Raw genomic sequence first — 144179 nt, 5'->3', positions numbered from 1 at the left:
TCCACCTGAAAATCTTGAAGTGCTTTAGAGCTGGTAATTAATTCTCAGAACTACTGCGGAGAAGGATGCAAGGGAGAGCGTACGCAGTTCGCTTGATCTTGTCGGTCTGATTATACGTTAACTTTGCATCTCTCCAGACCTCTGTTCTGCCAGGACACTCCTTGCAAGTTAACCTAAGGTCTGTGCAAATGCTTGTAATAATGATTCTGAATGAGGGAGTCTATTAAAAGGGAAGTCACAGACTGGATCAGGCGGGAGAAGGGATGTATGGACGGTCCTCCTGGGCACCCAGCCCCATGGGGAAGGTGTCCTGGGGCAACTTGCAGTGCCAGGGAACCCTCGGCTCTGGGCATCCCACCTGCACCAGCAGAAAAGTGCTACTCCCCCAGCATTTACTCTGGTCCATGGGGACCCAACCATTGTGGTTGCAAAACCTGACATGATGATGGCAGCTTAGAAAGCCATATCACCATATCCCTTACTCCATTTGGGATGTCTGAAACCAGCAGCTAGGTAAGGCTGGCAACGTGGGGGCCACCAAGAGCCAAGTTCATCCCCTACCAAAGCAATCCATGTAGGATGACACTTGGAAATGCCGATGACCACGTAGATACAGGACTTGGTAGCACCCCTGCTCCCGTGCAGAAGCCCACAGCTCCTTACGCCCGAGCCTCTCGCCCTTGCAGGTTCGGAGCTGAGCACCTCACGAGGCCAAACCCTTCATCAGGAAGGACTCCTCTATCAGCGTGGATCTTGCCCCCGTCAGCAGCCCGGGAGCTGGGATCCACCCTGCCAGGACAGCCCTTTGGGCACGACAGCATGCGCACCAGCGGCGCCCGGGCTGTATGTCATCACCAAATTGCTTCAGAGAAGACTAGCTCGGTGGCATCTGGGAAGCTGTCAAAGAGCAGCTTCAGCACAATGTGGTTTAAGTTGTTATTTTCGGAGAGCAATCAAAGCACAGGGTGATGCTCATCTGGCAATCAAAAACATCAGCAGAAGTTCTGGTGGTGGATCCCAGAGATGATAAAAATTAAAATGTCCTTGAAAGCATAGGCAGAAATCTGATTGGCACAGATGCTATTGGAACACCGAGACAACTGTAAAGAGGGGGATCTTCTGGGAAAGTGCAGTTTCACAGCATGAGAAAACCCAGCTCATGCTTTACAGCCTCCTGATACAAAATGATGCTTGTTACTCTTGGAGGAGCCTCTTAGGAGGCCGAGACAGAGACAACGCCGAAGGACCTGTCTTTCCTCTTGTGTTGAACCAGGCGCCGCTCTACAGCTCCCTCCAAGCTGTGAAGGCAGCGGGGCTCATCCCTGAGCTTGCAGAGGACACAGCACGAAGCGGAGAGGGGCAAGACGCCGGCACCCGACCCACTGCACAGCGTGGATGAGATGCCAGCCCTGGCTGCGGGATTCCTGCCCACCGGACTCAACAGCTTAAAGGATCCCACTTCAGTAGCTCCAGTATTCTCTTACAGCAAGGAAAAACTCTGGGAGCCAACAGATACTTGACATTTTTAATAGCCCAGGAAAGTTCTGTGGTTTTCCGTTTTGTTTTGGATACCAAAGGCCTGATTTTTCTCTTATTTATTCCAAGTAAAGCAGGAGTAACACAGCAGCACCAGCTGAGAAGCTCGAGTGTGGCTGAGCATAAGGAGGAGGAGACCCACCCTGCTGTCAGCCCAAACCAACCTCTGGAGCTGGTCAGGAAGGTGTTTTTTCTGTGCCACCGAAAAGGCTCAAATGGACACAAAAGCCAAAGTTACAATTTTATGTGTAAAACAAAACACAAAACTGGAGGGGAGAGCAAAGAGCAATTAGTATTGCTAATGAAAGCCTTTTTATTTGTAGGCTTTTTAAACATGACTATAATGTATTAAAAATTTGTCTGTAAAGAAAAAAATTTGGAGTGGGCTAAGAATGTTCCTCCTCCCTTCAGAGAAGAGTTTTGCTAACCGTTTTGAAACAAGATTTTGCTAAGCTCAGTGCAATTCTATGAAAAACTTTGGGTGAATTGAAACAACCCTGGAAGCTGTTCCAGCAGCCGAGCTCTCCGCAGGACCGGCTGCTGGTCCAGAGCCCGGGGCCGCGGGGCAGCCGGGGCAGGAGCTTCTCTGCTCCAAGCACATCCTGCTCTGCTCACTCTTGGCACGGCTGCGAGGGCTTCTGCAAGTCCTGCTAGGACTGCAGAAACATTGGAGGGGCAGGGGTTGGTTGATGTTTTTTTTCTTTTTCCTTGTCTTCCTGCCCTCAAACATAATTTTCATGCTCAGGATCACACTGCCTCTATGCGCTCAGCCGAAGGGACAGATCAACCTGGTCGCATTACCAGCAGAGGAACTCGGCCCGTGCCTGGGGAGCAAGACCAGGAGACAAAGTCTGGTCTCGGCAGCCCTGCAGGGCATCACGCCTGTCGTCCTCCAGGCAGCTCCATGGCTACAACTCAGCTCCTTCCCACATCACGCTGGGACTGGACTCCCACGGAGAGACATGGGAGAAGACCCAAGTCAGCCCCATGGGTGTCAGCAAGGAGGATCTCCAAAAGCAAGAGCCCATCAGGATTAAGCTTTGCAGCATTTGGCTTGCAGCAGAGAGGAGGAGGAGTAAGGATGTGTCTAACAACGAACATTCAACCCCAAAGCGGAGACTCAGTTCAATCCCCTCTTCAGCCTACGAACGAGGTACAAAACCCTTCCTGCAGCCACGTCTGACCACCGCAACCGGATTTACCGTGCTGATGGATGGAGCAGGAGACCTGCTGGGCACACACGAGGGGCGATAACCGTGGGTTGCTGGTCTCTGCTCTCAGGGGCACCGGTGTGGTTTCCATTAATGTGGCCACTCGGCAAAATACATGGCATTTCCAGGCAAACTGGAAACCAAACCTCAGGCTCTCTCATCCCAAGCAAGAAAGCTCCCCACAAAATGATTACAGAGAGGGTGGATGGCCCTGGCTGTATCCTTTCAAAGGCGGTTTATCCATCCTCCTTCCCAGGAGAGGTTTCTGGCTGGAGGGTCTGGAGCTGGTGCAGGCGTTGTCCTCCAGCCGAGCGAGGTGTGACCTGGAGAAGCCAGATTTCAGCAGTGTGCCCGGCGAGTCCTGCTACATGGGTGACTCCCTGAACCAGGCGGTCCAGATTCATTTCTGGTGCATGCAGGTCAGGCAGCTCTCCTGTGTCTTGGTGATAATATTTGCACGATTTGGGTTTTGACTGATAAGCAAATCTATGATTTTAAGCACTCAAGACTGCCAGCAAATACAGGAAACAGGTAGGGCTTACTTGCCAGACCATTCAGCATTTGCTACAGAGATTTCACTCTTTCTCCACCCAAGATACCCAGGAACAAAACCATAAACGATGAAGATTCGATAATTTCCATGCAAAAGACAATATTCTTTTTAATGCCCAGCAGTACCACCTTGGGAGGCATCTTAATGCCAATTAAGTGCTTTCATTACGCAGCACTGCCTCGTACAGATGCCCCAAAGTCCCCCTTTTCCCATGACAACCCCAACACAAAGAGCCAAGGAGACCATCTGAGCAGGGTCAGCACGGGCAGAACTACTGAAATTTCCACTTCTCCAGTGAGACCAGACCCTATTGTTCTCCCAGGCTTTCTTGTACTGTTAAGGGCGATAGATAAAAATAACTCCGAACTCAATTGTTCTGCTATTTATACACTGAAAAGTCAACAGCACAAAGGCTACCAGCCCTTGGGCTGTGCTGGAGCTGATGACCCATCTTCCGTCTGCTTGTCCTTCTAGGTGCCATGGAGGGGCTGAGGATGGGGCAGAGGAAATCAGGCTGTTTGAAGATAAAGAGGCTTTTCAAAAGCCCAAAGGGCAGTTCAGCATGTAGCTTGCAGGCTAGAGAGGCCCATTTGTGCCATTGTGTTCCCAATGCCAAGCAAGTCCATAACAATGCCTGGAGTCAGCCCTTGGTTGAGGGGGGTGTATCTGAGGAGGACCCAAGCTCTGAGCTCCAAAGCACAGGTCTTCAGTTGGACAATGAATATAAAATCCCCATCTTCTGGTGCTCGCCAAAGAAACAGATGGGTCTGAATACAGATGCAAAGCAACCCTCATCCGAAGGCCATCAAAGAAACCAGTCTTTCCAGACCTAAAGCCTACAAGATAATGGGGCTTGTCAGGAAGATAAAAACTGAATTGCCTCATGTCATGCCTTAGCCACAGGAAACAAAACTCATCTGCCAAATCTAGCTTTGCAAAATGCCCCCGATTCACCAAGCAACAAGTTTACGTTATTTACATGAATAAGGTAGGGAAAGTCACCTTATTCAGCGGATTAGTGCAGCAAAAGGCATGCGAAGTTGGGAAAGCGTCGGCATCTGGGCAAAATGAGCATCCCCTCTTACTCGGGCTAGTAGTTAACAAGTGCTTTGTTCTGCAAAAGAACCCTGCGCAGGAGCACCCAGAAAGACAAAGTGACCAGCCAGGTATCACCCGCGGGATTCACTGGGAAGAATGTGTCACCAAGGCAAGAATTCGGCAGGAAAGTTCCTTTTCAAAAAGGGAAAATATATTCAGTGAATACAAATACCATTCAGAAAGAAGGTATGAGCTCTGCTCATTTACTTTGAAATTATCCATTAACTACTGCACACTAATTATCTACTATTCTGGTTTTGTTTTTTTCATTATTTTTTTCTTCCACGGGAAAAATTTCTTCAGCTTAAAGCCAAATAAATGCCAAGAAAATCATGCCACCCACTACATCTATGATCAAAATAACAATTTCTTTTGATAATTTCCAGCAGTTACAATGGCCCAGAGAAAATGTATTCAGTGAAGATCACTCACTGCTGAATACTTTCCTCACTTCTTCCCTCAAACCAGTTATGTTTTTTTTTTTCCTTTTATAAGCAGGGCAGTTTTTAATAGGGTAATTTGTACTACAAACTCCTGAAAATTTGTTCTGATTTCTTTTTTTTTTTTTTTGGTGATTCCTAAAGCTCTAGTTTTGAAACACATACAGATAAAAGTGCTTTGACGTTTTTACTTCTTTATTTCCAGATTGCTCACTACAGAGACAAAAGTCACCCCTTGCCTCTCAATCAAGGCCTGAGTAAAATTTGGACACTTGCATAGATGATCAGGCTTGTCAAGTTATTCCATAAAATGCAAGGGAGACCTAGGCTAACATTTTCCAAAATGCTGACATTATATGCTCTAGATTATGCAGACCTTTATGAAGGATTTAAGCACTAATTTACCCCAATCTCATGCACGTAGCATTTATTTTAGTACAGTGTGCATCTATAGAAGAAGAAAATTTTACTCTATTTTTAAGCAAAGCAGAGTGGACTAAAGGAGCAATTTGTTGGTCTAAGAAGGTCCCAACCAAAAGGGTGTGAAATAACTATTTGGGCTGGGACAGAGCTGCCCCTGCTCTCCTCCAGCACGGCTGGGCCAGTGGCCGCCTGCTCCTTGCAAAACACTTTGTCATCCTCTTGTCACTTCACACCTCTCATCCTACCCGTCTTCATTTTCCTGCTTCACCCATCTGCAGCTTCCTGACATAAACCAGGATGGATGTCATGGAAGGGGGATTCTCTCTCTAGTTATTTGTTCGTGCCGTTTGTTTAAGACCCCTAATGTAGGAGGCATGAGTTCCCCCAGGGACACACAACTTTCACTGAGGAATACAGGTGGAACTCGGGTCCCAGAATAGATCCTCTGAATCCAAGTTTAGTACCGAATGCACATGGGCGAGGGTCCTTCAGCGGAGCCCCAGTCTCCCTCTTGCCCAGCGCAAACAGCCACACAAAGCCGCCACGAGCTTCCACGTGAGCAGGGCTACGGGAAAGCATCGACGTGCTGGATGGCTGAAACATCAGGATCCCAGGCGCGTGCCTGGAAGGTGCCGTTGGACCACCACTTCCATAGCTAAACCTTGAATTTTTACTACCTCCTCTTGGAATAAGAAAGGAGAGAGTTGGTTTTTTGGAGATGCAGAGCAACACAACCACCACCCCACCGACAGGAGCATCACGGGCTTCTGCGGACCGGGCCACAGATGTCCCAGCTGGAGGAGCCCCATGCTGGGCACTGATCCTGCCCAGCGAGCAGAAGTGGGCAGCGGTCTCACTCTCAGGGGCGGCACAAGGGAGCGAGGATGCCTCGCCAAGGGGCGTGCGACCATTGGCGGCCCCAGGATTAAACACCAGAAACTTTTTCCACTCTCTGTAGGTAACCCGAGACCAGAGACCCAACCTGAACGTGAAGAGGCAGAAATATGGATTATGTATCTGAAATGTCACGACTCCTGTCTCCCACCATCCTGTAAACACCCCAGTTCTGTCACTAAGCACCTCACGTTTTGGCAAGGTTATCGCTTTGGTTCTTCGTAGCCATTCCCTACAGAAAAAGCCAAAGCACATCAAAGCAAGCGCCCTTCTCGTTTAGCCTGCAAAGGTGTCCACTTCCCATTCCCACAGCGATCCCTTTTCTTCAACTCTCTCATGCCCCAAACGTAACCCCTCGCACGTGGCCTTTGGGAAGGTGATTCCCAAAACATTAACACGCCTCGGGAAACACGAAACGCAGCATCTGAGCCTGACCGCAGCTTGACATCCACCTTACCCAATACTTAATATCCGTCAAAGTATCATAATATCAAAGATGATGATGGAATTGGACCTAGGGCTCCTAACTGCAGGGTAAGGGAGAAGTAGTTGGGCATATAGTTAAGCACAAGGTGCTAAAAGCCATACCAACTGGTCCCAGACCTTTTTGAAGACCAAAATGGGTGTTTTCCCCTTATTAGGCACCCATCTGTGTCACCCAGCTCTAATTAAGCATCTGCTCTCCAAGAGGCTAACAGGTTCTTTCGCTGATAATCCCAACCGGCTTGGCAGCATTATTTATAACACAGCCGCGGTGAGTCTCTGCTCTGTTCTGAGTCGCTTCATTGTTAGAATAAGGTGTAACTATATCATTATTTTAGGAGACATATAAAATATAATCCAATTATATGGTGGATACGTGGAACTCCTGATGATTCGAGAGCATGCCACTTTATTTGGGGTGGGGGGGAAAGATTTAAAGAGACAGGTTGTCACTGGGCATCAAAGGATTTGGGGTGATATTTAGGATAACAGTTTATAGACAAGGGGCAAATCCTATTATAATGTCACATGGCCGTCGGGCTGTCACAGCGGCAGGTACATTGCACGTCTGAGCAAAGATGCCAGCCAGAAGCACGGGCATCTGAGAGATGCTGCACGTTACGGTCGGCGTGTCCTGTGTTCGATGGGGAACGGGAAGGCTTTCGCGTGTATCAGCCACTGAAGTACCCAGACAGCCTCTGTGTTACCCTCTGCTCCGGGTGTCCTCCCTGCCGGCTGCGTCCTGGGCTATGGGAGAACCCTGATCCTAAAGGGTGTCAGTTTGGGTTTTCCCTGCAATCCCCCAAGGACAGGGTGGGGAAAGCAACATGAATACAAGCAGAGGACCCTGATGTCTCAGGATGGCCCAGAGCTGTCCTTGCAAAGGGGCTGATTCAAACCCTGTGGACAAGGAGCCTCTCCGTGGACATCACCCAGCTTTCTTCAGGCCCAGCAGCCGCAGGAGAAATAGAGAGGAGAGCTGGGAGGGAAGCGGGCGGCAGTGCCCAAGGAGCCAGCTGCTCTCAGAACACTGCTCGCAGCACGAGCATGTTTTGGGTTTTTTTGTAAATGACTCATAATCAACAAAATCCCCAGGACAGCAAAAGCGTAAAAAGCTGTTCCCCTGCCCAGATACTATGGGGACCCTCCAGTGCCGCAGGGATGAGCTCAGAAAATAGCCCAGACGGACGGACATGCCACACCACCGCATCAGCCTGGGCCAGGAGCTGCTGGGAGAAATGCAAAATCTGGTCCAGCGTTCGCCAGAGCTGCCGTGGCTGAACGGGGGACTCGCAGCCCCCATCCCGCTGCGCCCAGGGTGCTCTGGGGGAACATAAACCACCTCCACCACCTCTCTCAGCCGCGAGTCAAACAATACCTGCAGCAAAGAAAAGCCATTCCTGCCTCCCTTTGCATTTTTCTCCGTCGTTCTTTGCTCTTTTATCTCAGCAGCACTCACGAACTCATTAGCTCGCCTTCCGCTAGCTGGCCCCGCCGCCAGCCCGCAGCAGCACCCATCTCTCTGCTCGCCACCCGCCTCGCTACCCCTCGCGCTTCTATTTTGGGTACTCGGTCGCCGAAGGCGCATGGGACCGTGCCATGGTGGCACCCATGTCTCCAGCAAGGTGACGCACGCTGAGATGCCACCCCACTGCAGTGAAGGAGGATTAAAGGAATAAATATAAATCTGCTGAACAGGACATGCTTTCCTTGCATGCGGTGCCTGGGGAGCGGGGAGGACTAGCAGCAGTGACACATAAAAGCCCTGGATGGTTTACAAAACAGAGGAGATTTATACGGGTCTCAAAAATCCAGCAAAGTAGCCTCCAAATTAAACCTCAGCCTCGCCGCTGCTGAAGGCTCTGCCAGCTTGTGAGGAGGGTGAGGACGTCTGCAAGTCACCAGGAGCCACACGACGTTTTTTTTTTTTAACTTTTCCTTTTAAAACGCATTCATTAATCCAGCTAGTGCAAATGGCACCCGCAGCGTCCTTCCTTGGGTAAGTTCCGGGAGTAACTTCCACCTCGTGACGCTGCCTCCCGCGAGGAGCTCCCCAAAGGCAGACAGAGGCGTGTGCCCAGGTCACGCAGACCCCGAGCTGCAGAGGTTTTTGGTGGCTGAGACCCTGCAGGACCGTGCTGGGCTGGGTGAGGTGCTGCGATGTGCCACCGAGGTAAGTGCCGAGCCGACGGCAAGGGGAACGTGCTGCAGCCCTGCCCGTGCAGCGGCCAGATGGGCGCAATAAAATGGGGATTTTAATAAAAGGCTCATTAATGGGGATCGTCGGACCTCAATTTCAGATCGCGGGATGAAACCTCCTCAGTAAGTATCATTATTATGGCGCTCTCAATCAAGTCAAGCAGCTTTATGACAAAATCAAAAGCTGTGATCCAAGCAGGAGAAGGATGGGGTAAGCAGCCTATTTATTTTGCTTTGGGTTCAGTGATCCAGCAAGCTGCCAGGACACAAGAATGATGGCCACATCCTCCGAGCAGCTGGGGGCAGCTTTAAATATCATCACAGCCCTCTGCCCTCTCAACCCCACATCTCTCCAGGTCCGCAGGGGGATTATGTAGATACCAGTATGCCGGTCTGCGGCTCAGAAACAAGAGGGAGAAACCTCCTGGAGATGGGCTCCTGCTGCCCACACCCAAACTGCTGCTCACAGGCCAGGGAGAGCAGGGTTTGCCTGTACCATATTTCCCTCATTCCTGCACAAATACAGGATGTTAAAATAAGGCCCTTTACAGACAGGGCTTGACATCTGCAAGACAGGAGATGAAAAGACACGGAAAGCTCTGGAGAGAACCAGTGGCCAAAGTCAGCCAGCGCCCTTCCAGGGAGGTGAACAGCAGCGTCCCAGCTACGCACTACGGTCTTCCTACAGAGCGCTTCATGCTGTATTTACTCCGTACGACTTCTTCTAGATGCCTTTTTCCATCAAAATCCTTTTAATTGATTTGCACTCCCCTGTCTCCATAATACTGGCCATTTTCCTATTCCACACGCAGCAGTTTTGCTCCTTTGAGCTCACACAGGAGGAACTCCCAGCCCTCGCTTGCAATCCCAGCCACTCATTCCTTGGCTGAAGGCCTGATCTTTCTGCTTGTCCGTAATATCTAAGACACCTCCAAAAAATGGAGGAGCGGGATGGGTTAATCACCAGGCTGGTGGAGGGGGGTAACTCAGCCGGGCTGCTGTCCTGCTGGGACGGCAAAGTCGCACCATCCTCCACCTTCCGACTCATGGCTGTGGGTCAGCAACACCACAGGGCATCCGAGGACCTTCGGATTTTGGGAAGATGACTTCTCATTCCTCCATCTCAAACCATGGATTTCTTGGCTCCTCTGCCAGCACATCTCAGCTGTCATCTCCACTCAGAGGCGGAGGGCCGAGATGTGGGGCTGCGGAGCTGCTGCTGACTGGCAGGGAGGGAAGGAGATCAGAAGATCATTCTCTGAGGAATTAAGATCCTAATGGGCCTTAAGCTGCTCAGCGCGGCGGCTGGGCCCTCCTGAGGCAGCATCTCATCTCATCGGCAAGGACAAGCAGATGAGGCAGAGTGAGGCGTAGCCTGGCATGGGGTTCACAGCCACAAAACAGAGTCTTGCAAAGTAAAGATCAAGCTTCAGTTAGACTTTGCCCTTCATTATGTACGTATACTGTCGCCCTCGCTCATTAAAAGCCAGTGGGAAGGAGCTGCAGGTAGGAGGAAGCATCAGAGGGATTATACAAACGGCAGCTGTGTGAGGAGATCTGGTACCTCTTGGCATCATCAGGTGCAAGAGCCAAAGTCTCTCGGCCCTCCTTGCAGAAACCGCCCACCCCGCGGAGCACCGTGGGGACGCGATGCCGCCCGCTGCGTTTGCAGCGTCGTCCGAGAGCAGGAGCGGCCGGAGCCTTTCCCCAAACACGCTTCTCTCCTCTTTCGACGGTATTTATTGCACCAAGACAGCCCAAAGGAAGGTTTAGCCCTGGGGCTTTTGAAAATCCCAAGGCACAGGCAGACAAGGAGTCTGACTGGGAGCCTCTGGCTAATCGCCCTGATGCTGGCAAAGACGTTTTGGGGAGTAATGGGGATGGTATTTCCATGCTGACCCCAGGGGACAAGGAGGCCTTGCAGGGAACCACTGGTGCCGCAGGAGGCCACACTGAACATCCTTGCCTGGTGGACACTGACGCCCTGTGGGTTTTGTGCTTCCTTCAGGGCAGTTTCATCCCAGTCAGATTCCAGCAAACGCCACGTTCCCAATCCCTTAGCTATCACTGCAAAAATTTGCTCCTGGCATTGGGCAGGAAGGGAAGATATATAACCTGGGCTGGAGAAAATGATGGCAACGGGCAGTTCTGCTGCACGCCTGCCGTGTGCACGGGTGGAAAGGCTGGGTTACAGCAGCAATGCCATAAGTCACCCTGTGTCCTGGGACCAGATCAGACTGCGAGCGACAGGAACGCTCCTCCTGCAATTTGGAGGCTCAAATCTTTAAAACTCCAGAGTATTTTCTTTCATTACTTCTTCCACCTGGAACAATGTCCTGTCGCTGCAGCCTGGCTGCTGCGGGGGACCCTTCCAGCCGACTGCAGCCGTTCCCCCTCCAGCACTTCTCGTTCAGCTCCGTGCAAGAGAGCAGCTCGGCTGCTCACGACCTCTCGGCTCTGGGACGCTGCTCAGAGTGCCAGTGGGAAAGGCACATTCCCAAAATACACTGAAATCGAAACCGCATGATCCCTGTTGCACAGTGAGGAGGAGGAAGGGAGTCAGTGAACAAATATTTGTCTGGCTACCCTGCTTTCTAGCACAGAAAGTCTGAGGAAGAAAAAAATCCAGCTTTCCAGTAAAACTCAACCCACTGATGCTTCTGACACTCTGGGATCGTGGCCGCCTGGTACCTTCCCAGTGTTTGGTCTAATTTTCTTTTGAAGAAACCAACAGCACAAGGGGGAAGGAGGTGGTTTCAACGCATACAAAGCCAAACCACTGAGCAGTAAATCAGCCGACACTTTCCTTGCTGCTCCAGGATGCTAAAAATCGTGCCAGCTTCTTTTGCTCTCAGCACTGTTGGCTTTACAGCCCCTCCAAAAGTCCCAGGACTGTCTCACCATGTGTCTCAGGTCACACCTGGATCACAGGGCAAAGGGCTACGCTTGAAAAAGACTGGCCAAGATGGGGACCAACGTGGTCATCACCTGCTGAACATACATTATCCCACTGGCGCAGGAAAGTAATTCTGCCAACAGGAGGACTGACGAAGCCTGATTTGCTATGCATCATGTCTCGTTGCCTGGCATTTTATCCAAGGCAGATTGTGGGTTCAACCCCTTAGCAGACACTAAAGAATCCAGAAGGGAGACAGGCATGAATGTCCTGACCATGGGAAAAGCTTCTGAGACCATCCCATTACAGACATCAGACACTGCACTTAGAGAAATCTTAGTCAGGAATAGATTCTCTGGAGCCTAATATTTCATAATGTGACTGTATTTTCTGCCTGTGTTTAAGATCTCTTTTCCCAGGCGGGTCCTCTGATGTTTCACACTGCCAGAAACCCATGCTGCAGCCCTTCTCAGTGGGGTCTTTTACTGTTAAAGTCTCTTTCCTTTACCTGCCCACCAACTTTTATGAAATGTGTAGTTGAAATCACAGAGATTTTACTCCTTCAATCACATGCCAGTGAAGCACAGCACTGAGCTGAGAAGTTAGTAGGTTAGGCTTGACAACCAGTCTCGGCTGAGTACAAGGAGCGCAATCACCTAAGCCACGCTTCTTTAGGAGCAGGTCTAAAAATAACACAGAAAAGGCTATGGAAACAGTACCTCTAGTATTTTTTAGGGCAAAACAAGCGTAACGGTCTGATGTGAATCCTTGCTCATGCTCTCATGACATCCTGGCATTCCCCGCCAGCTCTCACCTCTCCCATAGTGGCAGCCGTGACCTGTCTGCTTTGCCAGGCCCTGGCACCAACCGAAGAAATGTCGATGCCTGTGGCAAGCTGTAGCTCAAGGAGCAGCTTGTTTTCCACTGCCCACAGCCTGCAGACTTAAATACGGCCCTGAATTTGAAAACAGGGCCCTTGTTTTTCATGGAAAGCTGCATCCATCTTAACAAACATCCACTCCATCCAGGCTGTGTCACAGCATGGTACTTCCTCTGCCCTGCCCAGGTCCAAAATAAAATGAGAAAAGTATTGCAAGAGGGAGACAGCCTCCTCCTTTGCTTGTTCCCATGCCCTAGGCAGGGAGATGGAAACACTCCCCAGATTTTGACTTGCCCCAGCCCTGAGAAACATAAGGCTGGTTACAAAAGCATCTGCTCAGTCTGCCAGGCAGCAAGGGATGATGCAGATGAACCCTCCAGAATGAGGGAGAAGAGGAAAATCCCAGCAACCTGCCCAGAGCTGCACTCGCAGGCACCTTCGGGAGACTCTGCCCACGGCCACCGGCCTTGCCTGGGGCGGGCAGAGAGGGGAGGCGGCCCACGCAGCGCGGGGCTAAAGGCCTTCCTTGCCTCACGCCGTAAGAAACGGGGGGGGAACGGTCGCTACAGAAGGGTTTGCAGAGCTTCCCTCCTGTACAAAAGCCCTCGCGGGAGCAATGGGCTCCGCTCTCCCGTGCACAGCACAGACGAGAGGATTTAACATGCGCGCGTATACCACCCCCCCCATCCCCCCCCCGGGCAAGCCCAGCGGCCCGCGCGCGCACACCGGCACCGCAGGGGCGGACCGAAGCGCAGCGCAGCGCGGGCCGCGGCGGGAGCAGCCCCGCACTTACCCGGCAGCAGCAGGAACCGGGGCTGCGCCAGCAAAGCGGCCGATGCGCTGACGGGGTCTAAGCAAAAGTGGGGAGGAAGAGGAGGGGAGAAAGGGGGGGGGAAGACTAAACCCCTGACTCAGTGGGAGAAAACACTACAGTCCAACGCAGGCAGGATGAAACCAACCCAGTACAACATTGTCTGGTTAAACTTGCGGCCCCGTATTATTCCCAGCTCGCATTAAGTAGCTCTGTAGTGTTAGTGCTGCTCTTGAAAGATAACTTCACCTTTCACCCCTTAAGCTCCGAGACACTCCTAAAAGTACCAGCATGTTATTATGAACAGAAGAGCAGTGTTAATGCTGAAATGCTCTATCCTCTTCTCCTCCCTCCTTGTCACCGCTGGATTTTAAAGCACAGCATTATTAAAAAAAGAAAATAGCTGCCGGGAATGCAGCATCCCCTTCCAGCAGCAAGCACGTGCAGGAGACCCCCCTGGTTTTGCACAGCGAGTGCCGAGGGGTTGCTGTTTCCAGTCCCCTCCTCGACATTTGCTGCCCTCGTTTCCCGAAGCCCTCAGGTTTCCGCTGTCCCCACCGCCCTCGTCCCCCCTGCGAGGCTGGGAGGGGGCGAGCGTGTCCCTCGGGGGGCAGGGACGACGCCACTGCGAGGACCAAGGAAAATCAAGCCATCTTCACGCACTTGAAAACACCCAACCAACCAACTAAAAACTGCTCGAAACCAAACCTGCTGAGGCACATGCTGCCTCCCTGCAGCCGGGGCAAACTGATGGTGCTGAGGGAGCCGGGATGGTTCACCCTGCGAAGACTGGGATGGCAGAGCTACGCCTGGTCTCCTTCCCAGCGTTTCCCAAATGCCAGGAGAAACCGCTTCTCTCCTCTCCCTTCCCATCCTCCCTCCTTCGGGCACATCACCAGCAACTGCCTCAGCTCTTCCTCCCAGGATCTGTTGTTTTATGTTTGTGTTGCCTTCCTGAGACTGTAAAGTCTTTGCGGGCAGGAACAGGCTGTAATCTGCGTTTGTCAAGTGCCATGTAAACGGCTAGCTAAATGTGTTTGTTTTCAACCGCTTATTTGTTTTTCAGAGGGGTAGTTACAGGAAAGTACACAGCGGAATAAGTAATTGGTACGTGGAGCAGAGCTGATGCCAGCAGGTAGAGGACGGGAGAAGCTGCTGTGTCGCAGCAAGGGCTGCAGGGACCCTGTGGAGAAAGGCAGATGCTACCAGCAAGGTTTTCCTCCCCCCTTTCCCCCAGCTTCACAGTCAGGAAGGGCTGGGGATAGCCCCAAAGACCCTTTATTTATCCCACCCATTTGTATTGCTCTTTTAAATGTGGCTTTACGCGTTTGGGGCATCTGGTTTTTTGTCTTCTCCTTGCCGGGCATACCCTGCGTCCTGAATCAAACCCCTCCTGTGTGGCTTTTCCTCTGCCCAGCTTGTACAGCTAATGAAATTGTAATCACTTCCACAGTGGCATCTGTGGCACTTTGAACGCTGGACTGAGAGGTAGACCATCAGAAAATAGCCTCATTAAAAAGGATTTTGGGGAGGGGGCAGTTTGCCCGGGGGTGACAACGTCTCCTGCACTTGAAATGAAATGTATCTGAGTTGGAGAGTGGGAAAGAAAAGCAAAAAAATTTGGCCCCTCTGGAGGTTCAGAAGCCCTTAGGCTGTTGGCCATTGGATTCATGTATGCTGCGCTTCAGCATTTTAAAAAGTGCCTAAAAAAGCAAGAAACCACTAACCGGTGGACTGTAAAATATCCTATCACCAGCCAGCCATACACGGCAAGGATGTCATGCCATGGGCTTAGCAGCAGTATCATATGCAAGGTAAAGATGCTTCATTGCATATATTAAAGGAAGCCTGAGCCCTAAATGCACCCTAAAGAAGATGGATCTCCTTGGGAGGCCAAGATCTATTCATCACAATCTGATTTCTAAGTGTCAATTAATCTTACTGCTTGTGTGTTGTTCCCCAGCCCTGACACATCTCTCACTGTCCCTGACTTGGAAGAGTAATGGGAGACAGTGTTTGAGTATATAAAAGATAATTAATAGAGAACATTGTTCCTTTAAAAAACAACCACCAAACCAACCTTTTAGTATAATACGTCTTTCCACCAGCATCCATTTCCACAGATACAACTCACAGCTACCGTCATTTGGGGAATGTTAATTGCCCAGCAAGAAACTTAGATAGTGTTTTAAAAGGGTAAAAACAATCCTTTTAAAGTATGCACCTACTACACAAGAAATGGTGATTTTTTTTTAAATGCCTATTGTTCCTCTCTCAGCACCGAGCCCTTCCCTGGTGCTTGCTCTGACATGACAAAAAGCCGCAGAGCCCCTGGCATGGAGAGATGTAATGCCACGAGATAATGTTGTTTTACTTATAACTTATGTCCTGGAGGGAAATAAAACATGTGGCGGGGGCTCAGCAGAGCCTGTTGCTCGCTGAGAGCCATCCCGGGACACTGATATAGCAGCAGCAGGGCGAGGAGGAGGAGGAGGAGGAGGAAGAGGAGATGGAGCTGGGTTTGCTGGCTGTGGATGGGAAGGCACTGATGGTGGCAATGCAGGCTGCTAGGAGGAAGGCCCTTAGGGCGAGATTGGAGCACGGCAGGAAAAAGTCCTGGGCATAGGAAAGAAAAGAAAATCCTTTCTTGTATTTGAAAGAGAAGAGGCTCCTCATGGTGAATGAGGTTTAGTAAAAGGGATTTGTTGGTGAATAGTAGGGATTGGGGTGGAGCTGCGGCGACTGGGTTTTCCTGCATTGGAGTTTCTTAAAAGACCCTGATATGGAGTTGGACAGGATCTTCCTGGCTCCAGGAAAAACCTCTGGAAGAACCAGCGGTGAAGCAACGGGGCATCTGGATCAGTCAGAGCCCATCTGAATGTGGATGTGGCTTTGCAAGAACTGATCTCCTGGGAAGAAGCGTGGAAGAGCTGCATCGCTGTTCAAAGCACTAATGATGAACCTAAATATCTCTGCTCTGCCCCCCGTGAGAGCTGCCAAATATCCAAATCTGGCAGCAGTGGTCCTGGAGCTTTTCCCAATGTATTCTGTCCCTTTCTCTCCAAACAGATCTGTCTGGGCTGGGATCCTGTGGCCGCTTGGCAGCTGCACCAGGAGGATGGTCCTTTTGCTAGGGGCTGCAGGGATGGGGCTCCAGCTCTCGGCTGCGTCTTGACCTCTGGAAGACCTCAAATACCAAATCTAGTCAAAATCTAGGCAGAGAGCCCTTGCAGCTGCAGCTTGATACGGGACACGGAAGATGGGGTTAGCAGAAATGAGCAGCTTTGCTTTTAGTCGCTTTTAAAACATACTGTAATCCCTGCCTGGAAGGGGGTGAGGGAGAGTCTTGTGGGTTTGTCCTTCCCACTTTGTCTCCTGAAACAGCAAAATCTCACCATAGATTTAAGGCTTAGAAACACCTGAAACAAAACCAAGAGGCCCCATGGAAAGACACTTTCCTGGGTACCTCCATTGAGTCTTCTGGGATCCTTTGACCTCTCTTGGCTACAAAACCAAGAGGCCCCATGGAAAGACACTTTCCTGGGTACCTCCATTGAGTCTTCTGGGATCCTTTGACCTCTCTTGGCTACAAAACCAAGAGGCCCCATGGAAAGACACTTTCCTGGGTACCTCCATTGAGTCTTCTGGGATCCTTTGACCTCTCTTGGCTTTGGCTGGTTTTGACGAGTGCTTTCGGGGTGCTGATCCCCGGACTTGCATTGGGGTTTATGAAAGTGGCCAGACATGATTAGGGAGAGACCAGACCTGTGCATCCACTGAGCCTGCCAGAACATCCTCCCAGTCATGCACAGCTTTCCAGCCAACAGACACAGAGCAAGCAGTACCACCCCAGCCGTGGGAACAGCAAAGGTAAGTGGCCCTTTCCTAACTTCACCAACGAGAGGAAAAGCCTACAAGATCTGTCCTGCAAGGTAAACCGCTGCAGGATCACCCTGCTATGAGCAACAGATAAAGGGATGGGAGATGCAGTCCTGAGTTTGGAAGAGAAGGCGGTAGCAGCCAGACCTATACAGGTTTCATCAGCCTGTATAAACAGGCTGTGAATCTTGTAATTACAGGTTCCCCCTTAGGATTTTGGCATGTCTACTCCTAACCCAACCTTGGAAAGTACAGAAGGTATAGAAATGAAACCTAATAAACCCTAAATATTATCTGCCCTGTTCTGAGGCTCAGCAAAGCTTTGATTTACATTTCCAGCAAAGGTTCTTGCATCTGAAGCAATGGCTTGTATATTGTATTTGTCTAAGATTATGGGTACTTTATGGCATTTACTATATCTTGTAAATATTCTGTAAAGAGCTATCGACAGAATGATTATGGTAGAGGAAAAGGAATAACAATTTTTAAACCACTCCTATTGGAAGAAAAAAATTAGTTTTGCCCTTTGCTACTGCAAAAGATCTGCAACTCAGTGATGCTTAACAGCACATGTTAGAAGAATACTGTCAAATTAAACCCACTGGCTAGTTTTTCCAAAACCTTGCCCCCCAGTTATGCTCCTGGGAAAGGGGACAGCGTCTCGGAGACTCTGGGTCACAGCAGCATGTCAGAAAAACCGTCTGTCCCGCAAACGAGAGCAGCAAACCTCACCCTGCTTGTTCATAACCAAATCTGCACGCTGACGCTGCAGATAAGACCTCTGGCAACACCACTGGAAATGATCTCACTCTTCACTTTCGCTTGCAGCCTTTCCCTATTGCTTTTCCAACGTAGTCAGCCGGGGCAGAGTTTTGGGGCAGCAGAGGGCACGAGGCTTGGTGTGAGCCACTGCTGCGCGGCCCCGTACGCTCCAACGCCCGGCTCTCCTCTGACTCCTAACGTGAAGCTCCTGTTTTCTCCTGGAAGGAGAACCATCCCCCTCTCCAGTCTGTCCGGAGCTGTCGACAGCCTGCAAGCCGGAGGGAAGAGGCAGCTGACGGCGAGCGGGGCGTGCGTCCCCGCGCCGTGCCGCTGATTGGATGGGATGGCGGCGGAGGGATGATGTTTGCATCCTATTTTTAGTACAGCCTGCAGCAGGCTTGTGAGCCCGCAGCCAGGGCCGCGGGAACAATGCCACGGCGGACGCTCGTGCTCAGAGACGTTAAAATCCCACGCTTGACACCCGTGCCACCGAACTAAACAGCAGCTCCCCAGAAAAAAAGACCTTCCTGCCTTTGGGGATCCTCCCCAAATCTGTGTGGGCGAGCACAGAGAGTGTGAGAGGGCCATGAGGTTTAGGTGCTTGCCCTTTCCCGGCTTCTCCTCTTGCGAGCAAGGAAGCAGCACACAAATCCCGCAGTCTCCACCCCAGCTCACCCTGCGAGCTAGCAGACATCTCCCTTAAGACCGGTCTCAGCGTGGCATCAAAGCAGTGCAAAGACTAGAGAGCAAGGCACAGAGACATCGCCGGGGCCTGGCAACGGCCAGACATGAAACCAGCCGGTCTGTGTCCCTCCCGGGACGAGGCGTCGGTGCGCAGCGGTGTGCCCCGAAGCACCGCAGCCAGCGCGGGCGTCCCCGGGAGCAGCTCGCGTGGCAGCGGCCGCGCCGTCCGTGCAGGCAGAAAAGCAGCGCCCTGGTTTGCAGTTGCCGTGCGGGTATAGTTATACCTATAGTATACCTATATAGTCTGCTCCTACAGACCCCGTCTGCCAGCTTGACCCCGAATCTGCGCTGTGTAGGGACCGAGGTGGCTCTGGCCCTGCCACGTGCCAGCGCTGCCGGTCCCGCAGGCGGCAGGAACCCTTGCCGTGCACCACCTCTCTGCAGACCCCAGGGACTGGACGGTGCGTGGGGGACAGGAACGCCTTTCCTCTCACCGCGTAAAATACCCTTCTCCCAGAGCAAACCCCAGAAAGACCCAGGAGATGGTGTGGCATTGGAGAGGACCAGGGAGGGCCCCCGGGACCTGGACAGTAAGCAGAGGCAGGTTGGGGGTGTGGGGGGCTGCACAAGCACTAGGGGTGATCAGCAACCGCAGCAAGCTCTGGCCTCAGCCCAGTGACACAGGGACTGGCACCGTCCTCGCCTTGGACACCGTGGAGGTCTCAGCAGACCCTTGGTGAAGCCCAGACACCGGTGCCGTGCAAAGCGTCTGCCCTGCGTGGTGGCTGATGACTCAGGGGACCACCCCACGGCCAAAGGGGTCTCTGCCCCAGCCCTGGCTCATGCCCCAACTTGTTTGAAGCATAAAACCCACCTGATGTTTCCTTTCTGAGGGAAGCAGCCAAGACGCATGTGAACGAAGCAAAACACGAGCACAGAGAACAGGAGAAAAAGCGCTCTCCAGGCAACTGCCAACGCGTGCGAAGCGTTTGGAAACAGTCACACGCGCGGCAGCACTGCTGGCCCTGCGCAACGTGCCTGAGGCGGGAGCAAACCGGCGAGGCTGGCACCCCTGTGGGTGGCTTTCGGGGAATCGCCGGGCCAGAAACGCACCCTCCGAAGGCCTTTCCCACCACCAGAGCCACAGGCATGGGAACCCCCAACGGCTGCAGTGCTACAGCCCCAGTGGGGACAGCTGGACCCAGGAGAGGATGGCTGCCCATGGCCTGAAGATGGAGAGGAGCTGGTTCACCATCGCTCCCAGCCAAGCCAAATCCCAAATGAACCTTTCCAACAATCTGAAATTGGGCAATGTCGTTTCTTTGTTTTACCGGATCACCTTCTGTTCCGGATCACCTTCTGTTTTGTGTTTCTCCATCTTCCCAGTTAGTTTCCAGGCTCCCTGGTTTCAGGCCAGGTCTGTCCACAGCTTTCCAAGGCACACACAGATTGAGCGGTGAGCTTGAGCCAAGTGAGAACTAATTAATCATTTTCCTCCTGGTTCGTGCAACGCGAAGGGCCAAGCGGTGACGTGGCTGGGGCCACCACGTGTAGCTGGCCCAGCCTGCTGTCCCCCACCCAGCGTCCCCACCGCGGGCAGCTCCGGTGACATCCCGTGGCACGCACGCTGTCTTGCCCAGAGGCACAGTGGCCAGCTGGAGCGGGGCGATTTCTGTAGGACCGGACCGAAATAAGCAGCCGTGGGATATTGCGCAGAGCTCTGCTCAGCCGCGTCCTTCACGAGTACCGAAGGAAACAAGATTATCAACAGGGATGCTGGTCTCACACCAGACGATTCGTGAGTGCAGAGATATCCCGGGTCAGCCACGCACACCCGCACAAAGCCCTGGGGGAGTAGGATGTGCTGGTTTGCTCTCGTGAGACTGTACGCTGGCCTCGTGTGCACCACTCCGTGTCCTGCCAGTGCAGAGGTGGTGAGAAAGGAGAGGACGGGCCCTGTGACGATTTCCTACAGGACGATGATGTCACCTGCCCAATTTTCATCTCGCTTGCTCTGCTGTGGGCTCCAGAGAACTCAACTGCTTATTAAAGCCTGGGCTGATGCAAAGAACAAGGTGCTGCTTCCTCCCTTGCTCCCTTTCCAACAGCAGCCAGGACGTTAAGAGCAGCCCAGAGTTTAGATAATAAACACTACCATGAAAATCCTCTCAAAATATCCCAAGGATTATTTAACTACGCAACTGCACTGCAGGAGCTTACCGCCTGGCGGTCTCCCCTCTGACACAGAGGCTCCCCAAGATTTCAGGGTGCACCTGGAGAAGCATTCCCGAGTCAGCAGAGCAGCTCTCTGCGGAGACCTGGAGACGAGCAGGGGTCGTCCTGGAGTCCAACGCCCGTGCTGCTGGGAACCCTGAAGTTCTCTTCCTCCGAGATCCACCCACGGAAAGCGGGCTCGCACTGTGCACCTGGAAGGTCAGTCCTCCCCGAGTACCATACCCACGCAAGCCGTATTTGCAGAAGCAGGGCAAGAAAAATATTTTACCACCTAATCCCATTTAGCTCTTGGCTCACCTTTTGTTCTGCCTTTCTCACACAGTAGGAAATTCTACGTATTCTTTGAATAGTCTGGGCAATCAGTCATTTCTTGTAATGCTGTTTTGCTGGGAGCACTTGGCAAGGTTTGTAACATTTAAAATGGTGTAAATAGCAAGCACCTCCGCTCAAGTCAGGGATTAACTCCAGATTCCTCTGCTTTAATAATAAATATTTTGACTTAATTAGAACGAACTAATGAACTTTTTTGAGCTAACACTTCTACACTAGGGACGCAAAGCCTGCATTTGGCAGTGATCAGAGAAGAAGGTTTAGAGACATGAATCTATCTGCCTGTTCCACTTAATAATTCAATATAAATGGATTAAAAAAAAAGAAACTCCAACAGCTTAGACCAGAACAGAGATGCATATTAATGTAAAGACCCAAAAGCTTAATTAATATCAACTTATGAGATACAGTAGATTCTCAAGTGTTTGCAGTCTGGATATTTTTCATTAAGATATTTCGTAACTTCAGCAGGAGCTGTGAGTTTGGCAGAGGAGCTATTGGTAGCGTACTTGGGGCTAAGGGCTGAGTCAGGGTAGGTGAGTCCAAACCGCACAACAAGCTATACGGATGGGCAGCAGCCAGCACACTCGTTTACTGCTCCCAGAATTCAGGCAGAAATAACTGAAGCTCATCTCCCACCACGTTTCGCTGAGCCCTGGCTCATCGCTGCCTTCGGTGCTTTGAAGATCCTCAATGAAAAGTCGCTGTGCTGCAGCACCAAGAGCGAGAGGGATGCTTCAGTATTAAAGCAGGAATTTAAGCAGCAGGGTAAGATTAAAAAATGGAAAACACAAGAGAAGTGAAAATCCAGTGGGTGAGGTCACCTGTTGCTGGTGACATTCCAGAGTGAGGGTAAAACTGGGGGAACAGCAGCAGGAGAAGAACCCAGCCCGCGCCTGGGCAGCCCCGCGAAACCCAGCACTACACTGCAAATGGAGCCAAGATGTGAAATACTCACTGAATGGCCCAGTTTACCAGGCTTCCAGCATTTCCCCCAGAGAACAGACTAGAAAAGACTACAGTTTTTGAGAAAAAAACCCACAAAAACAAAACCCCACAAAACCCAACCCCCAAAACAGTTTAAAACCTATGGGACCTCTCCCCTCTCTGGCACAGCCAGATTGGTCCCGGTGTTTGGGACATCGGCACCACCAGAATTTCCACAGGAGCCCCCAGGTCAGAATCGCCGCAAACTGTTATGTCCTAGGATATTTATGCAAACCAGGAGGCCTGGCAGGATTTCACAGCAGGAGGACAAATTCATTTTGTAAAAGGTATTTATATAGTTCAATAGGTGTGTGCCGTGCTTTAGAGGTATAAAACATGAGATCCCTGCCCTAAGGGGCTTATAATCTAATAACATATACTAGGTAAATTAAAACATACATCACGGCTGCGATGAATGCCCACCCCAGCCTAGACGGGAGGGCATTTGAGCCATATGACAAGGCAGAACTCAATTTTCATTTTAGATTTGTAGTTTGCCTTTAAACAGCCGGCGTTCCCTAACCCCCAAGCGAGGGATAAATTTATCAGCATTACATCTGGGGGGAGGGAGTGCTCCAACACAGGATCATTTATTAATTGTTATTTATTATCTGTTAAACAAGGAGAGTGTGTGCAGCAATAGCATTCCTTTTTCTGGATTAATTGTTGCTGTGTGATTCCTAGGTTTTATATTTTTAGCAGCCCTGTTCTAGTGTAACCCACTGAAAGGGGGGGGAAATGGAACAGGCACTCACACAATTAATGTAATGAAAGTAATTAATTTGAAAATAATACCCAGGGGGTGGGAGGGTTAGGGCTTTCTTTTTAAAGAAATAAAAGTCGAACCAAAGCTCCCACGTCCCTCAGGACTCGGTGCTACACTGACTGCGCTCATTATGTTCGCATTTGAATACTCATTCGAGCACATTTCTCATGCTGTTATTTCACCACTTCCTCAGCCTTGCATAATAGATGCAGTCATCGCCACTAAAGAGCCAACATTTACCCACCGAGGTAAGGAAGAATACGATAAAGCAGGCAGGAGACAGAAATAAAGCTCTATACGTCAGGTCTCTCCTTGGGGCTCGCTCACTCTCCGCGAAGAAAAAAATAAATAAAATCAGAAGACCAAACAGCCAAAACACAGGTGAAGGAGTCTCCAGGGTCCCCCTCCCCTTTCACCAGCCAGGTAGACCAAGCTCGGCACTCTCCGTCCCTCCTCTTCCTCTTGCACATCACCCTGCCGGCCCTTGCAGCCGCCCAGACCTGCCTAACTCAGAGAGGTGTTTTATTTCGTTTTACGTGGCCATTTCTTGCTCCAAAGCCAGGGAAACACCCCCCAGAGGTAACTGCGGACAAGGCACCAACAAGGTACAAGCAGCGCCGGGGCCTCCGTGGTCCCAAGACCAGCACGGGGCTGGCAGGAAGGGAGCATCACCCCGCTAACACAGCTGGTGCTTGGGGGAAGGAGGTGTCTCGTGGCGGCAAAACATGGAGAAAACCCTGCGACGCACCTTCCCATCCCCTCCAGTGCCACACAGCCCTGTTCGTCTCCTGTGCCTCTCCTGAAGAAGCTGAGCGAGTCTTTTGTTTCTGCCACAAGTAGCACCCGGACGCGTGGGAGAGGCTGGAAACCTGGTTTGGGTAACGGAGAGAAGAAACCGCACGATGCTCGTGGCACCGTCTCCGGCTGCTTCTCAGGATGCAGAGGGCACAGCACCCACCACCGTTAGCTCTGCATTGCTGCCTGCAGGCAGCAGCCTGCCGAAGTAACCCTCGGCTGGCGGCTAGAAGTGGGCCAGGCTACGGTACGAGAAACCCAGTGAAAAGCTCTGGCTCATATTTTTGTATTGCTCTACTTTTGTGAAGGGAAACGCAGGGCTGAGACCCTGGGCACTACTGACAGGTCTTTAGAAGGGAAGAGGGACAGGTCTGGTGCCTGCCTCTCTCTGAGGCTGCATTTCTCTGCCCACTGCTGACGAAGGACCACAAGCAGGAAAGGACAAAACCCGGCACGAAAAGTCAAAGCATAACTCGCCAGAGACCAGAAATTCAACCTTCTCAGAGGTCATCTGAACCTCTAAGTTGTTCAAGTTTTTCTTAAAACTTAAGGTTTGGCAAAGATACAGTTCTTGGTCCCAGCGGCAGCATAACACAGTCTAACCAAAACCAGACCTAATTGCGACAAATATGTGAAAATGTTACTTTGTGAGCGTGCGCTGAGTTATGTCAAATAATAAAGCAAAAGTCCCTGAAGGTTTTGCTGCATATAAGCACTTCCATGAGAAAAAGAAATAAACTTTCATTGAATCTACAGTAATCGCATCGGTCAAGAAAACTTGACAGAACAGAGGAGGATTCCTGTCTTCATTTGGAGCAGTTTGTGGAGGATGACGTGGGGTGTGTGTGGAGCTGCCTGAGTCTCCTTCGGTTTGATATCTTGATGAAGGGGTAAAGAATTACGGTAGTGTGTTCCAAAGCAGAATGGCAGGAAATTTTAGCCTTCTCCTCACCTCCACCACAGATTGCATGTGGGATTTCCAATGGGCTGCTGGATCACGTTGTATCTGATTTTCCAATTAGTAGAATATTGGCATTTCTCTAAATAAGAGGGGAAGAGAATGATGAAACCATGATGGGGCAGAAAAGTTTCCAAACAGAAGTGCAAGGAACACCGCAGGAATTTATGAAGACAGCAGCAAAGTCTTAACTTCCACACGACACAGCAACCTGCATGTGGCATGATGCAGAACCGCAGCGGTTTGGGCAACGGATACTTGCTTTATGTAAACTTAATTCAACAAGGAGTCGCAAGGGCTGCCGCAGCACGGCTCCCCACCATCATGTCGGGGAGTGGTGAAGGGCGGCCATTGACTTTTTAGTAAGAAAGAGCATTTAAAATCGCGACATGGCAGCAGGAGCAAGGCAGCAAGCAGCCCGGGTACCTGCGGTCCCTCCCCGCGGCAGGGCAGCTGAAGCTTCGACACCTCCTTTTGGGGGTCCAGAAACCCCCACGGGCACCTCTCTGCCCTTCCCGTGGCTGGGGACGGCCCGTGGGCACCAGCGCCCGGCCGGGACAGCCGCTCGCCCCACGCTCCGCAGGGGCCGGCCAGGCGGAGGATGCCGAGCCCTCCCGCCGCCTCGGGCGGGGCTGCGCCGCCTCTGCGCGGGGAGCTGCGGCGGGGGCTGTCACACCATCCCCCTTTCTTTAACGCAACGGCAGCCTGGCGCTGCGTTTTGTTCGGGTTTTAACTTCCCCCCCCCAGTGTTCGTTAGCAGAAGTGACATTTCTGCGGACGGGCAGGCGATGACGGCAGCTAATGGCTCCCGGGCCCTCTCTCCCGTTTCCTTAGCAACTGCAGGAAGGGAAAACAGAACCTGTCAGATGGAAAATGTCAATTATAGCGGATGCGGAGGGGAGAGATGCTGCGAGCAGAGGAGGCGTGCGGCGGCAGCGGGGGGGGCACGGCGGCGGCGAGCTGCGCAATGGCGGGCAGGCTCGGGGGGGTGCCCGGCGGCTCCGTCCCGGCGAGCGGCATCGGGATGACAACATGGGGCAGCGGCCGCGGGCTGCCGGACGGAGGATCGCAGTGTTTCACCGGCAGTTTTGCCAGACAGCGCCCATCCTCACGGCCAATAGGCTGATTGACCCCCCCGCTGCCAGACAAACCAGACTGCCCTGCGGTAGAGGAAAGCAGCTGGAAAAATATAAATCAGATTAACTAATAAATAAATAAGAGAGAGAAATAAATAAAAGGCGGCCGGCGAGCTGCGCCCGCATTTCGCCTATTGATCCTCCCCCCCTTGGTGGATGCGGGGCGGATCAATGCTGAAGGAGAAGTCCTCTGCCAAAACGGTGGGGAAGGAGCCGCCGACGCAGCGTTAATATTAATCAAAGCGAGTCCTCCCCGCGTGCTGCCAGTGAGACAAAAGCAGGCGGTGCCGGCAGCTCGGGGCAAACAGCGCTGCCCGGTCGTGGATGCCCTGGGTGGGGAAGGGGCTGCAAGCGGGGCCGTACACCCACCCTGCTGCCGGGGGTTCACCCAACCAGAGCCGCCAACCCGGCTGGCACCGGGCATGGGGATGTGCCGCCAGCCAAAGGGGCAACGGGTGGCTGGAAGGAGGGTGAGGCTGAAATTGGGGCTCGCATCTGCAGGGAACCCCGGGGTGGCACAAACCCAGCCCAGCCTCATCCCCGCGGCACTGCCGGTGGCGTTTGGGCCATGAGCCACTGCACGTCCATCTGCCTCGGGCAGCTTCTCGCATGCTCTGGGTGCTGTTTCTTAATGCAACTTCCCATCCCCACCTTGCCCGCAACCCCAGAACACATCTGTTTTTTAAAATAAAAGGGAAAAAGAAAAAGTAGCAGCAACACCAGCCACTCTGTCAGATACCTGGCACTTCCAGCAGGCCATTCGCACACAGACAGCTCTTGCTGTAGCAGCAAGTGCACCCCAAGGATGCTCGGGGTTGTTGTTCAGTCACCTTGCGCTGACACCTCCTTGCCCGTTCAAAGCCTTTTTAACATGGAGAGTGCTAAATCAGCCTTTACTCACTTCACTTAACCACCGTCCAGGCCTTGTCATGCTGTGACAGGGGAGATTCGGACTTTCCTTGTCTTGACTGACATTTATATCCTGCCGGGAGGGAGCGAGCTGGCTGCTTGTGCACCGTGAATGCTAAAGTGAGTGGAATAAAGAGGAGAACAGCTACCTTGGGAAAGTGGTCACCTGCAGTCAGCAGAAAAAATGAGCTTTATTCAGTTTTCTTCTATATTTTTTTGTTGTTCTGTTGCATGGATCAGGAAGCCTGGGGCTCAGGAGCTCTGCTTTCTTTCCTAAGCACACTATTGCCTCACCTTGCTGGTCACTTAACCCGTTCCGTTCGCAAGCTCTCCCTTTATCAGGCAGTACTTGCCCATCTCTGCAAAGCCTTGTGACATCCCCAGGTGAAAGGAAATACCAGCCCCTCCTTCATTTTCCTTACATCTTCCCCTAAGTCGTCTCTACAAATGGGAAAAGCAGCAGATGTGAGGCACTGACCACAAGTGCCATGAGCCGGTGCTCCTGCGAGTCTCACCTTAACGCTGAAACCCAAAAACCTGTCTGGACCCTGTTTTGCAAAGCTCTCCCTCTTGTCCTCCAAAGTCCCAGCTCCAAGCAAAATGTATCACCTCCCTTCTGTGTCTTGTCTTCTGGGACCAAAACCATTTCAGAGCAGAGGATCATTTCTTCATACTCGCCGTGGCTAGACTCTTTCACCTCTCTATTCACTAATTTCCTTCTGTTTTCCTCTCTTTCTGAGTGCTTAATTGCCAACAACAGGCTTCGGTAGGCTGCAATAATCACCCCATAATAGTGGTCCAACTGAGGAGCGGGAGCATCGCTGCTGGAGCCGGGACAGCTCTGGGAATTGGCACAGGGCTCCACTTCTGCGCTTTCCCTTCTCATGCTCTTGGATTACTTTTTATTTTCTCTCATGTAACCAGGTCAGGCTCTGCTCTGGTTTCCACTTCTGTCTGAAGCCTAAGCAAAAAAAACCAGCCCGTGAATTCAAGTAATGGACTTTCAACTAATCATCTTCCCAAGCATGGCCCCAGGTCTTTGCCATGGCACCTGGACGTGCAAAGCTCCAGCTTCTGGGGAGCCCTGGGGATTCCACCCCTGGGGAATAACCTGCACGGCATGAGCAGCAGAGCTTGACAGCTCCGAGCTGCTGGCTTTAGTCAGTCTCTAGATGCACCATTTTTGCGTACGCCCAGTGTCTGACCTTTGTCTGTGCCTTACCCAAAAGCATTCACCAACCAAAACTCACCGGTTGTGTTATAATCACAACACCAACGAAACCCTCGACTGGGCAGAGCACGGGTTGCGCTCAGCAACAGTGATCCCTGCCGTGCCCTTACCCCGCACACGTCGCCCGTGGATCCCAGCGCACAATACACACGGAGGGGTGTGTTTCGGAGGGGACGAAAGAGCACGGAGACCAGGCAAAGGGCACGATTGCATCCCGGGGAGAAAGAACGAGCAGAGCCCTGCTTTTCCAACCTGACAAACCACGCATGCAGCTTCCCACAATAGCATTTCCAGAAGAATTAGTCCAAAAAGTCGGTACTGCCAATAAGCAGGTTTAAGGTTTTAAAGCAGCAACACTCATCCCACCCAGCCAGCAACCTTCTCCCACCGGTTTCACCTCCCTTCAGGAACTGAGACACCTTCCTCAGCCAGCGGCTCGGCCCAATATCGCACCCCGGGTGCTGCCAGCCCCTGCGCCGGCTGCAAAACCCCGGCTGGCCGCGGCAGGGCTGTAAATATCAATTGTTGTGACCCCGTTAGAGCCTAATGGGCTCAGCAATATCTACCGAGGAGAGGGCCTGACCCTGCTCGTCAGCAGTCATGACATGGAACAGCTATAGCGTGTTCAGGGTATGCAAAAAGCTTAAATGCACATTTAATGGTTGTCAGGCAGCAGTTCCTATTAATATAAAGACAGTCACATCCCAGGGCTATGGAAAAGAGCTGAAAAGCACGGAAGAAAACGGAACTTATTTCAATGGATGTTTACATGATCAAGAAATGATTCAAATAGCTAAAGCTGCTCCGTTCCTGAAAGAGACACTGCAGGACTGAAACTTGGATAATTAGTACAAAAGTTTCCCTACCCATGTGACTCAGATCTTCAATTATTGACATTTTAGTTCATTATCATTTATGTGCTTTCTTTATTTGTGTTTTGCCCAGGAAAAAGCAGCGCAACTCAGGCAGATAATTTGTCGTTGCTTTGCATATCTGTTTTCCATCATTAAATTTTTATATCTTCTCCATCAAAACCAACTGAACTACCAGCCCTCTCAGCACCCTGAAACCATAATACAAACAACACAACCTCCTCCACAAAAGATTAAGCCCCCGGTCCGCCCGTAACTCCCCCTTCCCACAAATTTAAAATGAAGAACCTGAAAATATTTACCACCGTTTCAAGACTTTGGCAGAAATCTCCCTCATTTCATTGTGTCAAATATAAATTTTAGGCAAAGCCAAAACTGACATTATAATTTTTTAGCACTAAACTGCTTTGGCCAGGGGCGGCAGTTTGTTCTCTCTCCTATCACGATTAGGACAGATCTTTTGTAAAGCTTTATAATGCACCCATTTGCCTCTCCTTGCAAGCTGCATTATTTTGCTAATCTCTGAATTGATAAATTGTGTAAGTGAAAGCAGAGCAGAACCCTTCACACGGACGCGAGAAATTATTTCCATGTCACATGAAGTTTCCTGTTCCTCTTTTTTCTTTTCCCTTTTTTTTTTTTTTTTCCTTTTGGGTTGTCAACCTCATTTGAGCAACCTTTCCAGGACTTGAAAAGGTCAGTGCCCTCACTTTTGGGCCTTTGGATTAGAGGCGATGAGCTGTGTTGAAAGACATCATTGAGCCTGGGCAACTCGAGAGATTTCAGCCTGCCTGGGGTACCCGGCAGCTCTGGCCCTTTGAAGGATCTAAAAGGTGTTCGTGGTGGGGATGATGCTGGAATTTCAAAAAGCTGCAGGCTAGCTCGAAAGGTAATTAATATAGTCTAATTGGTCTCAAGGCCCTTGATAGCGGCTCTGTATGCCGTCCGCAGTGTCTGTGCTTTTTTCTTCGTCCTTCTGAGGATCCTGCTCAGAGCAGCCGCCGCGCGTTGCCTGCGTTTGGGTGGGCTGCAGGCAGAGGAACAGGCAGTTGCCCATCACTGCAGCCAGTGCTGGAGACAAAAGGCTGCAAAGCTGTGTGACTGCCTAGCGGGGAGCCCTGCTGGAAGCCGAAATGCAACGATGGGGCAAAAAACCAGCTCAATCTGAGCAGGAGCATCACATCCCTCCGCCGCCCTCAGGGTACCTGGCAGCGGGTCCTGGTGACCCCCACCTGGGTTTCCCCGGTGCCTGCTCCAGGCAGCACAGCACATGGTCTCTCTTTGCTCATCGCTGAGTGCAGGAGCGGTGTTTAAGTCAGTTAAGAATAAATGTGGCTCGTTTCCACGTTACTTGCCCGTTTCTGTCCCTCGCGCCGCATGGTGTACACGTGTTGTGGTTTAACCCTGCAGGCAGCTAAAACACCACACAGCTCACTCCCCCCAGCCCCGCGGGATGAGGAGAGAAATCGGGAAAAAATAAAAGGAAAACTCGTGGGTTGAGATAAAGACAGTTTAAGAGGACAAAAAAGGAAGGGAATAATAATAATAATAACAACAACAAAACCAACAATGATGATGGTAAAAGAATACACAAAACAAGTGATGCATAATACAATTGCCCACCACCCGCTGACCGATGCCCAGGCAGTTCCCGAGCTGCGGCCTCCCCCAGCCAGCTCCCCCCAGTTTATATACTGAGCATGATGTCATATGGTATGGAATAGCCCTTTGGCCACTTTGGGTGAGCCGTCCCGGCCGCGCCGCCTCCCAGCTCCTCACTGGCAGGGCATGAGACGCCGAAAAGCCCTTGACAAGTGTAAGCACTACTGAGCAACAACTAAACCATCAGCGTGTTATCAACATTATTCTCATCCTAAATCCAAAACACAGCACTACACCAGCTACTAGGAAGAAAAATTAACTCTAGCCCAGTCAAAACCGAGACAACACGTTACTTTCCCCACACCAATATTACCCTTTTTCCTGTGTTTCCACTGCCTTACCAGCCCCTTCCCCTAAGGCACGAGCAGGCGGTGTCCCTGCCTGAAGCAGCGTCTCCCAGCTGGGGTCCGCAAGACCTCAGAAAGCAACCCAAGAAATAACTGCAGAGGACGAACAGCCATTTAAAACCCAGGTGCGTGCCTTCTCGTACTTGAGGCTCAGAAGCAAGTAAAACGAGGGGAAACCACAAGGATAAACAAGGATTGCGGTTTAGCCTGACGTTCATTTCTGCAGAGGAAAATCCTTGCAGCAGCACGGCTCAAACTGACTGGCAGCAGGGCTTTGGCTGGTCATTAGGTGAAGGAGAATGGGAAGCACCAACCCCCAAAACTCATTTTTTAATGTCTCTGAGGGCAAAGCACTGGCTGCCTTCAATGGAAGACCATGAAAAAGGGTCCATCATCCCCTTTAGATCACCACCACAGCCAGCAGGTCCTGCTCACCAGCCAAACACGGGAAGAGGGAGTGGGAGAAAAGGAGTTTCCCATCTCTTTGGCTGAAGCTGCCCCATCATTCCCTCACCCAACCCAGCAGCAGGCCACACTGCAGAGAAGACCCTGAGATCTCAAACACAGCCTGGGGAATACAACCCCTGAAAACCGTCTATGCAGTTGGGTAGATTTCCTTTCATTTTTTTAATTATCCCTTTTTCCACATCGCCCAGCCCTCCCTCCTTCTTTATCACACCCTTCACTACACACTGTCTACTTAGCAAAATAAATGGCTGCATTCTAAGAGCAGAGGGATGTAACGGCTGCTCGGCTGGCTAATGGTCTCTCGTTGCAGTGCAGCAGCCTCAGGGTTAAACATATCTTGGCCACTCCAGAAGCTGTGCCCGAGCAAAGATAGACAGGGCATGGGCAGAGCAGCAAGGATGTCTCCAACCTGGAAAGCTTTCGTGGTAGTCATCTTTTCGTACTCCGGGCCACCCACAAGGTACTTGAAGGGCCAAAGCACGTCAAGGTGGTGTTCGCCCTCTTGCTTCCCACCCTCGGAATAAAACCAGGGCCGTCAGTACTCCTTGTATATCTTAAATTTCTTACCAGTGATTCAAACACTGAGTTGAACAGCTCTTGAAACCATGGTCCTGCTTCCACCAGCTGTAGCAACCAGAAGCTGCAGCAGATGCTGCCGTAGCTGCTGTATCTCCCCAGCTCCCTGCCATGGGGAAGGGACACCGCTGTGGGCTGTAAAAGCCAGAGAAAAGCGTAGTGAGTTCCCCCCACGTGCAGCAGCTGCCGGTGGGACGCAGCCGTGAGCCGGGTGTTCAGAGCGAACCCCCGTGTCTGCCCTGGGGCTTTGGTGCCCGGCAGGCTCTGCTCCCAGAGCCCGCTCCCGCTCGGCACCCAGACTGAGAAGGAAACCCTCGGCAGCATCTGGTGTACGCACATCTGTCTGGCCTGACTGAGGGAGGCTGTAAAAGCTGGGCAGATGGGCAAAATGGAAAAAAAAAAAAATGTGGAGAGTGTTTCTGGGTTATGTCTGTAATGATGACAAGGGGCCCTGCTCAATTAAATGCTAAGTCCCTGTCCTTTCTAAGGATTAGGCTTTCCTACCTACCCCTGTACCACCACGTTTCCTTATAAAGAGCAGTTGTTCGTTGTAACATTTCCATTTTCTTTTTGTTTTTCCTATGACTGCAACATGCCTTACATAGGTTTTCTGGAAGCCAGACTATAGTAAATTAATTTAATAACTGATATCTTAATTTATCAGTTCGAACGACAGCTTTGGGAAGCAACGTCTGACAGCAAGGATGCTGTCGGGAGGGCTGGAGGGGTGGGTGTCCTGGACCTCTTCCCAACTGACCCTGGGCAGAGCCCTGCGACCTCCTGTGCCAGCCCACAAGGTAAGAGTGGTAACTGCTTCCAGAGCACAAGTGTGCAGCCAGGCTTAATTGAAGTTGAAAAGCACTTCAAGCTCCTCAGCACTAGCTGTTTTAAATAAAAGCCACTATAACAACAAGCTGGTTACAGCACAAAGGAGCCTTGAAGAGGGACAGCGAAGCACAGCATGGCGGGATGGCTGAGAGAGGTCACCGGGAGCACCCACATTCAGCCTGGCTTCACCACCAATCCAGCCTCAGGTGAGACCTGAGCTCCTCGTGCTGCTGCGGAAAACCATCCCCAAACTCAGATCAATCCTTTAATTTCCTAACAGGGACAGCCCGAGCCCACCATGCATCCCAGCAAAAGGCTTTCCAAGCAGTACTGTAGGGGAAAAAAACCCCTCGAATGCAGCTGAAAACATCTCCTTGCCCCTCCTGTGGTCTGCGAGGTCCCTGTTCCTTTGTTTTGATGATAAAAATAAACCTCTGGGGCATCGGGGCGACATTACTCCCGCACAGAGCGGCTGCCACAGCCGAGCGGCCGCACTGGCACCCCTCACTTCTGGGGTGATCTCCGGTGACAGCAATCACGTCGGGCGAGGGACGCCATCCCGTGCCACGCCTCCGTGTGCCCGAGGACCGAGCTCTCAGGGCTCCTTTGTCCCCGGGACCCTGCTCATGCCCGAGTCTCCTGACGGCACTGTTATCCCAAGGTCCCTGATTAGGATGCTACGTATCTGCGTTCTTCCCCTGTATCCTTAAGATAAACATGTCCTTCACTGTAGTCACCTACTCCATCATACACTCCTATCAAATGAGCCTTGCTCGCTCGTAAATTACTGTGCAAACCATTCCAAACAATAAAGGCAATTTTACTTACTGAACCATTAAATTTACATACTTAAATTAGACTCAACCAGACGTTGAGAGGGGACGTCTCGTGGCCAGACAAACAATGAATTTAGGGAAAGAGCTGCCGTGTACTTCCCCACCTCTCACATGAAATTAATGAGGTGCTTCAATTTAATCATCATTAAAATTACATCTTTATTTAGTTACTTAGCAGAGTTTGACTCACTGCGCGGTGTGGAACATGGAGTAATGCCTCCAGCATCAGCCCTTCCACAGAGGGGAGGCGGGGAGGAGGCCCGTGCCCCCAAAAATGCCCTTGCGCTCCTATGCAGCCAGACTGGGTATGCGTGTCGAGATCCCAAACTGTTCTCCAGGGCTTATTGCTAAGGTAAAACAATGAAGGAAGAGAAGCAGCAAGTCAGAGTCAATCGAGAAAATAAGTTCTGGGATTAGCCTAAGAGAGGTTTGAGGCAGGCGGCCAGAAAGGCACACTGCTGCCTCAGGCGGTACCAACAAGTGGGAAGCTCTCGCAGCATTACCGGTCTCAAAGTTCAGTGCCCGTGGCACGGAGAAACTCATTAGGAAAGCAAGAGTTTGAAACAAAAGCATACAGTGAAATAGAGACAAAGAGACAAGAGACACGCCTGATCTGGTGTGCAATTTGTTTTGCATTTGCTCCCACACACGCATGATTTATTCATCTCAAGATGCTCCCGTGCAGCTGCAGCGGGAGGCTGCTGCGAAGGGCTCAGGCGCAGGGAGGGCAGCCTCAGGGCACTGCAGGCTGAGCCTGGCTGTCACCTTGCCCAACGTCCCCCCGGGCGCGCAGCGCTCAGCCGTGCCCAAGACCGTGCCGTGCACGTCCCGAGACACAGGTGAGAGCTCACAGCCCATAAATCCAGTTGAGCAGGGGCCACCACGGCCACGAGCACGCAGTTCAGTTCCAGGTTATTGACAAGCGGTCGGGATTTCTGGGGACAGCAGCGAAGCCTGTGAGGGTCTGCGGGACAGAAGGGGGGATCAAGCTGATGGGGACCGACTGCTCATTGGGGAAGGTCCAGCGCCCTGCGCCTGGGGACCCGCCGCCTCTCTGCAGCATTGAAGAGTCGTGTAAGAAAGCAGAATAAAGAGATTATGGAGCCCTGTGGAAACGGTGTAAAGGAAACCAGTCCCTACTGTCCTGGGCATCACATCTGCATGTAGCGAGAGACAGAAAGTCTCCAAAGCAAAGAGCTCTGCACCAAAGTACGAGGAAGGGAGAGATATTCCAGCCCAGTGACAAAGGTACCTGCAGTTCACCCAATGTCACTCAAGATGTCAAAGGCCTAGTGAGATCTTCCTCAAAATCAGCAATGGGCTACAAAAACACAGACCTTTTTTGTTACTCTAAAATAATTTTCATCCCAACAGGCTAATTCTCTACTCCCCCACGCCAGCTGCAGTGCTCAGTGATCTCAGCGGCCTCACTCCTGTTTGACACTGATGAGAATGAGCAAGATTAGATCTTAATGAGTTACATTTGGAGACATGAAACACTGGGAATTGCTTTTCCCCCATGGATACACACGGCTCTGCATGGATGGGGCACGTCCACATTATTTCCGTCAGAAAGTCTTCACTCCCCTTCAACTCATTTCATTCACTCCCACTCCAGCAGCAAAGGGAGATCAGCCCATGGTGACACCATGGATAATGTGAACTCCTTTCCAACTGAGACACGAGGGATACCTCCAAAGCCACGTTTGCGTGGCATGTGCTGTTACGAGCCACCATGCACCGCAGCGAGCAGTTAGACCTCACCTCTCTAAGGTGACCCCAAAACCATAGCTCAAGCAGGACGTAAGGGGTTTTGTTTGACATCCCTTTTTGGGTGGCATCTTTCTTCAGACAGGAAAGATAAAAATTAGTTATGTATAGTAAGAAGCAGCGCTTGCACCTGAAAGCTCACTGCAAAAGAAAAAAAAAAAAGTCCACAAAAGAGTAAACACCAAACTGCCAACTGCTTTTTACCTTCTGTAAATCAAAATACACTTTGGAAGTAAAAACTCCCAAATTATACCAGGCAAGATGAAACATTAACCCACGAAGAGCAGAGATGGCAGTAGCAGAGATACATAGACTAGAGCCAAAGCTACAGTTTGTCTACATTAAAAATGCAACATCAGCAGAGGCGTCTGAAAGACTCATTTATCAACTCCTGGATTAGAGAGACATCTTAAAGTAAGTGCACCATTTATACGCACATATGCACAAATTGTCTGCTGAGGAAGGAGAGGAGAGCTGCAGTCTTTGTGCCTTGGAAGTTTCTCTCCAAGTCCTCTGGGTAAACGTAGGGCCAGAATGACATTAGGCACGGAAAATAGGAACCTTGCTCATGGTAACAGGGGGTACAATTCATGTGAGCAGCCGGGATGGAAAGTAATCTAATGCTGCAATTTCAGAGAAACAATATAGAGTCACTCACATACATCATGATTAATGGCTGGATACCATAGTGTGAAAACCATTTAAAAAATGGCATTTTTGTCACTGACAATGTTACACATATAGTAAAGGTCATACATGATAAGAGCATTATCCATATTTCTTCTGCAAACATGCTTAACCTTGTAGAGCACAATTCCCTGGAAGACTGGTGATCCATCTCCAGCTGCAAACTGCGCTCTTCAGAACCCGAGAAGGCCAATTTTACATTTATGTCATTCACATCCACGCACACGCGGCTCGGGGAAGCCTGCACGCCTCTCGGAGCAGAAGGGGATGGAAGTGTTCTGCAGCTGCACCCGCGCCGGGCTCTCGTCCCTCCACCTTGCCTCTGGCTGTCACCTCGCAATGGAGCTGATGCCGGGCTCAGCTGCAGCTGTGCTGGAAACCCAGTTACCTGCAAATCCCCTCTCTGAAGTCTCCCCGAGGAGCCCCTTTGGCATCCTCTGGCCACAGGAAGGTCCCACCAGTGGGTCTATACACACCAGTGGGGCTCGGCTCTGCTACCTGGCAGGTTTAGCAGTTGAACGTCGGTAGCTGGTTGACCAGCTGCCATCTGCAGAGAAATCTCATCCCGTTCAGAGATGACTGCCTTGGAGAATGCCTGCAGAACAGCTTAGATGAGTCCACGGACTAGACATCTACTTTTTGAGACCTGTATTTAAAGTACACAAATCCTTTCCAAAGGCCATGAAAGAGAGAGCTCCGGGTACCGTGTGAATCCTCTCAGATCAAAACCCAGTCCGACCTGCGCCACCAGCTCGGGGCCCACACGGTTCTGAAGCCCACATCGTTTGCCACAACCTTTTCTAGTTGCATCCACAACTTGCATAGTTCTCCCGACTCGCTGAAACACCGACGCCATGAGCCAGATCGCAAGCCTGCCTTGCAGCTGCTGGAAGCTTGGGTGTCTTGGCTGAGAAGTGGAGGAGCAACAAGGTTCACAATGTGTTTTGCAGCAGATTGCGCGACCCTCAGGAAACCCCACAGAAAGTGGCACTAAACTGTGTATGTGCCAAGGTCTGCTGGCTGACACGCAACGGCAAGGGCAATCTTTTCAACATGCAGTCACATCCCTACCCATGTTGGCACAAACGTTCGCTGTTGGGCCACCCCATGCCCTCTGTCCATCTGCCTCTCAGGGTCCTTTTCCTGCCAGCACCGAGCTCTCCTGATTAACCTTGGGTCTAGCTGCAATTCAGGGTTACGCTGCACTAAAAAGCCAAGCACAAGGTCTTAAAGGCATTGTAGCAACATTTAATTATTTCTACAGCAAATAAAACCCCTGCATGAAACAAGCATTTGCGTAGTGAGATCTGGCGTAAGTCTCGTTGCATCGGGTTGAACTCTACTTTAAGCACCTCTGCCACGCCTCACGTCGAGCAGGGGCTGAGTAGAAGGACAGGGGCCGTGCCCACCGAAGGATGCTGTTATCCTTTAGCAGGGCACAAACATGAAAAAGAGGCAAAGCAACCCCGAAGACAGGATGAGCAGCAGGGCAGTTCGCCACCTCTGCGTGCTGAATCTTTGCTAACAAACAAGCGTCGCTATAGAAAGCGCAGGGACGCTATCACGCCGCGCAGGGCGAGTGGGATTTCGGGGGCTACAGGCAGGGTCTCTCCCCCATCCCCAGCTCCTGCTGCAGATCTGACCTCCCTCGGAGAGGAGGGCATGATCTCACTCTGGAGGAATTTCCTCTGTGGGAGACACTGGAAAACGCAACGGGAGGAGACGGGAGCTCGGTGCCTTGCGACCACGTCCTGGAGCAGGGAGCCTTGCCCCTCGCCCGCTGCGAGACGGGGGCTGGAGCAGCACGGCCCCAGGTTCGGGGGTAACTGCTTTGGGGAGAACGATTACCACCCCGTGATTTTTGCGTCGCTTGGCAAAGCGTGACCCGGATCTGCCTGAGAGACCCACACGTCCCCAGCGGCCGGGGGGGGTCAGCCGCTCACGCTGCCTGCGGCGTGGGCAGGCAGGAGCTGCCCGCGTGGAGGGGACGGAGGGGACATTTCCACGCCGGCATTTGCAGCTTGTCACATCGGCTTGTGCTTTCTTACGTGAACAGCACAGCGAAAGCTTCCCACTGCACTCGGGGTGGGAAAGCTTTTCCCCAGAGTGGTTCGCAAGGACTGGCTGGACCAAATTATTCTTCTCATCGTGAATGCCTCTCTCTGAGCCACCTCAGCCATGCAAATACTCAAATGTTATTAATATGAATGAAAGCATCTTGTCTCGGGGTGTCTCATGGTAGGAGCCATTTCAGAAACCCTGGGAGGCTGGGGGGAAGGAGGAAATGCACTTGAGCAGCCCTGGTTGCATCTGTCCTATTCCTCAGATGACAATTTCTCTCTCCCAGGAGCGCCACAGACTACAGGCGCTCCCAGATTATACATCATGCAGTCTTTTGCTTTGCAAAATTAGCTTTCTTAGCAAGGAAACAAAGGATTTGCTGTATTGGATCAGGCTACGGACATGTCTGCTGCTGCATCCAAGCTCTGGTACTTGAGAAGCGCGGCGGCTCTCCTCTCTGCTGCGCTGGCCGAGTCCCTGCCCGGGGAGCTGTGTGCGCAGTCACAGATCGCTTCCAGATCGCCACAGAAAATCATCCAATGCTCAGCAGCAGGTAGTTTAACTTCTCTCCTAATTTTGTCATCTTACATACCCACAAATGGCCAACATCATTTAGTCCTTTTAAAAACTGAGCCAGAACGTTTATCTCAATAAATGCCTTCAGCACTGCCCTCCATAAAGCCAACTACATACCACATAAAAGGAGGGTTTCTTTTTACTAGTTCAAAATTTACTGCCCTGGATGGTTTACTTTATGGCTGTTAATACAATGAGAGCTTTTGTGAGGCGAGGATGGTGCTGGGGGATCGGGCAGGAGCTAGCAGGAGATGAAGATAACAGCCTGTGGCTAACGCAAGGCTTCATGTGCCCAGCCTGACGGGAAGACCATGACTCATAACACATTTAACGGCACAGGCAAGGAGAGGGACCACCAAGAGCATTCCCCAAGGAGGGGCACGGCGCAGACCGTCCCCACCAGCTCTCCCGCGGCGGAGGATGGAGCGCTGCGGGTACCACTGGGGCTGCACCGCAGTGAAGGCAGCAGCGGCTTTTAACCCTTCCCCTCTAGTGCAAAGGGAGGATGAGGAAGGGGGCTTGTTGGCCGGGCAGAGCCTGCCGTTCCCCACGGACCCAAGGAGAAGGGTTCGCAGCCGAGGAGAAATATTAAAGGCGATAACAGAGCCCTGGGTCTGCAAACAGAGTCTAAGCAGACAGGGCTGCAACCTGGGAAAGGCCAGTGCCTGCCACACCAGCAACCGCCTCTTTTCTTTTGACCTTTAACTCCTCCTGGCCCAAGACAGAGCGCACAAGTCATGGTGCTGTGCTTTACAAAGCCTGGGGTCAAACAGCTAGCCAAAGGCACGGAGCAAAGGTTTCTTCAGGGGTGAATGCCGCACGCCACGTCCAGGATGAGTAAAGGCAGCAGCAGCTTTGCCTTCTCGCCGTGCGAGTGCAGGCACTGAGAGGGCACCGCAGGGTGGAAACCTCCTCCCGCCACAGCAGACCTGCTTCAGGGGGTCCCTGTCTCCAATATTTGCAATCAGAGAAGGAAACTTTACCAGTTGCGTGCACAAGGGAGAATTTAGCAACTTGAAAACGCACAGATCCAATCTCTCAAGCCAAAGCCGTACCCCGGCTCTGCACGTTTGCTGCCCGTCCCCATCCGAAAGGCAGGGCAGCCGTTTAGGTCTCGGCGAGAGCACGCGTGCCCACACGGCACCTAATCGTACAACTCTGCAGGGACCACCACACAGGAAGGGGTGCAGGGAAACCTCCCCGAGCCCTCGGCTGCATCTCTGCTCGGGTGTACGGTGCCGCACGCGCTGCTCGAGCGCGTCGGGGTCTCGGGGCACGCGGAGGCACATGTATTTTCCATCAGCTACGGCCTCCCCCACGAGACCGGAGTTAACTGCCGAGAGTGCTCCCTGCCATCTTTTGTGAGCTGAGAACCAGGAAAACGCTGCATAAATCATTATTCTTGCTAATTACCAGGAAACATCAAACAAGACAAGCATTTTACTCCTCATCACTGAATTTTGTTATGCTAATTAGAGTTGTATAAGCTGTTGCTATTAAACCTGAAGAGTCAGAAAAACATTTGCATTAATACCCACAAAGCTGCATCAAAACCTAGTTATTAGTATTTCAATGAGGTACAGGTTACGGGGAAGCTGCTGCCATTTCAGGGGCTGGTTTGTTTTTTTTAAATCCCGCTGTGAGCGAAAATATAAATAAATGCAGGGTGAGGCCTCATGCAGACAATACTTCTTTTAAATGGGGAATTAAAAAAAATACGGAAACTTTGATCAGGAGGAGATCTAAACAGGAGGGGGAGAGGGGGAGCACAGCAGTGCAGAGATTTTCTTGCTCTGTATACAGTGCTGCTCCGCCACGGGCTCAGAGTCTGCAAGCATTGGCGGCGGATGCCAGGCTGGACTTTGCTTTTTGGATTTCTGAGTCCCTGCTGCTCCCAGGTCCTTTGTTTGATCTGGGTGTTTTGCGTTTGACTCTCCAAAATGCAGCTGGGGCCAGGAGCTGCTCGTACACCGGCCCCTGCCTTCACGTGAAAATTGCTGTCTCCGTGGAATCACCCGTTCAGAGTCTGCCTTCGCTTACATCTTGTGCGTCACCCTAAAAACCGGGGGGTCTCACTGGAGGGGTGGGAGGGCAGGATTTCTGGTTACCAAGACGCACGCACCAAGACACGCGTCTAAACCTTTGTGGGGAGCCAACTCTGTAACAAGAATTGGCAACTCCGTCTTTTTAGTGCCAATCACAGCAGCCGAGCGTTTCATCTGGAGATCTCACAGCACTTCAGAAAGGCAAATTATTCCCCCATGTGCCCCTTTGATACAACAATTATCACCATTTGATGCATCAAATACATCCGAAAAATTTAGAGGAGTCCAAACTGGTAGCTTGTGAGCAAGGGAAGGGGTACATTAACCCTTTAGCTCCTAGTGCCGGAGCATGATTTTGGTGAGCTATTTGAGAGGCAAACACACACACATTATTATTTCCATCGTACGGAGGTGCTGCTATCGAGCCCACGTGAACTGGCATCACCGCAAACCTCGTACGGCACAGGGAGGCTGTGGCAGGTCCGTACGCAGCAGAGGGAACCCATCGGGGAAGGAGCTGGGGTACAATTCGAGTCAGGAGCAAGCATTCCTACCCCAAGATAACGCCGTGGGTGTTAGAGCACCGTGTTCGACCTGCGTCACAGGCAAGCGGGCTGTCCTTCTTGCCAGCTACGCGGAGCAGACTTCATCAGTTAGCAGGGTCCCCGGCCCCTTGGCTCAAGCCAGCAAACTCCCCGTGCCTGGCATTTATTTCTCGGTAAAGAGCAGACCCTATTGACAGCTGGCTGCGGCTTAAATAATACGTCTTGAGCTCTCTGTATAACCCGTGGTGTTATTCTATTGATGGGGCTACAACTTATCTGTTTTTAACAGCCTATTTGTCACCGATTCCTGGAGAGGGAGAGCCGTTCGCTCTCTCACTGTATATTTCTATCAAAGAAGGAAAAAAAAAAAAAAGGAAAGAAAAGGATTTCTTCCATTTTCTCTTTCTGGTGGAAACACGCAGGTGACTTGAGTAGCGGTGCGCAGGAAGCGGTGCTTCAGCAGTGATGAATGACGGTGGCAGCGCGGCACGCTCCGTCGTTTTGCCGATGTGGAGGAACTCGGGTGCACGCAACACCCCGTCCTGCGCTGCCGTTACACACCGCCCGGGCGCCCGGCGGGTGCTGTACCAAGCGCGCTGACGTGTGGGATGCGCGGTGTGCGGTACCCAGCCTGGGGCTACGTCCCTCTCCCCCCGCTGCGGCCTCGCTGTGCATCCTCGGCATCGGCCTTTCTGACTTCTGGGAGCATCGGGTGCTCCACCTTCTACCAGCCTCACTTCCCTCTGCATAAGTCCAAGAAAATAAACCACAGCACTTTTGCCTCCAGACGACGATGTCAAGGTCTCATTCCCCCACCTCGATACGAATCGGCATAAGAAGAAGAGACAAACACAAGCCGGGTGCCACCATCCCACAGGACCTGTTCTAACGCCGCATCCTCCCTAATCGCAGGCAGATTAAAAAAAAAAAATCCCCATCAGCCACGCTACGGTACGGAGAACTCTAAGAAGGATGAGGAAAATGAAGACACTGTGAAATGCAATAGATGTCAGCTTCTACTTATTTTTTTAATTTCATCTCTTACAAGCTTTTTGGAAGCTAACATGATTAAGTTCTTCGCACAATTTATTAGCGTCGTGTTGGAAATCCAGCAGTATATTACACTGAGTAATCCAATTAGTAAAATGTATTTATTTAACCAGAATATTAGCCGCATACAATCCCAAATGAAGTAAAGTCTCTGATCCTGGGGTTCCTCTCACTTCTTGGAATTCATTTACCAGCTACAGAAAGGTTTACTCTAATGAAATAAATATCAGCCCTATCTTTTTGGAATAATACAAGAAAACCAATCTCGCTGCTCAGCTAACTACTTTTTTTAAATTTTTTGCAGTGGATCCTGACGGCACACAGATTTCAGTGTAAAGGTTTTTCTGGCTCTTCCACCTTCCTCTCACTCCAGCTCCAAGAACATTCCCAAATCCCCCCAAGCCCAACCGAATTCCTACTCTTTACAACCACCAAGTCATTCCTGAAACTAGGAACTTTTTTCCTTCAGCAACCCACATGCAAAAGTGAACCTCATACCCTCTTTACCCTGCTTTGCAAGAGTTTTGAAACAAAAATCACTGTGGGAAGCGAAGGCTCCCGAGCACTTTTTTCCCTCCTTAATGAAGGAGCTGAGTGATGGCCTCCGAGGCCGGAGGTCTGACGCGGCCTTGGCAGCATCCCCTGGCCTGACTCAGTGCCGAGCTGAAGGGACCGTACTGGGAGCACTGGCTAATGTGTGACAGTTTTTTGGGGTATTTCAGGGATTTTTTCTTTTTTTTTCCCTCTTTTATTTTGTTATTATCTTAAACACACCCAACTCCTAACACAACGGCATCCCTACCTTGGGGTCCTGGCCACAGCCGCCGGTGAAAGCCGATGGCTGCGGTGACTCTCCGAGCCCGTGGCCTCTCGGCGAGGCCGTGGTGAGGAAAGGCGAGCGGAGCTTGAGCCGCCGGCGGTGGGAGGAGAAGGCTCAGTCCTGCCGTGGTCCCGCTGGGACACCACTGCCTCCACAGCCCGCCCCGGGGAACGGCTTGCTGTTGACCGATGGTATTTTTCCAAAGCTGCTATTCCAATTTATCTTCATTAATTGGCTTAATTAATTCTTTTCCCCCGCGAGCAGCGGCAAGAGTCATGAACAACAGCAAGGAGGGGTGATGCAGTGAGCCGAGTCCTCTGCTCTGCCCTCCTCGCTGCCGGGTGACCCCGGCATTGCGGCAGCTTTCGGCATTTCTCCTGGCTTTTGGATTTGGGCCCAAGGGGAATGGCAGGCGGGGTTGGGGAGCTCCAGACACCCTTGTCTTCTCCCATCCAGACAGGGTGTGGGAACAAAAGGCTTGGGGTAATGCAGCATCCCTGGATGGGCATCCCAGGAACCCAAAATCTGGGATTTTGGTGAGTCTGTACGTGCCGTATGCCAGCAGGAAAAGGTACAGAGAGGATGGATTTGCTTTGCTTGCTCGTAACCTGTTTTTCTCACACCTCGTGGAGCGGGACCACGTTCTCCATCTCCCCGCGCTGCTGCAGCAGCACCTGTGAGACGACTCTGAAAGCTGCAATGGCAAAGCCAGATAGAGAAGGAAGGGACTAACGGATGGAGTTAATAATAGACATCATTTGCAATGTGCCTCCAAAAAAAATGAACGTCCCGAGGCAAAAGATCTAATTTTGCGTTTCCTTTCAGATCCTCTGCCGAACACAGCTGGCGCTGGAGGAGGGGACGTGTCTGCGCCAGCGACTCGTTTGGGCTCGGTGTGCGAGCCCGTGTGATGCTCATTCACACACAGAGAATTTGAGAGAGATCCTCCCATTAATGCAAACAGGAATTACCCACGTAATCTTGGGATTAGCGGAGCCCAAGGAATTATTTACATTTCCTAAATGAGGGAAACTCTATCAAGTGGGTAAGTCAGAGGCAGGGAGCCGAGGTGCGGGAGAGCGGCTCGCTACCTGCATCTGCTGGAACCATCAGCCTTCTTGAAAATGGGTTAATCTGAGGTTGCACAAAATATTTGGTGCCTTTGGACAAAAGCTGCTGCTGAGGTGCAAAGCAGAGGGACTGAGGCTGTCCTCGGGCTCATTTCCAGGGAGGGAGCCACGCAAACTTCATACCGCAAATCTGTGCCTGTGGATCTTCCCTGCGTCACAGGGTGCAACTCCTCATTCTCCACTAGTGATTACAGCAGCAGTAGGACTAATTAAGACCGGTTTCTTACATTTTTATTTAATTTCTTTTGCAAAGTCTCTCCCACAACAACGTGTGTCCCCTCGGCAGCGCCCAATGGGACTGCGGGGCGGGGGGGGGACACACGGACCTGCTCCCTCCCTGGTCACACAGAGCGTCCCTGTCATAGACTCCACCATCGCACTTCGAAACCAGACTGAAATCACCCAGAGCATCCACCACACCGTGCGCTTCAGTCTTTACCCATCAAAAGTTGCAGTGACAAGCAGCAGAGCCCTCGGAGCCCCATCTTCTCCCAAATGCTATAACAGTCCTAATAATCACAGCAACAACAACAACAGTTATAATAACCCTCCATCCTTCACACAGCAGACGACGATGAGTCAGACTCCATTTCCAAACTAAGACATCTCGCGCGCTATTCTCCCTCCCCTCCAGACTAATAGCTGACAATGTATGCCTTCCACATTAATGACAAGGGTTCAAGGGGAAAGAGACTGCTCTCCCGTTTCGCTGACATTACACTCTCCTATGTACCCACCAACATACCCTAAGGCAACAGAACTAGTAATAGGTTCCTCTAACTGCCTCCTGCATCAAATTTGACACCGAGCGCTTTCTTCTCCTTTCCCGTCGCTCACCTTATAACTCTGTCATCATCATTGATTTTGACTTAAGGAGAGAAAAAAACCCAACAACCCAACCCTCTTGCCCTGCTCGTACAGCACCAGGGTGGTGAAGCACAGCTGCTGCAGGGACGCGGAGCAGGGAAGAGGCAGACCAAAGTGGCTGCTTCTACATTGCCTGGGTCTCAGTTGTGGAGGGACCGAGGCAGAAAGCCGGGAGCGCTTGCTGCGCCCAGCAGACGGGGTTCGCAGCGGTGGGGATGCTTCCCAGATTGCGGGGTGCTCAGTGGCTTTTTGCGCTGGGCTCATCTTTCCACTGAGGTCAGGACTTGTTAACCTTTAGGCAGCTCTACTTTCTCCTCCTCCTGTCTTTCTTCCACAGAAAAGATAGCTGGAGTGGTCTCTCCCTACCTCTCGACTATGCCACTCTATACGGCCAAAACCCCTCTGTAACCCCCCCAAATTCTCCACACCACCACCTGCAGCAGAGGTGATGCCCGGCCCCAGCAAGCCGTTAGTCCTGGCAGGGGGAAGGGGCGAGTGGTGGCTTCACCACCGCAGTAAAACCAGTTTTACTGTTTACATGGAGGGGTGAAGGGCCCTTCCTAGCAGCAGCCCCGGGGATGGAGACAGGCAACAGATGACCATTCCCCCTCACTTCAGTTACCAGGCGCTCAAGGCTCTCATTCACCCCCAGAGAAAAGGGCTGGGCTCCCGTGCCAGCAGCGGCCGCTTCCCGGCACGGTGCTGCCAGGAGATGCCTCGGTCCAATTGCCAGCACTTGTCTTTTGCAGCCGCATCCTAAGATCTGCCTTACGGGAGGCTACAGCCGTGCCGGACGGGGAAGGGACCTGCCAAAATGCCCCAGCACGGGGCAATCCTTCCTACCGCGGCCCAGATAAACCCTGCCTGAGCGATCTGGGACAGCAGCAGGCTCCTCCTGCCTGGCTTCTCACACAGAAGTGAAGCCCCAGAGTGCGGCTGACCCGCAGCTGGTGTTTTCTTTGATTTATGTCAGAGCCTATTTACGTCCTCTGCTTAAAACAATCCAGTTCGTGTCAGCAGTAAATGAAACTGTGTACCATCCAGCAGCTGTTTGCCTGCTACCTGAAATGAGTTTCACTCCAGTTCTTATCAAGCAGAAATCTTTTTAATCATCAAAACTGCCACAGCCTTGTTAGAGCTGCAATGGTGCAGTGATTAAAACAGGGGAAGGCATATTGCATGCCAGGGACATGGGAATTGCTGGTGATTTTCTTCCAGGGTCGCAGCCACTTTGGACACCATGACGCGTGTAAATGAGGGTTGGGCTTTGGCTGTGGAGACCAGCAAGGTTTAACTGGGCTGGAAGGGCAAGGCTGGGCTGGACGGCGTGCTGGATGGCCTCTGGCATTTTCATCACTGTCTTGCTGGTGGCCCAAGCAGACTCATTGCAGTGAAAACACCGGCAGCCACTAAGACTTGCTTATTTTGAAGCTCTTGCTACTGATGAAGCCAATACAGCACATGGGGACCAGTTCAGGAAAAACCCAGAAGAGATGGAGTCCAAATTTGTGCTTACGCCCTTACACCCTCGTCTCCCAGTGAGTCTCCTAGGGAAGGACTTCACTAACAAGGTTGTTGGCAGTGAGCAGGGATGCTGCACAAGGAGCAGGGAACGTTTGCCCAAAGCTATTCCGAATTAGTTAAGGAGGATGGTAAAAGCTGGGCGGCTCCAGCACGAGGCCACGTAACCTGCTCGCCCCACCGAAAACTAATGGTCACAGCTTGACTAGTGAGTATCAGATGCTCTCAACATGTTGCTCGCAAGCAAGCTGTAGACCAAAAGCAATTTGAAGGAATTATTTGGGAAATAATTCTAAATAATGAATGAATGGAGAAAACCGCAAGCTGTTTACAAATAACTCACCCGCAGAAAAGAGCTGAATTTGCCAAGTAGATGATTCACTATCGATTATTTTCCCAGCTCTAGCTGTAACCTTATTTAAAGCATTAATTAAGACAAGTCTTCATAGTTCAGCTTATTCTAATCTGTTACAGGAGGAAAAGCTCTCGAGAGCTCAGCGCTGCCCTCCTGGAAGGAAATCTGGAGATTCACACCCTGCTCCTGGCTCCTGCCTGTCCAGGGAGGAGCTGGGGGGACACGGGGCAGAGCTGAGCACCAGCCTGCCCGAAACCCAGTGACATCCCCGACAGCCGACGCAAACCTTTCAGCAGGCTGCGGGCCGGGGCCGGTGGGCGCCTGGGTGCGGCGGGGGAATGTAGGATCCTACCTGGCTGGTGGCTGGATTTCAAACGGGACAGCTGCCTCTTGGGATAAACCCTTTAAAGACAGCCAAGGCAATCTGGCTACCCCACGGACGGCTGCCCTCGTGTGACCTGGCGCCAAGCCTGCCCCGATACCAACACACAAATGCGTGCTGCAAAGCACGCTCCAAAACGACACCGCGCCCGCGTCCGTGTGCCCCCAGCCCTTCCGAAAGGGCTGCGCGGCTCCCCCCGGCTCCGGCAGCTCAAATATCAGCTCCTGTAACGAACAGGGTGCCCGGAAGCACAAATCCCCTGGAGTTATATTAAGAAAAAGGAACCTGCATTCCCGTTCAGTTGTATCCAGTGACTACAACTGCACCTACCACTAAATCCGCCGAGCAGTGGCACCCACACGTAAGTGACACCCACAAGTAAGCCTGCTCCTCAGCCAGGGACTGGCACCCGCGCGTACGCCTGGCTGACAGGAACGCAACCTCAGCCCGTGCTGGCGGCACGTTGCTGAACAAGCCTCCTAAACAAGCTAACGAAACACAGGACTGTGTCTTCGGTAATGCACGGACATGAAAATCCAACACAGCGACCCAATCCAGCACAGCAAGGTTTCTGACTCAAAACCCAGAGGGAAACGGCTCACGGAGCTGAGGGGAAGGGGCAAGCTGTTGCTCTCCAGCTGCGCAACCCAAGATGGGTCTGCAGAGCCACCGACCCCCGCCCGTCACCCCGGGAGTGCTTGCACAGCACTCGGCAGGCAGATGGGTGCTTGCCTTCCCCACATCCTGAAGAGGACATGATAACGGGGCGCCTAACTGAAGCTAAAATACTCTCTTTCAACCAGCTGATTAGCTCAGCATTGCCCAAAGCATCATTTCTGGATGACTTGGAGTATGGGTAGAGCAAGTCAGCATCTGCATTAAGCAAGCCCAGTATATGGCTGATTTTGTTCTTATAACTTTGTTTCAGAAATAAAAGTTCAGGCAGTTAAGTTTTAACCAGCTCTGAAACCCAGGCAACCAATGACTCTGGTCTTTCTATCCCCTTTCCATGTCCACTGTGCACTGACATAGCTTCTCCCATAAGTTGTCCTCAGTTCACATGGATGCGGTTTGGAAGCAGAGCCACCAGGCCCTTTCTTCCCACTTGGCACTATTTGGTGTGAGGCTCACTCAGCATCACATTGTGATCAAGCCATGACCAGCGGCATGGCCCACACAGCCCTAATTTGTCCCAATTCATCCACAAAGACTAAAAGCAAAATTCCAGTGAAAGCCCCTCTCTCCACCATCACATGCAATCAGTCACAAGCCATGTCTCACAGGGCTGAGCTTTGAGGTAAAGTTAGACTTGACCACTAACCAAGGAAAGATAACAGCAGTGGAATTAAAAATTCAAACAAAATATAGCATGATCAGTTCAATTTTAGCAGCATGTCTAGATTTTTAACAATATCAATGCTTCTACAGACTGTTTTGGGCATGTAATAAGAATTGTTTCATATCGTCTTTGCAAGAAAGCCTTGTCAAGATTGCAACCACCTGAAATAACCATTTGAAGGACACATGGCACAACATCCGATTTCTCCTTATCCAGGTGTTCAAGCTTAACCCTTCAAGGTGACCATATGGAAACAGATAATACTACATCGTTCACAGCTGCATTATTTTTTATACACATAAATGTGGGATGCAGCATATTTCCTTGGCTAGTATGTTCATTAAAAGCATGTAAAACAGGGAAGAAAAGAAAATCTCAGTAGCTCATTTCAACTCTATCTATATCTCCATCTCTCTCCTGTCAAAGCCTCATGACCAGCACTGGAGGTCACACACTGCCCTGGTCTCACCACCACCTCGTATGCCAAGTGGGAAGCATGGTGCTGAGCTGGACACAGGTGGTCACTCGGATATGACTGGGGTCACTCAGATACGTGCATGCAAGCTGCTCTGCCAGCCCTCAGCCAGCCCACTGCATGAGCCCTCGTGCCAGCACGGGGGTAGGCTGAGGGGTCTGCTTTGAGCTTGGCTTTGGCTGAGCAATGACCGTGCCAGGCCAACCCATCTCCTCCCAGTCAGGTCCTGTACAGTTGCACAGATCATCATCAAACACACAAGGAAATATTTCTCATGGATATCGTCCGAAGCAAAATCCCTACCTGCTCTTGACTCCTTCAAAGGCAGTTTTCTGGTAAGGGCTTATCTGATGGTTTATCCTTTGCTGAAAGACAGAAAAAACAAAGAACAAATGCTTGTCAAACAGCAGTTTGGTTGGAAAGGACGGGAAGCTCCTACATGGGAGAAAAGATGCATTTCATGTTTACTTTCATTACTCTCCATTGCACGCGATACTTAAAAACTTGCATAATTCTCTCTACTCAGTTTATTTTATTTTTCCATTCATCAAACTCTTCTCTCTCCATGAGCAAATAAATTGCTAATTAGGACAGAGGAACAGATTAAGTTAAAATGAGTAGGTCTCCTTGTTGGCGCTGTTGCTTTCCCTGCCTCTCTCCCACCCAAAATCAATCCAAATCTTTTGGGGAATTCAAGCAAATTTTTGTTAACATGGCTATAGTGCGCTCATAGAAAAAAAGTATCGGAATTAGAAACTGTGTGAGGAAGGGTGATCAAGATGGTGAAATATGCAGAAAAGCTTTTGCAAAAGGGGAGATGCAAAAAGCACATGTGTGCCACAGCAGTCTGCCACAGACAAGCCTTGCCTTGTGCGCTGTAGATGCTATTTTGCTTGAATTAATTTCCTTTAGTTTGAAAAATAAGTGCCTTGGCTTTAGGAGCAGAGTGACCTGCATCCGTCTCCTCTGTCACCACGAAGTTCCTATGCCTGGATTTGTTGCAGCGTAAAAACTGTGGTTTTTGTTAACAAGCCTCTGCATTTCCTGGCCAAACCTGGTTTGGCCGGGGAAGGGCAGAGACGGCGGGAGCCTGCTTGTGTGTCCTCCCACCTCTGTGCAGTGCAGACATGCTCAGTGTAAAATGATGCCGCTCGTCTAATAATTGTCTTCGTTTAGAGGAGATTCTAGGGCACCTGGACAGTAAAACTTGCAAAATCTTCATTGGGCTCCCACACTGCTTTATTTGCCCCACTTCTAAAATCTAGCACTACCACCAGATTTGATCCCATTATTTGGGAGGCATCCTGTGGGAAGAAGCCATCGTGCACACGTCCGATGCATGGGAGTGGTCCAGGAAAAACCACTCTGGCTTCTGGCTGAGGACCCTTTTCCCCATCCCCTCAACACATTGAGAAAGGTGCCAGTAGTTCAACCGACACTGCTGCTGATGGGAAACATCTAGGCCTAAAACCCTCCATGAAACAAATACCTTGGCATGGCAGCGAGTTTTTTGCACCAGATGGACCCCCTGGACTCTTGCTAAATCTGGTTCTTAGGCTTTGCCACAAAGAGGCTTAAAATTAATTAGCAGATTTTTTTTTTTTTAAGAGTTCTGTGTACAAGGGGTGTGTGAGAAAGGACATTCAGTAGGAGCTTTTAAGTACTTATAGGCCGAGATGAGGATTTATGGGTTGCAAGAGAGTTGCTTTTATAGTGGGCAATTTCAAACCGATAAAGGTTACAAGCAGGTGCCTTGAAGATGAAAACATTCCCTATTTTCCCAGCAAGCCAGTCAAGAAGAGGGTGGTTTTCTGATCTTCTAAAGGTGACCACTTTTGTCAAAAAGCACCTGTCCCCTTTGACACCCGTTTCCAGAGAGCTGTCACCCAGCAGCACCGGGGAGGTGGATAGGTGACGAGATCCGATATACGGTGTGCCATGGAAGAGGACCTTCCAACGAGCAAACCACCACGATATTCAGCTACTGAGGGCTGACTTGTCCGCTGCTAACTGTAGACAACTACTCAGATTGTTCTGGAACTGCACCCACCATAACCGCTCTAAACACACACATAGATGGTAAGAAATTGGTCTAGTTCAGCAAATCACTCAAAAATATTCTTCAAATATTTGCTCCCATATTGATTCATTCCTTGACCTTGGCAGAGTTGTTTTCAAAACAGTAAATGTTGGCGAGGCTTTGGTAGGAGTGGAGTTTTGAACAGGGACATGCGGTTGCCTCCCCTGGCAATGTGATTTCCAGGAACTGCACTTTTTTCACCCAGAAACAACCCCACATGAGGTCTTTGCAGGTCCTTTGAAAGCCTGCCAGTACAGCTCATCTTTCAGGGTGTTCACTCTTGCTCTAACCTCGTCAGGAGCCAAGTAGAGCCACAAACAATTCACAAAAGCATTAATTTAGTAATAACTTTGAAAAATGCAGATAAAGCACTGGGAGGACCCATCTGCAAGTTAAAAGTTTTTCATCCGCTCTGGAGGACAAGAGAAGATCCCTCAGCACTGGAAGTGAAGTACTATGGTACCGCTCAATGTTATTTACCGTCTGCAGCGCTGTGCTACCTCCCCCAGGAGCTCACAGTGCCCATCGGCACATGGAAGAGGAGGAGATGCATTAAAAAACATGAATGCAATCCAGTGCGGTGCATGGTGGCCCTTCTTGGTTTCCCTTTTTTGTAAGGGTTTACATGGGAAGGCTAGTGCTGCCAGGCTGCTTCATCACAACAGCAATGTTTTTTCAGAAAGAAAAGTTTCTGCTGCTTTAGCAATACTATCCCTGGCTCCTTCAGTCTTTAATAACTCCTACAAGTATTAATTGATTTCATAGAACCCTCTGGTGACCAAACCAGAACCAAATTAAAGAAGTTTTTCTTTGTCGTAAATCCACCCTGCTGGCTACCGTCAATAAGCAAAACCCCTGATTTTGCTAGAAAGCTTTCTAAACTCAGTCTTGCCTATATTATGTGCTTTTCCCTTCAGCTTTACTGCTCTTGATGTTTCTGGGGAAATTTCCCTTGGAAAAGGATTGCTGTCACTGTTTTGCTGATGGTGTTTTGGATCAGCTCTGAGCGGTGTCGAGCAGCACCGCGTTTAAAGCTCTGTCAGTCTGTCCGTTCAGCCACGCTCTCTCCCGTCCAGCTGCTCAAGCAGTACCAAAACCAGGAAATTTAAGGAGAGATAGACTAGTTTAGAATTAGAAATGTTATTTCAAGGACTCGGAGAGCCAGAAACGCAGGAAATCCTAAGCCAAAAGGACACACTTTACAAAAGGAGAAGTCATCTAAGCTTGGTAAACTGGACTGCAAACCTTTCTGCTATCGCAGATTTGGGCTGAGATGACAGAAATTTAAATCTTGTCCTTTAAATCATTAGGAAGGGAAACCATATCTTTACAGGACCTGAGGTCACACAGGTATTTGGAAAGAGAATTTCATACAAAAAAGCTGGGTTCCCAGGGTGGAAATCATTCCTCTTATCCACTGCCAAGCCCCTAGGAAATGTGTTGGGGAATTCCTATAGCAACGTCCATCATCAATATTACTCCACTGACCCAGTTCTTAGTCTGAATTTGCTATTCTATCATAGTAAAGATGGATTTCATGTACAATAATCTGAGGATAGCAGAGGTGAGGGTATTTGCTGTTAAGGAAAGCATAAGGAAGAGAACATTACCAGGCTAAACTACATACAACTACAACCGTTCAAGTATTAAACCCATTTTTCACCACCAAGAGTGTTATCCAACGGCATGAGAAATACAAGCAGGATAAAATATTCTCAAGTGAAGGAATTGATGGTCGAAGCCTGAAAGTTTGGTAAAATGTTTTTCTGCTTCATGTCCTACAAGCTGTCAGCACTAGGATGGAAAACCGCAGATCGGTAATTGCAAAGGACACTTCTTCTTTCTTATACTGTCTCTGTCTGTAAGGCAGGAGGATGGCAAGTTAATTAATTATCTCCAGCATCAGTTTACTTCAAGATCTTTTTTTCCAGCAGCGCATCAAAGGAGACTGATAGAAGCCTTGATTAGAGGGATAATGATGGAAATCTCTAATAGATTATATGATTTCTTGCCCTTCTGCAGCCATTCTCAAACTGGCTGCTTTTGCAGGGCTGGGATTCACCTCTGGAAAATATCACAAGCATGTAAATCCACCTCAAATGCAAAATTTATGGAAAAATTCAAGTAATTGCATGTTTACCATATTTCTGTCAAAGGTCTGGAAAAAAGATATCAGACCGTCTGACTTGCTATAGAGCAGAGATTTTCCATGTGTCCTGTTAGGGTCTCTGACTCCGTGGCAATAATCCATATTTTAAAGTCACATCAGACATGGATAGAGAAAATTTATTAGGTAATACAGAGCAGGATGAGAGCAGAGGCAGGCGGAGAGCGTATGCTGATGTGGGGGTAGGACAGGCAGTTTGATCTCTGCCTTGTCATCCGTCCTAGGAAGCTTTTTACTAACAATGACCGTTAGCAGGGGCCATAGATGAGGTGCTTTATCTGATTTTTTTTTCCCTCTCTAATCTTGCCGGCTTTCACCTGTAACACAGCATTTCGCCCAGTCCTTGCTTCAGACTGACATGACCCCTTGGAAGGCAAAGTTTTTTCCCACTGCAGGAGAGGAAACTTTGGCACTGCGGAGTCCCGGCTCTCTGTCCCTGTCCCGCCAGTGCCCATGTTCACTTCCACATCTGAAGTCCCTTGGGGATTTTAATGCCATTTCCCTCTTACCCAAATGGGGCACATGCTGCCAAATCTAACAGTGAGGAGAAATGAAGTGTCAGGTTCTGATACACCAATGCATCCTGCCAATTTCTGTCTCGCACACATAAACCCCAAGCTATTCCCAAGAAGTCCCAGTGGCACATTTAAACAATCTATTTCTTTTAAGAAGAGACTGAAGATTCTCCCCTGGTGTGTTCGGTACTTAATAAACTATTGGTGGCACTAGTGCCGACCCTTGGATGCTCAGGCACCCCAGCACCAACATCTGGAGTGAGAGTTTGAAAAAAACACTGTGCTAACAAAGGAATTATCAGTCTTGTAAAAGAACCACAGAGGGAGACGGCCACCACCACCTCACCCATCAGAGCCATCCTGCTCTTTCACACACATCTCCACCACCCAGCTCCTGTCCTGGCAAATGGGCGGCACGAAGAGATGCTCCGGTCCTTGCCCTGGGTCCCTCCTGTCCCCCACGGCCACTAAGGGGAAAAGTAAATGATGCCACGCAAGGGAGCAGAAGTAAAGGCAGAGGGGGAGCAGAAAGTGTTTTATGGGGTTAAACGTCCCAGTCTGAAGTAAAGCAATTTCCTTCGGTCTCCTGCCATTTCCTTGTGGAGGCTTATCGTCTCCAGCTGGGACAATATAAAGGCCCATTTAATCGAGATCCATTTAACACTGAATCACGCTAACAAGATTACTTAGCCGGGGCTAATTCTGCATTTGCTGAAGTGCAGTATCCAGGGTGAGTAATCTCTGTGTGCTGGTGGCAGGTTCAGAGACAGGTTAGCCACTGGCTTAGCATGGCAGACAAAACATGGAAAGTACATGGAAGACCATGACAATGAAATTGCAGCCAGTTTAGCCTATCGGGCTATTTCCTTTCCCCTCCACCGTGTTATTTGAGATCAGTGCAGAGAAGGTTTCCTCATTACCCCACAGGATCCTAAAAGGGGAATTATTTTCTTTGTCCTCACAAGCAGCTGAGCAGGCAATACAGCAAAATCCTCTTCAGTCATTATCTGTTAAGTGCATGGCATCCTTTTGTGAGTTAAATGACACAGTATTTCTTGCATGGGACTGAATTCAAAAGGTTTTGCCTTCCATCAGGAGATAACTCAAGATGTGAGTGCTAATTGAATACATTTATATGCACACAAGTGATAGGCATTCATACAATTTCTTGAAGTAGATTCTCACCATTCAGTCATTTAAAAATATAGCACTAAGGGCTCTATTATTTATGATTATTAAATCACAAATCTGAGTAGCAAAATACTTCACTCAGGGAAAGCGTGAAGAGGTTGTTTCAGAGGAAAAATCTCCTTTTCAGAACTCACACAACACCACATCATCGCAGGAGGATGCTGATAACTAATATTGTTTTATAGCTAAGGCTCTCAAAGTGACTTACTCAGATAAATGTATTAAACCTAATCGCCCCTTCAAATGTTCCCAAATCCTCCAAGTAGTCAGCGCTAAGGTTGAGGTGTTCCAGTGAAATATTCACTTTTTTGTACGTGTTGGCTCATCACACTGACAGCGTAGCGTTTGGGACACCCCCAGCCATTCCCTTCCTTGCTTTGTGAAGATGGGTTTTATTGTCACTTCAGGAGGGAATTGTCTCACCTGGCGTCAGAGGTCCACAAGACAAGTGTCTGTACTTGAGTTAGTCTCTTAAATGCATAAGTGGAGAGAAATTGGAGTGATTTGTCTGACCTATTTTAGGCAACCACCTCAAGACGAGAGCAATTGCCTGCTGGAGGTGCCCATTTCTCTCCTTTGATGGTAAATGAGGTCTGAGTGCTCAGTGAGGATGCCAAGACCCAGGCGCCGTCTCGCAAGTCAGGTGAGATGGATCCTATCCAGCGTAATTGCAACCTTTCAAAAGGAGATTCACTTTCCCCCCCGCCCCCCGCCAGGGAGTTTCTTTTAACCATCTGGGGAATTTCCCAAGTTTTCATTTCTGTCCAGTGTGTTTTGGTCTTTCTCCTCATTTCGGCAGACAACCCTCCAGGTATGGCAACTGGGCTGTTAAAGGGAATAGATGATGGTGACAGAGCCCTGTGCCTTTCCTTCCACAGAACAGAGCAACCAGAGCAATCTGGTTTTGTTTTGCACCCCAGCCCAGAGCCTCTTTTGATGCTCTGAGGGCTCACCCAGGCAGAGATCCAACTCAAGGGTGGATCGAACCCATCTTCATAGGCTGGCTGTAAGCTCTTCTGGGGTGGGCAAACACTCCCTTCCTCCAAACAAAGAACAAAGCTATGCCAGGTCAGAATGACAAGACCAGTGATTCTCCAGAGATGGCAAGATGACCTCCAGAGGTCCCTTCCAAGCACAGTTATTTCACAATTCTGTGAAAAAGGAAAAGCTCTCCAGGGCAATATCTTCACACCTGGTATGAAGATCCCCATGCTCAGGGTGCTAGCGGGGGCATGCTTTGCTCCTGGTAACACCCAGCCCTTCAGCACAGCTGGGCAGGCAACTCTGGGAAACTTTAAGATAAAGACACCTATGGAGCTGGGTGCCTTAGGATATGTCAGGAGTTGGGCAAAAGCCTTCACTATCATAATGTATATTCAGATTCCTAAGTGCACGTGAATCTAGCCCACATCCCATTCTCAAAGGGTGACTTAGGCACTCGGGAAACTAAACACCACGTAGACGTGGGCTTTCAGGCCCCGATATGCAAAAGCATACAAGTGTGTAATGCTAATGGACACCAATTCCAGGATGAGATTAAACGCTTACATCAGAGCTGGAACCAAGCCCTGTAAGATTCTGGCCAAGTACTGAAGTCACTTGTGAGAGTGGGATTTCTGTTGGGATTTTAAACTTTTTTTTTATCGTAGTCCAGAGCTCAGACCAGACATACACACCCCTCCTCCCTGCCATTAAACTTAGGTACTTAAACCATGCCCATGGTATCTGCACACCAGCCTCTGGTCATCCCTACACAGAGAATTCACATATTTGACGTCCACCACCTCAGTGCCAAGTTGCCTAGAAAACAGCCAACAGATTTTGAAGTTCATAAGAGAAACAGGCAGGCAGGCCTGAGAAACATGCCTGTATAAGTCTTGTTTCCTTGAGAAACAAGGTGCTCAGTCAAAACATTCAGAAAACCTTCCAGCTGCCCTCATGATTTCATCCTCAACATCTGAAAGCACAAAAATTTTTAAGTGTAAAAGGGGAATTAAAATTAGCCTCAAAAATACAATCAAATCACACTGGAGATTCAGGGGACTCCCTTTAGCAAGTGCTCAGGGTGTCTCCAATGACACGAAACCAAACCCCATCCCACAAACAACAGTTAACTAGCCAAGGAGTTTGATTGCACACAGAGCGCCCTGTGCCTTGCACAGTATGGGAGGGGGCGAGAGTCTTGAATTTAATTTCTGACACAGTGAGTGACGGTGTACGGTCTCAGGCAATCACCTTCTTACATCACATTCTCACCACCTTCCATTTTGGACTATGGAACCCAAAATCTCAGAGGCAGGAACTGGCTAACTCCCTGCTGCTGCAGCTCTTTCTGATCTGGCGGAACACGCGATGGAACGGCTGTAGGGACGCAGGGTACAGAGTACCCCTGCGTATGGGCTCCTCCAGGTACTTGGTGCACACGGATGTATGGCACGTGGGGCCAGGCAGAGTCTCAGAGACAGAGCAACGCAAGAGGCACCGCACCACACACTTATCGTGCACGCACCGCACGTGCAACACTGCACGGCGGGGACCGCAGCCCCTTGGTCCTCGCCGCGGTGGCAGACGTCAGTGGCACAAAACCTCTGTCCACACCAACAGGGCAGCACATTGCAATGAATGAGTTTCCAAGCATTTGCCAATTTTAACTCCCCCTAAAAAGAAAAAAACCAAAAAACCCCTCTGGTAAAGGCAGAGACTTGCACGCGGCAAGTTTAAGCCTAAAGATTTCTTTCCTCAATTACCTTTTCTGAACCTCTCAAAAATAATCTGCTGGCTGCAGGTTGAAAACTGCTCCATTACTTGTCATCTTGTTTGGATACAATGCCATCACCTCTAAATGGTGAGGCAGAAGGGCTTGAAAGACATGAAGTCCTGCCTGCACGTGTGCCGAGTGGTTACCCCCATGTGATAACCATCCCTCCGGCGTCTCCCTGCCCGTACGCCTGCCGGCTGGACGGCAGCGCCGGACCACGCTCACAGCAACGGCAGAGGCAAAGAGTCTCTCTCCAAGCAATAGGACCAAGTAGATTCCATGGGAATTGTTATTAACTTGGCTTTAATTAGAAGCTAATTTCCTCTTGCATAGCCAGCAATTTCAAGCTCTGTGGAAACTGTAAGAAAACAATAGCATGCCATCTCCCAAGAAAAGGAGCATAGACAAATAGACAAAATTCAGAGCTTCAAAAGAGTGATATATATAAATGCCCCAAATGCAACGATCTGAGAAATTTTCCTCAAGCTAAGCAGAAACCGTTCTTTTACTTTCCAACTAAGTATTTCATTGTTAAGGTCATCCAATTTTACCAAGTTATAAGGCAGGTCTTTATAATAAGAACCGCCTGCACCTAAAATATGCAGAGGCTACCACCTCTCCATAATAAGCTGCTGCCGTAAGTTGCTCACCGGCTCGGGCGCTGCTGAAACCATACTTAGCAGCTGACAGATTGCAATGAGAACTGGGGGAGCATGAAGGCTTGTTAGCGGCAAGGTTTTCCCAGCTGAGGCTCAGACACGCACTGATTGGCAATTCAGATCACGGAGTTTGTCCTGGTGGAGTGTCCATATGTTTCTTCCCCTGGAGGAGCGATGAATGTCAATTCACCCCTTGGGGTGCGTCAGGCGAAAATCCTCCCGAGGGTGAAACGAGAGCTGACAGCAACCGGCCACAGGTGCCCAGACCAACTTTCAACGCATCGGCTGATTTTGCTAAGAGTCAGGGAAAAACGGAGCTGTGTTTGTTGCATTTCCACGCACAGTACGGGTGCACGCATTCCCCTCTCAAAATTAGCTATATGGAAACATAAATAAGCGCAACACACACTTACATACCATAAAACAGGAAAATGAATGTTTATGCTGGTAACTCATCAGCACGCCTGGGATTTCCAGTCACAGTGAATCAATAGCTTCTCCTCTCCTCTCCTCCTCTTCACCTCTTCTCTCCCCATCACGATATGTTTTCCTTCCTCATGTCGATGTCTCATATCAACCACTTCTTAAGAGCTTTCTGCCAGCGGCTCTTGATGGGTTTTCCAGACCTTAATTAAGCTTCAAGACACCTCCATGAAGTTGACTAATATAATTAAGTGAATCTTCCAGATGAATAAGCTGAAGAGAGGTGAGATCAAACAGCAGAATGATGGAGGAACGGTTACCCAGTGGCAAAGTAGGTCGCAGGGCCCAGAGACCCCCACCCCTGATATCTTAGAAAAATCACTGCCTTTCCTTTTCCATATCTGTAGTGATTATGCCATGATTTTCTCCTGGAAAGGGTAGTTTGGGCCGTTGTCTTAACAAGAAAAAGCAGCTTCTTTTGTCAAGAAGGCATCAAGGTAGAGCTGCTGTCTCTAGCACTGCCACACAGGGATGTTTCTGGCAAGTATCAAGAATAGTCGTGCATGTACATGCAATGATTTATTTTACTATTAATTACAGTGAGAGGAAGCTGTAGTCCAGTAGCTTCTTCTAAACAACCTTTCTGAAATCACAGTAATTATATAACTTATATTCAAATAATCCTCAGATTGCCTGGGTATGTCCTAAAACCAATCTCCCATGAGATTTCTTTAATTTCATAGTAAACTGGAAGAATGCTTCAAAAGAAGAGCAGTCTTGCTATGACCTGAAGCATGACTTGTCTCGTAAATTTAAAAGGATTATAACGGACTTGAAAATGAACGTGCACCTAAACCTCTCCATGACTGGGGCCTTACTTAGGACAACCATTCACTTGTAACTTTTTCCTGGAAGATGATGTTCAGAATGAAATTGTGAAGTATCAGGGTGCTATAGGAATATAATGGAAAATTCCCCAGCTTGGAGTCGAGCTGGATCTGTGATGTCTCACCTTCCTACAGGCACTCTCCTTCAAAAGGGCCTTTCCCAGGAAGTTCAGCAACTTCTGAATGCTTAAAGAGCTTTTGCAAAGGGCTTTTTTCTTCTGTGCCTTCACCCAAATGAGGTTATGCCTCTATATCCTAAGTGTCATGGCTACCCATTGCTTAGGAAGCTCAGCCCTTAGAGGCACAAGTTCCAACATCATCTTCCATTACAAAATTCAACGGCAGAAACACTTGAGAAGGCATCACTCATGTAACACTTGTCAATTAGCTTTTGACATCTGCAGGGCTGTTGCTTGGCTTTGCGCTCGCCCTCTTAACACAAGCTTACGACTGTCGAGGAGAGGCTACTTGTCCTGGCTGTTTGCCCCACTGACTTCTCCTCTTCCCACCTGGGATCTGGCGACAGCATCACCTAACACTCTTCCTATGTCTGCCAGAGGGGACAAAACCACACAACTGTGGGGACCTTCACGTGACACCACCTCTCTTTAAAACTGTTGTTTCCCTGTGCTGGGACTCTATGGAAAACTATAAACTGACGGCAGCTCTTGGAACCTAAGCCATTATAATTTTTTTTTTTGTTTTGCCTCATCTGTTTCTTTATACTTCTCTGTGTCCCAAGTGACTCTGACATAGGAATTCCTGCTTTTCATTTTTCTGCTGTACAAGATGTCAGCAGATAACAATCCATGCTTCATTGGCGCCATTCCATAATTGAAAGGGCCAGCAGTATATCAGGCTTGGAGTCTGCAAACCCCATCAATAAGTACTCTATTACTTGGGCATAATTTTCCACCACCCCCTGGATGAGACTTAACAGGCAGTAGGGTTATATTGCTGAACCTACACTTCACTGCAAACTGTTTAAGATAATGTCTACTAAACTATAGTCTATTGTCACAAATTAGTTTCTCAGACAAGCAGCGTCTAGCAAAAGTGAATTTAATATGCAAAGCTGTCTGTTTAGATCTATCTGTCTTCCAGTAAAGCTACCTCAGGGAAAAGAGAGCTGTAGTCCAAAATAACGGCACAGGTTTCTTTCCAAGTCAACATACACAGATCTACACCTTTCTCCAGGTACAAATTTTTCCCATGTCACTGAGGGTTTTTTTTAGCCTGACTTATCCTGCATTTTCAGCATGTAACAGAGACCTTAATAGCTTCTGCAGCGTTACTGATTGTGTGAGAGCAGTGTGAAACTTGCTTGGCCTCTCTTTTTAGATTTAATTCTTTGGGCTTTTCCATAGGACGTTAGAAATCAGCTTCCTGGTCCATTTCAACAAAATCCCATCAAGTCCCAAGAGTTTCCCCTTTAAATAAATACCAAGGGCTTGAGTTTTAATTACTTTCTGCAGAATCCCCTTATCAGCAGCAGCTTTGACAGGCACAGGCTATATGTTATCTAGAAACACAACTGAGATCTCTAACTCCTTCCATGTCTTTAGCCCTTGAAGCTTGTCTCATACCTATCGCATACCATGCCCAGAAGCACTGCCAGAGCATGGGCTCCGATACCTGGCTAGGCAGCTCTTTCCCTCCACAGCTTGTCATCCCAGAGGATCCTTACACCCTTCCCTTGTTGCTAGCACAAATGAATTGCTGATAATTCAGTCATGCTGGCTATCCATCTGCATACCAGGCATCTCCCACATGTGTTACTGCTTGCACAGAACCCTATTTTCATCCGTTTGTGGTCCATCGGCTTCAGGGCTCTGCAAACTTCCGTGAAGTGCACTGCTTTTGTCATCTAGAGCAAGCAGTCACCACACGGGTGGTGTCACTCCTTGCACCATCAAAGATCTGCTGCAGGCCTCCAGTGATGCTGCACGGGTGCATAAAAGTAGAGCAACTGGGGGAAGCGGTGCCTTTCCGAGGTTTGGTGCACCCACACCTCTTCTGTGTTTCTAAGAGTAGTTGCAAGAACCGGTTTAAATTGCTAAAAAAGAAGAGCTAGTCATTGTTTAAATTTTGCATAAAGAGAATTTTGAGTTTTGGATGGAAGTTCAGGTCCTTTAATACATTACCTCAACTGGATCAACCATCCACCAATCTAGGAACTGCCTCATAAAACCCAGAGGGAGCGTATTTCACCCCAAATCCCCCAAAAACTGTTTGCTGCACTTGAAAGCATGCTGACTGTCCAACTTATTGAAGGTCGTCGTTACAGATTTGTTTGAATGCCTTCACATTTTTACCCTTGTAACCCCCAGTGAGACACGTTGCATTGCCCAGTGAGAACTATGTTTGGGTCTTACACCTGCCCTACCATTCCCTATTCCCCCTCCATCCCTCACCTGCACTACTGGTGTCCGGTCTGACTTTTCAGCCTCCAGAAATCACTGGAGATACGAGCTGTAACCTAAAGCACCTATATTTCTGATGAGCTATTTTCAAAGGCTCAGAGAGCTCCATTCCCGACCATGCTGCTGCCTAACCTCTGCCTGCGGTCCACGCTCGCTGCTTCTATGCGTGGCAGAGCCGGGCCTGCCCTGGAGGACACGCACCCACCGCCTTTTTGCCATCTTAATACTCCTGGTCTGCTTCAGTTCACCTTTGTGCCAGAGATGAGGTAGCCAACACTTCACACCACTGACAACAAAAGCAGGCAGCAGAGCAGCCTCACAGCAAAAGTAGACATAAAAATCCATTAAACCTCACGGTTCAACACATAAACAGAGCGAAGGGAGGACATCCCAGGGTCCTGCGCTTGAATCCAATAACCATCCATAACTACCCCTAAGGATAGTTTCTAAAGAGGGGAGGCAATAAACAGCACTTCCCCTCTTCATTACACAACTCCAGCAATAACTATGATGAATGGCAATGAACAACTGGGTTTCATTGCTAGATTTCCAGGCTGTGGTGTCCAACAATAGAAACATAATAAAGACAGATGGCAGTGGATTAACTCTTCTTGCAATGCGGCCAGTGCTGGTTGTTCAACCGCGCTCATCCCACCTCAAACGCAGGCAGCCAGCAGGCAAGTGCTCCTTGCTCCTGGACAGGAGCGGCATTAGGTACGATGGGGATCAGACATAATGCAAACCAGAGGTTTTGTTCAGACCAGAGAGTAGAGCTGAGCAAGATATGCCGATTCTGGTGTTGTGCTTTGCTTTTAAGCACAGCTGTTAAATACGTAGAAAACTCAGAAGAAATCTAAGTGGATTTTCCACAGAATATTTCTGTGCTTTTTCAGCCAATAGCGTTAGTTGCTTGACTTCTTTTTAATTTGGAAAGCTCAACAAGAAAAAAAAAAACAACCTGAAATTGTTGCTGCTTCCATGCAAAAGAGAAAGTTGCTACATTTTCCCTCCGGTTTTGCCCATTTAGCACAAATAATAAAGATTATTTTGCATTCTTTTTTGGTAGGCTTAATGTGGTGCTAATAGGTGCATATTGGATATCATTTTAACATTATCAGGAAGTTTTGGGTCAGTTCAGACAACAGAGAAGAAATAAGGTCTAGGAGGGCTGGGGAGGGAGGAGAGCTGGGTTGTGCCGGTGGCTCTGGCAGTGCTTTGCTGTGTGCAAATGTATGAAATTCACTCTAAGTTTCAGCATTAAATGGGTGCATGCACTGCCAAAATTAGCAGGGGAGGGGTCTTACCACAACTAATTAATTGAGTTTGTAAAGCGTTTGGCGACCTTCAGATGGGAGGTGTTAAACAAAGGGAAAATTATTGTTATTTCTGCTTAAGTGAAACTGCCAAGCAATGCTACTTCAATCATTCATTGCAAATTCAGGTCTTTCTTCTGTTTATAAGTCCACTGCGATCAAGCTCCATTTCTGCAGATGTATTTGCTATTCAGGAGCATTTGCTGGTTTGAATAATTTTTAGATGGAGTTTTTGGGAAACATGTTTGATTCGCCTATTCATTATCTGTTACTCCGGATGCGTGATGGGCTACGCAAGGCAGCATGTTGCTGTTTCTGCTTGCTGCCTGAGTGGCAGAACGTTTATTAGATGGAGAATAATGAATAACCAATAATGAATACTCTTGTTTTCATGTGAAAACAGATGAGCATGTGAAAAGCAATGTCTCTCCCTGCTTTCTTGCCAGCAGATTCCCATTCACAATAATGTTCTCCAACAGAGAAAAGCAAGCAGACTCAGGATTCAGCCAAATATTTGGCCATTCACAAACTCTAGCTTTACTATCTTACCAGGACTACCTACATGCCGGCCTGAAGTATTGTGGCAGCTACTCTGGGGTTGACCTGTTGTCTTTACAAAGACGACAACAAAAAAATGAACGCCCTTGTTTTTACAATGTGTGTTATCCAGCCACATAGTTGTTTGGGTTTTTTGGTCTCTCTTGGGCATCAGCAATTTCTCCCTACAGTACGGGATAACTCCTGCTCTGTGGGGGGCTTCTCTGTAATACCTCATCTTGTCAAATCAGCTTGGTCTACAGGACTTCTGCAAGCCCATGTACCGCATCTCTGCTCAGGTCCAAATGTCAGACGCCCAACAGTGAGTCATGCCGAAGTCCGATTACACCAACCACCCCAAAACCATACGCTCCTGAAGCCCTCCTCCCCACTGAAAGATGGAAAGCTCAAGTTTACACAGAACCGTTTCCCCGTTTCTGTTTTTGCTGACCGTGTGGCTCCCAGCTGCATGTAATTATTTTGGTATGCTGGTGTTAATGATGTGTCCAGTTCACTTAGCCTGTTCATCAGTATTGCTGGTCATTTGCTGTTTCTTTGTTTCTTGCCTCCCAAAAGGTCACTACATCATCAGCAAAGCCAAGCGTGATTCATCCATTATTTATCAAGCCAGGTCTACTGCTCACCTGTCCCTGATTTCAAGGCCATACTCCATGCTACATCTCAAACCTACATGTATCTTCAAGCCCACACTTGTGACGTGAAGCATCTACTGACATAAAGCATTTATTAAACAGAAATCATGAATTGTAAAAATGAAGCTTGTTGTGTTGCAGACAGGATTTTGTATAATTTTAAACATCTCGCATTTCTCAACTCCAGGCCCCTGGTACCACTCCTGCTTTGCCTTCTGTTGACTGAAACACTATTTGTAAGTAAATCTATTCAATGAAAGACCTGCCTTTTGCTATTTGGCCTGACTTGTGGTCCGCTTTAACCCTCCACCAGCGAAGGCTGCCTACATCTGTTATTTCCTTAGCCCAACTGGTTGCTGAGAGCTCACCAGAGCTTCCTGCATAGAGCACGATTACGTTACTGCATTATTGACATCTTCCTCTGGAGCAATATCATGGCATAGCGTCCCCAGGGGAAACACAGATATTGTGAAACTCCCCGTGCAAACTCAGGGATGCTCATCACACCTCCGCCAGAGACCACCAGCACCTTCCCAACACAAGTTCCCCCCGCGTCAGTCCTGCCCCTGTGGGAGGTATCTGCAGCCTCACAGGCTCTCCAAGAGGTTGGGGTGGAGGTGATACATAATGTTATCAAAGTTTCATCTGCCTCCGGGGAGTCTTTTAAATCTCAGCCCCTGAGAAGAGCAATAACCTTCAAAAAAACCCACATGGGACTTATTACAAAAGGGAAATTCTAACCTACAAATAAAGGCAATAAAGAGGCAGACCTCTCCATCCCGATCACATCTAACACGGCCTCAGAACAAGCTGAGATGTCCTGATGAGCTGCCGAAGGGGTAAAGGTGATGTCAGCGATCGCCATGGCAGGCGAGAACCACGGTTACGCTGGAGAAGAGCTGCTGAGCATCACCGAGGTCACCCCGGCGCAGCGCGGCTCTCCTCTAACCTACCCCTGGGCTTCGCTGGTGGTGTTTATCACATCTACTGCCTAGACTGAAAGCCAAGGCCAAAAAGTGACTCCAAATTGTGCTCCACCAGGAGGGAAGCGGGCAGGAGAGCAATGCCACAGCCACTCTCTGCTCCCCCCTATTTGTCCTGGTTATCAGACTGGAAAAGATCACCAATTACCCTCTTCCCAACCACCACTGCTCCTGCCAACAAAAGATGAAAAGCACATTTATTTCTCTTAAGTGAGATCTTTTTGTGACACATAAGGACCCTTGTATACATGACAATTACTTGTAAAAAATGTCTCTCTGTCTACGGCACATCTGTAAATGGATTTAAGCCCATATAAAGGATGTAAAAATGGCTATAACCACCCCAGTGCAGCTCCCCGGAAGCTCTCAATGGTGTTTTTTCCACATATATAAAAGCCAACACAGAACAAAAAGGCCTGTCAGCAAAGAAAGGTAGGCTCGCCTTTCCCCACCTAACTAAAGAAACTTAATTTTATTTATTTTTATTGACAATTTCAACAACTATTTCTCAATCATAAAAGGAAAAAGCACAGGCTCAGCTACTCAGCCCATCATTTCTATTTAGCTTTTTATTTGCACGAGGAACTCTTTGGAGATGCAATATCTTGTTTGCAGAGACACCCTAGTGGCAACATGACATTACTCAAACCACCAAATGAGGCTTGTGCAGACAACGCAGCCTTCTCCTCCGGCACCTCCAGTGGTTTGTGGATCTCACTCTGCAGCTTGGGGCTCCCCTGTTCCCCCCATCTCCCAGCCTCCCCCATTACCGCCAGCTTCTGCTTTGACATTTAGGGAGGGTGAGCAAAGCTTCATTTAAAAACAAATGCTGTCATTGTCTAGTGGGTAATTATTGACCATTGCATCTTATTATTATTATTTTTACTATTTACTTTTTGACAGATGCTCCCTGGGGTTCTGCCTCGCTGACATTCATCACAAACAGTGCCATAAGGCACTGCGGGATGTATCCATGCCTGAATTACGGATGTGCCACTCAGCCTTCCCTGGCCCAGGGGTTTCTAAGGACCAGGTTTACGCAAGTAGTTGGGAGTGAAAGGATGGATGGAGGAAAAGGAGGACCCCACTGGATTTGCCAGCTAAGCAGTCTGTCTCCCAGATCCCAGAGGAGTTGGTGGGAGCTGGGCACCTAGCACGCAAATCTGCCGGATGACTCTGGCTTCGGGCACCCCGGTCCCTCTGCGGGGCCAGCGATGCTCTTGGGGTGCAGCGGTGATCACACCGCGTGCGGCCGTGGGCGCAGGGGTCCCTTCTCAGGCTCTGCACAAAGCACAGAGCAAAGATGATCCCTGTCCCGGACCATGCAGATCAAATCATTCGACTCAACGTGCTAGAGGCAGCCAGTTACCATCTGTAATTTAAAAATCGGGAAACGGAGGCTTGCAGGGATACGTTGCTTTTGGGCAAGGCTCTTATTTGCTTCCTGGGGTGAGTCCGTTTGGCCACAGCGGATAATAAAATCCGTGTTAGGCTACTTTGGCATCTGTGCTTTCACACGGAAGCGAGAAAGACTCCCCACTCCTGTTTGCACTCTTACCCTCACAACCGCGCAGGGCGTCAGGTGCCTGCGAGCCAAAGGCTTCCCTGTCTGCGGCGTGATATTAAAAGCATATGCAACGAGACTGCACCTTCTGTTCACACTCCGCCAGTAATCCCGAGCAGGCAGGTTTGCTGTTAACCCTCCTAATGGAAAGTCTGCTCAATGGCTTGCTGCCTTTGCCTCAGTTAAGTGCTATCTGCAAAGATGCAGACTGTTGATTTGTGGGCATCTTCTAAAGCGAGAGCTACAGAGGGTCCAAAGAAATGATGCAGCCTGGAGCTGGCAATGGAAGGTGATTTTTGCCCAGACACAGGCCAGCCCAGTTATATAAATATACATATATATATATATAGTGTGTGTGGATATATATGTATGCAATTCCTACAGACGAAATAACTCGCTTTAGCCGGTTTGGGGGAGGGAAAAAAGAACTTGTCTTGGCTTAATTACAAATTTACTTCTTTCTCTTTTCTCTGTTTGCACCCCTGCCTCTCACCCCCTGATAAAATGAGGGTAAAAAGCCCTGCAAATGGCAATATCCAATATTCATTAGTGGCTTGTGAGAGAGACAGAGAGACACAACTCATTACTGGGTTCTTCACCTTTACCCTTGACAATGGTTATTTACATAATAACCTGACCCTTAGGTTACTCTTCATTAACAAACACATGTGCAAACATAGAAGCAGCTGGCTACAACTCATAAATATATATTGTTAACCTTGGCTTAGAAGACTTACTTTCACTTACGAAAGGAAAAAAATAAAAGGAGACACTATTTTGCATAGCTATTATGTTATAACCTCAGTAAACGGTACAATGAGCCGGAGGCTCGGCGCAGCCCTGGGCAGACGTCAGCTTGCAGGACACGGCACTGCAGCCGGCACAGCTCTCTGGTGGATTGGCCAACCAGCTCGTTGTGTGTTGGCCCTGCCTGGAGCGTCTTCCTCTGCCCTTCGGGGGACTGTCCCAGTTGGAGGATGATGCAGAAACTGTTGCACTGGGGGGGAGTCAGTCCTGCTCTTCTATTCCCCAAATATCTGATGTTACCACCTGAGCTAGACCACGGTGGGATGGTGTGCAAATCCGGGATGAAGTAGGGAAGGACCGCTCCAGAGAAGCATGTTTTTCAGCTAAGATGAATGATGCCATTTAATCCTCTGAGCAAAAGTTTCGGACTCCATGTGGAAACACTCCTGTGCAAGGGCTTGCAGACCAGGATTTAGAGCTTTCCCTCATGTTTCTGAAGGCATCTAAACCAGCTTCTGAGACTTCAATTTGAGCCAGCAACGTGTGCTCGTAGCCCAGAAGTCCAACCATATCCTGGGCTGCACCCAAAGCCGCGTGGCCAGCAGGGCGAGGGAGGGGATTCTGCCCCTCTGCCCCGCTCTGGGGAGATTCCCCTGCAGTGCTGTGTCCATCTCTGGAGCCCTTGGCACAGGAGAGACATGGACGTGTTGGAGCGGGGCCAGAGGAGGCCCCAGCAATGCTCCGAGGGCTGGAACAGCTCTGCTGGGAGGACAGGCTGGGAGAGCTGGGGGGGCTCAGCCTGGAGCAGAGAAGGCTCCGGGGAGACCTTCCTGCAGCTGCCAGGGCTGAGATGGAGCTTAGAAGAAAGATGGGGACAGGCTTTTTAGTAGGGCCTGTAGGTATAGCACAAGGGGTAATGGGTTTAAACTAAGAAAAGGTAGTTGTAGACTAGATAGATGGAAGGAATTTTTGCCAACGAGGGTGGTGAAACCCTGGCCCAGGTTGCCCAGAGAGGTGGTGGATGCCCCATCCCTGGGAACATCCCAGCTCAGGTTGGACGGGGCTCTGAGCAACCTGCTCTGGTTGCAGATGTCCCTGCTCATGGCAGGGGTTGGACGAGATGGCCTTTAACGGCCCCTTCCAGCCCAAAGATTCTATGATTCTACGATTCTACGATTCAATTCCAATATACGCTTTGGGAGCCAGCCCCCATCCCTTGGTCTGACGTGGATGAAAAGTGCCCGTGCCTTAAGCCAGGTGACAGCCCGGAGGCAGAGGGAAAGGTGCCCCGGAACTTTCTGGAGGATGGGCAGGTTTTTGCTCAGATCGACTGCGACGGCTCAGCTGTATCTTTCTCAAAGGTGATTCCTAAAGCATTGCTTAGAGTCACTTCTGATAACACATTTCCTACAGTCCCTCACCATATTCTCAAAATATAGGCCCATGACTTTGGTTCGGCCAGAGGTTTATGATTTTTCGGTGTATACTTCAGTGGCCGGCCACGCATCAGATGCTCCCAGAAAGACAAGGCGCCATCAACACCACTTGCAGGAGAGCAGCTTTCATTTTGGCCGTGGCTTCACACACGTCCAACCTGAGGGGGTCACACAGATAACTTGCCCCCTTTCTAAATGCTCCTGGCTGCCAGCAGGCAGGTGACAGTGGGAGCCTGGTGCTCAGGCTCTGCAAGTAAGCCAGGAATCAAACATCTTTGTAAAGGCGGGGTGTTTTTTTGTTCGTTTTAAATTGAGCAACATCTACGAAGAACCATATCCTCATCATCCTGCATGTGGAAATGGTACAGCAGATTTGTAGGACCGTGGATGCTCACCACCCAGCTGACAGAGGCCAGCTGGGATCCCACCCAGAGACCAGCTGGGATCCCACCACCACCAGCTGTCTGCAGACACAGGATGGGCTTCTGGGAGCACAGTGTGATCACCCCACGATGAGCGTTTCAGCTCTTCTCAGCTATGGTATTTACTCTCTCTTCGAGTCTTGCCCTGTCCCAGCCTAGATGCCAGAAAGGGGCATTTTGGAGGTTGTGAGCGGAGAGAATGGCAGCTGTGGGTCTGCCTTGAGTTTGACATTTGGGAAACAAAGGAATTTCTTAATGAGAACTGAAATGAGGATAAGGTGCAATTGAAACAGAATTATATCTAGTGTTTACAGAGTACAAATGTTAATTGTGTTTACGTATCAAAACCTGAAATTAAAAACTCAAAGCTGCAAAATCTTGCAAGAAAGCCAAACCCCACCGTTCCAGGCAGCCTGTATTATCCGGCACAAATCGCTCAGAAGCCTTTTTACCTATTCACTCAGTATTTCCAAACCAATTACTAGCTTACAGTTTGCAAAGCAGGCCGACACTTGGGGTTTCAGGCAGGGACTTCCTTCAGTCCCACTACCAATCCAGCTATGTTTTAATTTAGTGAAGAGGGAAAGCATATAATTTTTTAGCTCCAGGGAAGCCAGAGGCAATCACAAATATCCCTTGAGCTGAGTCAAACTCTTCAGTTTAAAGAAGCAGCCCATTCTATTGCAATAATTGGACTTTAGTGTCCCTTTCGTTTAAAGGAACAATAGCTGATCTGGAGAGCTGATGGCTTGGACGCAGGGCGTTTCACCTCTGGGACCCAGCCACAGACCTAACTATAATTGGATGAACCCAGAATAGCAAGTGCCTCACTTGCATGGAAATACTACTACTATTTCTACTACTACTAAAGAAAAGCAGACCAACACACCAGAGATCCCCACCACCACTGGGCCTTTGTTAGCACTCGGCATCTGGATGATGCTACACCAAGATAGACTTTGGAGAAATACAGTTTCAAGTTGATGAAGAAGGGATGGGTGAAGGACAGAGCTTTTGGGTAGAGCAAGAGCTGCCATGACCACCAGTGAGACTGGATACGTAAACCCGTACAACACCTCTGTATCACTTCAGAACAAAAAGGAAGACGTCTCTATCTGGAAGGGTTGGCCAAGAGAGATGACCTTGGAGATTAAAGGAGCAGATAGGAACTACTGTCCTAAAATAAAGTTGAGAATATTTACTAGAGAGCAAGCCCAAGAAATTAAGCTTCTTACAGTATCAGGGCGATAGCTGAGCTTCAGAGCAAAGCGGAGCAGCTGAGCAGGACTCACCGCAAGCATCCCAGCAAGCAACGGCCAGACGAGCCCCTCAACAAGGACGTGCTGCACCTCCTGCAGAAGTAGCTTTAATTGCTCCGTGGGCAGCGATTAGAGAGGCCTCGTCCCATCCCCGCCGGTGCACCAGGGACCGGGGAGATGAAGAGACTTGGCTGGGGTCCCGCAGGGAGACTGTGGTGACTCTGGGAGGTGAAGGCAAGCTCTCCCCAGTGTGCACCAACCAACCACGCTTCCCCCTGTGCCTAGCAAATGTCAGCCCAAAATTAGATACGGTAGTGGTACTTATAAATCCAAGTTAGAAAATGCCATCATGTATTTTTAATCCAACCGCCTCGTCACTGCATAATAAAATGGAAGGATTGCCGAGTTTGACTGGCATTTGTAAGTAGCATGTGAAAGGGGCTAATAGAGGGAGAAAATTAGCTGCATTTATCATCTTAACTACATTCATATTACACTCACGATCCAATTGTTTAAAAATTGCGCTTTTAGAACAGGTCCTTTTGAAAGTTTAAGCATTCCAAACAACTGTGATTTATTCTCAGAACAAACATTACCTTAAAAAGATTTATTCTGTAGCCTTTGTGAACTGTAAAAGGAATGGACTTTGCTGCATGGGTTTCTGGTAAGTACAGTCAACAAAGCCAGTCAAAAGACGGGATTTGTGTTTTACACCGAGTGCTGATGTTTGGGGAAAAAAAAAAAATTGGGATCGGAACCCACTCAATGTTTGAAAGAATCCTGCAAAACTTTCCCTCTGAATAAACCCGTAGTATAACAAAAATTTTGAAACATTCAAATTTTGAGGTGAGATTTTTTAAAAATATATTTTACTCTTCTTCTAATTTTACATTATTGCTTAGCATTTAAGTGGTGGCAGCAAATGGTACGTTTTAATGCCATATTACAACATAAGACTTGAAACCCTGTAGTATTTTTATTTTTAAATCGGTCAGATCATCTCTTACTCAGCCCTGACTGAAACATATTATCTAATTCACAGCGATTCCCATTTATGATGTAATGAAAACTTGTAAGTGAAAGAAAACAATGTGAAAATTCAAGAGAATGCAAGAACGCCCCAAACTCTCCGTAACACAGCTGAGAAAACCTGACCTAGAGAAGCAGATATTTCAAGTATAACTGCATACCAGTATCCCATGGTATGTAGTATAGGATATACTACGTATATACTACTATTAGTCATTAAATGACTAAACAATAACATGCATAAAATACCTAGGTTTAGGCCATATTACGATAACTCGGAGGTTGTTCAGTGTCCTGTCTGGATACAAATATGTATATATAAAGAAATGCTCAGTGGCTGTGTGAAGTTAACAATTGCATAACGTCAAAATTGTTTAAAATAATGTTTTGTCTCATACAATTCTTGCACGCTATTTTCACTGACAACCACTGACAATATCACAACAAGAAAGTGGTATTTCTGAACAAGCCCCGTGTTTTAACTCTTACGGCTGGTGCTCGTGCAAAGCTCCTCAGCCCGTGCTGGGCTTCGTGCGCAGCCGAGGGACACGGCTCCCACGGCTCCGCTGCCCGCGCTCAAGCCTTCCACACAAGATTTCCACTTCGGGAGCCCTGCCTGCTGTTCTCCCACTGCCAGTCCCCAGGGCAGTTTCCTCCCCACTTAGGTTTTATCATTCCTTTTGATCCCAGGGTGACCCGAGAATCTATTCTGCTGCTGAGGTGCCTGCTGTGCGCGCTGGCAGCAGGAGACGGCGTCGGCAGCCGGAGCTGCGCTGCCCGCCCGGCTGGTGGGAGCTGCAGGGAGACGGGGGCTGACGTCCTCCAGCAGCGGTCCGGGCACCTCTGCAATTTCAGGCAGGCAGATGCGCCTCGACGCGGACCGAGGTGCTCGAGAGCAGCTCCCAGGCTCTTCCACAAAACGCGGGCTTTCGCCAGCGCAACGACGCGTTTCCAGGGAACAAAATCTTCCAGCAGCGACAGCCTCCCCCCCGGCTCCCGCCTCTCTGCGACGCTGTGGGTCACCCACTCTCTCTACGCAGAGCACCCCCCTTTCTCACAGAGACATGGGGAAGAGCAACACGCTACAGGTGGCAAGGTAGGTCGGAGGAGGGTAAATCCTACAAGACTCGGGAAATAAGCCACTGCAGGCAAGACCGAAGCTCTCCAGGTGCTCTAGACATCTGCAGGTTCCCGGCCAGGCAGGGATGGCCCTTCCTACTGCGGAAGGTGGCAAAGAGCCACTTGATTTCCTCTGCTCGTTGCTGGTGGAAAACAAGATCTCAGAGGCCGACTTGCCTCTCTTGCGGATCCCCCACCCCGAGCCCTGCAGGAGCCCCGGCTCGATGCCGTGGGGCACCCAGCGGCCCGGGGGGAAGGCTCCTCGTTGCCCTCTCCCTCCACCCCTGCACACGCTGAGTTTGCAGCTTTTCACTCACACGTCTGAGGACCAATCTGTTTGCTAATTGAGCCCGCAGCGTACGCCCGAGCGACAGCGAAAGCGTGCAATTAGCCCTGAGTCACCGTTCGCGTTCGTTCCCCGCGAGCTGCCAGTCCTCCCGCCACCGAGACGTCGCTCGCGAGGCGAAGCGTTTCAGACCGGCTTGCGGGGAGGAGTCCCTGACCCACTCGGTAATTACTCACGCTAACAGCTTAACTAACATGCAAATTCCACCGCTGACTGACAGGTAAACAGTGGGATGGCCTGCCCGGGCTGGGGGGAAGCGGAGGGGCGGAGTGACAGAGATGTAAAAGCTCGTGTCAATTCCAGACCTAACGCGGCTTCAGAGTGCGACATGATTCATTAGCCTTATTTCATGCCCAGGATAATAAAGTTGTGGTTGCTGTGTTAATTGAGCAGGGAGGAGCGGGAGGGACTTGCTGGCACAGCAGCTCCCGGGCCACCCTGCAGCGCCCACGCTCCAGCCGCGGCGACGGTCGGCACCGTGGCTGGATCCCGGCCGTGCCGTTCTCCGCCTCTGAAGGAAAGGGACTTCTCCCATCTTCCGCTGCGCCGAACCCAAGCGGCACGCTGGAGAGGCTGGAATTCTGCTCGCAGGAGCTGGAAGCTGCTCCAGGGGCTGCTTCTCCTCCAGCATCCTCCACCCGCTCCTGCGGCCAGCCCTGCCTCCTCTGCTGCTGCTAAAGCAAGCTGTTCGAAAGCAGCAAGAAAAGGAGGCTGGAGCAGGTCTTGAGCAAAAACTCTCCAACTCTCGTCACGTCGATCCTTGCAGCCGGGCTTATCCCTCCCTATGTCCATCAGCTCTCGCCTTGCTCTTCCCTCTAACGCCCTGGATGCTGTGGCCAGCCCCGTGCTCGTAAAACGAGCCCGGCTCTGGTGTAGATGAAGAGGCTGAGGGAGGCAAAGGGGTTATGGGGGAGGAGGGGAAAGGGAGGAAATTGCAAGCCTGAATTTAAGCCATGCTTTGGAGTGATCTAAAGCAACCACTAAGCCCGACAGCTCCCTCATTTCCTGCTCCTCGACAAGTCTCTGCCCTGAAGTTTGTTGGTGCTGGCTGGTGTCCGAGAACCTGCAGAAATCATACAAATCCTCCTGCGCCATGACGCAACGCGACCTCCGAACGCTAACAGGGCTGGAAAGGAGGCATGACAGGGGAGAGCGCTCTGATCGGCATCCTTAAAACGTGGGTGAAACCCAGACAGGACCTCACACACCAACACCCCTCGGCTGTGCCTGCCTGCCGAGTGCTGGGTCCGGTCTATGGAGGAGGAAGATTTTATTGTCGCTGACGTTGTGCAGGGTCTGGGGACGGCGTGGGCTGGGGTGCTGCGGCACTGGGCGAGCGCGGTGGCAGGGCCAGCGGCCGCTCTCTCCCATGAGCCATCCCACCCGCACGGCGAGCTCAGGCTTTAAAGGAGGAGAGAAAATACGGGGCTTGCTCAGCGCCCCATTTCCCAGCGCAGAGAGATCCTGGTCTCACTAACAAACTCTGCAACTTGTTAAAATAAGTTGGAGGAGAAAATAACCCGAGAACAGGAGAGCACTAAAGCAATCCCAAGCTTTGCCTGCTGCCTCCAGGGGAAAGGGGCACCCGTGCAGCGGCCACGGGGATGGAGCCAGGCGAGGAGCGCGCGTCCCCCTCCAGAGAGGCCGGTGGGCTCGGGGGCTGCCCGGCACTGCCACAAACACAAACAACAGGCTCATCCGCCAGGAACCGCTGCCGCCGGGCCGGTTCATCCCTCCCAATGCCCCTTTCCCCGTGTATTTATTCCTTTTGAAGTAGCTCCCAAAAACGGCTGTCATACGTAGCAACTAGAGGGGGACGGGGCGAGGGGCAGCGAGCTGCCCCGCTCGCGAGGCTCCCTGCCGCGATAACCGCCTTCGCTTCATATATTTATTTATTTACCTTGGCGCAAAACCTCCGGCGTCAGCGCTCTGCGCAGAGCCTGCTCCCAGCTCCAAAAAGCACCTCGATTATTCTCAGGCCATTTGGTAGCGGTTGCCATGGAGATCAAAAGCAAAATGGCATGCAAATCAACACAAGCCCCGGCGTTCAATAACAACGGTAAAAGGGCAGCCGGATAAAACGACAGGAAAAAAAAGAAAAACAACCAACAAACACAACACACTTGAAATGCTTCAACCTGCATTGCTGGCTGTGATTAGATCTAGAAGGCAAGAAAAATAACCTAATGGGTTACACCAAGGGACTCGAAAATACAACTCGGTTGTGGCCTGCGTGACGGTTTCAATGCGACCCCCCCACGCGCACACGCGCGCCCACGTACATACGCACGTTAAAGTGGAGCAAATACTTTAGAGTGATAGATGTATGCAACGATTTGCCCCCACAACCCTCCTTTTTTTTAATTTGCGGAATACCCGTACACCGCTGCCGCGGCCCCGGCGTTTATGCGGTAGCGCCGTATCATAACCGAGTCTCTCCCCAGCTCTCCCTTCCCTCGCTGCGCTCGGGGCAGGCGTGACACGCGCTGCAGTGGCCAGCAGCCGGCGGCTCGCTGCCGCTCTCCGGCAGGCGCGCGGGCAGCACCGCCGCTGCCAGGAGCTGCCTGCGCGAGGGAACCTCCGCCACGGCTCACACGAGCCGAAAAATTCACTCCCGCCAGCTGCTGCCCGCTGCTCGGGAGCCTGTGGAAAACCAGCTCCACGCAGCCCAAGCCGGTGCCCCCAAATGATAAAAACTATCGCCAGCTGCCCGTTTTATTCGCAACTTTTATCCTCAGGTGTCACAGGCAATAAGATAGATGTAGGAGTGTGAGTGCAAGCGTTCAGGAATCAGATTTTTGGGTACTTTGGGGCTGGCTGCCTTGTAATACGGGTTATGTTTTACTCCGGGGGGCACGCAGGACCCCAGCCCTGCTGCTGCGCAGAGGGAGGACGCTCGCTTAACGAGTAGCTCTTCAGTATTTTCTTTTCCCCTCATTGTTAACAGGCAAACTCAGGCCTTCACACAAATCAACCCTGCTTTGAAGACAGAATTACTCATTTTTCACAGGCCTGCCCACAGCATTACAACTACACTACTTAGTGCTTCAGAAACATGAATGAATTTATTACATGCCACAACAGGCAGTATTAACACCGCAGCCCTTATTTTTACAGAAAGGGAACAAAGACTTAGGAGAGAAAAGCATCAAGGATTTGGGATGAGGATACTTGAGGGTTTTTTTCCAGATATGTAGTAGCATTTGACAACAGTGCATGTGCTCAAGGGGTGTGTCCTGCCAGCTTCATCCCCATATCGGAGCCCCACAACTCAAGCCAAAAAAAGGGCAACACGTCATGAGTGCCCATCGGTGAAAAGGTTGGCCAAGGGACTTCAAGCGAATCAGGTGAATTGTGATTTTTCCAAAGCCTTCAAACTTTGACTAGCAAAAGCCAACGCTCTGCCACAAAAGCCAGCTCCTGCCAAATTCCAGGAACCTTTTCCAAAATATTTTGGGTATGTTTATGCACAAGGACCTCAGAGACTGCTGGATGTGACCGAGCTCCAGCGGGGCAGCTTGCAAGGGAAGGGCCTGATTCCTCCTACTCAGCTGCAAGATTTGTTTTCTGGAAGAAAATGGTGCAAAGGAGAGGGAAGTATTAGGGACAAATTAGTCCCTAGAACAGAAGCTGAAACCAAAACAGGAGGAGGAGGAGGAGGAGAAGGAGGAGGAGGGGTGCCCTTAGCTCAGAGTAACCTCTCCAGTGATTTACTCACATCTAAGTGAGAATTTCCACCTACAAATGGCTGCGGGTGCTTGTTGTCCAAAGGGCATGCAAACACTCCGTTGTTATGAGTCGTCTGAACTTTCCAAAGTACCATAATTTCCTGCTTTGTTTTTAGCAAGCTCTTTATCAAACCCAGATGCCGTCGATGCACACCGCTCCTCTGCCCCGCAGCCCAGCGCCCCAGGCACTCCCAGGTCTCCCAGCTTGCTGTGCCGAAGCTGCGGTGCGGTGGGATCTTCCTCGCGTCCTTATTTTGAACCTACTTCAAGGCCCTCAGATGGAAAGTGCTGCAGAAATACTGAATTATTGCCACCAGAGACACCCCGGAGCCGAGCACTGCGCAACGAGGAAGGAACCGAGAGGCTCTGAAAACAGATTTTAAGTGGCTTCGCCAGAGCCAGAAAGAGCAAGCGAGTGTTTCCCTCCGCATCGAGGAAGCTCGTATTCTTGGTGCAGCGGTAGGAAAAAAGAGTTTTAAGGGCACGGGAAGAGCAGCGGAAAGAGCCGGCGCTGCGTCCTGCCGGGTGCCATCCCAGCAGCTTTCAATGGGTGCCAGGGAGAGCCGTGCCCTGGCTGCCACGCACTCCTCCGGGCTGCGGAAGCTGTCCTGGGACGAGTGAAACATGGAAAGGCTGCTGCCTTGAAGGCTGTTTGTTTGTTTTAAATACTGTTTTTATTTAAAGCCAGACTCACTACTAGCAGGATTCAGACTCGGGCTGTTTCAGACTCTGCCTCTGTCCCGATTTTGGGACATTCATTTTCAGGCTGCTAAAGCTTTTAAGACAAGGCATGGTTTTGTTTCAGGCAGCACATTTGGCAGAGAGCACTTCAACCAAGCAATTCAGAACTGCCCGTTTCTAATGCAAAAGTCACGTTCCTCCTCCTTGCACGAGCCAGCTAACTCCTCCTCACAGTGTTAAACACAAACTATTTCTGGGCAAAAGCTTTTAACCTTAGTCATGCTTTCCTCTGCTTTGAAGCATCCCGGTGCCACGAGGCTCCGCCGCATCCCGGGTCCATGCGCAGCAGCGTTCGCCTCCTTGCACCACCCGTCCCAAAACCCTTTCCACCTCCTCGAGGGCACTTTTAAACCCAGGCTAAGCCTCCGCTTGCCACCGCTTTCGCATTACTGAAGGAGTTAATTGGGAACCATCTCCTCCGCCTCCCCGGCGTCGGAGCCCCTTGCTGAAACACGGCGGCAGCGTGTGAAACGCACACCTTCCTAATTACGTTTATTCACAGAAATCAAAAGGAGAGGGAAGCAGTTGAGTAAAGGTCACATTAATAATACAGGCTGAAAGAAAGTCTGTGGGTATATATTTTTCATTAAAGACACATTTGACTGAAGGGGACGGTTCATTTTTGGATTGACAGTGTTTCCCTGGGAGACCATTGATACAGTTGGAGAGATTTAGCTATTTTTCTTGTCATAGCTTGCTGTCTGCTGGAAATCTGCCACGTTACCAAGAAATCCCAGTACCACTCCATCCAAATCCCCCGTGCTACACATTGTGTTTTCCCATGCATCTCGTACACACGCACAAGCGATGCAGCTCCCTCACCGCCTTGTTTTTCCACTTATTTCCATTTTTTCCAAAGCACCTTTTCCTCAAGCCCACCGTACAGTACCCCTCAAGACCACCTCAAAGCTGGGTGATCCTGAACTGGTGGGGTGGTGCCCAGCCATCACGAGAGGTGCCAAAAAGCTTCTGGGAGCTGCTGAACCCAAAGGCTACCCCAGACAGCCACCTCCGTCGCCACTGCCCGAACAATACATTTGCCAATTAAGTTAATACACTCAAATCCCTCCTATCCGCCAGAAAGGGCAGAGCAAATCCAGGTGAAAGAGAGTGGAGCCTTACAAGTCTCCTGTGTGTTGCCCGGCAGAAGAACAAAGGCAAAGGAAAAAAGAAAAAAAAAAAAAAAAGAGAAAAAATAGTGAAATCTGCTATTAATTACCGTGAGGTATCGGAGCCTTGTTTATACCTTGGCCTGCAGCTCTGGGAGGAGGGCAGGGGCAGGAATATGTCCAGGAATGGGTGCACGGTCTGGCTCCCTGCAACCTGCTTTTGGGAGCGGAGCAACTCTGCGATTATTTTGGATGAGGCACGGCTAAAATTCCCCTCCTTGGGGCTGCCAAGGGCTGAGTGTACACAGAGCTGAGCTCCCCGGCTCTGGTGCTGCTGTAGCTGTGGAGGACTGTGGATATGAAGTCAGACTTTAGGGGCCAAAGCTGTTCCTGAAGCCCCCCAAAGGGGAGCTCATATAGAGAAACTGCCCCTCTAAAGTAAAATATTTCAGTTTGGGGAAGCAGCTTAATGTGTGTCAACCCTTTGCTTTTTCCAGCTACATCAGTTAGTCTAAAAAAAAATCCCCAAACCCAACAAACAAAACCAAAAAACATCCCCAAAAAAAGAACGAATGTGTTTGTTGTTGTGCCCTGCCTCTGTTACAGGACGTGTTGGGTTTCGGTCACAGCTCCTGACCCACGCAGAAACCACCGAGGTGGGTCCAAGAGCTGCTTGCTGCTCATGAGCATCCGCCGTGCCCAGGGCTGTGTGGGAGCTCGCTTGGGTCCTCATCACAGCTAGTTTTGGCATGGGGTGGTGATGTCCCCCCTGCCCCCCAGTGAAGGAGACAGCATCCTGCTGGAGGTACTTGGTGAGAAGCCACCAACGGAGAGCAGCTGTCTGGGGACACCCACTGCCACCGGTGCCCACAGGGACCAGGACCTCCCTCGGGAGGACGAGCAAGAGCTGTAGCAAACACGTCCCACCTGCAAAGAAAGGCTGAACGAGTCAGGTTGTGGTCTGCAAAAGACTGAGAGGGGATGGGTAATCCAGGCTGCTGTAATGAAGCTAGCAGGCAATTGTTTCCCACGTCCTTCGGGGCATCACAAAGCCTCCAGCTTAATTTACAGGAAGGACTTAAAGGAATAAAAATATATATATACAGTATAGATTTTCACCTATATATTAACTATATATATACATACACTTAGTGTAATTTCACCTGTATATATAAATCGTATAATGAATAAATATAAAATATGTTAATATCTCTAATACATACATTTAATAAATGTGTAATCACTGCATCTTCACCTGCGCACACACGTACGTACAAAGGAAACCCCTTTCTGTCTGGTGGCTCTGGTTAAGTCCCAGACCCAGCTGCATGAGGGAGCTGTGGGACTCGCTGCTTTGAAGTTTTTTTAAGAGCAAGGTCGGACAAGAGCACCTCGGCAGTGCCCCTCCCGAGGGCTGGGGAATATCCCTGGAGGACAAGCTTTCTGCTTAGGCAAACTGCAGAGCTCTGCCCCATCCCAGCCTGCGGTCCTGCTGCCGCCTACTATTTATTTCAGATTTTTTTACTAATTTTAAATATTGTTATTAAAAAAGGGAAGCCCTCAGTGACAAGTGCCAACTGCAAGACAGTTTTGCCTTTCTGCCGGGCCAGCGGGGTCGTATTGGGCAGGGAAAAGTCACCTATGGTGGGCAGGGTGAGCACCCACCGCAGGTATAAAGGGTAAAGAAACAGTGACCCAGGGAGAGCTCAGAGAGCAGAGCAGGGAGAAAAAGTTTTCCATCTACTGTTAGGGAGCAGCGCTGGAGACGTTCCCTTCCCCAGATCGGCCCAGGCTTCTCTGCAGGGCGAGGAGGAGGCAAAGGAACCGTGCCGGGGAGATGCCACGTTACATCCCTCCAAGGCTGGACCAAGCCCAGCCCCGGGGCAGGGAGGGGGCCTGGTGAGAGACGCACGAACGGGGCCACCAGCAGCCACCGAACCCCAAGTGGAGGATGCTTCGTGGAGAGGTGTGAGACCAGGCAGGGGCTGGGAGTGGAGGAGAGGGTTGCCCTGGCCCGAGGTGACCCCGCAGGCCCGGGAAAGGCAGGGAGAAGCGAGAGGCAGCGGCCCCCGGCTTTAGGGAGTCATCTTCAGGGTGAAACTGGTCTGCTCGCCCTCCTGAGCTGCGAGCAAAGGACCTAATGAAGACTGTCAGTGGCCGATGGGTGACTAAAATAGGGAACAAGATACAGTAAATAATGGAGGCAAAACACTTCCACAAGGGACGGGGGGAAATTTCAGTAAAATATTACCAATCCCTTGGAAAACTGAAATGAAATGAATTAGGAGGATGGTTAAAGCATGGGATTCATAAATAACAGCAGAAGGTCTCATATTTATCAAGAGATGTGACCGATTTGCCACGTGAAGCAGGGACATCTGTCAACTCTGTGAGCTGCAATTAGCTGCTACTCTGCTAAAAAGAGTACGACCCAAAAGAGGTCACCGAAAACTACAGGTTCTCCCTTCCTAACGGAAAAACTCCCGGGCTCTGCATTTCCGTTAAGAACAATTGCAAGTTTGGTCTTCAACATGATTGACTGACGCAGTGGAGCGATGGCCTTTGTGGGTCCTGTAATTTGTCTTGTGGAACACCGATTACAGTCGCTTTAGAAACGTGACACAGCCCCGCCAGCTCAAGGAGGCACGGGCAGAGCCGCGAGGGGTGCGTGCTGGGCACCGGGGCGTGTGCAGGACCGGCACTAGATTTTTTTTTTTTTTTTAAATTACCTTTTTTTAATTAGTCTTCTGGTTTACAGCATCACTTTAGAGAACTGGCATTGTGGGAGGTTTTTGGCACAGCTCTAACCCACCACGTGCGTGGGCCATAGGTCCTCCTGCCCCCAGCACGTCCCTGACCTCTGGGGGCATCCCCCATCACTCCAGGTCCCGTCGCTGCGGCACCGTCTGCGCTTTGCAACAGAAACAGCATCTGGGGCTTTATTTTCTGATCATACGTTGAGGGCCCCTTTCTTCAGCGACGCAGGCAGCTTCCGCGCCACGATCCGAGAGCAACCCTCTAACAAGCAACTCACACAAGTTTCACTTCTGCTCACGAGCAGCCTGCAAGCTGCAGCTTTCTCAAGCGGAGCTAAATTTTTCCCCTAATCATTTATGCAAATATTGCACAGCCTGGCATCCGTTTACAAACTATTTGTCGCGCCGCTCCGAGCGCACGCGGGAACCCCGCGATGTTTCCCGGCGTGCCGCGTGGGATCTGGGCTCTCAGGTCGATATTTGCGACCGGGCTTTATCCCCCTCTCCCCCCACAGACCTCCCGGGGGAGCCAAGGGCATTTGCTGCCTCGTTCCAAAGTCGGTGGGGGGAATTTTAAAGTAAAGCCCCAAGGGGCCCCAAAGACAGGCAAAGGGAATTGTTTCCTGTTTTGAACCGCTAATTGCGGGACGGGATGAAGTCACCATCGGACACAGAGGGAGAGGATGGGGAGATAAGCAGGTCTCCGGGCTCACGCGCTGCGTCGCGTGGTGCACACAGATGTGCCGGGGCTGCTGCGGAGCCCGTCCTCCCCCTTCCCACTCGCACCAATCCGGCCCGTGTCTGCACCACCTTTGAAAAGAGGTTCTCAACAAATCTTCGCTGCAAACATCAGTAATATCAAATTAATTCAATTGAATTAATAACAGTAATTAATTCATGCATATTAGCATAACACCATGCACCATAGATGGAGGCTAATAAATGCAATACTGATTTTCTTAGTTGACGACTTCAGCTGCCGTGTGTCTGAGTCAAAGGGAAGCTGTGGGGTCTTCCCCTCTTTTCCAAAAGCAGCCAAGAAAAAACAACAACAACAAAACAACCAACGAACCACCTAAGAGACCCAAAGGTGTTTCTGATTCAGACTGTACTTCTGCAACAACAACAAGCGGCACCAGCTTTGCACCCTCAATTCCCTGCAAATCGGCCAGGTCACAGGCTGTGGTCTGGGGGTATTTCAAGGTCACCCTGCAAGTGTCCCCGTGTACGGCTCTCTAGCAGAGATGCTGCCCCAAAAGCAAGGGAAGGAGCAACAGTGGCCAATGACCACCGTAATAATCGTGTATCTGGATATTATTTTCTTCCCTCACACATGGTTATTAAGAGACGATGCAGGTCTTAAAGCTAGAACCTTTTACTCTGGGAAAATTATATGTGACACTTTACATACGGATTAGATAATTAACGTATGTCCTGATTTCTTCCACCATAACATAAAAAGGGTGAGAGCAGTGCTGTAATTCCAGATAATTAAAGAGCGATCGAGTTACAGTCGCTTCCACCGTGGTTGGAGTGCTGCCTGCTGTCATGAGCGCCGAAGGAGCCCTCTCTATTCTTCACACCTTGCTGCCGGCTGTGCTCTGCTCCCCAGGGGCCACCCTGCGCTGTGGCCATGGCACCCGCTGTCCCCGGCCACCACCACCACCAAATCCTGCCCAGTCCCCCTCCTGCCATCTGAAGATGCTGAGAGGAGGTAGGACCCTGAACTCACAAAAGCCAAACTGCGAAACACACTCCAAGAAACAAGAGCCCGTTTTGCTTCAGCAGATGAGCCCATCCCCGTGGGGTCTGGGCTGCTCCGCGCGGCCGGGTGCATGGGGCTCAGACTGAGGGCAGCCGGCTGTGGCAGGCACGCCAAGCCACCTCGTCACTGCTTCAAAGCCTCAGATGTGCCCGGCAAACAGCTCGACGACTTCATCTCGTACCACTTCTACTCCCGAGGGACCTAAGGGCGCCGGGACTGACGAGTGCAGACCTGCGCCGGCTACACGAGCCCGGCAGGGCAGGGAGGATGGGTATGGTGCTAAAGTGGCACGCAAGCTCCCAAAAAGGGACCAGCAGGCAGGGCTGGACCACGCTGCACCGGCGGAGCAGCTCGCAGGGGTCCCGGTCTGGCAGAGGGCGGGTGTCACCCGTGTCCCACGGCGGGGACCGCAGGGCCCCGTGCACCCGGGCTGGCGCAGAAGAGCAGTGCAAGTGCGTCTGTAGGCGTTACGGACGCAGCAGAACAAGTCAGATTCCTGTCAGCAGCAACATGTGCCTCACGCTCGCACCGAGCCAGATTTGCATTAAGCCCAAACTTGTTTTTTCCAGCGAGGTAGGCGAGATGCGCTCATTTAACGTAAAGAAAATGCATGTTGGTGCACGGGCACGGAGTATCTTTTGAAATCCCTGCAGGACCTCCCTGCCTGCTGTGATCAAACATTAAAATCTACAGCTGTCGCCGTGCAAAACAAACACCAACTGTCTGCGCTTTCGTCCGCGCAGCATCCCGCGACGTGCCCCACCGCCACGCTCCCACCACCCCGAGGGCTCCCTGCTGGCACCCGCTGCGGCCCCGGGACCTGCGCCCGGCGGGGGGGCAACAGCAGCACCCAAGGCGCGCGTCACGCCCAACCGCCAGCTGGTTCTCGGTTTGGTCTTTCAGCAGGAAGGCGCTGGCCTAGTTTTAGCTGGGCGCAGCCTTTGACGGGTCTCTGCCCCGTGCGGGCGCAGTCCCCGTCGCCTGCTTGCTCCCAAAGAGCGAAGAAACGTAAGCAACTAACTAGCGAAGGCAGCCCCGGGTGAGGGGTGCGGGGTGCAGGGCAGCGTCCCCCTCCACTTGTCGCATCTGCCAAACCTCACTCTTCCTGTACAGCTGAGCTCTGTTCCCAGAATAAAACAAAACAAAAAAGATGAGAGAAAAAAAAAAACCCAACACAACACACCCCAACTGCAGCGCTCTCAGACAGGCTTGTCTCATTTACTGCGGCTTGAGCACAAATTTGCTAAGGAGATGAAGGTAAATTATTTCCTCTTTTGGGTTCCTCGCTCCATCTCGCCGTGTGGCCTTCTGCAGCCTTTGTCTACCCGCACGGCTGCTCCTCCATCACATCACTCAACGCGTCTCAAGCACGGGCTGTCCCCCCTGCTCCCCAGCATCTTGACACAAGATTTTGTATTTTAAACACTACTACTAATAATCGAGACGTGTTACTGTTTCTCCTCCTGCAGGATCTCCTAAGGCTGTGAAGGTCTCAAACGTCTGACCGCAAGCCTGATAAACGCTTGCCTTCAGCGACACGCTTTCTTGTAGCACCTTTGAAATATGTATGCACATGTTATGCAGTGTGGATGCATATCAATGCCATATCTACCTTTGCATATTAAATCATCCCCACATCTTCTCTGGCAGTAAAATATGCAGAGCATATGCTAAAGCCAGCATCTTCTGGCTTGGCCAGAGCAGCCCTCCCCCTGCGCGCTCTCCCCCAGCATGGGCTGCGCATCCCAGGTATTTCAGCCCCTCTCCTTTGTTCTTCTCCTGGGAGAGGTATTTATTTTTTTTTTTCTCCCCCTCATCTTGCTTTCACGGTTTTAAGGACTTTATGTCACTGCCTGTTTACAAATATATCATAGCGAGAGCTGTGCCTTAACTTCTTCTCTTCCCCATCAGAGGGGAGACAAGTAAGAGAGACTATGGGGATGGTACCCGAAATAAGGAGCTGGCAGGAGCATGGGATTGCCTTCCCCATATCTTACCCTCTCGCATTACACAAACCCGCGGAGGCGATCAGGGACTGCAGACGAGCCCTGCCATTACCGCTGCCCCATCTCCTGTTTTTACACCCGAACGGTCAAACCTGGCTGACGTTAAGATTTGAATCACAAAAACTGGAATGAAATATTTCTGATGGAGGGTGGGAATATTTGCTTTGATGATCACTGAGATAGGAGCCAGAAATAAGAATAAACTGTTTCGGGGCACAAACGAGCTACTTGGTGCTGGGATTAGGCAGCAAACTCTCACTGTCGAGATCTGCTCCTTACACGGAGCCCAGGTCCTGCTCTCGGTAGCGGGGGTTTGTGCTACATAGAGTAGAGACCCCAGAGCTTCTCCCAGTATGGGGCTTCCTATTTTGCCGGCTTAATAGAAATGCTAAAATTTACAACAGGCCACTCAAATTCCCATGCAAGACGTGCGCCCGCCTCCCATTGGGAGTAACAGAGGTGGTTTGCCCCAAAATAATCTAAATACTCGTACGGGGGGGTGTCAGACCTGGAAGCAGGAAAAATGGCGCACGCACCATGGAAGCAAACGAGGTCCGAGATGGCTGCTCCAGAGTTACAGATGTGGTAAAGCAAATTATTATTATGAACATTATTATTAATATACTATAGTATATATAATGACAAGGATATTAATATTATTATTGATAATAATGTCATCCCAACCCCCCAAATCCTCCAATTCATGCCCTGCCTCTCCCCGGGGACAGGCAGCAAAGCTCTCGGGTCTCTGCTCTCACTGAGCCCCGCCGGGCCGTGGAGCGGCGGCTGAGAGGACAGCCCGGCTGAGGGCACCGCGCGCGCCGCCGCGGAGCCTCCCTCGCTCCCCTCTCGCGCCAAACCAGGCCAAGGCTTCGCGTTCTCCCGCAGCACTTCGCCGTCACGCAGCCGAGCTGGCCAATTCTCGTCCCTCGTGCTTTCTCATCTGCTAATTCTCCTCACCAACCTGTAAGGCTTCTGTGTTTCTCAGGCATTTCTCTTCCAGCCTAACTTGCTCTCCCCTCCTCCCCCCGCCTTTCGCTCGCCGTAATTTTGCAGATTTCAGAAAAAAAGTGAGAAAAGCTGTCACTATTAAAGGGAGCTCTGATAGAGCAAGAGAAGAGCACGAGCCCTTTTGTTTCTCCACGAGATGCCAAAAGGAGCAGGATTAGTGAGAAGCATTTTCTCCTCGGCTCCCAGGTGGCTTCTCCTGCAGGTATCGACCCGCTCGCCCTTTCCCGCTCCCCAGCGAAAGCCCCCGCGGGCTCCTGGACCGTGTGGGGATGTCCCAAAGCTGCTCCATCACCCCAGCGCTGGGAGGACAGGGGAGGTGTGCAGGTATCGTGCTCAGTGCTCCCACCTCTCACCCCCATCACACAGCGCAACACTGGGGTGATGAGCTGTGCAAGGCATCAGCCTCCAAACCAGCCGCTGGATCAACCCTCATCTTCTGCTACTGATGCTCTCTGTAAGTCAAAATCTGGCTGTGATACATGGGCTGAGAGGGGCCGTTTGGTGCACGAGCCTCTTCTGGCTGTCACCACTGTAATTTTCCAGGAGCAGAGGGACAAGGCTGGTTACATCGCTGGGCTCATTTCTACCCACAGCCGCCTTCTTTTCAATTACTGCCTGCCCCAGGTCAAAAAAAGCATGACCCCTTTCACCCAGCGAGAAGATGCTCGGCTTTGGCCTGTGGCAGATGAACAACCCTTCGGTTGAGCACGGGGAGCGCTTTCGCTCCCGTGCTTCCCTGGAAAGCAAAGTCTCGTTAAATCTCAGGTAAAGCCCAGAAAGGCTCAAGCCTTAAGCCTCCCAGTTCTCCAACGGCACCGTGTGTCTTACAACCCCAGCAAGAAAAAAAATTCTCTCTGCCGTCCCTCTGGCGCATCACTCTTCGGCTCTGGCACAAGCCAGGGCGGGCGGGCGCAGCCTCCGTGCCGCTCACCGAGCCAGGAGCGCACGTGGTACCGCGACGACACGTGTCCTGACGTGTCGCTCCGAGATGGGGGGGAGATGCTGTCCCCCAGCCGGGGGGTCACCCCCACATTAGTGGCGGGCGATGACGACGACAGGCTGAAGCGAGGCAAGGAAAAATGCAGTCAGGTACATTTTAAAGCCCAGGTGTGATGCCACCTTTTCGTTTGCTGGAACTGCACCACAAGCAGCTAATTGGGGTGCCGAGGCGTGCTCGAGAGCACGACAGCGTGCCGACAGCTAACTTTTGGCCCCGGCAAGGACAGGGCAACCATCAGCTAAACCCGTGCTGCTGGCAAAGAGCTTCAGAAACCAGGTCTAGGGACAAGCAGAGCTAAGAAGTAGACACTTCGCAGCAAATTTTAGGAGGAGGTGGCCAGCTGCATACATCTGTCTCTTTGCAGGGGAATAAATTAACAGCGATAATAGAAGAAAACATGAATGATTGAAAATGAAATGTCTATGCCAGCGTGACCAGTGACCTTCCTCTCCCATGACGCCTGGAGGACAGTCTCCACGCAGAGGGCTGTCCCTCGGCACAGGCTCGGCCGCAAGAGCGGCAGTTTCGCCTGCCCAGAGCGCCCTGGGCACAGCCAGGGTTGTCTCTGCCGCAGCAGCCGCGGCGTGCCAAGGTGCAGCACGCAAAGCCACGGCGGGCTCCGTCCCGCTCCTGCCGGTTGCTGGAGCTCTCTGCAGCCGGGTCCGGTTGCCGGAGCTCTCTGCAGCCGGGTCCGGTTGCCCTCGGCTCCCCGGCCACCCTGCAAGGTCTGCGCCACAGGTTTTCGTCCATTTCACGGGGAGGGGGATTTTTCATTAGCGCTTGTGTTCCCCTCTGTCTTTCAGGATGAATCATTGCCGTTTTAAGCACACAGCAAAGATTTATGCGGTAATAGATGTGGGGAATAGCTGTGGCTCCGGGGTCTCAGAACAATAATACATAATTCAGAAATTAATACAGGGTAGCAAAGACAATGGGATTTGAAATGAACATTATCGGCCAAAGCAAAAGGAAAACTCCACAGGCTCATCATGTGCAGATGCTTCCACTATCCACACACCCAATTATAACTTTAGCTCTTACAAAGGGAACTGACTTAAACCATTAAATCTTTATTATTTTTTTCCCCGTGGTGGGAGGGGGAGTGGGAGTGCAGATTCCTTAAAGATAGAGAGTTTAAATTAAGCTTTAAAACTGTGACTGAGCAAGATTTAATACTGACAATTAGCCTGGACAAACAGTTAATCGTCCTGCAGGCATAATTTATATATTCTCTGTGCAACAGGGGGAGAATGTCAGCACATCGCACTGCAAATTAGTGCAATAAAAGAATCTCATAACCTCTAACAGCTCGGCTGTCTGACAAAGAGAGATCATTCCTCTGCTCCCCATGCCGTTGCCTAGCCACACTTCCATCACCCAGGCTGCTGCTCTCCCCCGTTAGACTTTATTCCCCAGCCATACTCTGCTGCCCGGACCTTTCTGCCAGATCCCCTGGGATGAGCCAGGTTGGAGGTTTGGTGAGAAAAAATAAACAAGCATCCCTACAGGACGTGGTGCTAATTCAGGTTCTGAATTAGCAAAGCAATTAAGCACAAAGCCTGAGGGTAAGGATGAGCCTGAGTGGCAGCTTGAGGCTTGGCTGAGCAGGGCCGGACTAAGCCACGCTCAACGGCTGAGTTCAGACACCGGCTTTCCAAGCTGGGCATCAGCAAGCTGGAACATGAGCCGGGGTGGTGGAAAGTAGGCTTGTGTCCTTCCAACTCAGATACTTCAGATAAAACCTACAGTCGAGGCCAATGAACAGCACAAATTTTCTTCCCGACCTTTATTTGAAGAACACTGCCAGTGTTCATGTGTCTAGGCCAAATTCTGTGGTAAGTAATAAAAATGACCTATCTGGATACTTTTATTTGGTAAAGACACGTGGACTGGAACACTTTTTAGCAGACCATGGCTATATCTCATTCTTTATGTTCTCATGATAAATCCCTTTTAGCGAAAGCTAGATGTGCTCTCAATTTTCCCTGTAGGTCCAACGGCTGTCACCGCAACCTGTATGTCCTATCACAACAGAAAGAAAGTAGGAAATCATAACAAAGAAGAAAAGCAAAAAAACCTTTAACAATATAGTCCATATCCAATATTATTATTTCAAGTGTATTATTTCAGTGGAGGCTTTCATAATGACTTACTGACCTAAACTATTAAATGCCATCCCCGTGACTATAGTGATGAAGTACTCCAGAAACAGCTACCATTCAGTGATACATGTATTTTACACTCTGCAAATTTGTTGAGGAACTTTTCTAAGAGGGCTATAGAAAATTAAATTAATTATTAATAAAAATCAGCAATATCCTTTCCCTCATCTCCTACTAATACCATACAGGTGGCCTGCGCCGCTCTTTCCTTCCATACAAAATTATTTTCCCTGCTAAAATACCTTGCCTTTCTGTGCTAAAGGAGCCTGTGGGAGGCTGCTGCATGCAAAGAATTTGTTTTAAGAACGGCAAAATGTTAGATCCCTCAAAATTAGTTACGAACCAGTGGGAGACACCGAGATGTTGGCAAAAAAAAAAAAATCGTCTTATTCAAGTATATCCTTATTTCCTGTGAAATTAAATTTGCATTTCTTTTGGGGTAGAAGAAAAAGGAAGTGGGGAATTAAAGTCCAGAGAAAGCTAGTGCAGGGATAATATACAAAACTCTACCGGGACTTCCAGCTCTTAGGCACAGCAGGAAACTCAATACAGATTTACTTAAAATAGGTTAACAAGGCAGTTTGCCATCATCTGCTTTTAGCACTAGAGGACTCCGCTTTCGAAGGACACGATTAAGGAAAGGAGGAGGAATCAGGACTCGGCCGCGTGTTTCCAGCGCCAGCACTGCCTTCTGCGGCACTCGGAGCAAGCAACGTCTTTCTGCTTCGTTTCGGCCATCAAAAACTGGAGATAACGGACCAAGTGGGGAAAACTGGCACAGGCCCGTGCTCCATGAAGATCTGGTCCAAATATCTCCCTGCATCCTGAAGACCTAAGGATGCTTGTACGGGAACGCGATCCGCTTCCAGAAAACTGCCATGCACGTACAGCCTTCATCACAGGCTTCAAAATCCAGTCCCATTTCGCATCCCTCTGTCTGCTCCGAGCACATTCACCAGTGCTGAGCCGCTAAAAAACCCAACAGCACCAGCTGAACACCAATGTCCTCCCAGAGGAAGCTTTCAGAGATGCAAATGGCCCAGACTAATTGCCTGGCATCAGGATGCATTAGAAACGAGAAGCCACAGACGCGCTGGCTTCCTGAAGATTTATGCTCTGTGACATGCTATTCTGCGCAAGACAATATGTTTGCGTAAAATGTTGAAAACACACCGGGTTTCCGAGGCCATTTCCCTAAAGATGGCAATAGCTCACTCCAAAGCACATACACACAAACCCAAATGCGCACACATACACGTGTGTCAGCTCAGCTGTGTGTCTGTATTAAAAACATGCTGAAATGCATTTTTTAATAAGGAATTTAAACAAAGATTTAGGTGGAGAAAAAAAACCAACACACAAAACACTTCTTGAGCAGTTATTACCATTTCTTAGTGTCACAGTGAGGTGGGTTTTTTTTTTAATGCAACCAAAATCCTGGTATTGCTGCAAGCTCAGTCCAAGACACATTAAGCCTCTTTGCTGAGAACTTGTCGATGCCAAGTTGAGAAAAGGCATTTTGTTTGCATTTGTTCAAATCTTTGACCTCCCAGCATATAAAAACACCAAATATTTTTCAGAAATATATTACATGGCTTTGTAAGGTCATTCGTTTCCTCCCCGAGCTCAGCCACCAGCCTCTCTGGTATCATGGTCTTCTCCATAGGCAGTGTAGGCTTAATCCTAGAGCTGTGCTGCAGGGGCAGCCTTGGCTACGGCACTGCCTTCCCCTTGCCCATGCCAGGGCACGCTGGGGAAGGAAACAAGCCCCCAAACCTGCCCCGATGTCTTGCAATAAGGGGAATACAGACGGAGCTGGAGTCATCCCATGTCTCTACTGCCAAAGCATGGGAAGGAGCAGATGAGCTGGTGGACATCCGTGCAACGAAAGCAATTCCCTCAGCCCCGGTGCTGCCATCCCGTTTCATCCGTGTGGACTATCCTCATCCCTGGGCCATAGGACTTGGGCTACTGGGCCGCAAGGCAAAGTGCAAGAGCAAATGCTGATGAAGATGGGGGTGCTCTCAGCTCGTACAAGGATGCAGTTTCTCTTACACCCACCCAGTGGAGATGTCCACTTATTGCCAAGGGCGAAACTGCCACTTTCACATGGAGCTGGTACTATATGACCAAGTCCAAGACACTACAGAAGAGTTTCCTAACCTATGGTTCATAGACCACTGGTTGTCCAGAAAATCCTGGCAAACCACCCGCACAAGCACACCGCCTCCATTAGATAAGAAGGCTAGATGGGGCATTGTGAGCACTGCAGAGCCCCCGGGCCACGGTGCGTTATGGATTTGCTTGCTCGAGGCACAGGCAGTGAGCACAGCCGACACAGCTGCCTGTCTGTCCGACCGGTTGAGCTGAGGTCAGGAACTGACCTGGGGAAATGCTGGGGCTAAAGCCCACACAGTTGTGTTTCTAACAGCCTTGGGTTCAGAGCGTGACCCACAACGGAACCTCATCTGTGGGACTGCAGCATCCTTTTTGCTAAAAAGAAACAGTTCTGGTACATCAACAAAACCCTACAACCCAGCACAAACAAACAACCCTGCAGCAACCACCAGTCTCCGAGACACAGGCACTGGAGATCAGCTCTGCTGTACCCCACAAGCTCACTTTCATCGCAGACTGCCTCCAGGCTTACAGGACAAGTAAAAATAGAAATTTTTTGTAAGGAAACCAATCACTGAAAAAATATTACGGACAAATTTCCCACGAAAAGATGACATTTTGTAAAGCCTTCTGTTCAAGAACAGCCCAAAACGTCGGTGAAACATGTATTTCGTTCTCTTACTTAAGATAATTGTGCATCAGTTTGTTTATTGCGGCTAGGGTCAACCAACCAAAATAGTATGTGAAATGCTACTTTTTAATTTATTATTTTCTAAAGTAATGGCACCTACTAAATAGTGATCAAAACAACTTATTGTTTTCTGTAAAGAATAATGCCTTCTGTAACAGACATCTACCAGTTTGACACGTCATGAAATGAAACAGAGAGACATGGGAGGTATATAATAAAAGCATAAGGCAGTCGAAATGAATATTCAGAATGCCAAAATTTAATTTTCAAATTTGAAACAAATTTCTCAGAATTGAAAACTTCTGAGGAATTTTTTGGGAAAAAAAAATGTTTTCCGTGAATAGATAAATGAAAGTCATAGTTTCGGCAAGAGTAAGCTGACGTCTTGGAAGTTAGCTGAGTTTTACTTTGTCAGGATGAAAGACAAACTTTTTTCACACTAGTTTTGAAACAGCCAACTGCCACTTCTGACCAAGGCTAGCATCACATAGTTAAAAGTACTTGATTATCACCTGCCAACAAGCGAATTGAAGGCTCCCACCAGGATGGATGCGGCGTTGCTAATTAAGTCCAGAAGCACAGCCTGGATGTGCAAAGTGGCTTGTGCAGAGGAAGTGTCTTTCACACCTAGTCACTGTGCATCATAAATTTGTTCCAACAAAATTCTCCCTTAACCATCCATTTTGTTGAACAAGGTTTCACATTAGTCATCCCCAAAATAATAGTCAGCGAATGGTCTTTATCCACTTAACAACGGCGGTAATCACTTTATTCCAAGGGGTACAGCCCACATACAGGCTTTCACAGAATCACAGAATCATTAAGGTTGGAAAAGACCTTCAAGATCATCAAGTCCAACCATCAACCCAGTGCCACCATGCCCACTAAACCATGCCTCAAAATGCCACATCTACGTGTTTTTTGAACACTTCCATTGATGGTGACTCCACCACCTCCCTGGGCAGCCTGTTCCACTGCTTGACCACTCTTGCAGTAAAGAAATTTTTCCTAATAGCCAAACCAAAACTCCCCTGGCACAACTTGAGACCATTTCTTCTCATCTGATCTCTAGTTTCTTGGGAGAAGAGACCTACACCCACCTCACCACAACCCCCTTTCAGGGAGTTGTAGAGAGTGATAAGGTCTCCCCTCAGCCTCCTCTTCTCCAGACTGAATAACCCCAGTTCCCTCAGCCGGTCTTCATAAGACTTGTGCTCCAGACCCCTCACCAGCTTTGTTGCCCTTCTCTGGACACGCTCCAGCACCTCAACATCCTTCTTGTAGTGAGGGGCCCAACACTGAACACAGGATTTGAGGTGCAGCCTCACCAGTGTGAGGCCTACTTTATAGTACTATAGTAGTACTACTACTACTTTATAGTACTACAAGGATCCTTCTCACAGTCCTAACTTCCAGTGTTGGTCTAACGAGCTCCAGAAAAGGCAAATGACTTTTTAGAAAGCCTGGGCTGTTTTAACTACCTTTGCATTACTTATTGGTTACTGCAACTCTCTACAAGTTGAAAATACAAATCTGTTGTACAAACACACTTCCCGCCCATGGTACCTGCTATTGGTTTATTGTGAAGCATTTCACATGATGGGAGAAGCAGCTCTTCAACAGTCCCAAACTGCGACACCAAATTGCAGGCAGACGTCAGAAGAAGTCTGAGCTCACCTTCATGTTCCTCTACCACCAATTTCTTCATTAGTAAATCAAATATATCCTGGAAGGTCTTTATTTGGCTGTGACACAGCATTTGGACCAGTTTTAGGGCAGGTTTTTTATTTTGCTCACAAGATTATTGTTATTTTGGGGGGTATGGAGAGATGAAAGTATACGCAGATTAATGACATGGAATTTGCAAGGAGGTATAACGGAGCCGGGGGGTGTAGGTCGCATTTTTAGGCTTACTAACATTAAAGATGCCCCTCCAAGGAGTTAGTGCTAATGAGCCAGCAAATGATTGCGATGGAGTCAAAACTAGCCTTCTGGTTCTGCAGATCCAGAGAACCAATCTGGGGGTGCCCAAGTGGAAAATGATGTGGTTTGCGGAGGTCAGTATTCCAGGTCAGTGTTTGCGAGGGCTGCCTGCAGCTGCCGGGACTGCCCGCAAATATATCACAACCGAAGTCCCTGATCGCAAGCGGGTGTGACCTTTGCAGAGATTACGGAGCAGCTGCAATCGCAAGGAGTCGGGCTGGGATCGGCCATGAAGTTTGTACAGGGCTCTGGCAGGACGGCAGGGTCCTTCCAGCAAGCATTAGCCTGCTCAGGTACAAGGCAGAGTGGACATTGTCCACCCCGAAAGGTCGTTACCCCCGCAGGTAAACCAGCAAATGTACCGGGAGAGGGAAAAAGTGAGATCTCGTGTGAAGGGGCTTTTTCTCAACGAGCACTTCTAAGGGGAGAGCTGGGAACGGAGCCTCCTGCTAAATCAAAGGCACTGGAGGCAGTGTTGCTTTGCAAGCTCCAGTCTGATTTGCTTCTCATTAGAGCACGTACGTCTCGGTGTTTTCACTCATTAGTGTTTTACACCCCTCTGAAAATCCATATTTTGTGCTGGCTGTCTCAGTATTTAGTCTCTTACATTTTCCAGCCCGAGTTTTCTGCCTGTTTCCCATCTTGTTAATTCTCTTCTCTATTTTCCCATCTGCCCTGGCTTATGAAGCACCTCTGAATCTAACAAAACCTGCCTGGAGGGTGGCTGGCAGGAGCAAGACAGCAGCTAACAGTAAGGCAGCCCAGTGAAAGGCAGAGGGAAGGAAATGATTTCTTTTATTTCAGCTGCAAGATCAGTGCCTGTAAATTGAGTCCTTCTGCAACGGGGACAGGAGCAGTTCTCTGGGCTCCACCATGGGCTTCCCAACACATACTTCCGAGGTACCTTAGAAAAAGAGGAGCAAGGAAAAACTCCTCCTTTCCCAAGTGCAGGAGAATATTTGCATTATTTCTCTAACAAGAGAGGGTGGAAAGTTACAATGGAAACCGAGACACAATTAATTACCTGTTAACTGAAAATGAAAGACCTTCTGCTCCCAATATCTAACTTACTTTAATTATAGGTGTCTGGAGCTGGGGAGACTGCACGTTCACATGTGTGGTAGGAGGTGGTAATAGGCAGCTCGCTCCCCCCACTGTAATCCTGCCTCCAACCTCTCGCTGTACCTGTTTCTGATATGTGCAATAAGCATGAAGAAGGGCTTTGGACTGCAAAGAGAGACCTCCCCCCCACCTTGTAATTACCAAATTAACACATTCTAATGGGTGAAGCACTCCAGCAGCAGACTATGATTAATGCACAAGTCCAATTAGCTGCACATTCTTTCCCTCTAATTTTAGCCCACTTAAATAGCATGAGACAATCTGTAATGTCTCTGGGGTGAACCTCCTCTCTACACAAGCTCCCTCCTCTGCCATTTAATGAAATCTCTGGTGCTTAATGTGAGAGGCAGCTCAACTCTGCCACTCTGCTGGAAACCTTGTTCCAGCGCAGCAACGGCATCGCTGAGCCACAGGCAGGGGGAAGCCACCTCCATTAAGGACAGAAAGAATGCCTCACTTCCAAAACATCAGCTGATAGCAGCTTATCTGCCATCACACCAGGTGGAGGGGCGTGCACAGCTATAGAAAGACCAGGTTTCGGCTCCCGACGAACGCTGCTGACGTCCCTACGCCTTACACCCACGAAGAGGCTCGCTAGCAGCAACCCGCATATTTCTGAAAATGACTACTCAGGCACAAGGGTTTCTAATCTGTCCCTAGTATTCAAACACAATTCCATTACTCTGACAGCTCCACAGCTATACCAGTCGTTAAAACACTCATTTCTTTAACAAAGATACTTGGGTTTTTTCACCTTGAAAGGAAAGCAGGACAAATTCCTCAGAAATGCCCTTTGTTGAGCCCCGTTTTCAGTGTTAGAGGGGTTTCCAATTGGCCCTATGGCCATTTCACTGGCTTAATACTGAAGGAGGAAGAGGAGAAGGCAAATCAACAAGAAGCTCAAAACACTGAGAGTGGCCGGACTCAGCCTAGGAAGGAAGGGGAAAAACGGTCCTTTTGCGCAGAAGTCGGAGGAAAGCTCAACCCAACGCTGGACGACAAAACAACCTTTTAGTAAGAGCTGTTGCCTAAGAGGGAAGCCTTAGGAGGGTGGGACGCTAGCGTACCCCCACAGCTGGCATCTGAAAAGAGCCCTCCTCAAGAGCGCAGCCCCCGGGGAGCACCCACGGGAACCCCGGGCAGAAGGCAGCATACGCTCCAGGGAGCACAGCCCACGCGGCTGCTTGGAAGGAGCCCACGTCTCCTTTGTCCAGACAGAGAAGCGCAAATGTCAACTCCTGCTGAGAGCCTAGCAAACCGCCCCAAGTGCTTCATCTCCGAACTAGATCCCCTGCTCTGCAGGAAAAAGAAGAGGAAGAAAAGGCTGCAAGAAGCCAAGAGGTGCAACTTCCTCTCTAGGCAGAGCACCAAGGACCCAGACAGCAGAAGGACAGGCTCAGAAGAATCTCTTGCTGGATACAGACCCTCCGGCAAGCGGTACGTGCTATGACAGCGACGCACTACACACCTCCTGTGGCGTACGCCCGCCGGCTCCCCCGTCCCTTTGGTGTCTCCTGGGACAGCCCAGCGTCGAAGCGACAGGTCATCCCACGGTAGCAATGGGGCTCTCTCCTGGTGCTGGGAGAAGAGGAAGGTTTTACAGGTCCCACCGGCACTGGTTCAGCCATACTGACTGGCAAAGCTGGTGCAGCAATGCTTCATGGAGGCCGAGTACGACTCCTGCAAGCCTTGACTGCTTGCCTTTCTGTTGTTACTCATGCTAACGAGACAGAAACCATCGCTATTCAGGCTGTGATAGCTGGCTCACGGCTGTGAAAAACCCTTCTTCGGGTTTTCGAGCTGTTCGAGCTACCTTGGATCCCACTGCTGTGAGGACGAAACGGAAGATGCCTCTCGCCACTAGAATCTCCAGCACAACCCAGCCTCTCCCGGCAGAAAAAGCCCTACGACGAGCTGCAGGTTCACGTTAACCCATGCGGGCACTCGACGCTGGAGCGGCTGCCAGCTCACGCGGGCAATACCGTACAGGGTTTAGGGATGAACTGGCTGCTCCTCCTAAGCCATTACCTGACAAAGCGGGTCTCCAACGCCCAGGAAAGGCCAGTACCTGCACAGCGAGCAACGGCACAAAGTTTCACAGCTATTTGCAATATCCTCCCAGCTTTTCATATTCAAGGACGTTCACTCTCCCAACATATACACCTTGCCAGGTTATGAATGCCAAAGCGAACAGGTTTCTGAAAGGGTAACAGCCATATGAACAGTCAGGCTGCATGTCGCTCGTGCTCCCTGGTTGGCTGGGCTTTTTTTGCACAAAGTTCTCCAACGACAAAACTCGAGGGGAAAACAACAAAAAAACCATTCCCACCAATTCTGGTGGGCACTCATACATGTGCGTGCCTCTGACCTGGGGGATGCATAACATCGGCAGGTGGTTTATGAACTTCAGCCCCACTGTTAGGGAAAGGAGGACAGCATGTCTGCAGAAGGAAAACACGACCACAGGCTGGTGATATGTGACAAGGTCACACAGCAAGTCTGTGGCAGAGAGAATAGTTTCCTCCATTGCACTGCTGGTGCCCTCTCCATCCAGCCTGGGACAAAACTCTCTTGCCACCATGAACAGACACATCGGTGTCTCCTGCATCAATCTTTTTATTTAATTTTTTTAAACATAACCTCATATTTTTATTAATAAAATTTGCTAAAATAGCAGCATCAGGTTCTTCAGCGAGCCACTCCCAGCACTGCCCTTTTTTGCCATTGCTTGCTTTTTATAAGATGTAAAGAAATCTAGTAAAGCTTTCTAAGCAGATGATGTTGTGTACAAAATATTAATGCTGCTTATCCCTAAATTGATATTTCTTTGAAGACTTCTAATAAAGCCCAGTTCCTCCAGAGCCTTAACCATGACAAACGTCAATAAATGTTATGAGTCCCTGAGGCTGAATTTTAAAGGAGCATTAAAGATTAAAGAATGCACAGGTCAATTACTGAAACAAGCAAATGACTTTAGGAGTAATTACATATAATTTTGCCTTGTTTATTTTGCATTAGTTATAAGTGTCCATAATCCTGTGTCGTCCCCCCCCCATCAGGGTCTCTTACGGTTTGGGTTGAAAAATTCCTTCATCTCGTTTGATTTTAAGCGCAGCTGCTGGGGTCAAAAAGCAGCTTTAAAAATGGTCTTCTGGTGCCATATATATATATACACGCATACATATACGTACACCACACACATACACACTCTCTCTCTGGTATCTCATCTATCCAGCAGGCACGCGTCTGCCCGCCCGAAGCCCATGGAGCTGTGTGTCCCTATATACCTATTGGCAGGGCCCATTCAGCCGCAGCAGGGTGAACGGTTCTTCATTTCCATAGCTGCATAAATGGTTAACGCTGCTCGGTGACATTTTGAAGTCTGCGTTATTCATACATGAAGCACTGGTACCCGCGGGTAAAACCGGGGTGATGAGATAGAGCTGAGAGCCTGAGCTGCTGGTCCATCCCTGGGCATCTCAGCTCCTCCATCACCTCCTGGTTCTGCACACAGGTCGCACCGCGGTGTTTAACGTTAGTCTCAGTTTTAATGCACTGAGACCCCATGGCTGGCGAGGAAAACCTCCACCTGCCCATGCCAGAGGTTGCCATCGTGTCCGTTAGCACTTGCTCAGGTACCGACACTTGGCCAAACCCAGGCAAACCCAACACCCGCGCCAGTGGCATGGCAGGACCGGCCCCTCGACGGCACAGCGACGCTGCGGGGGGAAGGCACTGCAGGAAGGGGACCGGCGGGAGAGGAGAGGTGCTTGCGCAGGGCTTTCACCCACTTTTCATTTTTTCCAAGTTCTCGGAGCGCACTAGATTAGCAGACTATTTACATAGCCCTTATGAAGTACATTTGATGTTCAGGGCAGACTCAGCATCTCTCATGTGGCTGTTCTGCCTCTAATGTCGTTTTATAGCGTGTCTGCTTATAACAAGGGTAATAAAATAAATTGCAGGGAGGGAGGTTGAGGAACACATTATGCAGGAGTCTGGACCTCTCTGCAGCCAGCAGGAAGAGGAAGCTCAGTAATGGACATGTCATAATCTCTCTGTGCCAGTTAATATACGTCCAGCGTTACACTGATGTTTTATTGTGCTCCGCACATTCAGCGGAAGCCCATTTCTTTTAAGTGATTTTGATAAGCTGATTGATGCAGTCCCTGTTTTTCTCATATGTGTGTGTTTGTAAGAACCTGTCTGCCTGATGCCATGGGCTTCTATCTAATAAAGGACCTATAATGTACTTATTTTCCTCGACCATGACTTTCCTCCACTTTCCCCTGCAATTTACTACTTTAGAGAAATTTAATCTGCTGCTGAAATTCACTGTATTATTAATGGAGAGTCAGTGCACAGCCTCACTGTAATTAAACTACGCACCAAGAAAAAAAAAAACATCTCAACCCACCCAGTGTTCAAATAGCATCAAGGGTTTCACTGAAACTATTTGGAGCCAAGAAATGTGAAGCTGGGCGGAATAGCTTTCTCGATTACTGAGCTGTTTGCTGGTTACTGCATAGCCGAGGTGGTACGCAGATTTCCTACCTTCACGGCTCTCAGGGAATTAAATGAAACTCCCTCTCTGCAGGTGTCACACATGCAAATTCTGGGCTGAAAGAGGGACAGGCTCCCTCGTTTTGATTAACAAAACACCTCAGCACTTGGCACATAAGCTTTGGAAAATGCGGCCACCGGCGGCTGCAGAGGCCGGAGAGGTGACATAAACGGGCAAATTCACGTTGTAGGAATTTACCGGTGGCTTGGATGACCCTGAGGCAGCCCCCGTTGTAGGAACCTCTAAAGCTGCTGGCAGAGCAGCCAAGGCCAGCAGCGCCCTGCCGGGACCAGCACCTCCGGACACAGGGCGCGTTCAGTGGCTGCAGCGACCTCCAGAATCACCTTTCCAGGCTCACTCTTAGCCAAAGGCCAGGAATAACGCTCCTTGCCTCTGGCCAGAGGTGCTACAACACCCAGGCACAGACCAGCCCTTCGGCGGGCACAGACAGACTCTCCCTTAGACTCGGCCTCGCGCGCAGAAGGCCCTCACCTGCGCCTCGGTTCCCGAGTGGCGCAGGGTGATACTGAGATGAAGCGATGCCCACCGGCACGAGGCCAGGGAACCCCAGGGTAGCTCGTTTCGGCCGGTTAAGACCTCAGCACATTAAAGAACTGCGCCGGCCGGGCGCCCGAGGGGTGTAACGCGCGGCGACGGCTCGGCCGCGGCTCGGCCGCGGTGTGCCCGGCCTCGGGCCAGGAACCGTGGCCACGGAGGGCGGGAGGGGGTTCGCTGTTCGTGGCACGTTAGCTACTGTTGGGATAAAAAAGGCAGGATGGGACACGTTTTCACTGGGACTGTGCTGGGATTCAGAAGCCACCAGGCCACTATTTGAAGCCCTCTCACTTCAAAGCGGTCAGAGAAAACAAGGCTACCAAGGTTTTTTTTTTTTCGGGGTGGGGAGGATTTCTTTGCAATTGTTAAACCTCCAAAGCAGGATTAAGCTATGAAGAGAATATTTGGCATGAGACAGGCAGAGGCGAGAGAGGTAGGGACAGCATTTCTTGGGAAGAATGGGAACGGCGTGGAATGCGGAAGGAAAGCAGTGCAATGTTGTCTCTGCCGCTTTCACTGGGGCTCTGCTGGTTTTTTCTCTGCAGCTCTGTGCCCCTGCGTAACACACCTGTGGGAACACCAGCTGGGCAGCCAGAGCACATATCCGCAATGAAGACGCTGGTGGGAAGAGCTGACCGGGAACAAACAAAAGAAAGGAGAGACGGAAATGCTGGTAATTGCTTTTACGGAAAAGCTCCTAAGTGCTGACAAATGTGCCGGCGCTGCAAACCTGCGGACCGCTTGAAATTCCCAGAAAAAAGTTTCCCTCCTGCCTCATTTTATACAACTTGCTAAGCATGCAATGTAAACCAAAAGTTGGAAGTGTAAAAATACAGGGTTTTGAATAAAACTAAACTCAACTATCAGCAAAAGAGCCACTGACGCCTTACTTTCAGGAGCACATACACACTCATGAATACTCAGAGCACCCCAAAACTAAGTTAAAAATACGACACAAAGCTCAAGCACACTTGGCAAGGACAAAATCTCCACGGCTTTCAGCTGTTCAGTGCTAGCATTTCTCTGTTAAGTTTGCAAAATACATTATTTTTGAGCTATAAAAAGCTGTAATTACAAGTGGGTTTCTTAAGCAAGACTAAGAGGCGCATCCCCAGCAGAAGGGTCAGCCCTCTCCTGCAAGGCTCAGGGCTCTGCTCTCTGGTATGGGCAGACAGGAGTTTTTCAGAGGCATCGGACACCACAATATTCTGCCTTTTTTTGGTTTTAATGGGTAGGGAAAAGATTCCTCCCCCACCACCCCGAAGTCTCCTGAAAGGTAGTTGAACCTTTTTGCTCAAGACTTAAACAAACCCATACATCTGGTAAGAACCGAAGTAGAGCCTGTACAACTGCAGCCCAAGATTTTACATGCAAAACAGGGAAAATAGGGAGCTGTTAGACAACCTTAATGGTAGCTTGTTCTTACCAGACCTGCCCACAACATGCCGGTGCATGCAGAGTGCAGATACTACGGGCAAGGTATTTTGCAGGTATTTTTTTTAACAGAAAGCTCACCAGTGTGACCTCCTCGAAAATATGTGTCTAGGCAGTGGCAGTGGACATGTAGAGAGGAGCAACACAAGAAATAACTCAAAAACTGAAAGAGTCTCTGCATCCCTTCCAGAAAGATTTTCAGATCCCTATTTGGAAGTAGACAAAAGCTGAAAGGGGAAATTTATATATATAAGAATATATATATATAAAAAATTTTAAAAACTCTAATTTGTCTCACCTAGGGTTGAAAAGGGAAGGAAATTTTGTGATGGAATACAGATGCTTGACTTTGTGGTGCAGCTTCCTATTGGTATTTCTTTGCCCGGCTCTAGTCCCTACGCTTCCTTCACTCATTGGGAAGATTTGGTACGGTGTATTTGTGAAGGATGATTGACTACAGGGAGTCTTTGTTGTACTATCTGCTGTAATTATTTTAATTCAAACACATTCCCTTATAGGACTGACATCATAAACGCTGTTTTCTATAACAAATAGCTGTCAAGGCTGTCAAGCAGATCTGCTTACTGTTTTATATCATTACGATATTTAATTTCAACTCTGCGTTCTTTGTCAAATGTTCTCAAGATTTCCTTTCCCTGGTAGCAGATCAGACAGACGCCTTCGGTTTCAAACAGATCATTCTTTAGGGTGAGGTCAGGAAAAAAAAAAAGAAAAAAGACGGAGGGAATTTGCAGTAAGATGTTCACGTCCCAATGGGAACTCATGGCCAGTCTTAACTTTCCCACAGCGTGCTACTGTACATATGGGTGTTATTAACTGCCAAGCTGGTTGGGTTTTATGACATGCTCAGACTCAAACCTTCTTAGTAATAACATCACAGAGAAGCCTTTCTATTATCAGACTTTAAACAGGACCAGGAGCTGATAGAAACAGGCAGCACTTAATTCCCAGCTTCTTCCTGTACTTCTCATTTATCTGACTTCCAGCCTTCCTTGTTAAATGAAAAGCTGTGGTTCAAAAATAAATGCTTCATGGTCCTCGAAGGAGAAAGACTGTGGCGTGGTCTGGAGCCACCACCATGGAACCGAATTACTGGAGCATTTGGAGGCTTCACATTAGAACACAGCGTGTTTTGCTGGGGAAAAGGCAAGTTTCTGTGCCTGCTGCTCTCGTTAGCTGCTCTGCCCTGACCTACAGACTCACCTGGCCAACACCTGCTCCATTTGAGCCACCTCTGAGTTTCTTCCTGCGATTCAAGGAATTCTCCTCTGCTTGCTGCTGAGGTCTCAAACAACCCCATGAGAAGAGGTACCAAGAGCCCCAGATACCGTGTTTTTATTGTGGTTCATTGAAATGCAAATCTTTTTGCAAAAAACAAAGCGGGGAGCTGCTCTGTGTCAGAGGGTTTTGGAACTGGGTGTCTCTCGCACGCGTAGCTTTTGACAGCAACAAGTGTTGCTGGTCCCTTTCCGTTTATTTGAAGGAGAAAGCACATGGAGCGTTTTACCCTGCCCATCCATGGGAGGACACAAGCTGCAGACTGGAAATGCAACGAGTGCAGAGCTAAGCTGACCTCTCCGTCCCTGCAGACACACTAAACCCATTTTCTGTGGGCTGGCGTGTGACATCCAAAACGGGTGTTAGATCTTGCACGTGCTGCCAAGTCTTTTTCACAGGCTCCTGGAAAACAGGAGGTTTCCAAAAGCCACCTTGGTTTCTCATTGCCCTTTACACGTGCAGGTCCATACAGAGGGAGTCACAGATGTCCATCCGTCTGCTCCTGCCTTTTCAGAGCAAGAGAAGAATAAAGCAGCCGAGAGTTCTTGGCGTGCAGGACCAGCCCAGAGGGAAGTGAGATGCCTGAAGAGAGGGTGTTTCAGAGGGGGCTGAGCAGAGCCCACCCTGCCCACAGCAGGCTGCGGAGACACCGGAGACCTCAGGACTCTCCCAGCCGCTCTCAGCGCTGCTGGGAAAGGTCCCTACATATCCGCAGGGCTCCCAGTTCTGCAAGGCAGAAGCTACCTTCACGATCAATATTCCAACCTCGCCTCGTACAACGCAATCTTAATTCTAGGCTATTGACAGAAATCACAATTAATGAGAAGTGGGAGGCAGGCACGGCGCGACCACTCTTTCCACGCCAGGATATGACTTCCCTACACAAACACCGGTGCACACGCAGTCATAAACACAAAACAACCCCCCAGCTCCCTCTGAAGGAATAAGTGTTAGCACAGCAAACATTTCATTTGCTCAACTACTGAGAGGTGGGGCTGCAGCCTGTTAGGAGCCCTGCACATGCTCTGCTATTTGGAGCTTATCATTTAATTAAAAATAACACACAGGTTTGGGGGACGAAGCCAATGATGTACGCCAAGCTGCTCTCCTTTCCCTCTCCTGTCTCGTTCTAGCTCTCACTGCCTGCCATGTGTAGGTATATAATACTGTAACCTTGCTTGCTGGAACAAAAGTGCTATAAACCATCAATAAATTTTACTGACTTTCCAGTGACCTTCACGAGGACTGGAAGAGTCACATCTCACACCAAAGATGGAGCTGTAAATATTTTATCTGTGCAGTAAACACAGTGCCGACAGCAGCAACTCACTCATGTCCTGGGGGCTGCTCTGCCAGCATTGCCGCCGTGCTGCGATGGAGATTTATCTGCTGCTTCAAGAAGAACCTGGGCACAAAGGCAGAGCGGCTCACAGGAAGCCATCTTATTCCCACCAGTTTCATGTCACCGGCGGCGGCTGCTGCCTCATTACCGAGCGATTCCCCGGCGCCGCGAGAAAGGCAGGGAACAGGGTCCAGGCTGGCAGGAAAGCAGAGGTGCCAACTGCTCCTCCAGCGAGGCCCCGAGCCAGCAAAGCACTAAAATGTGCTGGAGTTTGACAACCTGAGATGTCCTCTGGCTGCGATGGAGTTTATGGCACTTGGGGTTTCTTCCTTTGCAGACTCTGGGGTTAAAGTTTTGGGGAGGGTTCCAAGACGATCGTTAATTCATGTTTCTTCCAGCCATATAGATCTCTTACAAATTCAAGAGTATTCATACCCAGTCAGATTTCTCACTGCTGTAGGTAAGCACAAGCTGACCCACTAGCAGCAAGAAAACAGACTGTCCTTACCCTGCTTTGGAGGGTAACTGCAACCTGGATGTACAACACCCGCAGCCTCCGCTACTGCCACCCATCACTCAAATCGGCTGCTCCCAGGCTCGTACAGGTGTGGGTCACCACAGCACAGCCACCGTCTCAGTACTGTGTGTCCCCCAGACACCCCACCGGCCCCTGTGCCTGGGTTTCTGGGGATGCTGTTTGACGTAGGTCCCCTCTTCAACACCTGCAACGCAGAAGTGGGGCCCCGTGGTCCCGGTGCACTCTCTGAGCTGGTGGTTGCCCTCCAGGAGAAGGTCGCCCAGTTCCCTTTAGCCCTGAGGATCACAGCCGCTATAGCCACCCGCCTGCAGTGAATGGCCATTCTAGAGAGACCATCTTGTCTTACCAGGGATTTCCATTAAGGAAACAAATCTCTTTTCTGCTGAGCCCAAGGGCTGCGGAAAGCGAGGAGGAGGAGGGCAATGAGCCCGTTACCAGCTGACTTCCCCTGCAAGGGTGAGGAGCGGTTCACAAGGGACACAACCCAGCTCTTGCACCTCACTCAGTGTTTAGATCTGTCCCATGAAATGGTCTGTTCTGTCCAGTTTGAAATACTCTACATACCCCAGGACACACTCCTTTAAGGCATTACCACGTCTCTGGATCCCCAAAGGGTAAGTGATTCGGCAGCACGGGGCCTGGACCACAGGGCATCCCCTCAAAAAGCCCGAAGCCCCTCAATATCTTTGTTTTCCCTCATCACCACATGCCCTTCTAGCCTATGCCACACACATCTACCTTCTTGCACGTGATCCAGACTGAGCACACTTACACCAACAGGGACGTGTTGTTATTCTGTAATACTTCTTAAGGCAAAACCACATCTACAAGACAATCCCCACGGATATATCCCTTTGTTTTCCAGCACACGCTGCCAGGAGACATGCACGTGAAATGCCTGCTGCTATAAATGTGCCAAGAACAAGCAAGCCTCTGAGGGTTTAGCCGGCAGCCTCCGCGCCGGCTTCCCCAGCTCCATCACTCCTGCTGCTGGCAAGGGCTGGGACTACTGGGAAACCTGCCTGAGGGATATGAGGCTAAGACGGGCTACTGGCCTGTCTCCCACCTCTCGTATCTGTCCTCAGATGTCCTTCTTTATCCTGCTGGCTTCATCTGGTCCTAAATCTTCAGCTTTCTCCCCAGATGAAATAGCCCAGCTTGCCCCAGCATGGCCTGCTGCTTTGGATCATCCTGATATCTTCCTTGTGGAAAGATCCCAAATCTCCCTCCTGCTAAGTACAATCTCCTTCCAGCTCCTCCAGTAGCTTCAGAGGGCAGGGACAGCCCAAACCATCATGCTGTGGCATGAAGCAATAGCCCGCTCTGGGTCATTTGCCCACCCAGAGACCCCCGTGAACGCGTGCACGAAGACACAGCGTTCACGCAAACACAGGCTGCTCTGTTTGTAAAGGGTTAGCTCATGAGAATAAAGGGTTAGTTTTGCCTGGCAAAGGCTCCCAACCCCCCCCACCTCCCCACCCCCCCCGATTTATTTCTGCAATTGTAATTAAGGCCCTGACAAAGTGGTTTAGCTGCCTGAGTCTTTTGTTCAATTTATTGATTAGCTATTTCTCAGAAGTTCATTACCATCCAGAAGCTGGGAATTGGGAATTGGGTCTATGTGGTTTTTCAAGGCTTCATCTCTGCTTCAGATGATTAAATGCAGCCACAACACATCCATCCTGCATTGAACAGCTCTGCCCAAGGTCAAACATTCATGCAAAACAGGAGTGCATATCTGCATGTCTAAATATCATCTGCATGAATTTCCAAGAGGATGTTTTTAAAGCCTTCCCAGCAAGTAGGAAAAAATTTATTTATGGAGGTAAGGCAGGTCATATCTTAATGGTCTCAATACAATATCCCTTAATTATAAACTAATACATTAAAAAAAAAATCACAAGACTCCTCTCAAAGGAGGAATGGGGGAGGTGTGGAATTGCAATTGGCACAAATTGGCAGCTTCTGCTCAGGAGCAGGGGGCTGAACGACAGGGTGGACAATTCTGCAAGACAGAAACACGGAAGAAATACTGGATACCACCATCCATCTTATACTGGGGGAAACAAAGGACTCCAGTACACAATGCTGTCCATCAGCAATCTTCATTAAGTTCAACATTTATCACAAGGACAACATACCGCGCCCCTGCCCCCCTCCCACCTCTTTTTGAGAAGCACAACCTGCCGTCTTTCCTTGAAAGATTTTCTAGGCAAATGAGATGCAGCAGGTTTCATCCAGATTTCCATAGAGCATTTGTCATTAGCTAAGCCTGAGAAGACAGGATTTAGCAGAAGCTGTGACATGGGTGAAAGTCTCAACAGAAGCTGAAGGGCACAGCACTGGGAGGAAGCAAATTCTTGATGACAATACCCAATAACTCATCTTAATCAACATATTTGCAGGTATTGACCACAACATAAGAAAAACAAACACACACCAAGAAAAGGGGCAGAGGGGTACCAGAGCAGGTACCAAGGCACCAGGGAGCTGGAAGTGGCACAGGTCGAGCAAGGAGACCTCAGGACCGGGGTCAGAGCTGGCTGCGTGCCCAGGTGGCCAAGAAGGCCAACAGCATCCTGGCCTGTATCAGCAATGGTGTGGCCAGCAGGAGCAGGGCAGGGATAGTGCCCCTAGACTCGGCACTGGTGAGGCCGCACCTCGAATCCTGTGTTCAGTGTTGGGCCCCTCACTACAAGGAGGATGTTGAGGATGCTGCTCTTTGCACTGAGACAGACTTGAAAAAGGGAAAGCACTGTATCAAAAAGCCTTTAAAAAGCAAACCAAACCAAACCACCCCCCCCCCCAAAATCCCAACCAAAACCAACAAAAAAAACCCATTTTCAGCTCAAGGACAGGACATGAATCGTTTGCTCATTTCAGTTTCTTTTCAAAAAAGATGCATTGTTTTCTTTTCCAATAATTGATTTTTTTCTCCAAATAAATATCGTTTATATTCAGACAAGACCATTTCCCGCTCCCCTTTTGAGTCAGCACCTGTGCGTGTAGTACTGCAATTACTTCCGCAGTGACACACTTGTGATCTCAGTTGCACTGTGTGCTGGGTGGACGCCAGCGGGATCACCAAGAAACTAAGCAAACTTCTGTAGGGATAAGGTGCTGGTTATTGGTAACGAGTAGGAAGAAAAAAGGGGAGGGAATGCTTTTCCCCCCCACCTCCTGCATCCTTCCTTCTGAAGATTTTGTCTCCAATTTTCTCCCCTTGCCTTGGGGTCCCTTTCAAGGGATGTAATTGATATAGTCACTGAAAATAATGGAATTTATAGCCCAGACTCAAAGCTATAAATTTAGCTATTACATTCCTGATGGGAAAATGAAGAACAAAATGAATTGAGACAGAATATTTGTCTTAATAATTGTCTCTTTTCTATGCTGTGTTTAATACATCTACGCATATATATGTGTGAATATATACATACACACACACAACTGTATTTAACAAAGGGGTTTTTTTGTTTGATTTTTGGTGTTTGTGGTGGATTTTTTTTTTTTTTTCTTTCCTTAAATGACCACATCAGCAACAACCCATGGCCAGGCAAGCACACATTAAGAAGCCATCTGTAACAGAGCAACAAGGTGAATTTCCCATACTGGAGCTGTTTGATGAGGAAAGAGTCAAACGTGGCATAATCCAGACACAGTAACAACCAATTGCTCCATGTTTCCAAAAGTATGTGGCTTTTTCTTTGGGGTTTTGGCCATTTTTCAGATTTATTTCAGTTTTTGCCAGGAAAGTAAGAGGTGAGCCAGCACTTCTCTGCTCAAAGCTGTTGCCCTGGGACTCTGATAGGGTTTCCCACCAAAACCTTCCCTCTTCTCCACTCCTCCCTTCTCCGACTTCAGCAGTTTTAGGCTGGGCTAGCCTAATGTCATCTCCATCCCGCTGCGAATGCACCACCCAAAAAAAAGAGTGCGTGTCCAGGCTGTGATCATTTGTCATTTAGATAGAGTCTATGATATGAACCATGGCAAACACTGTAATGACTAATTTCAAACATTTATTACAACACTTGAGAGACTTGAAAGCTCTCCCTGCTCTTGATTTTAATAAATGCAGTCTTGAAGCAGCCGCTTATCAAAGTGACACAAATTGTGTGGTAAATAGATTATGGCACAGCTGAAATACTGGAAAATGAGATCAGAAATGCTACTATCTTCCATTTAAGGCTTTGTAAGATGTTCCGATCAAGCGGATTCCAGAAAAGTGGCACAAGCAGAGCTGGTGGAAGTGGGAAGAAGCCAAAATGCCAGGGGATCAACGCAGGGCCAGCCGGCTGCTTATCACCCGCCTATTTGCATATGTACAATTTCTTGCACATTAACGACTTTGTATACCAAAGGGCTGGGGAAGAGATACCAAAAGTCCTTGAAGTCATCATTTTAGTGCCAGAGATATAAGACCGGCTTCATCTGGAAAGGAGTTATCACACCAGTAGCAAGACTTCCTCATGCTGTTCTCTGCTCCTCAATCTCATTGTCTTTGTGGAATAAATATAACTCCTATCAAAACTTACCAACAGTACTGAGAAGGGAAATACTTTGTCTTTTTGGCAAATTGCATATAGATTTCAATATGCAGAAAAATTAAAAGCTGAATTAGTATTTGTTTTCATGAAGTTCTACAAATTGAGACCAGAGCTTTATTTTTGGAATATGCTTTGACCAAGAAAGTTGTTAAAAATCTGGAAAACGGTTGTTTTGTTTTTAAAAAGCATTCCCAAAGGGCATGGAGAAGGGAAGTACTCTGCAGGCCAGCTGGTAAAGAAACTTAAACACAAGAGAAAGGAAAACTAGCTCAGAAATGTAAGAACATTTTCACCAAAACAGGATTCATTTTTTAGAATCAGCTGCTGCCAATTGTTTTTAAGGTACAAAGGAAAAAAAAAAGTATCAGCTATCTGGTATTACAGAATTTCTCCTTCAATATACCAAACACTGTGAGTCAGATTTCCTCTTTACTTATAGCTCTCTCTTCCTCCTGAAGCAACCAGACCAAATTTGCATGGGAAGGAAACGCAACCAGTTTCGGTGGAATAGCAAGTACTAGAGTTTCGAGGATCAGCCCAACTCAAATGAGTTTGGTGGAAGTGGGAAGAAGCCAAAATGCCAGGGGATCAACGCAGGGCCAGCTGGCTGCTTATCACCCACCTATTTGCATATGTACAATTTCTTGCACATTAACGGTTTGTACACCGAAGAGCTGGGGAAGAGACACCAACGGTCCTTGAAGTCATCATTTTAGTGCCAAACAGAGATATAAGACCAGCTTCATCTGGAAGCCTTCATCAGACTGGCTCAAATGAGTTGAGCTGATGGGCACAAGTCAACTTCAGGGCACAAGTCAACAACAAATGGCACAGTTATCTTCAAGGTCACCCACAACAGTCTCACGTTGCACAGACACTCATGTAGCAGGATATTCATCCCAACTCAAAGCTCCTTTAGGCTAAATTTTTAAGTTCCCTGGGGTCACTGGGCACTGAACTGGGAGCAAGAGCTGGCTGTGGAGACACTACTGGCCACTGCAGGCATCTGGGCTCCAAATTTAGGTATCTAACTCAGATGATTTAAATTTGACGGAGAGAATAACCCCCACTGTGCTAGTTTTGGAGGATTTTTGCCTAAATCCCCTGGGCAATGCTTCTTTGCCTCTTTATGGTCCATTCCTTTGAAAAGATGCCGCCTAAGAATAAGGCTGCAAGTTTTGAATATGCAAAGCAGGAATATTCCTCATCAGATATTCTTTCACCATATTCGTATGATTGAAGCTCTTGCTATGGTTCTTGCAAATCCAAGGAAATGTGTTTACAGTCTCATCAACTGAAAAGAATTGGATTCCCATGTTGCGGCTCAGGGGATTTTCTGGGGTTTCTATCAAACACAGCAACTCTGGCAGTAGAAGGCTACTTTAATAAGGGCCTATATTGCAGTTTCATATCAGAACACACAATTAAAGCCAGAAGAGGGGGAGGAAAAAAAAAAAAAACAAAACACCAAAAAACACATGCTTTCAATCTCCTTCCAGGAGAAACTCCAGAAATCTGGTGAGTGAAGCAAAACAGATTCCTCCCAACCGCCCTAAGTTCTCTCCTGTATTTCTTTTGCCCTCGATGCTGTGGAACTTTCATCCTGAAAGTCCTGAAAAGTCCTGAAAGTCCTCTCTGATCATACACACCAAAGGACGGGAGAGACTGGCAGAGGAGCTGGGAGCTCTGCAGCAGCGGCAGCACTGCGGCTTCACTGCAGCTTCACTGCAGCCTCAAGCATCGCTCATACTGAAAGTGAAGCAAAAAGGGGAGAGCAGCAACCTCTTGCTCTCCAGGCCCTGTAGTCCAGTGTCAGAGACACCTTCCTGGGGAATAAAGTTAAGGCGCAAAGCAGCTGCTTGGAGCACACAGATTCCTCACCCAGAGGATTTCCCCTCCCGCTGCGGTACCGGCACGAGTATGAAACGCGTTAAGAGGCTTGGCAGGTACCAGCCTGTGCCGGGCACGAGTCATCAGCTTTCCCCAGCACCGTGAGCAGTTGTCTTACAAAACGTAGGCAGTCAGCGGCATGCAGCACTGACGAGATATGCGTGGCACAGGAGCGGGCAGCTGAGCCCATTTAACACGTTTCACCTCTGGCAATGCCTCCCCTTCTCCATTGATTGGGGACAACGGGCTTTGGACTTATCGCACTGAAGATACGCCAGAAGGATCTAGGCGTTGTTAAGCTGGATGTGGACTAGAGGTGACACATGCCTTACCTACATGAGACACAGTGGCTAGTCGGGTTTGGCCTGGGACAACCTGATTTTTTCCTCTATGCATGATTCCTTTGGGCAACAAACTTGCTTGTCTCGTTCCCAATCTATGTCCCCAAACAAGATAACACACATTCAGTTGGGATTACTGGGAAAAATATGAGCCCTGGAACTAAACAGGGACCAACGTGGCACTATAAACATCCTGCAGGGATGCCAAGTTTTGCTTCCAGTTACCTTACAACAGAGCAGTGGGAGCCTCACACCCTCCTCCCAGCCCAGCACTGGGGGCTCTCGTTATTCCCAGCCAAGAACCACCTTGGGCTTTTCAGCCCCAACACACATGATATGGGTCCCATGGTCTTATGTAGGATTTTCGTGCTCAGTCAGGGAATTTAGACACCCCAGTAGTAACATCCCCCAAACACACACTGCACTGCTACTTTGGGAGCTTTCTTCTCTTTCTGCTTTATAACCTGTAAACAGAGCAGGATTTTTTTTTTTGTTGTTGTGACACAGCCACAACTATTGTTGGGCGATGGAGGAGCTGCTCTCAGGCTGGGTTACGCTTGTTCTAAAACCCAGTTTCATTGACTTTTCATCTATAAATCACGAGCTACCTTTAGGCGGCAGGTAACCGTCACTGCTTCGACGCGGGGGAGCGCGGCACGCGAATCGGCGCCTGTCAGGAAGGGCAGAGCTGGAGCTCGCGTTTCCCAGCTCTCAGTCTCCCGTTTGCTTTTCACTTTCTCCATTCCCAAGCCATAAACAGAGGTGGCATTTTGGCCAGGTATTTCAAGCTCCTGCTGGTTTCACTTTTTCCATTTAAGGAGTCGTTGGCAACGATTCACCCACCTCTAATTCAAACGAGGAGCCTGTTTGCTACCCACCACTCACCGTCTCCGTGCCCGTGCGGAGCCCCAGCCCAACACCGCCTGCGACAGGGTGGGCTTCCGAGCGCAGGCAGCAACCCTGGCAGAAGGAACGGCATCGGGATAAGGAGAGATGCTCACACTGAGATGTAGCCATGGCAACATGCTTTTGCAGAGCAGGAGGCATATCTGCCAAGGCTCAGAGATTTGCCATTTGATCGCATGGATTTCCATGCTCTGGATGCGATCACATCACACAAAATCCAGGTCAGGCTTGATGCCTTGAATAATTCTTTACCCTCAGGGGTGTAGAACTGATGTAGGAAGCTCTGTCTCGTGGAGGATACGGTAGGATTAAACAGATTATCTTTTTGGCCAAAAATAAAGGTAAGCTGTGCAAATGAAGAGACACCTAGTTCTGGTTTTATTGCAGGGGAGGCGGCGGGGAAGCGGCACAACCTCAGAGCTGTGTGTGGAAATCCGCATTTCCCAGGGAGGAGATAAAGCAAAAGTCTCTAGAACCGGGGTATGATCCTTCTAACTAAAAATACCGTCATTCCTCTTCACCTCATCGCTGTTATCCAAAGATAGGCTTAACCACATTTCCAAACTCACACCAGTCACAGCACCAGTTTCTAGCTTTTCGTCCAGGGCCGCCTCTGAACAACCCGCCTGGGCTGGGCTGGCGTTCATCAGGCCACGGGTGCAGACCTTCCCCTGGCCCCCAGCAGCCGCGGAGCTGACAGCCCCCGCAGCCCAGCGCCCACCCAGCAGCAATGCGCCTGCTCCGGGCGGCCAGCATCCTCGCCCTGCACACGGAGTCCCTCCTGCAGCCCTCTGCAAAAACAGGGACCAGCAAAAGAGCAGAGCTACGAGGTGCCGGAGGAACAGCCTGCACCAGCACCTGTTGGGATGGCAAGGGGAACACAAAGCCCTAAGAGGCAAAGGCAAGGCAAGGGATAGAGAGAAAAAACAACCCACAAACTCTTCAGAGCTTCAGGAGATCTGTGGCAAAGCCTGGGATGAAAACATTTCTCTCTTGGGTTCTGCCACTGAGCCAGCCCTGCAGACTGGCAAAGGCTAGATTTGCTCTGATACGTGCCTGTGCAAATCATGAAAGCCAGGTCTGAAGCCCAGAAAGAACAGGCAGCTTGAGAGCAAACAGCAGAGCAAGCAAAGGATGTGCCAAGTGTTTTGATCTGAGCAAGCCTGCAAGAACTGCTGAGAACTCCACGCACCTCTTCGGGTTGGTGGAGAGAGAAAAGGGGGAAGGAAGAGCCAGAGCTCCGCAAGCATTGCTCATCCTTCTTCTCCCTGATGTAGCCTCCATCGCCTGATCCCAGGACAGGACGACGATAGAAGAAACCACAGCTCCACAGAGTGGCTTTACGCTGGCTGCGATTGTGTGTGCACTCAGCTCTCTAGAGTGGGGAGGGAGGGTCTAAAGAAGGGAAAAAAAACCAAAACAACAACAACAAAAAAATCAAACTCAAGTGGAAATATGAGTCTCATCTGAGTCAGAACTCAGGTTTATTGGGAAAAATAAAAAGAACCAAAGGCTTATTTTCCATTTTGAAGATATTTTTCTCCCTTTTATGCTAGCAAACCTGAAACCCCTAGAAATCTAGATGTTCTTCACCTGGCACCTTTTAAAGAGTGTACCCTTCCCTCAGTAGCTCCAGGGCTTTAGCCTTTTGAAAACACCATGTCCCAACACCTTGAAAGGAAAAACCAGCAAGGCAGAGATCATCCTCCAGAGAGCAGGAACAGGGAAGGAGGGGGGGATTTATCCCAGTGATACGAGTCTTTTGGAGAGGTTTAATTCACTCCCATGTCAGGTCCTTTCCTTCTCGCCCTCCCCACCCCCAGCTCCCTCTGAACTAGCCTTCCTGTCCCTTGCTTTTCACCTCTGTAGGTTTGAGCGTGAGATAAACATGCCCTAATTATTTTCCTCTTGCACAGCTGAGCCCTGCAGCCCTTCATTTCCTTACCTGAATGCTCTCGCTTCAAGTGGGTTATATACGACAAAGCCTTTCGAGTATATTTGTTGTGCGGCAGAACTCGGGTGTCACACAAGCATCTCAGAACCCTCTTTTCCCCAGCACAGACTAATAAGGGACATGAATTACTCAGACTTCTTACAATCCAGAGGGCCAAAAGACTAAGAGATGGAAGAAATAGGGTCGCAGATCCTCTTGCCTTCAGACAAATAGCACGGATACCTCTCTGGTTGATAGAGATTGAAACTTGCTTCAGTTTTGTGCTCAGTTTTGCAGAGGGAGATGAAGAGCTTGATCGCATTCCAATTGCCTTAACATAACTGTAATACCCTCCATCTCAGCAGGCACCTTGTCGGCAGCTTCCGCAAAGGGCAGGGAGCAGTGGGAACAGCCACTGCAGCGTCTGTCCCATGGGGTGACCCCAGGAGAGGCTGGCTTCTGCTCCGAGCCAAGGCAAATCAACAGAGACGGGGCAGTGCAAGGGAAGCTGGTGCTTTTGCTGCACCATTCTCAGCACGCTTTTTACAAGTGATGAGATCCAAAGTCTCCCATCATGACTACTGCCTCATTGCACAGACCACCAGCACAGAGCTCCACCAGGCAGACACCGTCCCCGCTTTCACATGCAAACACCAAGTGCAGCAGGTAGCTCGGACGAGGGACTGAAGGTCAGCAGACATCCAGACCTTGCTGTACGCAGGTGAAGTATAGCAGGAAAAATCATCACCTAGACTATCCACTTGAATACAGGTTCTGTATCGGTACTAGGTACAGAGCACAGGAAGACGGGACATACTGGTCAACACAAAGTAACCCTCTCTCAAAAATTTCAGAGCCCTCAGTAGCAGGTAGCTGTCTCGCCTGCTTACACCACATAGGAACATGCAAACCTTCCACGGTGATTCTCCAAGTCTGCCCTGTCCTTGCAGCAACCTGCTTCAAGATGACTTCTTCATGAGATCAAGACAAACAACCCTAAAAAGCAAGGAGGCTGCAAAGGTCCTGTGTTAATGATGCTAACAATAGCGGTATCACACCAGGGATTGTTACCAACAGATTAATTCTGTGACACAGACCAAGTGATGGAGGCCACCGTGACTTTTGGCAATCAGGTAGCTCGGCTGTAGCCCCTGGTCTGGGACCACATTAGCACATTGTGCCGGCACGAGGGCTGCGGGGCGATGCAACTCCCCGCTGTGGCAGGGAGCAGAGACAGTGGGAGCCCTGTCAGGGCAGCTGGTCCTACAACCCAGCCAGATGTTCAGCTTCTCCCTGTCCTGCAACACAGCAGTGTGGAAAGCTGTCATCCCCCAGTTCTGGTTCCAGAGCTCCCTTTCCATGTCCTGTTTCTCCCAATTCGATGCAGGTTTTGCAGCATGGCTTGTAAGATCAAAAAGGTTGGCTGGGCTTTGACACAGCCCCCTCCTCTCTGCTTTGAACTTCTAATTATTTTGCTAATTCGGAGCCTAGTGCTAAGATGCTCTGAGCACACCTAAAAGCTTCCCCACAAAAAAATAAAGCTGCAAAATGTCTCCCAGGATCTAATCCCCAGTGAGAAATACTCTAACCTTTCCCAGTAACCAAGAGTAGAGCTTGTCTAGTCATTTGCAATTAAGTTCCTGAGCTAATGAAGCTGCTTTAAAAAAAAAAAAAAGAAAAAAAGAAAAAGAAAAACCCAGCAACCTCGGGTCAGTCTAATTAAGAAATGCTGTACCTTGCAGTCCCAGTGTATCTTGTGGCAAACAGCTGTGCCTGCTTTCAGCTTTGACAGCAGAAAAGGTGTGATTATTTATTTATTACATGAACGCAGAGAAGCTTCAGGAGTACGAGACGCCGATGCTGTAAGGGAGCTAGAAGTATAGAGAAAAGAAACGATGTTCAGCTGGAACCTGTAATTATAAGAGGGGATGTTGACCATATAAAATGCAATTTTGTAATGAATACTTATGCATTAGCTTTCCTTTGAGATTAAAAGTACACAATCGAATCAAGGCCAAAGTGGAGCTTGCCCTCAAGGAAAGACAGTTTGGAAGACAAATGCAATTATGCCACTACCATTTGCAATGCTACAGAAAGTGGCTGAGGAAACCTCATGGAAAAATAAAGTCGTAGGAAAAAAAACTATTTGGAAACAATTTTGCCCCTGATTTGAGTCTCTCTCTTCCCTTAACAAGGGAAGGGATCTTTGCTGCTAGCTACCGCTCACGTAAACAGGTTCTTGCCAGCTAACATCTGCTCCCGACGCAAGTTACCTATCTTCGATCAGCAAACAGCCACCTTCCCTCTGCTTTTCTTTTGATTGAATAATGTTTATGCTGCAAGAACTAGATCTGATCTGCAAAAAGCAAACTTTTAATTAAGTGCCTCATCAGAAAAAACAAACAAACTATTTTTAGGAACTGGTCCACCACACACTCTTGTTTCCTTACGTTCTCCCATCCCTCTGCCCATGTCTCCACCCTGCGTTAGCCCACAGCCCTCCAGGACTCTGCCTGCTTGTACAGCGTGCTGCACGTTGGGATCCCAAACTTCCCGAGCATCCATGAAGCCGTTGGTCTGTGTCACTGGTGCTTGAAGCGCCGGTTCCCTGAGCTTGGTGCTCTTTACTCAACAAGCAAGGAATGACAAGGTGTTAAGCAACAGAAGTTGTATTTAAGCCTTTCTTTCTTTTTTAGCCAATTAGATCAATTTTACAATCTACAGAAGACACCAAGGTTAGAGGGTAGCTGCCAGCACTGCTCGGGCGCAGCTCATTTTGATCGGTTATTAAAATTCTGCTTGTTAGCTGGCGAGAAGAGACACGTCCAAAATGACCTTGCGCTGCTGGCAAACCCGTCAAATCATCTCCATGGCTGAATGGAGCACTTGCACAGATTCTCCCCACCAAAAAAACCCCAACGACCCCCCAAAAACCAAAAATCAAAACATCCCAGCAAAAACCCCAGATCTTTTATGGGTTATACCACAGGTTATCCATGGCCATAGTTAATGGAGTGGCACTGTAGGGTTCACAGCTACAGCTTTCCATGAGCAAACCCAGACCCTCAGCAGGAGGCTCAGTTCGCAGTGAACCATCGCTGCCTGGCTGAGCAAGGGCTTCGCCGCAGCATGCGCGGCGCCCAGCTCCAATACGTCTCCCCAAAAGAGCCAACGCACACAACAAGCCTGTGACAAAACCACAAGTGCAGACTACACACATTGGACTCGGGCAATCGACCGACACTAATGACAGACGGTGGGAAGAGCCCCACACCACACCTCCGATTACCATAACCTTCAACCCCGAGCTACCCTACAGGCTGAGCGCTCAGCAAAAACCCCAAAATTACCAGTCAGCGAGGATGCACAAAGGGACTTGACGGGGAGGGAGGGGAGGAATTGCAGGGAGAAGACAGACTCCCAAAAGCAGCGCATGGGAGCTGAGGGATGGAGGAAAAAAGTAGAATTTAGGGAGAAGCAAAGCAGACAAACGTAGGGAAAAAGGAAGGAAGAGTGAGGGGAAAAAAAAAAATAAATTCTCAAGAGCATCCACTTAAGCTTTGAATTGCCTGGCTTTGTCTCTGCTTCACACAATGGAAACGTACAGTAGCAAAAGGCAGATGCTGAGAGCTGGTTTGCTTCTCATCTGCAATTCCAAATACCCTGTCAGGAACAAATATTTGAAAAGACATCTATCCAACCATTAACGTATCTAGTGGGGCAATTTTTTTTTTTTTTTTTTAAAGAAAAATAATTCTGCATTCGTCACAAAGATGATCGCGCAGAGAGATGCCAACAGAACCACCAGAGGGATAAGCAAAGTTCCAGGTCTTTCTTTAGGGCTGAAGACGGCTTGCTATCGAGCTGAGGAGGTGCAGCTGGTTAAGTATTTGCAGTACAGGGAAAGGGGAAAAAATAATCAGACAGCTGTATTTTTAACTGATCATGTGCTTGCTTCTGTTTCGTAAGATTTATTCCCTCATTAATCACTGCCCTCCCTTCATTCATGTTAAATATAAAAATGATTAGGAAAGATCCTCATCATGGTTAAAAAAATAATTAGCTGCTACATCATGTTGCACACATTCAGACAGAAAGGAGTGATTAAATTAGGAATATTAAAACCCCATTAATCTGTGCTCAACTTAAGCTCTGCTTGTTCATCTCACTGTGGCACTTATTATTTCTGACACTGAAAGATATTTGAATTACTAGCTGAAACAAGGTCACTATCAGAAAGATGTCAGGTCAGCAATTAGTCAAAGGTGGGAGAAGCTACCAGAACTGAGCTGTGCTTGACATGCCACGGATGTGTCAAGAAGCCTTCTCTTCCCAGCGTCACTCGGATGAGCAGGTCAGTGCCGGGACCCCAAGGGCACGCGGGTGCGGATCAGCCCTGCTACGGCCCACCCGCTCATACCAGGGCTGCCAAATCCTCCGTGCAACACCTTAACCCCACAGGTTGCCCCAAAACCCTGTGGCCCAGCCTTCGGGAGAAAGGTTGGGGCAAAGGGTACAATCCGAGACCCACGTTGGGAGCTGTGCATCCTCCCCGGGCTGGCCAGGGCTCAAGGGGCCAGCGGCGACCTCCACCACGGCGGCGGCTTGCAGGGCAGCCCAGCCGGCGCTGGCTTCGGCACGAGGTCTGGCAGGGCACAGGCTGCAGCGGGAAGGGTGGAGTCAAGGCGAGGAGCGTGGAGCTTTACGTCTAAGCCAATAGCATCGATTTCAATATAATTAACTAGCTTGTTCACCACTTGCACTAATGCCTGCGGGCAGAAGCACTTATTGTTCACGTAACAAAACACTCCGAGATGTTTTCTCCCTTTCAAGAAGATAATAACCTCACTTCTGTTTTGGCTCATGAAGCAAAAGCAGCAAGCCCAGCATGAGAGAGATGGTGACAAATGCAACAGAACGACCCAGAAAAAATTATTTCCTCTGGGGGAACACGTGCAAACGCACAAGCATTTGATGGCAACAAAAGAAGGTAACCACAGACCCGTCTGCTTCACGGACTGGTATCCAGCGAGCGGTTTGGAGGGAAGCTCACCGCACAGAACTGGCATTCGCTGCGCTGCATTCACCATTTGCCTGTCGTTGTTGCCGGGTTGGGAGCGTTACAGGAGTGAGATCCCGCATGGGCAGCTGGCGCTGGCCCCAAGGTGAAGGTCTCCAGTGCTTCCAGTTGCCCATTCAAAGAGCAAAGGACCGTGTTTGCTCAGTGCCTAGGGCAGGGCAGATCCACATCTACCGCAGAACTGCGACAGCAATAATTGCAAATTTTACCTTCAAATTCCAGAACGAAAAAAAGTAACGAATTTTCTAAGAGAACTACTAGCTCAACTTTTTGGAGAGCCCCGGCAATGTTGCGTGGGAACCTTTAGACTACAACAGGAGGTCTTTGTCATTGCTGCAGGCCCCGGTCGCCATTTCCACCACGCTGAACAAAACCCTTTGAGATTTGTTGTTACTGGGAGCCAGGTGTTACCTGCCACCAGACACAGATAAGGGAAGATGCAAACACAGGAGGACAAAAAGAAAGCTGACAAGTCAGTCACGTCTTACACATGAGTTCTTAGGCTGCTTTTCCAGTCACAGGTGGACTCAGGTGCTTGGTGGTTGATACCTTTGTTGTATTTGCTACACTTGCCCTCATTAAGAGAAAAAACATCCCTAAACAAACCAGCACACAAACAGAAGTTTTCATCCACAGATCTCCCAGAGTCTTTCCTAAGCACAATATTCCAGTATACAAACTATTTACTGTACACTTCGTTCAGCACTGACAAAACCACCTCTAAGTCTCTTTAAAAAGGAAACAGATAATAAACCAGCTAACAAGCCTGCACTTTAATTGACAACACAGAAGGGAAGGAAAGATGCTGCATCTACTTGCAGCCGCAGGAAGAACTTTAAGGAAGCAGTATATAATTAATCGAGTTGGGATTTCGCTAAGATCCCCTGGTCTTATGAAAAATGCCTTAAGACATTTAATGACCACAGGTGAGGAGGATCTTGGGTTTACACCTCATTTGAAACTGAGCATGCAGAATATAAAGTGATCCAACACCACCCCCAAACCCCACACAAATTACTCTTTCCACTTTTCCACTGGCCTTTGGACAACCCTGCAGCCCTGGGATGAGCTGTGGGACCCCTTTTTGAACGGGACAAACAAAACCACCCCTTGGGACCACTCCAGTAACTGCTATGGGGAAAAATTAGCTGAATATGAATCTCTACCATTTCGCTTCCTTTTAGAAGAATGCAGCTGGGATGGGAAAAATAAAGTTAAAGCAACAAAAATGTCTTTGCTAAAATATTTATTTATTATCAGTACTTCAGGATGTGTTTTGATTAGGCGACAGCCACAACACACCAGCGAGACATCCTGACTTTACCCACAAAGACTGCGATTTTCAGCTCGATGCAATAGCAGTTTATTGTTACCCTTGAAAGCGAGCAGAGGTTTGCCATTGACTTCACCAAGAAAAAGACTGAGCCAGCAAAGTGTTTTCAAAAATCCTCCCTACTAATAATAGCGTAGACACCACGGGGCAGCAGAGTATTTACCAGGCAAGATCTACGATATCGTTTACTTCCTTTGAAATGACTTTGAGACTCACCTACATGAAAAAGAAATCATATACAGACCCACAGCCATTCTTAATCATCAACATCAGGGAGCTTTATTTAAGGTGTAAGGAAAACCAGAAGCAAACCCTGGGAACTCCTGCTGAAATACAGTGGCTGGCAAGCTGGGTGGCCAGCAGAAGCAGAGACTTGGTGACTGAACTTACTGCACCAGCGTGTCCCGACCCCTTGTCCCGTGCAGTCCTGATGACAGAGCCATGGCTACGTTTAAAAGCAGGTTTTCATCCTAAATGCTCTTTGGAGGTGAGGGAGCAGGACAGAGTGAATCTGTGGCTTTAGGTGTTCATTCATCTGAGACCTCTCTACTTGGTAATTTGGGTATGATGTTGCATGCACACCACTGCTCCTGTTGCACGATCAGTTAATTTAAAAAAAAAACAACACACAACAAATACAATATCCTAAATGCCAATAACGGTGAAGACTAAGAACACATCCAAATAATGGGAGTTATTTCAGCCACCAAGAAGTAAGCAAGCACTCTTCTTCCCCAAGTACTGTGGAATTAAGACGCTCATAAATCCTTGCCCAGCAAACCCTGGAGAAATAAAAGAGGCTTTGAATATAATCTAGCCTACCACTTCATATAGCAAAGGGAGCAGCAGAACTGAGGTTAAGCAGAGATCAGCAGAGGAAAGGACAAACATAATTGCTGGAGTCAAACAGCGAAAATTGCAGGTAAATACCCGCTAGATGTGATTCCAAAACCTTCCCCAAAGCCCGAGGTGGCTCTGTGGTTAACATCCAGCTCGCTGCGGCTGCCACCGCGTGCGGGGAGGGAAGGGGACTGCTGACACGTAGGTCAAGCAGAGCTGTGAAAGGCATCGCTAAATGCACAATAGCTTGTTAATCAGAGCCGTGCCATTGAGACTCCAGTGCTGGATAAGCTTTTATACTAAAAATGATGTTAGGAAATGCAGAGCTCGCCAGCTCTTTAGGACTTGGGCCAGCACAACGAGCAGCACTTGTAGTACCTCTTTCAACTCGCTGGCTCAATATTTTGCCACACGTTCACACGTGCATCCCGTGGCAGAGACCCGGAGGAGAGGAGGCTCAAAATGACAGATCTGGCAGGGAGGAAATTGGGCAGAGCTGGACTCATAAAAGGAAAACTAATAATAATAATAAAAAAAAAAAATCCACCAACAGCTGCACCAGTGTAACTCATCTTTTTGCTTCCCAGTCCAGGTCTGTACCAACAGTGGTGGTTCCCATTGCCTCTGGGCAGCGTTTGCTGTCTCAGCAGCTCGGAGTGGGTATTTCAGGGCAGGGAAGGGCAATCCAAGAGCAGTTGCATTGCAAGAATTTTGTGTTGCTAGGGAAGTGGCTTACGTGGTAACGGAAGCATCATTCTGGAGTTATTTTTTTCTCCTCATTGGTTTTGTATCCCTGTAGCATCAGCTAACCTAATCAAGTCCCGGACAACAGAGCACCAGCCACAGGTTGTAAAACAACATGCGGCAAACCAAGAGGCCAACACAGAGCAAGCATGAAGGGTGCTAGAGGCACCAGGCAGAGATGAGCAAGGTTTTGTCTTTAACATGTGGAGAACTGCCTAACATTGCTATTAAAAGAATCTTCATTAAGCAATAAATAAAACCAGGCTGTATCTCCAACTCCCAAATCCAGCTCCCTACAACCAAGTAAATCCTATGCCCTCTCCTCTTGCCAATCCATCATCCCTGAAGGAAGGGAGAGCCCCTTCAGGACCCTTCCCAGCACCTTCCCATTCCTGTTGCCCCATGCTAATAAAGACACTGGCACATTCACATGGCTCTGAACGCCTTTCTCATGTTTAATCATGGTGCTATTAGCCATTATGGTTGCAAAGACCACATTAAAAGTGGAGAGTGAGTCTTGCAGCACTCGAGTGAGGGAGCAAATGGCACCCACCACCTCGGGCAGGATTTAATCAGATGCCTGGGGTGCTGTGCAGCGCAGAGAGGAGCCTGCACGCATCTCAGCAATTCAGCGCAAGCCCCAACAACGGCAACCTGGGGCAACATTCGAGAGACAGACAGCATTTATTTTCAGTTCACTGGAGACAGCACAAAACCTAAGGAACTCGGCACTAAGCTTTGGTAAAGGACAACCCAGTGCAAGAAGTCCCCTGCTGGGAGTAACCTGTCCTGGGAACTGCACAGTGATGCATGAGCATGGGAAGACAAGCAGCATCTTTGTCTTGGTGAGCAGGGCTCGCTGGCAGGGCCTAAAAAAGTATGATTCCTGCAGTTCTCCCTTCTCCCAATCTGATCCCTGTAAAGTTTCCCATCCACTGGGTTGTAAGGATGATATCCCACAGGGCAGAAACCAGACAGCCCCGTGGTGATCTGAGTGCATCAAATCTTTTTGGGCATACACGTGACCAAGCAGTGACACTCAGGTTAAAAAAAAAAAAAAAAAAAAAAAAAATCAAAATCTGAGAAGATAAGAGAACAGGTAAAATTCACCAATGCTTTCTAACGTCCTCCTTGGTGGAGAACATCTCCCAGCTAATATGGTGCACACCAAGAGCAAAGCTAATCCCACAGGGGATCCCTTCAACAGCGAACTCCAGGCACGGTATGTGCTGCCAGCCCCCTTCCCAGCACAGGAACTGACTGGGGAGACCACTGCAATCAGAAACTTGCAGTTTTAATGATTCTGAAATTGTCAGTCTGGGGATTGTTTAAGCTGGAACCTTAAACTTCAATGCAGTCACCCCATCCGGTGAAGTGGCTCAAACCCCAAGGAGTGACACCAGAGGGGTCATTGCAGCCGTTCCTCCAATTTTGGGGCGGCTCAGGAGCTCACGATTACCGAAGTAACAAAGCTTTGGTGCTCGCGTCCCCCCAGGGTGCACCACAGGTAGCTCGCTGCAAGGCTGCCCGGGACGGAGCTGCTGTGCCGAGGCGAGCACGTCCTGGCAGCACGGAGCCCGGACGCCAGCAGCACCACTTGGAGCTGTAACAACAGGAAGGGGATGAGGACGCAGGGCCAGGTCACCCCCAGCCCCACGGGATGGGGCAAGGAGGGGATGGAGAACCAGAGCTGTAAAACCTCTCCGAGGAAAAGCCACCCTTCTGCATCCTTTCAAACCCAGCACGGGGCACGTGGCACGAACAGGCTGAGACCACCCCTCACCAGCTCCGCTCCCTCATGCGCACGCACGAGACCCGCACAGTGGACGCGGCTCTGCCCGGCCTCCCGCAGGCGTCCCTGCAAAGCTCAAACAGTGCAAATCTGCCCTGCCACAACAGCAAAGTAATTTCTCCTCCCTGATGTGTTTTATTATCCAACAGAAGGAAACCCATATTTTTGGAAATTGAGTTACACTTTCTTGAATATTAAGAGAAAAAGTTATTTCCTTCACTGAGCCACATTAATAACATCACTGTTTTACAGCTTGCAGGGAGAGAACAAACTAAATTTTCTCATGGTGACTTTCAGTTCTTGACTTGAGACCCTGAGCGTTGATCTACTCTCGGTGACAGTGAGCTCCTTGAGGAGGCTACATCAAACGCCCAGAGAGGAGGTGCCCGAGGCACTTGGAAAGGCACAAGACAGAAACCAGAGAACATCTTTTGAACCAGTGGCATCAGGACACTTGTACCCAAGGACTCTGGCCACAGATTCAACTTTTAAAGTAACAGGGAAACAAACAGAAAAAAACCCCCACCTTATCTTCCCAATGCAATTTTGAGTTTTTACTAAGGGAAAAGGGTCTTGGTGTTGACTCATTGCAAGAACTTTTACCAGCAAACAGGTAGTGTAAAAAGGATATTTCTCGCAACAAGGACCAAAACCCCCACATATATGTTTTATATATATATTTCTCTATATATTTGAATGAAGTATCCTAACCCAAATTGTCTTCCAGAATTTCAGCTTGATTTCAAAGATCTCATGCCTCTGCTGTCTGGCAGAGGAGGCGACGCACCATATCTTATCAAGGAAATTGGACCTTCAGACAGAGGTCTTTAGCTTTTTTTTTTTTTTTCTTCCTAAGGCCCGAATTTCTTAAATCACAACTTTTTATTAAACCCCAGCACAGTGCAGATCACAGCCATAATTCTTTTTCCCCCACCTTCCCACCACAAATCCATTCAAAGTGAGTGACATTTGCAAAGTGTATTTTCACGGCCCTCCGTAATCCCTTCAGAATATTAAGACTGCATTACTTTGTCTTTGGTTACATTAACTTCAATTTTCCTTATGAGTAAGTATTTGGCTAAAAATTAATATAGTGAAGTTGAAAAGAATCTTATGATAGGAAAAAGACTAATTTCATCTCTGGCTGCTCAGATACCAGAGTACACTGGGGTTAATGTAATTAACTTACAATTTTAGCCTAGGTTGTGTACATACACTGAATCTCCCTGCTGGAAACAAGATTAGATTTTATTACACTATATATCCTGGTTATCTTCACCATGCCTCCAATATTACTTCCCTCAATGACTTCAAGGCTCTCTGCTGCAATGAAAATGCAGAACCATCTGGTATTGAGCCCATGCAGTTTATTTAAGGATTTAATTAAATGCTCTAAATGGAGAGCTTCTTTGAATTAACATTTTAAATGTGACTTATTGCAGGTTTAATATTGTCTTAATGCCAACCTGGGAAACTCCATAGCCAAGTTGTTGACGTTTAAATTGAATTCATTTGGGTGGCTCCAGGGGGACTCATTAATTAATCTAAACAACTAATGGGGATTGGTTCTGACTTTTGATGAAGATTATTTACAGAGACAATTTGCAGTGAATAAAGAGTCACAGTAGGCAAATGTTTAATTGAATTTAGAAAAAAAAAAAGGACATCTCATTGTGTTCAATATCAAGGATGCATCTTGCGAGTAAGCTTTGAAATACCAAGAAAGGGACGATTGCTTGAAGCTTCCTAGCTGCACACTAATAACAAAGAGAATGGGTAATTACATTTGCCTGTGTAATTTGCAGCTTGTAAGAGGACAACAGGTCTCTCTGGCTTCAGTACGTATAGAAAGACTCCAACAGGAAATATTCTGTATTATGAAGACCAAGTTGCCCCACTCACTGTTACTCACACACCAGAAAACAGCATTTCCCAACCTATCACCAGCTGGAAAAACAGAGCCAACTCCCCTTGCTCACACTTGCAAAAACCCAGAACAACTGCAATGAGCTCAGCAGAGCTGCTTTAATTTACAACAACTTAACCTATAACATCCAATTTTCTTTCATTCTTCGATTATATCAACTTTAGAATCAGTTATTTGCACCTCCGCGTGCACCACGCGCCCCGCAAGCACTAACATCTAGTTATGTGGTTAGTTTTCAGTAAGCCACGGTAGCAAAACAGTACCTGCTTCCCTGTGTATCGGCACTCATTGAAGCAAATCATCCTTTAGCATTTTTCCACTGTTATTATCATTCTCCCACCTCATCTTGAAGTTTCCAGTAACACCAGAGGTTGCCGCCAAAGCAAGAACACACGGCGTGCTAAACGCCGTGCACGCTTGGATCCCCAGGGAAACACAGCTCCTGCCCCGCAACCCCAGCTCCTGAGGGCACAAACACCTCTAAATACCTGTGATCTCGAGCATGAATTCTTGAAGAGCAGTCGTGTGTTTAACACGAAGCACGTGTGTTACTGGCGAGCGTCCCAAAAAAGCACGGCGGACCGAGGAGGGAGACAGAGGGGTAGAGCACGGGGTGAAGATGTCAGCAGCTCTCTCGCACCCTCTCCCCTGTGATTTCTGCTCTTGCTTGCTATGGATTGTCCTTAACCTAAAGCCGAACTGATTTTAGATTTAAAAGCACAGCATTGAAGGGCAGGAGAGGTGAAGGACAGAAAAAAAAAAAAAGGAGGACGCCGAGAAGAAAAAGAAACATCAAATGCCACAAATGCTCCATTTCTATAGTGCGCCCATTAACCACGCAGAGAAGTTTGATGCAGAAATCATCCAGCGTCTTAAACACTCGCGTGAGTGGGAAACACATCAGGTAGCAGAGATGTTCAGAGGAGGCTGGAGTAGCACACACCGACTCTTCTCTTCGCAGCAAGGGGGGTGCCTCTCCTCAAAGGGGTACCAGCTACTCGGGGGACACAGCTCTGGGTTGCTTTAGTCCAGACGTGAAGGACCTCAGCCCTGGCCAGGCCCCTCTGGCTCGCACAGAGCAGGCCGTATCTCACAGCAGGCACCTGAAAGCCCTTTAGCAACCAGTAGCCATTGAGGGCTACCGATTTTATCGCCCGCGGAAGCCAACCCGAGCGTTCGGTGACTGGAACGCCGCCGTGCTGCGTCCAGCCCCGCCAACCACTGCACGCCAGCGAGCGCGCGGCGGGAGCCCTGCTCTAGGGTCCAGCGCTGCCCGGCTGGCGGAACGGCCTCCAAGGACTCTTACCGGGCGGGCACAAGCGAGACAAAACCACCGTGAACGCGCTTGGCCTCCTGCCAACGGCAAGGCTCAGCCCCGGCTGGGCCCACGGTGCTGAACAAGGCCGTACGAGGCAAAGCCGCCATCTCCCCACACGCGCTGCCCCGCGCCGCGCGAGCCTGGTCGGAGCCCACGACCGAGCCCGCACTCTGATCTCTCCGTGGCAGATTTGCAGTTTATTTTCAATAATATCACAGCCCGTCTGGTCTGAATCGAAGAGGTTCCAAACTTCTTTTCTTTCCAAGGCTGGACACATCCTGCATGCTAATTTAGGAGGCAATTGAGGGGGAGGGTACGTTAAGAAAATGCACATAGCCATTAAGCCAGGGAGACTAAAGCATCCTGCCTGGATCAGCACTGCTGGATACTGTCTAGAGCATCGCCAGCTGCTCTCAGATACCTATAGCGGAGCTCTTTTATGCAAACACCTCCAGTAACAGCTTTTGTGGATCTGACAGACAGAGTGGTTAAAAATTAGGCATTCAGTGGGTATCCAGTGGAGAGACATTGTACGGCACATCTGAAGAGGGGAGTCACACTTGGAAAGGAAATTCTGAATCGTCTGAAAGGGAAAGGCTGCTCAGGCAGGCGGGACGGATCCCAACGGCAGATCAAGCCGTGCTGTGAGTGTTGCCCATACGGTCCCTCCCCATCTTCCCAGGGATCCCAGCTCCCATGAACGCGCATCCACAGGCGGGAGACAGTCGCATCCCAAAAGAAGCGAATGAGGCAGATATTCATTGCAAATGGGAGGATGGAGGGACTACAGTGTTTTCCCCATCAACTCTCAAAATTCCCTACAGAACCTTTTCTGTCTTTTTTTTCTTTTAAATCACCAGCTCGCTCGGGGCTCTCTCAAGGTAGTGTAGCTGTTTAATGTATTTTATTTTCCCCAGGATTGCTCGCTCTCAGTGTGAAAAGTGTCAGTTATTTTGGGAAACCTGAAATCAAGTGGGCGAGCAGAGGAATTATTCATGAGGACACCATCAGGAGAAAGGTTACCTCCTTCACCCTGACGGCAGCCCGATGGCTCAGCCGTTGTTTCGGGCTCAAAATGAAGAGGCGAAAGTTTCTGCCCCCTCGAACCTGGATGAAGCATTAGGAGCCAAAATTATAGGGAAATGCACAGCTGGTCCATCACCGGAGCAGCAAGGGGAACTATGGCAACACTTGAGGCTCCTTCCAGCTCCACGTATCTAAGTCTCAGTAAAAATCAAGCACACGTTGCAATATCCATTAGGTCTGAGTATCCACAAGGGCGTAAAGCTGGTGCTTGCTTAGTCTGCAGGGCTGTGTCCTGCTTTAAACGCCTGTCCTCCCTTCCCAGAGCAGGCACCCTTTGATTTCACCCCTGGGAATTGAGGTTTCCCTCTTGCTGATGGGATGGAGAATGTGGCTTAAAGCAATTCTTGTCTTCTAAAGCTTCGCTTAGACGGAATGCTATTTTTCTGCTTGGAGGAACCAGCTTGGTCTGCACCTGCCCGTGAAAATGGCACGCATTACAGATAAACCTTAAAATGAAAGATGCCAAGTTTGACATGCACAGGACAGATGCAAGAGCTTTATTACACAACTTCTTTTTCCAAGGCCTTTAAGAAAACAGTCCTTTAGCAGCACTGACTCACCCCAGCCCCGTCCATACACAAAAGCTACACTAATAGCCATTAAACCATCATTTTTGGCTTGCAGCACTGACAAACCAGAGGGTTTGGCTCGATCCATGATAGCGAGGTCAATGAACGGCAGAGAAGTCACCTACCCAGTAGAGACTGCTGGCTGTAGAGGGGTCACTGGAGTGAACGAAACATTATCCGAGCAATTTTTTTTTGGTTTTTTTTTTTTTTTTTTTAAAAACTAAAATCCTGGAGCTGCTGGGGCAGGCCTTACTTCAGTAATGATTTCTGATACTCACTGCATTTTCTTTTGAAATACCTTGTTGCTGTAGGGAATACCAGATGCTCTGGCTTTGCTGCTATTGCCTAGGGACAGCCTTCAGATATTTTATTTGATTTTTCTACTTCTTCTATCATCAAATCAGAATATCTTATCCAAACTTTCATGGACTCCTGTGGGCTTTTAAAAAAAAAAAAAAAAAAATCTTCTGCTAAGGGGTAACCGCACTGTTCCTGCCCAGGGCAGGAAGCAAATAAACAGGATGGAATGCTGGCAAATTTGGGACTGCCATTTGGGTTACTGCAAAATACAGATTTAAATAATGTACATTTTTAATATATATATCTATACAATAATATACATAATATACAAAATATTTCATATTTTATATGTATAAATCTATCAGGAGTTTATATACACACACAAACTTCTTAAAAAACTAAAATCTCCCCCAGTGATGCTGTTTTCAGCCCTAGTACGCTGCCTGTTTTAACTGAAGGCTAGTCAAACACAAATGCATGTGTAGAAACAAACTTTGACAGAGCAGCTAAAGGGCCTTCTAGGGAAGCAGAGCTGCATAAACCCAGCAAACCAAATTTGGAAGCGAGGTGATAGAAAATGCATCTTCATGTGCTAGTTTCTTTCTTATTCTCATTTACACTCCTGTTATAAGTAAGGCTGTTCTGAGAAAAAAAATAAAGTGGTTATGTTGAAATGCTGGATGGCAAAGCCATCACCTTTGTCACTGTTTGGATTAAAACGCATCTTTCCACGTCCACACGCAAATGGAATAGAAACAGTAAGACCATAACATTTAAACAAATATTTGCAAGGAGTTTTGTTCATTTTTAAATACTTGCCCTATTCCAGGCAGAATCCACACACCACACAGAGCATCATAAAACGCCACTTCTTTGCTCCCTTACAAAAAAGGGAGCAGGAACACACGTATGACCAAAGGAGATCAGCATAAGCACGGGACTTCAGGTGTACAGGCAAGATTTACGCTCTCAGATGCGAGCATCAAACCAAGATGCCTATATCCATTTTCATACCTTGCACCAAACCGCTACGCAAAGAGCCTGTAACAGTATGATCCCGAACCCGAGTTTCAAGTAAAGCTGAGCCTAGGTTTCACACCTGGGACTAGTGTCAAAAACATCACCCCAGTCTGGCTACCTCTGTCACAATTCATCTCAGCAATGATTAAAAACTGATTTTTGCCAACCAGCGTACACATCTTTCTTTTGTAAAGCAGAAGACATCACCACAATCAGTGTTAAGGAGTGTGATTTAGTTTTGGATTAAACAAAGCTAAAAGACTGACCTTCTGTCTGTCACCAAGATCTTGATTGTCTTTGGTATTAAATTCACAGGCAGAAGCTTCCATGTCCTGGAAAAAAAAAAAAAAAAAAATTGAATTTGTGTTATTCCTAAATTTTAGACCCATGTGTGTTACAACAGTATCTACACTACACAGTGCACAGAAAGACAGCTTTAACTTTGTGCTTAGCATTTCTAGTAGCTTAAGTGCAGGAGGGACCAGAAATGAAGAAATAAAACTTTCCAGTTTCTCAGCATTGATATGGATACACAGGAAGACAGCCAACCCATTCTTGGGGGACAAAGTGGTTGGAAACACGCAGAAAAAGCCTTAAAAAAAAAGAAAAAAATTCTTTTCCTGTCTAAATTTTCTTTTTAAAAAAGTCTGAAAAATTTTGAGATATCTGCCACCTTCCGTAGCAATTTTTCTAAAGACTTCCAAAATCTGACATTTCATCAAAACTTGAGCAACCACTAACAGCTAAGGGTGCTCTGCAGTTCTGCAGCCTCTATTCCCCCACAAGCTTCCCCCTCGCCATACCCATTGCCCCCGTGGTGCCAATCTCTCTCTTTCAGAGAGATGCAAAACGCAGACAGAAAGAGCCGTTTTGTCCCAAGACCCCCGGCAGGTAACGGTGGGCTCGAGAGCAGAGCCCAGAGCTGCAAAAAAGCCGCCCCCCATCTCTGCTAGAAAATCCTTGAAGCTTTGCGGAAAAGGCAAAGGCGACAGCAGGAAAGCTCCAGAAAAGGCGTGGGGCATGGAGTCTGCTACAGCACCGACATCTCCGTAAATTGTCCTCCCGGTGAAAAGCCAGTACGGTGCTAAAAACCACGGTACTCTCCGTTGTTACCCGGAGCATGAAATAACGTCCCCATTGAGAGCTGCAGGCTCGTAAAGCGTAACGGAGAGTCATGCACAGGGTTTCCAAAAGTACCCAAACGCTTTTCAGTAAGGCTGAACTCCTAAATTATTGAGGCACTTCAGAAAAATCTCACTTCATAGAAGTAAATCCACAAGATGTCAGCATCCCTATCAGTCCTCGTGGACTTTGTGGTTACAGAATAAATGCCCTAACAAAACATGAGCTGGTAAATTATGGGGTGATTGCTGATGCCCAAGGATAATGTCAGGAGGGTGGCCAGGCTCTCCTCACTTAATTCTTCATTTTGCCTTTGAAAATACCAACAAGCTGCTCCGGACTCAGCTTAGCTTCCTCAAAATTTGTGTAACGTTCATATTTGTTGGACATATTCCTCAGGCAGAGCAAGGAAAGCTACTAAGAGAACACGAGGCAGGCTTCCAAAAAATAACAAATCTGTCAAAAATACTGTTTCTACAGCGTGCACGTATTTTCCTTCACCGTGCATGTGGATGGACATCTATTTTGTAGGCAGCCTGTGGCAGGAGGCACCCATGCACATTCAGGGTTTGTTCAGAGGAGTTCCCCTTGATCTCCTGGCAAATAAAGTTTAAAACGACAGAAGATATCCGTTGGCTGTTTATATTCGGAATATCTAACAGCGAGAGAATTACTACATGCCCAGTGAGACACTGAAATACCAGACTAACACAGGAGCGACAAAAACTCTGGATTAGATGCGAGGGTGTGAGAGATGGGGCTGGCTCAGCTCTGCCTTGGCCAAAAGCTAGGAAATCCAGACCAGAAAGTCCTGTTTCACGCACACGAGAACGGGTAAAATCAGGTCTGTGCTTAAATTGTTTGGTTTTAGTTTAACTAAATTATCACCCATTCCCTTTTCAGCCTTCTGTGCTGAACTACCCAGGGCAGCAGATTAAGGGAAAGGGAACAGGCAAAGCGGAAAGTCCCCAGCGTTTGTTTCTGGAGAAGACAACGGCAAGACGGGGAAGCAGAACTAGGCAGATGCAGCTCCGAGACACAAAGCATACCAAGACAAATGCCCATTACACAGCACAGTGTTCTACTACTTTCTTAGCAACACGCGTCACTTGGATTAATTTTCTGAAAGAAAACAGACCGTCTCAACAGCAGCCTGATGGTCTCAGCAATTCGCTTTACAATTACTCACTAAACTACCTTGATTTAATTATTCAAGAAGAATCTCACTGCCACTGATAACTACTTAATTAAAAACACAACTTTAGAGCAATAAGAGAGTCACATTACATTGCATTTGAAATAGATTTCTTGCTGAAAACACGCGCAGTTCATTTTAACTGGCTTAATGTGCCAATATATTTAGAGTCCCAAGGATTTTAAGAATGGCTCAAGCCACAGTGATCATCCAGGGGCTGCAAACAACACTCATAAGCTTGTTATCGTTCGGAGCAATTCCAGTAAAATCAAATTAAGAAAAGCTTCACTGCAACAGAGCTGGTCTAGAGCGTAAGCAAACTTCACGCCGAGGAAAGCCAGAGGCTGAGAGAGCAGAACAAGCTCTTACCCCACTCGCGGTGCCGCTTCGCCCCCTCCCCGAGGGCTCGCCGCCCTCCCCACGGGTGCGAGGCATCCACGGGCGAAGCTGCAAATCCCTGACTGGGCTACCCTTTGTGTTCCCACCCGGGACCCGCCAGCGGAGGAGGATCCACCCTGGTCCCAGCTGGGGCAAATGCAGGTGATTTCACCCCTCTCAGCCCCTGCTGTGACCTGCCTTTTCTCACAGGTGTGGCTCTGTTACCGGCCAAAAATGGGAAACTCGTGCTCGTTAGTGAAAGCGCCCTCGGCCCTGACGACTCTCCAGCACTACCTGCAGCTCAGAGCCTTGCCGAGGCACGAGTACCAAGCGACCAGGCTGCCCGGCTCCCCTGCCTGAGCCTCAGTCCTGAAAGTCCCTGGGATCGCCCCAAAACAGGATCTTCTGCCTCTGCCCCACAGCCTGTGTGCATGGGGGGCATATCCAGCCCTCCCCTCTGTGCCCCCCGTGTCAGCGTGGTGGGAGCAGCTCGGATCCTCCAGGCTGGAGATCTCTGGCTGAGGGCAACTGCCTGAAAGCAATTCCCATTTTTTTTGCGAATCTTAGCATTTTAACGGGTATCAATACGGGTATCTTCTGATGCTCGCAAGCGTCAAGAGCAGTCTTTGATAACCTGGGGGCTTTAACCTGTGGCAGAAGGGGTTGTGAATTAATGGGCTCCATCACTACTGCGGTGGAGGAGGAGACAGCCTTTGGGGAAGAGCTGCTAGCTGCCTACGGTGGGACGGCGCGGCTGCGAGCGGGGCGAGTGCGGGCAGCAGCGGGACTCACGCAGCGCGTTCGGAGAGCACCGGCTTGATTTAGACTGTGCCAAGCGACATAGGAAAGCCTCCCAAATCACTAGCATGCTATTTCCTATTTAGTTATTTAAAACGTCTCTCCTTCCCCTTAACTAGGAGCTACCGGCTCCTTTCGTTTTAATACGTTTTCAGTACAGCTGAAACTATGTATGTATTTATATATGAAAAAATTAAATGACTGCCTTCTTGAATATTATCTTCCCGGTTTATTGTGTGCCCTCTCTCCCCTTCTCTTCCCGAAGAGACCAACCATCACATGAAAATGCTTTTCATCATCTGCAAAATTTGATGCCCAAAATAGCCCCATGGTTGCCCTAGCAACTAGCATTTATTCCCCCTCCCCCCCAGCATGCCCCCCTTTGCATATTGCTGCATATTTCTATCATCTCTTTCCAGGCACAGTTCATAAACACGGCTGCATAATAAAGAATGTTATCACCAATGACTTACAGCCCAGCTGCTGCAAATAAGATATGAAGTGGCAGGGAAATACAATTTCATGCAGCTAGGACAACAGATTGATTGGGTGCCCTTCAAATTTGATGCCAGTTCTTTAAGTCTGTCCAAATTAAAAAAAAAAAAAAAAAAAAGTTAGTTTCCCCACCTCCCCATCTTTCCATGGTAGCAACAGACAATAGAAGTGGGAGATAATTCACTAGGACACTCATTATGTCTGCAACAACCTTGCCCTGAGAGATTGACAATTTAAAGAGACGTGCTGCTTTTCCCTGCCACCTCCTCTACTTTTTCCCCAGCTGCCCTTCTTCATCAAAAGTCTTATTCCTCCAGTTTGGTTGCCTGTTTACTTAAATTATCTTCCTGTTCAAATTATTATTTGTGTTAGATTGCTAGCCAGAAGGTTGTCAAAGACAGAGACAAGCAAACCTCTTAATTTCATTACCACCATCTCCAAAATTTTATCCTTATTTTTATTTAGTTTTGGTAGAACGATACGAAAAGCCTCCCTCCCCTAGCGTTTCTATCAAAGGACACCCCAGCCAGGACAAAGAGGCGTGCTTTTAAATTCTTCTTCCCCCCTGCCATTTCTGATGGGTTGGCTTTCAAGGATAGAGAGATCTGCTTTGGAGGCTGATCTGAACATGCAGACATGGCCTCGGCGCCCTGCGGCACCACGGCGCAACGCCGTACGGCGAGGACAAGCTGCTACCCGGTGGGCTGCGCGGACGCGCGCCGGGCGCTCCTGCCTACGGGATGGAGACCACCTCCGTGTGCGGGCAGAGACAAGCCCTGCGCATCGCTGCGGCCCAGGCTTTGTCCCCCATAGTCACCTCTCCTTTCTGCCCCCTTCCTCCCCGTTCCGTCGTTCATAGCGTTTTCCCGAATTCTGCTTCTACACCCCTGTGCGTTGCCCAGGGCAAGCTTGCGGTGCCTGTCTCGGAGTTCATTCCTTCCCCCCTTTCGGGTGCAAACTGCCTTCCCCGCGGCATCCCACGTGGGCTACTCCTGTGCACGGAAAGGATGCGGGGAGCAGTGCTGGCAAGGACGGGGGTTGCTCTGTAATGGGGGTCTCAGCACTGACCTCAGGCACCGCAACTGCCAGGGGAAGAGCAAGACACAAGGCATGGTGAGTGCACAGAGACCTCACTGCTTGGAGATTTGCAGCGAAGGAAAATTTAGTTTATTCCAATCTAACAAAGAGAAGAGAGGGACCCATCGTATGTGTTGTGTGGCCTCTGGCTCCAAATTGTCTCTAGGATTAGTTAGCACTAATCAATCACTGTCAACCAAATCAGGAGGAAATTACTCCTTGCAGAAGCTGTTCTCTTAGTGCTCAACAGCAGCAACAACCCCAGAATTCTCTCAGAGGATCCTGAACTAACTCATATGCACCTGGAGACACCCCAAAGCTTGTAATCTCTTCAGCATCTCCAGTGAGCATTTCTCTTAGCCAGAGATTGCAACTGCCAGGCTGACCCGTAACCAGCTCTTCCAGCCTAGGAGCCTGGAGATATGGGGATGGGTTGCTCCTTGATCTGATTATATTCAGCATGTGACCTGCAAGACCCTGTTGCCTCTCAGTTCCTCCTTTCCCACCGGTACGTTGCAATAATGAACCTATAACAAGGTTTCAAATACAAACAGCTCTGATTTGTGCAATGAACTGGATCTGAATTCTGGCGGTTTGTACACGTTGGTCCTAGGATGTTGTGATACTTAAGCGCGAGGACATTTGCCAGCTCTTCAGATGGAAAACACGAAAGCGGTTCAGAGTAAGAGTATTATTATTAAAATGAGAGATGAGGTTTTAAACCCCAAAACCACGGATCAGGAACGTTAAAACCGTTTTCCATCTTGAAACACATTCAGTGATGGAAAACTGAAGTCAGCATTAAAGCAGCATTCACAAGTCACGCAGAAGCGTGTGTTTAGAAGTAGTAGTAGAAGATACCACAGCAAAGTTGGTGGATTTTTGGTTCTTTTTGCTTTTCTTTTTTTGGTGGCACTTCTAGTAGGAAAAAAGCAGAGATGAGGAGAAGCAGAAAATGTGTAATATGAGAAGGAAAGATTTTTACAAACTAATTTCTACCATGTCCTCTGAGGCATGAGCAGTTCTTTAATCTAAGAAGGGTCATTTCTGTGTCATTTTTCTACCCTAAGTGAAGGCCAAGTTCAAGAGGACTGTGTTTCTTTTAATTTCCTTTGGAATCAAGCACTTGGGTACAGAATCCCATTTATCTTTCTTGACTCAAGTAAATAAATTAAAAAAACCCGACTTGGTGTGTCTTATAAATACCCCATAATATACAGGATCCACATCACTCTTTTTTTTTGCACCTAAAACCTTAAACCCTACTGACACCATAAAACATTGGCGTTCCCCATCCCATGATTGTTTCCCATAATCTAGGAGAACATTAAAGAGAGAAAAATTGTGCTGAAAAATGACATCTTATCTATTTCCTTCCTTCCTACCACCACTCCATGTTTTTGTCATTGCAGGTCAGACACCTGCTCCCCACGTTATAATCTGGGGAAGTGATAAATGCTCGTAGGCAGTGATTACGAGTGGCCGTATTCACTCGGTGTCAATCTGGAGACAGTCATATTCGCTCAGCTGCCATTCTTTGTCCTGCCAACAAGAGCAAAAAGCGGGGAAAAAAGGAATAAAAAAAGGAACTGACAATTTTTCTCTCCTTCCTCCTTGTCCCTGGAGGGGAGAGCTACTGCCAGGCCCAAATGCTATATAAACCCCCATGTCGGAGAGGGGATGCTGCAACTATGAGCACACTTAGAAGCTTTTATGAGGCTGGGGGATAAGGAGGATAATTTACATGAGCTGGGCTGGATTTGACCATGACCTCCGCATGGCTCCGGATATATTTAACATGGCAAGACAGATAAGCAGTGAGCCAAATTGCAACATAACCTGGCAAAGCCCAATTTAATCATCACCAGCATCGGGCAGCCCCCTGATTGATTGACCTTTCCTGCCGCCGGGCTGTATCACATCCTCATTTAGGCAGACCTTGGGCCACGCCGCCGGGGTTGAACAGGTCAAGGAAGAAGAGTCTTGTTTGGCTTTTCCCTGCGCCGTCATAGCAGCCTACGGCCGTATCCTGCTTCCAAAGGACCGGCTGCAGCAAATGCATTGAACGTTTCCTCTGGAACAGGCAACAGCTCTCATATTCCGCACTTTCTGGTCTTGCCACAGACCTTCATCCTTCCTTTTGGGACTCCTTTTGGTGACCAAATCTGTCAGTGACCACCGAAACCTGTGCTACACCATGTGGGCTCTTCCCTGTAGTGCTTATGTCTAGCCTTAAAACACAAAATATTTTACAGGCACATCTGACGTACTTCTCCCCAAGCAGGGGAGCCCTGCAGTCACTGTCCATAAAGCAGGTGGTCTTTTTTTTTATCAGTGTCCAATACCTTCCCCTACACTCCATGTACTGCTCTCAAGCAAATACTAAAGCATTTACACCTTCTCTATTAAATTACGTCAGGGCAGTGGCAGGGTCACAGAAAAGCTCAGAGCTGGGACAGGAACCAGACTCCCACGCGTAGCTGTAACCCCTGCGTGATGCCGGCCTTCCTGGCAATGCTCGGCAGCCGCCCTGGCTCGCCACGCAAAGCCCAGTGCAACACCACGCTCCCGGAGAAGACGGTGGAGGGGCCAGTGGCGATGCAGGGACAGTCAAAGCCCGTGCTCTGGGGAGTGGTTACCGACAGGGAATGCCCTCTTACGCTATTTGTGCTGTCTCCAGACACAATGTTCCCAGTGAGAAGCCGTTATATAGGTGCAGCTATAAAATCTGCAATCTTGCGGGCCATGGAGGAAACCACAACGAAAAGCCACACTCCTGCCCGAGCCAGTCTGATCACAGGCAAGCTTTGTAAAGGCACACTTAGGAACGGAGAATGAAGAAGAGAAGATTTAGCAATCCCATTCCATGGCATGGGAATGGATTGGGATTCCAGCCCAGATGGGATGTAGGCATTAGGTAAAAGGAAGACCACTTTCCATGAAAGTGTCTCCATGCCAGTCTGCAACCAAAAATTACTCTTTAAGGAGAAGAAACGTTCATACTTAGTTCAAATTTATTTAAGACAATGCAAATACAAGAAACAACTCATGGGAAAATGCAGAGGATGCTTCATAAGGTACAGGTAAAACCCTTTTGACTCTCCCACTTCTGTAACACAACAATGGTCCAAAACATTCTGCATTTCACATGATGAATGGCTAAACCTGCCCATTTTCTGAGGATTTGGTTGTACTGCAATTGGATGGCTGATCACACAAAAGTGTGCATCACAGACCTTGTCCAAAGCACATGGCTTCCTAAACTTTGCCATCTGGTTCAAGGAGATATTGTCATTCATTGGGCAAGTAATATTTGTTACCTTGCTACAACACACACTTTTGTTGCAACAGCCTGCTCACACAACAGTTTTAAGTAGATGGGGAAAACTTAAAGACTTGCACTGACATCAAGAAAAAGCACCTCTATGCTGAGGCACACTTTCTGGAGAGCTCGAACAAGCCCTGGGTTAATGATACCAAGCACAGCACACAGTGGGACAGAGACATAAAAGCAGTTTATCACATTAGAAATAAAGTGTTTTAATTCATTCTCAATGGAAATAGCTGGAAACAAAAGCCATGCCCAGATAGGAGATAAAAAGAAGGGTGGAAATCCACTATGGAGATGAGGCTTCAACACTGCAAGATACAGGGACCCTGAAGTGCTGATGTCCATCCCTGTTCACGGCCGCCCCTCTGTCCTCCACGCTGGAGATGGGCACTGGCATCTCCATGCGGTTTTGCTTTGGGAAGTAGGCAAGTAGGGAGCAGCATCACATCGCAGAGTACAAGGTGAGTGGAGCCTCCCCTGGGCCAACAGACCTTTTACGCTTCCTTTCTGCATTTGAACCAGTGAAGTGGGAGCGAAGCCCTTCATGCAGCATCTGCCAGTTCCCCAAGTCACTCTGTCACTTCACAGGTTGGGAGGACACATCCCAGGCACCAGCTTTCAAGTCTTCAATTATGTTGTGGCTCTGCAGTGTAGTTATTCATAACTCACAGAATAGCTTGGGTTGGAAGGAAACTTTAAAGGACATCTTCAACTAGAACAGGTCGCTCAGAGCCCCGTCCAACCTGACCTGGGATGTGTCCAGGGATGGGGCATCAACCACCTCTCTGGGCAACCTGGGCCAGGGTTTCACCACCCTTGTTGGGAAAAATTCCTTCCATCTATCTAGTCCGAATCTGCCCTCTCTTGGTTTAAACCCGTTACCCCTTGTCCTATCGCTACAGGCCCCGCTGAACAGTCTGTCCCCATCTTTCTCCTCAGCCCCTCTCAGCCCTGGCAGCTGCAGGAAGGTCTCCCCGGAGCCTTCTCTGCTCCAGGCTGAGCCCCCCCAGCTCTCCCAGCCTGTCCTCCCAGCAGAGCTGTTCCAGCCCTCGGAGCGTTGCTGGGGCCTCCTCTGGTCCCGCTCCAGCAGATCCATGTCTCTCCTGTGCCGAGGGCTCCAGAGCTGGACGCAGCACTGCAGGGGGGTCTCCCCAGAGCGGGGCAGAGGGGCAGAACCCCCTCCCTCGCCCCACCGGCCACGCAGCTTTGGGGGCAGCCCAGGACACGGTTGGCTTCTGGACTGCGAGCGCACGTTGCCGGCTCATGTCCAGCTTTTCACGCACCCCCAAGTCCTTCTCCATGGAGCTGCTCTCCATCCCTTCACTCGCAGCCTGTGCTGATACTGGGGGTTGCCCCGACCCAGGTGCAGGATCCTGCACTTGGCCTTGTTGAACCTCATGAGCTTCACACGGGCCCATTCCTTGAGCTTGTCCAGGTCTCTCTGGATGGCATACCGCCCTTCAGGGATGTCAAATATTTATACACACACACAGAGCTTTTGTTCTGCTTTCGTGTGACACAGAGGGGAATTTTGGCTCTGTGCTCTCTCCCTCACCTGGAATTGCTCTGCCCTTTCTGCTGGATACAAGTGATTTGACTGAATTAACTTAATTGGCAAATGTATTGCTCAGACAGCTGTGACAGAAATGACTTCGTGCATTAGTCAGAAGGTTAAGTAGCTCATGGCAGCTTCCAACACCTTTTTTGCTGCCAGACATCTCTGTACCGACTCTGAATTGTTGTGTTTCAAAGCAGGTTTAGAGGGCAGATCTGCTGTGTTGTACATCACATTTGGGTGCGGAGGGACAGCGTGGTCAGAAATGCCTACATGTCTGGCTACTTGCCATGCTCCCAGCCATTTGCTATGTCAGGTGCGCTGGAAATTGTACCTGCATGGCATTTTTCTGGAAAAGGAGGCAACTGTGTGCCTGAAAAGCAGCCCTGCCATGCAGGCCAATGTTTCTGCCTTGTCTTTCTCTCACCTGCTATGGCTGAACTTGGTCTGTCTTGCAGACCTCAAAGCTTTGCAAGGAGGCTGTGCATGCCCATGCCCCGCTCTGGTGATGCTCTGTAGTGCTGATACCCTCACCCCATCACCTCAGCCCTGCAGCCTGACTTCCTCCCATGTAACTTGGTATTAGTGGGACCACAGTTGCCCACAGAAAAAAAGAGCAAGAAACATATCCAGACAGACATCCAGGTCTCCAGACAGGATGACTTGCCCTTGGGCAGACCTTCCTCTCTCCCCTCTGACTCGCCAATAGCTGAGCTGATGAGGCTCGTAACTTCAGCACCTCAGCTAAGTGCCTAAAATGGACTAGTCGTCAGCAGTCCCTCCTCTTCTCCCTTGAACTGTTGCCTGTTACTCACGGCATTTTGCACAAACCACATAATTTTACAACTTGGAAACCCATTATACGCATCTGATCTTCCACGACAGTGTCAATACTTTGGCCTCCTTTGGATTCCTGCAACTACAAGAAAAGCCAAGAAGAGGTATGTCAGCAGCACAGGGAAGCAGGAGGGGAAGCTGATGGCTGGGGATGCTGTGGGACAGGCCAGGACATAAAACGGGAGAGATATTTTTCACTCTTCTCACGGGCTGCACCACTCAAGGTGGAGGCAGGCCCTGCAGTACGACATTGCTGTACATGCACAAGAGCCATTGCCATTCCTGTCACTGGCGGCAGTGGCGGCTGCACTGCAGAGGCTGGTGGACGCTTTCAGCGCATGGGTAAGGCAAGCAACCCTTCGGGATGTAACCGCTGCCTGTTCCATCATGCGGGGTTAAAGCATCTCCTCTGCTCCCAGCCTCCGGGGCTTGCAGCCTTTGCTGTTCCCCAACGCTCCCGCCAGTCGCCGGTGGCAGACGTCACCGGCAGCAGGTGACATAAAACCAGGGGTCTCCAGCTGTGACCTGGGCAGGTTCACATCCCTACACAAACCTGACAAACCCAACGACTGAAGCCCCACAGGTCTGCAGTGACTTTGTGGGCGCAAAGAGAGTCAGCAGCGTTAATCCTGATGTCGCCTGGGAAGCGGCTCTGTCCCAGCCATCACCTTCACTGGATGCTGCCAGCACTCAGACAAGACCGAATTGCCCTCTCATGCGTGGAGGAGGTCACCTCTAAGTGGCCAGCAAGGTGAGGTGTGGGAGAAGCTCATTATTTAACACTGCTTTGCACCCTGGGCATGCTCTGGACGGGCAGTGGTCCATCACCCAGGGCTGGCAGGACAGCCCTTCCCCAGCACCACGGGCACTTGAAAAATCACATTTAAACCGTATTCTCTGCATATACAGGCATAGAGAAAATGGGAAATTTTCATAACCATTTTGACTTCCACTAACTGAAGCCAGTGTAAATCTCTGTTTTTTATGAATCTCACTTACATTTCGTGCCTGACTTGTGCATAAAACTTCCCCAGATTTACACAAGCTAACTCCATAAGTCATCCCCTTCCCAATCGGGCCCTATATCTTGATGACCTTTTAGAAACCAATGACTGCTTTCCTGTTGTTATCCATAATTGGAAAAGCACTGGAGATAAGAAAATTTATAACAACGAGTGATCTACCTGCGAGAGACAATAAAGAACGCTGGGCAGTGAAAGAAGGGGGAAAAAAAAAATCCCACACATGGAGACGTGCAGGTGCACGGGCACGCACAGCTCAAGCTGAACGTTCCCTGTCTTTACTAAATCTCTCTCAACTCTCCCCTCCTTGAGTCCTTGACTGCCCTGGCCATGCAGCCTCCACTCCGCAGGACAGATGCACCTCTGCCAAGCATCTGCTCTGATCTCAGTCTTCTTGGAATTTACTTGCAAATCTTCTGGTTTAAGGTGAATGAAGCATCATATAGGAACCTGCCTTCACTCCCAAAGTGAATAATCCCATCACACAACACAGCCCTCTAGGAAAGCAAACCAGGACTGCAGTGCATATATTGCTATAGGCATAACGGGCAGGGAGATGGGCAGGGTGGACCTCAGTGCTCGTCACACAGCACACACTCACATCACTTTGGGGTTAATCACAAAGACACATTAATCACCTCACCATCATTCCACACAACAGGATCACTGAACTGCTCCTGGACATCAGAAGACCTATGCCCAGACTGAATCTTATTTTGTTTTGAAACAAAGGCAGACGGTCACGTGCTGCCACATCCCTTCTTTGGGACTGAACCAACAGATTGGGATGCAGCACTCCTATTTGTAAGAAATGGGAGTTGTCTGCAAGGCAGGGGTCTTGGGTTGTACCCCAGAAATCCAGGACATGCCAAGACTCAAGAAGGGAAACTGTGCCAGTCACATCTACTTTCAAGTCAGAGTAACCCAGATGACATCGTTGACTATAGCAACCAAGGAGGTGCCCAAAGGAAAAAAAAAAAAAAAGGCGCATTTCCTAGCC

This window comes from Phaethon aethereus, assembly GCF_964289735.1.
Source record: "Phaethon aethereus genome assembly, chromosome: 18".
Taxonomy (NCBI): domain Eukaryota; kingdom Metazoa; phylum Chordata; class Aves; order Phaethontiformes; family Phaethontidae; genus Phaethon; species Phaethon aethereus.
This window is presented reverse-complemented; position numbering follows the sequence as displayed.